The sequence below is a fragment of the Hemicordylus capensis genome, chromosome 6, assembly GCF_027244095.1.
Source record: "Hemicordylus capensis ecotype Gifberg chromosome 6, rHemCap1.1.pri, whole genome shotgun sequence".
In the NCBI taxonomy this organism is placed as follows: Eukaryota; Metazoa; Chordata; class Lepidosauria; order Squamata; family Cordylidae; genus Hemicordylus; species Hemicordylus capensis.
Genome location: NC_069662.1, coordinates 78,722,647 through 78,866,825, shown reverse-complemented (window position 1 = coordinate 78,866,825; position 144,179 = coordinate 78,722,647). Strand labels below are relative to the sequence as shown.

The 144,179-nt window shown below is 44.0% G+C and overlaps 2 long non-coding RNA genes across 2 annotated transcripts; one reads left to right on the top strand and one right to left on the bottom strand.

The window, feature by feature from the left end:
- Window positions 1-90,108: 90,108 nt before the first annotated feature.
- LOC128332127 (uncharacterized) lies at window positions 90,109-125,956 on the bottom strand. The gene is made up of 3 exons (XR_008310561.1): window positions 125,859-125,956; window positions 122,652-122,797; window positions 90,109-90,455 (listed from the first exon to the last, which is right to left on the bottom strand). It is a non-coding gene; the product is annotated as an uncharacterized LOC128332127 (long non-coding RNA).
- A 79-nt stretch (window positions 125,957-126,035) lies between these two features.
- LOC128329128 (uncharacterized) lies at window positions 126,036-128,989 on the top strand. Its single transcript, XR_008309531.1, has 3 exons — window positions 126,036-126,166; window positions 127,517-127,626; window positions 128,406-128,989. It is a non-coding gene; the product is annotated as an uncharacterized LOC128329128 (long non-coding RNA).
- Window positions 128,990-144,179: the final 15,190 nt, after the last annotated feature.

Genomic DNA, 144,179 nt, shown 5'->3' with positions numbered 1-144,179 from the left:
TCAGGTCATTGGAGAAGATTTTATTCTGGATTTCCCTACCTTCAGAAGTTAAGTGGGCATCCATAAGGAGCTGGGCCTTCTTGGTCATGGGACCCTCCTTAAGGAGGCCCATCTGGCCTGCTCTCTCACTGAAGTTTTGGAGAAGTAGTTAAATTTTATTTATTTTTAAAATCCTTTGATACTCTGAATTTTTATTATCTGCTCCTTTTTTCGTTCGGTTTTAAGAGCTGAGTGTTTTGTACCATGATTTTATCCCAGAAGTTCAACGGGAAAGCATCTGCTTTGCATGCAGCCAGTTTCTGTTTCAGTCCTTGGTATCTCCATACAGGGCTGGGAAATAACCATCTCAAACCTTGGAGAGCCACTGCCAGTCAGTGTAGACAATACTTAGCTAGATGGACCAATGGTCTGATTCAGTATAAGGCTGCACACTATGTTCATGTAGCTTTGTGAGCTGCCTTGGGGTCATTTCAGAACTCTAAGGTAGAAATTAATTAAAATAAATAGAAAGAAGTGTTTCTACCTCCTTTAAGGCCCCATAAAGGATTGTCTAGCTCTACAAAAGCATATAATGGTAATGCAAGGCAGACAGTCAGCCTGTCCATTCCACCCTGACCAGCTATTTGCATCTTTAGTGCACAAATAAAACATTTACAAATATACTATCCGTCCTGAACATTCAGGGATAGTTTAGGTTAAATATCTAAATGGATAAATATCATCATTATATATTTTGTATAAGGAAAACATATGTATCGATAATGCACTCTTTTTCTTTACTACTACAGTACATTTAGATTTTTGCATGAGTCTTATGTAACATAAAATCAGAGACAACATTAAGCTCACACAGCACACAAAAGCTAAACTGGAAGATCTAATTTGCTAGTCAGAAAGCTTGCTTAGAAACTGTTGTCAAGAAATGCAAGAGATGAGTTACAACAGAAATATAAAGCTGGGGGCATCAACAGATCCTTGTCCGCCTCATCCCTATAAAATACGGTATAATTAGATGTGGTTGTTACAAGGCAATTTTGCTCAATCATATACGCAATAAAATTAGGGTACTATATAGGAATGTTAAGACAGTTTAATCCATTTTAATCATACCGTTTGCCAGTTACTAACCTCCACTCATTCCTGAGGTTTTGGCTTTCAAAAGAACTGGTTTGAATACGTGACATTGACTAAATAGAAGTACTCATGGGCAGTGCTGCCCACAGGGTTCAGCTGTTTGCCATTACAGCTCTAGAATATAAACTTTTTTGCCAGTTACAAAAACAGTGCCACAAGTTGATATTGAAATTACTGTTACAGTATTCCAGTTTTAGTCCCCTCTGAACAAGAAACACTGCCACTGTCTACACCCAGAACTTATGATAAAATCTAAGCAGGGCAGGGGGGGGGGTGGACTGGTTTGTTTGTGACATAAAATAAAAGCCTTCAGAAACTTCTTGGTGAGAGCAAATATAGAGCCAGTTGTTAGGTCCTTTAGATCAGAGATTCTCAACATTGGGTCCCCAGATGTTATTGGACATCAACTCCCATAATCCCCAACCAAAGGACTCTGGGGCTGGGGATTATGGGAGTTGAAGTCCAATAACTTCTGGGGACCCAACGTTGAGAATCCCTGCTTTAGATTACACACACCTTTCCATATTGGTCAACAATTAAAAATCTAGAAGGACATCCTCAGACCTATAAGTCCCTCTGCCATACAGAAGAGAAGCTCAATACAATTCTGGCTTTTAAAAAACATTCAATGTAAAACATTAGGAGCCTTTTCTCACGAGCTGTGAGAAGGGCTCCAGAACGGGCTGTGGGGAAGGCGGGTTAGACTTACCTTCCCTGCAAACGACTGCTCCTCCTGTGTGGAGTATGCTCCCTGCATGCCCAGATGATTCCTCGCCCACCCAGGCAGGGGAGGGCTGGGTGCTGGGATGTGCCATCCTGCCCCCCAGAAACACCGTGAGGCACCATGCCTATGACAACTGCCATCACCCCTCCCTCTGCCTGCCACTCTGCTCTTGCCTCTGCCTTGTATCCTCCTGGACATCTTGGGGTTGTTGTTTTTTAATTCAAGCCGTAACTCTTGGGAGAAAAAGCACCTTTAAGGTGGACATTTTTTAAAAAAGGGGGTGTGTGGGGGGCCTATTTATGCTGTGTGTGCCTCACACTGTGCTATCCATAGCACTGCAGAGCACACACAGAAACTAGAAAAATTAAATCCTCCAAATAAAGAAGCTGGCTTTATGGGGGGGGGAGCTTTTTTGGAGGAGTTCAAGCAACAGTGGGGTAATCCTAAGGGGAGGTTAAGGGAAAGGGATTACTGTGGCCTGGCCTCTCCTAACACACCCCTCTTGTCTTACAGTCCTAGTGCCTAGTACTGAAATCCCTTCCCCAAAATAAACCCTAGTTAAATAATTCTAACCTGCTTGGGGGTGGGTGGGAAGCTTACCTTCCGGTGTCCGCTGCTGGAATCTGGTCAAGTGCAGCTCTTGGAGGCTCGGCCAAGCAGGCACTGGGATTCAACAGCAGAGGGGAGGGCAGATGGGCACCAGCCTACTACGATTATTTATTTAAGTTTTATTTAATTAATTTATATACCGCCTGACCCAATCAATATAATTTGTGTTCTTCATATAACCTATTTGATCTGGTTTTACCTCCAAAAGAATAGAGGCATATAATTTAAGTTCAGTGTTGGAGCATATGTTCGTTCAAAATTCTCCACACCAGTTTTTCTGCCATAGCTATACTGACAGAATTACTCTAGAATGGTGTCACTCTGAGCCATTCTAAAAGTGGTGTTTACTCTGTTCTGTATTATTATTAACATAAAATCCGTCATTCACACCAAAGATCCTTTGATTGATATAATGGCTGGACCAGGCTGTCCTAAGAAACAGGGGGCGAGGGAATGCAGTAAATGAGTGCACTTAAGTTTCATATTTTCATTTTGCCCATGAAATTCATTCTATTCAAAATCTAATTGATATTTCAAGCACACTGCCAGTTCAAACAGATGTAAATTTCACAATCATAGTGCTGGTATCATTGATTAAAAAGATTAAATCAAGTGTGGGTAGTCTCTACCTACTTCAGAAGAGAAAAGGGTTTTCAAGGACATGGTACAATGTGTTTTGATTCAGCATGAAATGATAGATTAAAATTCAAGTTGGCTTTCAGCATAGAGCTACTTTTTAAAACACATTCTTTCCTCCAGATCTAAAGGCTAAGCAAATTCAGAGGCATGAACAAGAAAGCAACAATTCAACAGTAGATGCTTTCCAAAGAATGAATGATTTTTGCAGTTTAATTTGACAGTTCAAATCAACGTATTATTCAGGAATGCTCTGGTGCAGATTAGGGAAGTGCAAACAGGTTCGAGTTCGAACCGGTTCGAATTTCAATGGTTCAAACTAGAACCAAACCATCTAGTTTCGATGGTTCAAACTCAAACCAAACTGAGCATTGCAGTGGCAATGCCAGTCTGAGTTCAAACCAATTGAGCATGGTTCAGTTTAAACTGGTTTGAAGGCTCGAGCCTCCATTTTAGGTCCTGTCCTCCATTTTGGAGGCAAGTTCAAACACAAATTGGATTATTGATTGCTGTATGAGTTCTCTCAATGAATCCCTAATACGAAAAACATTTCATACATATATACATAAACCTAAGAATCCACTATGATAGACTGTGAAAGAGGACAGATACTAAACAATTCCTGAAAAAACAACAACCATAAACCACACCAGCTTGGGGCTCCCTGGGGGAAGTTGTGAGACAACCTGCTGTCCCTCAAACCCACTTTGGAGTTCCCAGGCACCTTCCAAAGGGGGAAATGAGGCTGCCTCAAATCTCCATGATTCCCTATGGGAGAAATGCAAAAATTGGAAAAATCTTCCAAAAAATCATTAAATATAACAGGAATGTCTGATTGCTTTCAGGTTTGGGTGGTAGCTGGCACCTCTAAGTGCCTACCACCTAAACTGTTTTTGTGCCCCTGGGTGCTCTGCATAGAGAATAATGGGCTGATTTGAGTCCCCATTATACACTATGTAGAACCTTTTAGAACCAGTTTGAATTGGGTTTGAATTCAAACCAAACTGGGGTGGGGGAGGTTCGAGCACAACCAAAACCAAACCTACACACCCTGGTTCAAAGTTGGTTCGAATTTGAACAAAACAGGCCAAGCCAGTTTTGTGCACAACCCTAGTGCAGATCGGAGATCTGTATGAATGAAGGGAGATTTAAAGGCAGAAAAAAGCTAAGGCAGGCACAATTGTTTATAATGCCATTTGTGCTTTTAATAATAATAATAATAATAATAATAATAATAATAATAATAATAATGCCTCACACATGGATACTAAAATGTTTAGAAACAACTGGTGTCAGCAAAAACATTCAGATATTTATTTAAAAAGCAATGCGCATGTGGAGTACACAGTTAACAATCAATGGTGAGACACTTGGACAGGTTAGCATTAGAAGAGGCATTTTCCAAGGGGACTCACTATCCCCTCTGTTATTTGTAATCGCCATGACTCCACTTTCACAAATACTAAACAAAACAGGCCTCAGATACCAAACATCTAAAACATCAAGTAAAAGCAACCATCTGCTGTACATGGACGATCTGAAGTTGTATGGAAAGTCCCAGTCAGAAATCGAATCACTGCAAAACACTGTCCGTATATTCAGTAGCGTTATAGCAATGGAGTTTGGACTAGACAAGTGTGCTGCATTAATAATGAACAGAGGGAAAATAAGAAAAACAGAAGAAATAGAACTGCCCAATGGAAGCAAGATCAAGAACCTGGAAGAGAAAGAACATTACAAATACTTGGGCATTCTCCAGGCTGATAACATTGCACACGCTGAAGTTAAAAGAAAAATAGGAAGTGAATACATCAGGAGAGTTAGAAAAATCCTCAAGTCCAAACTCAATGGTGGGAACACCATACAAGCCATAAACACCTGGGCTATACCTGTTATCAGATACACTGCAGGAATAATAGACTGGACCCAGGCAGCGCTAGAGACGCTAGATCATAAGACCAGGAAAATAATGACCATCAATCATGCTCTGCACCCCTGCAGTGATGTAGATAGGCTATACCTCCCTCACAGTTTAGGTGGAAGAGGAATGCTGCACGTCCATCAAACAGTAGAGAAGGAGAAAAGAGGCCTTGAAAAATATATAAAGGCACCTTTTACCGTGGTGATTCTCTTTATTTAGCAGGGGGAGAGTAACTGGCCCTATCCACCCCCAGCACAGTACCTCTAGTGACTGTTGCTGGTGTGTGTCTTATGTTGCTTTTTAGAATCTGGGCCCTTTGGGGACAGGGAGCCATCTTATTTGTTTGTTATTTTTCTTTGTAAACCACCCTGAGCCATTTTTGGAAGGGTGGTATAGAAATCGAATTATTATTATTATTATTATTATTATTATTATTATTATTATTATTATTATTGGCAGTGAAGAAGATGCACTTAAAATGGTCAATAATGAGAAACTATTCAACACCAATGAAACAAAGCAGCTCTACAAGAAAGAACAAGTCAAGAAATGAGCAGAAAAATGGAAAAATAAGCCACTGCATGGTCAATATTTGCACAATTAAGTGGAAAATCAGACATCACCAAGACCTGGCAATGGCTTAAGAATGGCAACTTGAAGAAAGAAACAGAGGGTTTAATACTGGCTGCACAAGAACAGGCACTAAGAACAAATGCAATAAGCGCAAAAGTCGAAAAATGCACAACAAACAGCAAGTGCCGCCTTTGTAAAGCAGCAGATGAAACAGTGGACCACCTAATCAGCTATTGTAAAAAGATCGCACAGACTGACTACAAACAAAGGCATGACAAGCTGGCAGGGATGATACACTGGAACATTTGCAAAAAATACAAGCTACCTGTAGCCAAAAATTGGTGGGACCATGACATTGAAAAAGTGGTCGAAAATGAAGTTGCAAAAATATTACGGGACTTCCGACTACAAACAGACAAACATCTGCCACACAATACACCAGCTAGAACTGTAGTCAAGAAGAAAGAGAAACAAGTTAAAATAATCGACATAGCAATACCAGGGGATAACAGAATAGAAGAAAAAGAAATAGAAAAAATCACCAAATTCAAAGATCTACAAATTGAAATTGAAAGGCTGTGGCAGAAGAAGACCAAAATAATCCCAGTGGTAACTGGCACCCTAGGTGCAATTCCAAAACAACTTGAAGAGCATCACAACACCATAGGGGCCACAGAAATCACCACCAGCCAATTACAAAAAGCAACTTTACTGGGAACAGCCTATATTCTGCGACAATATCTATCATAACAGCAACAACATTGATAATAAAATTCTGGCATCCCAGGTCCTTGGGAAGGACTCGATGTCTGGATAAAACAAACCAATCAATAATACCTGTCTGACTGTGTAAATAAATAATAATAATAATAATAGATGTCTGGATAAAACAAACTAGTCAATAACACCTGTCTGACTGTGTAAACAAGAAATAATAATAATGATAAAATTGGTGGGACCATAGGGGCCACAGAAATCACCATCAGCCAATTACAAAAAGCATTTTCATGGAAACAGCCTATATTCTGCGACGATATCTATAATAATAACAGCAACAATATTGATAATAAAATTCAGCCATCCCAGGTCCTTGGGAAGGACTCAATGTCTGGATAAAGCAAACCAGTCAATAACACCTGTCTGACTGTGATAATAATAATAATAAACCTCCCTATGCTGACTAATATCATTAGCTCCCTATGGGCGAATGAAGCCCAAAACTGAGCCACACCCCTGACTCTAAAACACCTATGTCTCAATGTAATGGGGGGCAGGTGAGACACTGGATGGAACTGTAGCAGCAGTGAAGCAAAGAAGACAGGGCAGGATTGCATGATCTGCTACAAATCTGGTTCCCGAGCCCTTTCGGGCTTTATAGGTAATAACCAGCACTTTGTATTTTTCCCAGAAATGTATTGGCAACCAGAAACATATTGGCAAAGGAATTGGCAACCTTCTAAAATAGGAGTAATGTGGTCTCTTTGGTTAGCACCGGACACCAACCTGGCTGCTGCATTCTTCACCAGTTGCAGTTTCTGGACTATGTGCAAAGGCAGTCCAACATAGAGCATAGTGCAGTAGTCAAGCCTGGATGTTACCAGCACAGTCACCAGTTTTAAGGTTGTTTATCTGCAGAAACAAATGTACTAGGTGTATCCTCATGAAAATGTTTGCCCCCTGCATAACATGTTAAGAGAGCTCAGGAGGGGAGATTTCTTCATCTGCCCCAGCTACAGTGGAAGTGCACAAGTAAGGGAGTGTAGAATCCAAGGGAAAGAGGTGTGGTATGCAAGGACAAGACATTGGAGTGGAATCAGGAATATTAATAGTTTAATTAAATAGATAAATTAATATGTACAGAGAGGCAAGTGCAGACTGCTTTTCCATGCTCTTGCTACCTGCTGGCTGTTTGTTTGCCCCACCTCTACCCCAAGTCTGGAATACAAGTAACTAAAGCCCCATTCAAAAGCTGGCTTGGATCAAGGAATGGACTAACCAAAAACACCACAGGGAGCACTGTTAATCAATATTGTCTGCAAACATGGAGTTAGAGTTCTAAATAAAGTAGTTTATTTAGGAAATCCATCAGGGAGATAGATAAGACCTATCATGCCTTATGGCTAGCTACGTACAGGAAGTGAGGAAAGAGAGAAGAAGGAAGTCAAGTCTTTCCTTTCAGATGAGAGAATGAAACCTGAGACTATCAGTCTAACAAAGGAGAAGCAGAGCAGAGAAAGCATAGTCAGAGAGGGAATGCCCTTACTGGCTGTCTCTACCTCTCCAACATAACAGAACTCAGTATTTTTGTGCAGCCTGAGAAATAGGTGAAATATGTTCGTTCATTCTTTAATAGTGATTGGAAACATTGCCCTAACTCTGGTCTGTCTTTGTAATGCCACCATATAATCAAATCTAACTGGCAATGTGGCATTATCAAGAAGCCGCAATGATTCCTGATTGGGTGGGATTGCTAATTGGATGTTGCATTTCACTTCTGTATAAAAGCCATTTTAAAAAGTGATGCCAAACCAACAATTTCGGGAAATAAATACAAACATACAGTGAATAGCATGCAAGGGTGTGTGTGTGTGTGTGTGTGTGTGTGTGTGTGTTGTACAACTTTTCATTTCCTCTTTTTGCATCCTCAGTTTTCTGGAAGTAAAAATTTGATGCAGCTCTAAGAGAGAGAGGGAGGGAGGGAGGGAGAGAGAGGGACCTGCTAACTGAGAAGAACTCTTCATATATCTAATAAAGTGGGCACTAGTACACAGATGCCACAATAAATTAGTTAATGTAGACTAACAGAACTCTTACTTGTTCCTGAATGTTCTGTTTCTCATCTTCTTGATCATGACAAACTGATCATCCTTATTATTTGGAAGATGTGACCAACAGCTTAAAAGTTCAATCCTTTGAATCCAGTTAGTAATCACAATAAATACAACTGTCACATAATAATGAAATATACTATGGAACAAAACAATAACACAGATATCCCTTTTACACATTTCGTGAACACTCAGAGAGAGCAGAATCATGGCTCCAGACCCTACCCCCACCCTACACATTTTGAAGATATAACTAGTGTCCCTGTGTACAACTATACACATCTAGGGCTCTCTCTGTATTAAACTGAACCCTGAAACAGAAAGATTCCTAATAACATGAACCATACTTTCAAAAAGAAAATGCATAGGTTGGGCTCAGGGACCTCAGGCCATACACTCACTTACATAGATGAAATATGTAAAGGAGGGACAGATTGGACATTCCCGTATCAGACATTAGATTGGACATTCCCTTAGACAAATATGTAAAGGAGGACCAGATTGGACATTATCTTATCCGAGGGGTAGACTGGACATTACCTTATCAGACATTAGATTGGACATTACCCTAGACATTACCTTATCATACATTACCTTATCAGAGGGGTAGATTGGATAATTACCTTATTAGAGGGCCAGATTAGTCATTACTTTATCATCCCCTTTTCATCACCTTATCAGATTGGACATCACCTTATCACACGGAGGGCCAGATTGGACATTATCTTACCAGCCCACTAAATTAGAAAGGGAACATGCCAAGATTGTGCCCATCGTGATGTCTTCTTGTGAATATCTCAACTCACAGTACATCCCTTTATTGCATGGGGTGGCGGGGGGAGTTGTTAATCCAAATGGCACTTTTGCATGTATTCCAAATGTGAGTTTTAGCTAGTATATGGAGTATGTATAGAGAGGCTGTTTGAACTATCAGCCCCCCCAGTGCAATAAAGGGACATGCTGCAAGGATATCAGGACATCCATGGAAGTTGCCCTTATGGGCATACTGTCAGTGAATCTCCTTTCTAATTGCATGGGCAGATATTTTATCTTTACGTTACAGTAAACAGTACCCTTGTTAAGATGATTTTCCATTAACCTATGCTACATTGCTCAGGGCCTGGCAGTGACACAATGATCTTTTTGCCTGATGCCCGTTAGCTAAGGAAGACTCACTTCCATTCTCTCGTCTACTTTTCTGAAGTAGATCTTTTCAGGACACATCCAGCTGCATGACACTTTGCTCTCCCTTGTCTAAATCTTAAAGGGTACTACCCTTGTTTCTTTTTCTTTTTTACATCAGGATTATACATATGCATAACCAATAAAAAAGAAGAAAATCTTCAACCCATAGTAACATTTGGTTGTACATATACTGTTTTACTTACAGGAGGCTATTTTGTTTGTGAGCACTGTATGCTTTGACCAAATGCCAACAGAGGCAAAGATGACAAGAGAACATGTCCCCGAGAAAGGAATATTATCAGATCTGCACATACCCTTTCTCTACCCAACGCCTCATCTATTCCCTCCATTCCCTTGAAACAGGGTATTTCCCTCTAATTTTATATCCAGGGAAGAAGACTTATGAAGACTTATGTTGCCTCTCATGAACTATTTTGGTTTGGTGCATTAGAAGTTATTTTTTTCACTTACATGGAAAACATCAAATCGTTGTGCCTTTTCATGGAATTCCTTCCTGTTCCTTGAAGTCCTTTTCATTCTTAACACCCAATACCAGGAATTGTTTGGATACAATGGAACATCTGGTGGTTTTAGAAACTTTTTGTCCATGTTGTGTCTTGTGTGGCTCACATCAAATAAGCATTAAGCAAGAGGCAGCTCATTAAAACCATTGCTATCATGCCTAAAGTTCAAACCTATTGTAAACACTCTAAAAGTGTTAAAACATATCTAAATTACAGTTGAAATGAGAGTCCATAATCGTCAAATCCTGCCATTAGCTATGAGCTGGTTCAGCGTCTCCTTTGGGAAGCACCGAATTCGCTCGAGTGCCCGCAGCTGAACTGGTTCGGTGAGACAGATAGAGAGAAGTGGGATTTATCAAAGGCAGTTCACATTCATTATGCAGCTCCGAATGTTCTTTTTAAAAAAGCCCTGCATGTGAAGCCAATAAGCTCCATTCCAGGATATTTAGAAGTCTACACAGAGTGAGAGAAAATATCCAGAACTGGGAATTCGAAAGCACTATTGCAGAAGTGCATTATATTCATAAGAACAGAGGAAGCTGCCATATGCTGAGTCAGACCATTGGTCTATCTAGCTCAGTATTGTCTTCACAGACTGACAGTGGCTTCTCCAAGGTTGCAGGTAGGAATCTCTCTCAGCCCTATCTTGGAGAAGCCAGGGAGGGAACTTGAAACCTTCTGCTCTTCCCAAAGCGGCTCCATCCCCTGAGGGGAATATCTTATAGTGCTCACACTTCCAGTCTCCCATTCATATGCAACCAGGGCAGACCCTGCTTAGCCAAGGGGACAAGTCATGCTTGCTACCACAAGATCAACTCTTCACTCATGAAGACTCTGTGGGGAGTAGCAGTTGAGTCTGTGGGGGGTGTTTGTGGTAGGGGGAGGAGAAATGGGTGCATATGATCAGGGACTGGGTTCTGAAAGAGCCTGGATCACTCACTTTGTTTTTCTCATTGTTAACAGCCACTCTTTACATAATCTAATGTAATACAACTTTTGCATGACTTGTATTTTTCAACTGTACAAATATTCTATTAGAATGGCACATTTTCTGGCTGGTTGCACTTAAAAAACACCAAAAAAAAAACCCTGTTCTGTCCCTTGGACCTAGGATCACCAACACAGCAAGCATCCTTCTAGTTCCTTTGGTATTTTCCTTTCCTGTTCTAAAAATATTTCATATTGTTCTACACTACCATTTCATGGGTATCTTCTCTGATTTCCAGCCTAACAGAATGTACAGAGCACAGAAGAGGGAAGAAAGTTCAACTGTCCTAGAGTATATTTTCTACATTCTTTGGTATATATATATAGATAGATAGATAGATAGATAGATAGATAGATAGATAGATAGATAGATAGATAGATATAGATATAGATATAGATATAGATATAGATATATAGATATATAGATATATAGATATATAGATAGATATAAATAAATTGTTGCATATCAAAGTGATAAAAAGAAGAGATGAAAATGTTTTACAACTTCAGTCTCAAAGCACAGCAAGGAAAAGAAAAGAACAGGCCAGAGCTTCTAAAGGAAGTACAGATGGACATACGACAAAAAAAGGGAACAGCTGCTGACAGTCAATAGAGTTAAGAAATGCTGACTGACTGGCCCTCCCATTGTTTTGTATGTATTCAATATGAACAGCAACAGGTGAATTTTCTCAGCTAAGGTTTTGGACAACGTGTTTCACAGGATTCTTATCACCATGACTTCCCTGACAGCTCTTCTGCATCATCGTTGTGCCTGACTACCTTGACTAGTCCAAGGAATCTTTTCCCTCTCTGTGCTGCCAGGATTCTATTGGCTTCTTTTTGGATGGGAGTGTTGAGAGTACTGAATTATGTGCTTTGTACTGAAAGGCACTGTGATCATCCCAATGTCTCCAAGAAGGAGGTTCTATAGCTGGCTAAGAGCTCCGATATTGTCAACAACTGCATGCTGCAGAAGAACACACTGTGACTGACTGCTGCAATTGTTGGTCCAAAAGAGATGAAGGTTCAAGCACCTTGGACCAGTTCCACTGAAGGCCTGAAACAAGGAGCTCAACGATGAATCTGCAGTAGTCTACAGAGAAGATAACAAAGTACCATGGGAGGAGAGCTAGTCTTGTGGTAGCAAGCATGACTTGTCCCCTTTGCTAAGCAGGCTCCACCTTGGGTTGCATTTGAATGGGAGACTGCATGTGAGCACTGTAAGATATCCCCCTTAGGGGATGGAGCTGCTCTGGGAAGAGCATCTGCATACTTGCATGCAGAAAGTTCCAAATTTCCTCCTTGGCATCTCTAAGATAAGGCTGTGAGAGACTCCTGCCTGCAGCCTTGGAGAAGCTCCTGCCAGTCTGGGTAGACAATACTGAGCTAGATGGACCAATGGTCTGACTCTGTATAAGGCAGCTTCCTATGTTTACATGTAACATACTTTTGATTGTCAATTTGTATTGGTATTGAGTCCAAAGAGGTATTTCAGGGCCTTCTATTTTAATTCTCAAAACATTAAATTTCCATAGAAACTTTTAAATTGCTCATTTCTTTTTAGAAGCATAGAATGTAATTAAAAAATATTTTTGTTGGGAATATAGTCTCCTTCATTTTATCAGTATCAAATGCCATTTTCACCCCCCTCCTACCGGTTATATTATTATCAAGCAAAATTAAAATGAGATTATCCAGGACACTAAAATCCATCATTACATTGTTATTCCTTGTCCTATTGGCATCTAGCAGGAATAGTGTTCCCATCAGTGGTTAGCACAGGATATTCTCTGTCAGGAATTGTTTATTGAAAAGAAATCCAAGACTAGTACACTACACACAGGGAATGTACTGGTTCTGGACCATAATTGCTTCAAGGACCACCAAGTATCTCTGTACAAAAAAACTGCAAACTCAGTCAAAGGAGGGGGTGGGGGGCTGACACAGCCAACAGTTAGCTAAGGAGAATGAGAAGAAAACTTGTTTTCTTCCCATGGAGTGTGTATTGTCTACTGTTTCCTGGTCTTGACAATAAGAACATACAAGAGAGCCCTGCTGGATCAGGCCCAAGACCCATATAGTCTAGCATTCTGTTTTGCACAGTAGGCTACCAGATGCCTCTGGGAAGCCCACAGGCAAGAGCTGAGGGCATGCCCTTTTTCTTGCTGTTATTCCCCTGCAACTGGTATTTAGAGGCATCTTGCTTTTGAGGCTTTTGGGGGCCTATAGCCCTCAGACTAGTAGCCATTGAGCGATCTGTCCTCCATGAATTTATCTAAACCCCTCTTAAGCCATCCAGGCTAATGGCTGTTGCCACTTCTTGTGGCAGAGAATTCCATAGGTTAGTTATGCATGACAAAGTACTTCCTTTTGTCGGTCCTAAATTTCTTGGCAATTAGTTTCATGGGATGACCCCTGGCTTTAGTGTTATGTGAGAGGGAGAAACATTGCTCTCTGTCAACCTTCTGCACACCATGCATGATTTTATAGACCTCTGTCGTGTCTCCCCTCAGTCGTCTTGTTTCTAAACTAAAAAGCCCCAGGGGTTGTAGCCTTGCCTTGTTGGTGCTCTAGGCCTCTGATCATCTTGTCTGTAACTGCAGACACTGGGGAGAGAGGAACAATCTGCATGCAGATTCTCTAAGAGAGCATATTTATATGAAAAAGAAAGGATTGCTTGTAGCTCAGTACTAGAGCATATACTTGACATGGGTACATTCCATAAGCATGTCAGGGCCCCAATGCTCCCTACTTTGAGCAGGAGTGCACCATTAGTGTGGGGTGGCCAGAACCATGCTGTAAGACCAGATGTGTCTCAGCCCCACACAGCAATGGAGTGATAGTGCCAGGCAAGCACCTCTTCCTGGTCCAGTTGTTGCAGAGTAATTACTTATCCGCTATAAGTAATTACCCAAGAAGCCAATTTTAACTGAGAAACAAGAGTTTGATAATTATTGCTAACTAAACATAGGCTAATAAAACAATAAATGGTCTAACAGTCTCTGAATGAATGAAAGAAATCCCAGGGCTGTGCTCTGAGTTGCCTCACACAACCCCATTGCATAATGTGTGGCACACATATGGCTGCTTGATAAAAGTTGAGGATAGGTGAGAGCCAGCGTGGTGTGGTGGTTAGAGTACTGGACTAGGACTAGGGAGACCCGAGTTCAAATCCCGATTCAGCCATGATACTTGCTGGGTGACTCTGGGCCAGTCACTTCTCCCTCAGCCTAACCAGTGGCAATATGAGCCCAACTTCTGCTGGACTTCACAGTTTGAATGACAACCTTACATACCAGTTACCTGAATGCTGATTCAACCACCAGTCTTGCCCTGTCCCCATGCTTTTGGTGGGCTGCCTTTTTTTTTTTTTTTAAGAGTAACATGTACACATTTCCACTTCTATCATCACCTTTCACCATTTTAATAACAAGTTGTTTTGGTAAGAACTAATCAGCCTACTTTCCTTTCACTATCTATACAACTTCAAATCAAGGTCCACAAGTTAGATCTCTTGCACCACAAATGCTCTTGGATCGGGGTGGATGACATTACAAACTACACCATTGAGGTGTCCCTGTCTGTCACTCACTACAACTGTATCAAATCTGGTTCAAATCAGTTAGACAATCCTCAAGTTAGTGCACTTGTGCCTCAAAAGTTCACACGTCCACCATCTTGGATCGGGGTGGATGACATCATCACAAACATCACAAACACATTAGGGTATTCCTATGTGTCCAATCAGCTGTAGCAAATTTGGTTCAAATCAGTTAGACTGTCCACAAGTTAGTGCACTTGTGCCTCAAAAGTTTATATGTCCACCATCTTGAACTGGGTTGGATGACATCATCACAATCCACACTGTTGAGGTGTCCCTATGTGTCCCTACAGCTGCAGCAATTTTGGTTCAGATCAGTTACGTGGTTCACGAGTCAGCCCACTTGTGCCTCAAAAGTTTACGCATCCACCATCTTGAATCAGTGTGGATGACATCATCACAAACTATGCCATTGAGATGTCCCTGTGTGTCACTCACTGCAACTGTACCCAATTTGGTTCAAATGGGTTAGGCAGTCCACCAATTAGCCCGTTTGTGCCTCAAATATTCATGTGGCTGCCATTTTGAATTGGAGTGTATGACATCATCACACATCACATGATTAGGGCATCCCTATGTATCCCTACAGCAACAGCAAATTTTGGTTCAAATCAGTTAAGCAGTTCACAATTTGCCGACTCGCACCTCAAAAGTTTACGTGTCTGCCATCTTGAATCGGTGTGGATGACATGATCACAAACTGTGCCATTGAGGTGCGCCCCTCTTGCACCTCAGATGTTCACATGGCTACCATCTTGAATTGGAGTGGATGACATAATGACACACCATGCCATTTGGGCATCCCTATGTGTCCCTACAGCTGTAGCAAATTTGGTTCAAATCAGTTAGGCAGTTCACAAGTTAGCTCACTTGCACCTCAGACATTTACACGTCCACCATCTTGGACTGGGGAGGATGACACCATCACAAACTACACCATTGAGGTGTGCCTATGTGTCCCTACAACTGTACCCAATTTGGTGCATATTGGTCGAGGCATTGTGAAGTTGATGGAGGTGGGGGATACACACACACAGAATGCTGGGTGATCTCATAAGCCTACTGGAAAGTAGGCTAATAAAAAGGAAACAAATGCTACAGCCATTGGAACAGGGGAGATGCTGGGTGACATAACAGACACTTTCCATCCAGCCACAGTCAGCTTCAATGACAAGCTTGCAGAATGTTCCCACCCCCATTCAGATTCAACCCTGAAGAGGAAAGGTATGTTTGGATTGTGAGAGTGCTTCCAAATAGATTCCACAGTTAAATATATTACATCTGTCTTTACCCAGAGTGGAAGCCATGACTGGAAGCCATCCAAGATTGATTCAGAATTATCACATGCTGAGAAACTGGTGAGAACAGACCCCCTCTTTCACGATCTCCTGTCTATTAGGACTCACATACTGCCAAATAAAATTAGTTTTACTACCAAGAATTGGTCATGATTCCTCAGTTACTATCCTATCAAAAAGCTCACCACCACCCCCAAGGATGGAGATGGATAACAGGGGTTTTTTGTCCTCAAAGGTGATGATATATTAGAAGCATTATTGTCCATGGCATCAACCCTCATCCCAGTATCACTGTGGTTGTCAGGATTTACAAATTATTGTAGCACTCTGAGAACAACTACAAAACCTCTCTCATATCACCTTCATTACTCTTAAAAACTATAATCTTGCTCTCTAATTCAAATCTCTCCCCCATTACTTTCTTTCAAATTCTACACTCTCTTATTTCATAGAAGTCTCTGGGTATAGTTTTGTCTAAAACTGCTCTCTGCTCCTCTTCTTATCTTAATTACTATTTGTTTTAGTATGTCTAAAACCACAGATACTCATTGCCTACCCATTATATACAGAATTATGGCACAGAAACATTATTCATTAGCTGCTAAAAGTCAGGCTTGAGTCACATTTATCATTTATTTCTTTTTTTCATTTATTGATTATCTGCTAAAAGTCAGGCTTGAGTCACATAAGCAGTTGATGCTATATATTCAGCATCCTCAGAGTCGGGCATGTGAATGCACTATAATGTATCATTCATTCATTCATTCGTCATATTTATAAACTGCCCTATATAGAACCTCAGGGTAGTTTACAATTTAAACAAACAGCAACTAAAACTTAAAAATCATAAAAAACAGATTTAAATTACCATAAATAAGACTTTAAAACATCATAAACTAAAAGCCTGATAAAACAGGTGTGTTTTCAAAAGTCATTTAAAAGCAACCAGAGATGGGGAGAGTCCATCATGGAAGTGTGTTCCAGAGGCCCGGTGCAACCCTAGAGAAGGCCCGGTTTTGAGTTGCCTAGATGTTACCAGCATATGCCCCACTGTTTTAAGTTCAAGAAATTGATGTAGCTAGCATATCAGCCAAAGCTGATGAAAAGTTCTCCTGGCTACTGCCTAAAACGGAGATATCAGGAAAAGGGGAAAAGTTAAGGAACTTTAGCGAGCGGGCGGCGGGAGAACTCCCTGCCGTCCGCTTGCCTTTCCGGCTGGGCTGCAACTGGCTTCTAGGAAGCCTTTTGCACAGGCGCGCGAAAGGCTTCCTAGAAGCCAGTTGCAGCCCAGCCAGCAAGGGGGAAGGGGACGGCAGGGAGTTCTCCTGCCGTCCTCTTAAATGGGGCTAGATTTGGAAACAAGGGGGTGGCGGGGGACCTCTGGGGAGCTTCAGGGGGCGGCCGCCAGCCGAGGGGGACTGAGCTTGAAGGGGGCGGCAGGGACTGGGAGCGATCCTGCCGCCCCGATTATGGCTACGAGAAGCGGGAGCCCGCGCCGAGGGAGATTGAAGCGGGCGGCACCCTGCCACCCGATTACTACAAGGAATACAGTACAGTACAGTGCCTTACTTTCATGGAAGGGGTGAGTAAAGCCCCCCCCTTTTCGCTCCGGAACGAATTAATCCGTTTCCAATGCATTCCTATGGGAAACCGCTTTTCGACTTACGAACTTTTCAACCTACGAGTATGCATTCGGAACGGATTAAGTTCGTAAGTCGAGGGACCACTGTAGATAGATAGATAGATAGATAGATAGATAGATAGATAGATAGACAGACAAAGGATCCTGGAGGGTCTGACCCACTGTGACCAAGGATACTCTTGTGGGGGCTCACCCTGGCAAAGCAGTCCATGCAGACCAAATCACACTTCTGGCCTCCTGGTGGCTTGTTGCCAGTGGACTAGCACTCTTATGAAAGGGCCAGTATACTGGGGAGGACCTTAGGCTTGTCAAAACCCTTGGTCCTCCATTGGACTGTGTGCTCATACATGAATGTCAATGTATGTTCAATTGGCCCAGCTTGACATGGGAAAAACTCTACTCCTGAGATGATTTTAGAATTCACTGGCTGACATCCAGACTAATGAAATATTGGTGCAACAGGAGAAGCACTGGTTTAGCACCAGTACTTCTGAAAAGCTCCAGACTCATCAGGAGTTTTTCTTCTGAAGAATTCTAGAATTGCCCATGGGAGGGGCTAAATTTCAATACCTCCCTGAGGGCTGCACAATCCTCAAGGATAGCTTTTGGGTGGCACAGAGTGCTTGTGGGGGAAGGGGAGGTTGTCAAACCCGCCCACCACCACCACCACCACGACATGAGCAGTGGAGCTGAGATAGTTGAATTCTTCATAAGCACTGGTGCTTCTCCCATAACACAAGTGCTTTGTTCATCTGGATGTCAGCCAAGGACACCTGGAAAAAATAGTAACAATAAAGCATCATCAATGTACATGATGCGTTACTGAGTAACAAACAAGAAGACAAGCGCTTGTTCTGAAGAACTTACACTCTAGAATTCAACACAGGAGGAAGCTAGAAAGGGAGGAGGAGAAGATGGAGCTGAGGAGAAGAGTATGTGTATCCATCTTATTTATTTATTATTTCTCTGTGTAAGCCACCCTGAGCCATTTTTGGAAGGGCAGTATACAAATCGAATGAATGAATGAAGAATATGTGTTCAGTTGTGCCAACATCCAAAGCCACGAGACACCAGACAAGTACAGTGGATGAGAGGACCACAACCTTATTTAAACTTATCAGAATTTTAAGAACTGGGTTGATGGAAAAACTCCACCCCCTGCAGTGCAGGCTTAACTTAGGCTGGAGGTCAGACATCACATGACCTTCCTCAAGCCTGTCATGGGTGCCACACCCAAGCTCAGAGTATGAATCAGTGTAGTGCTGATTCTTCCTCCTTTTTGCCAACCCCAGGAGGGACAGGGCCCCGCATGGGCTTCACTCCCCCCCCCGCCCACCAAGCCACTCAGCCTTTGGAGTTTGGAAAGCCCAGGGAGCAGATAGAGTGAAAATCGTAGCTCCTGAGCTACAAAGCTTCTAAGGACTAATTAACCACTTTGTCTTTTAAACCTGCCCAAGGGTGCTCACCAATATCAACCCCAGTCCACATTGCACCTGCCAAGTTGTGATCTAAGTGACCAAGTACTCTAAATGGAACAGAATTGAGTAGGCCAAAAAACCCTCCACCATGGCCAATTTTTGAATTTGAAAAATTCTTACTTGGCCCTCAAAAGGACAACCAGTAAAGCCCATTCTCTGCCCAGTGAGGGAGGAAGGGGAAGTCCATCACTGCTGGAATGAACCTTCAGTGTCACAGCATACTGACACTGACACTTTGCCCCCTCCAAGACCAGTCAGTCAACACTCCCAGTCCTTGACGCTTCAAACTGGAGTAAGGCAAAATGCCACCCCCAGCATGAGGCCATGGGGTGGTCAAATTCCATTGTATGTATTGGGCTGAATTTTGCAAGGGCATGAAACCTAAGGGGTTAAGACCAAGTCATCATGGAAAAGGTGGATTTTGAGGAGAGTTTAGAAGGAAGTTAGATGCAGCACCAGATAGATGTTCTGTGAGATAATTCCAGATGTAAAAGGCTGCAAGAGGGAAAAAGTGAAGTAACTGAAAGACACCTAAAATGAGGAATAATCTTGTGATCCAAAGCTGAGAGACACAAAAATGCCCCCATGCTCAGATTTTCCTCATCACCAGAGTTTCATGACCTATGTCTATAGGTTTCAACTATCTGTTGTGGAAATTCCCATGGTTCCATGTGAATCATTCAGTGAGGCCCAAACATCTTTATAGATACAATGATGCAAGAGGGAGTCCTACAACCTTTGGTCCAAATTCAAAACAGGATGTGAATAAGCTATTAACATCAGGGAAAATGCTGAAGGGGTACACACTGTTTAGGATTTGCATGAATAAAGTTGGCAACATAAAATGAAGCCAGTGAGCCAGATCTGAAAGGCAGATTTAATTACCGTTTGAGATCACGTCCTTTTTAGTAAAGCAATAGGAACAAAGAAAACCCTCTCATGCCACCCTGTGGCTCATAAGCATGAAATCACAGGCAGTGTGTTTTTGAGACCAAGAACATGAAGTGCAAATATGGACATTATAAAATCCATTGTGTGTGTGTGCGTGCTGGGGGGAATGCACTCAGTCCGGGAAGTCATTGGGCTTCCTTCGCCCACTTATGACTAAGCCAGTACTTCCAAGCAATAAAGGGGCACCTGCAGAATAATTAAGACTATTCCTTTGCCAAGGTCCACATGTCAGGCTAAACGATCATGCTTTCTAAAGCAGGGCAGGGAGAGAGAGAGATTTAAAATCAGAACTTTTTCTTCTTACCAGAAGTGTCTGCAGACTGCCTGTGATTAATACACATGGCTGTCACAATGTGCATAATCACAGCAGCCCTATTTCAAGCAACTGTGTGGTGGTCAAGTGTATTGTTCCCACTAGGGCAGGCCCACACAACATAAGGCCCAGGGGCCAGAACTTACCCATGGGGACTTTTTTGCTGGCCTCTAGGTAGGAAGATACTACAGTGACAGCAAGAGCCATGAAAGGCTCTTGGCTTGTCCCACTGACAAGCAGGAGTGGCTCAAAGGAATTGGGCACTTGAAACTAGATGAGATGGATGTAGCATGAATGGCCTGACAAGTGAATAAGCCAGTCACTGTTGCTTGAGTAGCATCAGCATCAGGGAAGCACAGGCAGAGTGAACCCCAGAAAGGCAGAGGTTCACTCTTTTGGTCAGCTCTCCAAGAGGGGTCATCCTCTTGGAAACTGCCTTAGAATGCCACCCAATGCATGTTTACTTGGAAATACAATTACCCAGTATATCCAGTAAGGCTTACTCCCAAGCAAGCATCTCTGGGACCGCAACCTGAAAGCTACAGTGATTTAGGGAGGGGAAAGGGCTTGGCAATTGTTCGGGGCTGTCATGAGCTCCAGGTGCCCCACTGACTGAGCAGAGACATGGCCTATTTTCTGACCACTATCCTTGGTTAAATAGCCACCTAATGGTGCAGTGGGGTAGTAACTTGCCTGAAGAGCAAGAGGTTGCTAGTTTGAATTCTCATTGTATGTTTCCCAGACCATGGGAAACACCTATATTCAGGCGGCAGCAATACAGGAAGATGCTGAAAGGCATCGTCTCATACTGCGTGGGGGATGGCAATGGTAAACCCCTCCTGTATTCTACCAAAGAAAACCACATGGATCTGTGGTCACCAGGAGTTGACACCGACTCAAAGGCACAGCTTTATCCTTGGTTAAAGTTGTGGGTCCCTTGATGGTGGGAAAAATCCACAAGCAACTAATAATTGCTTTCATTAATATTGTTTGTTCAGTGAATGTTTCAGTGCATTGTTTCCTTAAAATTCACTGAAAATTGACCTTGCTCCCCAACAGCAAGCCATGATTAGTTCTGGCCCACAGGGGCCTTGGGGTTGTGCACCCCTGCACTAGGGGCATTGGTTCACACTATCAGAGCTTCAAAGGGACACCCCCAAACAGAGGTGCACCTAGGTAATTTTGGAGCCTGAACCTAAAAGAATTTGTAGGGCCCCCTCCCCTGAAAATTAAGCACCATCATGCTTGGCTGGGCAACCACACTACCCAGGATAGACTAAAGATGATTTGGGAGGGGGCAGGGGCTGTGGAGGCCCTGGACATTGGTCCCAAAGCCCAGGGACAAGAGTACCTCTGTCCCCAAACTGACAGTGAGCCTGACAATGGCCCCACGTTCTTCGGGAGGCCAAACCTCTTCAGGGGCTTAATGGTCACCGACAATGCTGCCAATGTGTTCCTCCAAACCGTGGTTTGATAAGGCTTGATAAGGACTATATCAATTCCAGAAAGGCCCTTACTACCACCTACAATATCTAAAAAACCAGCCCAGGACCAAACTCTGCAATGGGCCTCCTCCAACTGAAGAGGCAATACAAACAACTATTGGAATGCAAGAAAAGAAATGCCATGAAGGCCACCTGGTCCTGGCTTAACCAGGCAGTCAGAGCAAAGGACTCAGACATGTTCTCGTGAATCACAGTCAATTCCACCAGTAACAGTTTGGCGCATTTAGATACCTATGTCTTACCAGAGACCTGGGGAAAACACTTCCAGGATCTGTATGAAGAGTCCACCAATGAACTCCTCACGCCCCTCAGATAGGGGAACATAGGAACATAGGAAACTGCCATATACTGAGTCAGACCATTGGTCTATCTAGCTCAGTATTGTCTTCACAGACTGGCAGCGGCTTCTCCAAGGTTGCAGGCAGGAATCTCTCTCAGCCCTATCTTGGAGAAGCCAGGGAGGGAACTTGAAACCTTCTGCTCTTCTCAGAGCGGCTTCATCCCCTGAGGGGACTATATTGCAGTGCTCACACATCAAGTCTCCCATTCATATGCAACCAGGGCAGACCCTGCTTAGCTATGGGGATAAGTCATGCTGGCTACCACAAGACCAGCTCTCCTCTCCCTTGAGACCTGCCCAAGTGGCCACCTGTGTCCACTGCTGAGATTGAGAGTCTTATCACCCAACTGAGAATGGAGAAGGCCCCAGGGGAGGACTTTATCCTTCCTGAACTTATAAAAAATATAAAGAGTGGTGGGCATCAGTCCTGCCCTCAGTTTTCACCTTCATTGACTCATATGGTTGTATTCCCAAGGACTGGAGACTGGTGATCATGGCCCCCATATTCAAAAAGGACAGAAACTACAATTGCAAACTACAGACCCAATAGTTTGCTCAACACTATCAGCAACCTTTATGCAAGACATATCCCCTAGAAACTCAAGGACTGGCTAGATCAAGAAAATCTTCTTTCGGAAGAGCAAGCTGGCTTTAGTACATGATGATTCAAGCACATCATTGAAAAATATTCCACAACAACTCAACCTCACTCTATGCAGCTTGAATAGACCTTAGGGCTGCTTTTGACTCCATCTCTTGATTCAAATTTTGGGAGAAGCTGGAAACCTCAATCAACCGTAGCCTGCTCTACCTGATTCACATCCTTCACACAGACACATCTCTAAAGGTAAGGTGCAACCCTCAAGGACACCTCACGAACCCTGTGCCAACCCAGAAGCAAGTCAAACAGGGCTGCATTCTGGCCTCACTCTTATTCAACTTTTACATGAATGACATTGTGAGCCACCTCAATAGCCCAGACTTTCACCCTTCCAAATTGGCAGAAAAATGTATTTCCATCCTGCTCTAGGCAGATGCTGCTGCAATCCTTTCATTGGTCTTAGAAGAGCTCTGGCAGTGTTAGCTCAATTCTGCAAGAACGACCAGCTTGAAATTAACCATCAAAAAACTAAAGTCATGGCTTTTGCCAGAAGACCCACGTCCCATGGCTTGAATATAGGAGGCCATACGATAAAATAGGTCACCAGTTTCAAATACGTGGAGGTGGTCTTACATGCCTCTGGCTCAAGAAAGGCCCACAGCGACTATGTTGCCCTCACTGCTCAGAGGCAAATGTCTGCCATTCTCAAATTTATCCAAACAAGAGGGGGCCAATATATCCCTGCAGCACTCAAATTGTTTGAAACTAAGCTTCTGGCCCAACTCCTCTATGGTGCCCATTGGGTGCTCCTCCCTCCTTCACCCCACTCAAATGGGTACAGTCTAAATTTCTGAGAGTGGCCCTCCAGGTGCCTCCCCGTGTCTCAAACACCACCCTGCACCTGGAAACAGGCATGATGAAGGTGAAGGCCAGAGAATGGATGGCCATCCTCATCTATTGGCTTAAACTATCCTTCAGTCCTCGGGGTCTGGCCTCCCTGACACTGCAGGATAAATTTCAATCCTCCTGGAAGTGGACCATTTGGACTAAAATGTCATCCCTGGGTTTCTCCCCCTGCCCCTGCTCTTTTAATTGCTATGGTCATGGCCCAGCAAAAACAGCGATCAAACTGTTGGGCATAGAGTGCCAAACTGACTTATCTGGGGACCTAAACTTGCTTATTTTGGAAAGATTCCTATAACATGCCCCCCCCCGCCGCCGCTGCCTATTTGGCCCAACTGGAAGTCCCAAACCATCGGAGGGCTTCCACCCTTGCCCAAGGTCATGCCCTCCACTCTGCTGTATTAGAAGGCAGGTTTAGGAAGAGCCCAATCATGGAGAGACTATGCCCTTGTGACACTGGGCAGGTCAAAACCATGGCACATGCCCTTCTCCATTGCCTTTTCTATAGAGACAGTTGTGACAATTTCATCCTGCTGTTACTTCTCAAGTACTTTGGTCGTCTGAGCCATTTTTGCACCTGGTTGCTGCTTTTTGATGCAGGTCCAGCCATCACGTATAATACTGCCAAATTCTGTGTGTCAGCATGCAGGATTCGTCAGACTCTGACAGCCTCCAGGCTCTGCCCAGAGAGTTAGTAGTTTGCAGCGCTGCTACAGCTCCACCTGAACTGACCATTCAGTCCTCAGTTTGTTTGCTTGTTTTAGCTTTTATAGTTTATGCCAGTAGTATCTTATTTATTTGTTATTTCTCTGTGTAAACCACCCTGAGCCATTTTTGGAAGGGTGGTATAGAAGTTGAATGAATAGATAGTATAGTATAGTATAGTATAGTATAGTATAGTATAGTATAGTATAGTATAGTATAGTAAATGTTTAAGACTGCGCTTGCGTTTTTATCATTTTAACACAGTAATCTGTAATCAGTTTTTACTATAATTTTATTATAGTATCACTTTATAGCATATATATATATAGTATCATTAGTATAATTTATAATATATCAATTTATAATATAGTATCATTTTATAATATATAATATATTATCATTTATAATATAGTATCACTTTAATATAATATCATTTTAATACACTCTGTTATAATCAATTTTAATATAGTTCTTTACCTGGCAGGCTGGCTGGCACCACACAGTTTTTTAAAAATCTGCTTTGTTCCATGCTCTGTGGGAGAATCTCTTTGTTTGAAAGAGGGGTGTGTGTGTGTGTGTGTGTGTGTGTGTGTGTGTGTGTGTGTGTGTGTATACACTGTGTATGTGCAGTGCTGTTTCTTCTGGTTCTGCCATAGGGAATAATGGGAATTCGAACCAGCCTTTTATTCCCTATGTGTAGTGCCTAGGAACACCAGTTGGGTGGTAGATCATGATGGGGCTACCTACCACCCAACCTGCAAAGCATTTGTGCAACTGGGCTATTTTTAATGAATTCTTGAATTTTTCTGGGTCAGTAGTTCAAGCGTTGACCTACTGAGGATCCCCCAAACATTCAAAAAATCATTAAAAATAGCCCGATTGCCTGATTGCTTTGTGGGTTTGGTGGTAGCCCCCATCATGACGTACGGCCCAACATGTTATGGTGTCCATAGGCACTACCCATAGGGAAGACAAGGCCAATTCAATGCCCATTATTCCCTATGGCAGAATAACTTCAAACTGGTTCAACCCCAGTTTGAACTTGAACCGGACCAGTGGCTGGTTGAATAGAACCAGTACTCGATCCAGGAGCCCCTGGTTCAAGGCCAGTTCAAACTTGAAACAAACCACCAGATCAGGTTTTGTGCACACCCCTAGTCCAGACCAAGCTGTACACTTACCCCTGGGTGAGCTTTCCTACTGATCAATAGCACCCATGCCATGTCCAAATTTAATTTCATCTTGATAGCATCTATCCAGTCCAGCACAGCTCCCAAACACTGGCTGACATCCAAAGCAATGAACCACATGCAGAAGGACTCCAAGCTAGCACAAAACTCTTGCAGTAACTACTAGCCCGAAGTCTGAACCTTGTGTTCTAGACTAGTGTCGTGCAACTGCAAGCATGCTTGTGGTTGCTCAGCTGTTGCTTGACTGCAGCATGCCTCATTTATTCAGTGGGGACTTTTGTGTAAGAATGCTATATCACTCTTGCACAATCCCCAGATTTAGCACAACTAAGCCATCTTCTTGTGCTAGCACAACAATGCTCCTTCCACGTGTAGTTCCTTGCACTGGATATAAACCATTGGTCCAGATGTCCATTGTTCCTGGGGCTTTAGATGGAAATGAAAAGTGGAGCTAGGTGTCACCTTCATATTAACAGCACCCTAGCTAGGCATCCAGATGATTTCTCCCAAGGCTTTCATGTAGATGTTGAATAGTATAGACAAGATGGAATCTTGTGGGAACCCCTGTAATTTTCCAGGACCAGAGAGAAGATATTAAAAATCCTCTTTGGGCATGATCTAGTCAATGTTAAGCACTTTTAAATCTCTGTCAATGTTTCATTTCAACTGGAACATTAAATGTGTTCAAATATCTCTGATTAAATTCAGTTGGACTGATGAGTGTTTAATTTTGGCTTGACCACACCTATTATCTGTATTTGTTAAGACTGGTAAATGGGCTGAAGAACACATAGGCTTAAAATACACTAGAAAGCCTGATAAAGGCAATGGAGGAGGAGCTGGAGTATGGCCAGGATGAAAGGAACTGCAAAATATTTGTCCAAATAATAGGTGCTATGTGAAAATTGCTACCTATTTTGTTAGGTATCAATCTGAACATTAAAAAAAAATCTTAAAGTAGAACACACAGTTTCAGATGTGTTCTGCAAAAGCTAGTAAAAACATTTACTACAAAACAATTAAAATATTGGTCCTTGTGGATGTATACTAATTCTTTCAACAGCTTGGACACATATAGGTCAGAGAATAGAAGCTTGAACTGAACACAATGTGGGAAAGGGAGCCAGTGAAAGGGATGAAGAAAGGGGGAGAGATAATTAAATTGTCAGGTGATAAAAAGAAGTATATCAAGTACAATGTTCTTTTGGCAGATTCCTTTCTTTATATTTTTTATTTTTTTATTTTTACATTTATATCCCACTCTTCCTCCAAGGAGCCCAGAGCGGTGTGCTACATACTTGAGTTTCTCCTCACAACAACCCTGTGAAGTAGGTTAGGCTGAGAGAGAAGTGACTGTCCCAGATTCACCCAGCTAGTATCATGGCAGAATGGGGATTTGAACACGGGTCTCCCCGGTCCTAGTCCAGCACTCTAACCACTACACCACGCTGGCTGCTTATAAGTGTTCATTTTAAAGTGTTCTTTTATATGTTCTTTAAAAAAAAAAAACCATTCACACATTTACATAAATCACTTACTAATGCCTTTCCTGGAGTTTGATCAGTTAACTTAATAAGATTAAGATTAAGATCGGGACCAAATGTCCTACATTGGGACATTTCAAAGGCCGCTGGTATTTTTAAGGGAACCATTTTACACCTCCCTTAAAGTATTGATTGTTTCCAGGTGTATGACCTGGTGTTTTTAAAATACATAAACACAGAAGAAAACTTGGCAGATGCAGACATACTGTTGCTGTTCCATGCAGAAGAGGTATCAGGTGCTAGCAGCAGTTCAATTAAATTTGTAATAAGAGGCCAGGAGCTAAAGCAGGTTTTTCATAATATGATACGAGTGCTAATTCCCTCTGCTGCTGAGACAGAAGGGTACACCATGTACCTTATTAAGTTATTATGAAATATCCTGCCTTTCTTTTTCCCGTTGTTGGTTTTCTCAACAGACATAACACACTAAATTATACTCCTTATGTTGCACTTGGTAAAGCCACAAACAGAGACCCCACAGCAGCATCTATCGCCTGACCGAGAAAAGCAGGACATGCGGCTACAATTACTGCTATCTGAACTGAATACAGTAAAAGACTAATTCTGACTGCAGCTACCATTGGAGGGAGCAATTCAGAAAATAGTTTCATCTTCAGAGATTTCATAGCTGACTTCCAGGTTTGATTCCTTTGTGGGTGGAAGTTGATGGGTAAAGGAAATATATACGAATGATGATGGAAACAAGAGGACTTTCTGCACTTAATGTTTCCAATCTTGTTAGTGCCTGGAGCTTAGAAAGACAGAAAGGGCAGCCACCCAAGAGTCATTCGTGCTAAACATGGTGTTCATCTACAAGTGAGGAGCCCTCCCCTCCCCACCCCTGAACTCTTTTAACAGCACCATGGCTACATGCTATATTTGACATATCACTGATTGCTCTTTTCAGCTGCAGGGTGCAGATATTTATTTCTTTATTTTCCAAATGTATTCATTGCCTTTCACGTCATCGTAAGGGTGATGTACAGTTACAGTAAAAACCAAAATATAAAACCTACACTATACAATACAACTGCAAGGATAAAAGCAGCAGTTAATATTCCTATATAAAGCAGAATATTTTATATTATGTTGGGGAGGAGAGCTGGTCCTGTGGAAGCAAGCATGAATTGTCCCCTGTGCTAAGCAGGGTCCACCCTGGTTTGCATTTGAATGGGAGACATGTGAGCACTGTAAGATATTCCCCTTAGGGGATAGGGCTGCTCTGGGAAGAGCATATAGGTTCCAAGTTCCCTCCCTGCCATCTCCAAGATAGGGCTGAGATAGACTCCTGTCTGCAGCCTTGGAGAAGACGCTGCCAGTCTGCACAGACAATACTGAGCTAGATGGACCAATGGTCTGACTCTGTATATGGCAGCTTCCTATGTTCCTAGAACACATTTAAAAAGCAGTTCATCCCAAGTGCTAATCAAACTAAATATAAAATCCTGGGCAAAAAGCAAGATCTTTAAATTTCAGCAGAAAACTGAGAGTATAAAAACACACCTCTGGGAAGGACATTCTAAAGCTTGGATGCAATCGCAGAGGCGGCCCTGTCCTGCATACACAACAAACAAGCCTCCATGGGTATTGGCAAGTGGAGCAAAGCCCACCAGCTGATCTCATGCGTTAGGCAGATTCTGTGGGGGGCAGTCAGTCTTTCAGATATCCAGGACCTAAGTCACATAGAGCCTTAAAGGTTAAGACCAGCACCTAGAATTGGACCTGAAAGTGAACTGGTAGCCTGTGGAATTTCTCCAAAATTTGGATAATATGATCATACCACTTGGCCCCTGATCGTCTGGCCACAACATGTTGCATTACATTACATTATAGCTTCTGAATACTGTTCAAGGGCAGTCCCATGTACAACACATTACAGCAATCCAAACATAACATATCCAGGACATGGACAAGTGTGGTCAGAAGTGCCTGCTCATGGGAATGGCAGTCATGGCCACCACTTGGGCACCCAGGAACAAAGCCAGATCCAGAAGTCCCTCCAAGCTGCATATAGTATAACTTGCATGTTTTTGTGTAGGTCACACAACATTTACAGGCTTTATTGATATTTATTTTTGTCTATGCTGTGCCATCAGTATTTTTTATTTATACTGTGCTACATGTTTCTGTCTCAAAGCAGGACATTATCTCTGTGTTAATGTGTGCTCCTTTATGTTTTCATTTTACCTTTGCATCTTGCTGAAAAGGTCAATTAGCTGAATTAGAAGCTCACATATTTCAGTGCATACTTTGCAATATATCATTGCACCAGCTGTTTGACTAGGAAATGTGTAGAAATATTTGGAAAGAAATGTGCATTAAACTGTGTATTTCAGTAAGTATATTTTGGGTGGTGGTGGTGGGGAATCCCAGGGATTCTAGGTGGAAGAGAATGGAACACAAATCAAAGGAAACTGATCAAAGTTTGGACAGAATGCAAACAGATATCTATCTATCTGTATCATAATTACTATGTGTATGCTTTGTTAGAAAAAATCTTTCAAGCTTGTTAGATTGTACCTTATGCAATAGAAAATTGCATTTCTGTATGTATCTGTTAGGTCTGTGCAATGTAAAAAATGTCAGATTTGTTCTGACCTAACAGAGAAATTGTCAGGGGGGCTGACATGGCACCCCCAAATTGTTGGGTGCATCAGATAAAAAACCTGAAATTTCCCAAGATTCCTCTCGGACTAAGTTAAAGGGCCCTGCAGCATCTCCCAGGTGAGGCTTGTCCACATGGACCATATGTAACGTAAATGGCCAGTGTGCCACCTCTCAACTGAGAGGCAGCCTGCTGGCTGTTCACCTTGGCTCCAACAGGGATGTTAGAATTCTGATGGAGTTCAGACATGACAACAGGGAGCTTAATCAGAGGTTCTGATTGTTGGGGCTCCCTGCTCTCATGTCTGAATTCATTCTGATAATGCCTGACAGAGGAGATATTGGGTCCAAGGTGTTGGTCAGACCAACACAACTGCACAGCCCAAGTATCTGTAAATTTGAAATATGCTCCTATTAATTAAATCTTCTCATATAGTCTCATATTGAAAGAAAAGAGCCAAGATTGTAATGAATAATGCTATTTCTTCAACCATGATTTCCCTATGGATTCAGGAAAGCAAACTGCAATTGACAATGCTTCCATCCAATTGTATGTTAACCTGGGAAGATTTTCATATTTTCATATACACACATATACACTATTTCAGTTCTTTATTCTTGAAATAGCTTCATTTCTCTGCAGAGAGCCCACTCTCCATGTCATCTGAATGTGGACAGGAGAGTGGGGGCGGGGGCAGAGCAGAACCGTGGGTCCATTAGATATTCAACAAATGTGACATTGAGTCCACATTTCACCTCCTCCCTGTTCATCCTGCTGACTTCAATTTGCTGAGTTTTGCATTTGAAGGCAATTACTACACTGACGGAGTGCTGCCCATGGGTGCTCTGTATCTTGTGCTGCTTTTGAAGAGTTCAGCAGCTTTTTGGAATGGGTATTGAGCTGGAGGATGGACATCAATTCCAGTATGCACTCTTTAGACGATTTGTTTATTCACTGGCCCCAAGCAATCTGGGCAGTGATGCATGCTTCTGGATCAGTTTGTCCGGGGAGCTTGGGGTTCACCTCACAGTCAAGAAAATGGAGGACCTGGCCACCTGCTTGACTTTTCTTGGCATAAAATTAGATTCAGTAGCTGGCTGCAGCTTCTCCCTTTGAAAAAGTTGGCTGTGTTCAGAAAAAGATTTGGATTTTGTTTTGTGTTTTAGTGCTAAGATCACCTTGTGCGAACTTCAGGTGCTTTGTGGGAACCTGAGTTTTACTTGCAGGGTGGTTGTGCCTGGTCATGCTTTCTTGCAGTGACTTTGCAATGCCTACATAGGAGGCAGATTTCAACATCACCAGATATGAGTTACCAGTCAGCTAAGGGCTGATTTGTGGGAGAGGGACAGCTTTTTGGAAGGTTTCAATGGAGTATCATTCTGGAAGACAGAGCAGCTCTTTGAGGCAGAGCTGCAGGTCCATTCAGACGCAGCAGATGGCCTGGGTTTTGAAGTATATTTTAGGGGTCATAGGAACCTAGGAAGCTGCCATATACTGAGTCAGACCATTGGTCCCTCTAGCTCAGTATTGTCTACACAGATGGCAACAGCTTCTCCAAGGTTGCACGCAGGAGTGTCTCTCAGCCCTATCTTGGAGATGCCAGGGAGGGAACTTGGAACCTAGATGCTCTTCCCAGAGTGGCTCCATCCCTGAAGGGGAATATCTTACAGTGCTCACACATGTAGTCTCCCATTCATAAGCAAGCAGAGCACACCCTGCTTAGCTAAGGGGACAAGTAACGCTTGCTACCACAAGACCAGCTCTCCTCTGCCTGCTGAAGCCCAAGGTTGTTGGGCTTCAGCTAGGCAGTCTGCCCACTTGCATGAGGATGAGGTGAATTATGATTTGATGTTTTTAGAGTTGTTCCCCATTGTGGTTCCCCATTGATGTTTTTAGAGTTGTTCCCCATTCTGGGCGGGGGAGTTCTGCAACTCCATGGTATGCTTTTGTTGTGATAACCTAGCTGTGGTTCATATCATCAACACCCAGACCTCTTGCTCACCTAGGGTGATGGGCCTCTTGTGAGCTTTTGTCCTGTGTTGCCTCCAATTTAATTTATTATTCGTGGTCAGCATGTACCCGGCCTGCAAAATGAGATTGTTGATACTCTATCTTGTTTCCAAGCAGGATGCTTCATGGTTAGCTCCAGATGCATTGCTGAACCCAGAGAAGCTCCTGGAGGCCATTTGGAGCCTTGGCTCCTAGGGGCCTGCAGGAAAATCCATGCTTCATTGGTGCCCAGCACCAAAGCTAGTTATGCAGTAAAGGTGGCTGCTTCCCAGGCTTTGGGGCAGCAGTTAGGTCTGAGGGAAACCTGGCTGATTCCTCCTGAACATCTAATGTGGTTCTTGGTCCACCTCAAAGCTGCTGGCAAGGCGGTAAGTACCCTCTTGAGGTATATTTCAGCTATCTCATTTGAAGCCAAGGCCAGGGGCTGGACAGATTCCATGGGGGACTTTTGGATGAGGAGGATGCTAGATGGTTGGGGCCATATTATTCCCCTGGTGCCTGATTCCAGATGGCTGGTTACCCCTGAATTACTGACTTCAATTATGATGGCACTTCTATCTCTAGGCTCTTCCAGATGGGAAGCGGTACTGTTTAAGGCAACTTCCTTGGCTCTTTTCTTTGGTGAAATCCGTCCATCTGAGGTTTTGCCTCATAGTCAGCGTGCTGACTGGTCTGCCTCTTTGCAGGCACGGGATCTGTCTTTTACGACAGAAGGGATCCAGCTCCTCTTGAGCTGGTCAGAGTTGAACCGATGGGGCAGGGGCCAGATAATTCACTTGCATCCAGCTACGGATGCAGCATTGTGTCCAATTCAGACACTGTGGGATTACAGGGGGTTTGGCCCGGCAGTAGGTGGAAGCCTATTTGTACACTTGGATGGGAATCCCCTGACACAGTTTCAGTTGTGGGCGGTACTGCACAAGGCCCTGCTGCAAAGTGGGGAGCTCCTGGTTAATTCTGGTTTTCATTCTTTCTGCATTGGGGCCACCTCAGCAGCAGCCCACGTGGGTTTCTGAGGCACTGAAATTCAACATTAAGGTGGTATTAGATAAAGCATGTCATTTGTGAACTTGAATTTTCTTAGCAGGTGTTCCTCGAACAGTGTCTCCTCTACGTGTGCTGATCTGTGGACACTTGATTGTCTTCTGTGTGCACAGATGGTCAAGCACCTCCCATTTTGGCACCCAATTGGGTTTTGACAACCATGTTTCCATTAGGGATTTCTAAATTTTAGCGCCCCTCCTGGTTTGCTGTTGATTCACTTGAGGGAGAATAATTTGGCCCAATGAACTGGCCTCTCCTTGATTCTGCAAGCAAAGGTGGACTTTGAGACACTGAGGGAATGGATCCCAGGGGTTACTATTGCGTGGATGGATTTGTTGCAATGAAGAGTTTGGAGGGGTGTGTGAAACCTGAAGGGCGTGGAGAGAGCCTGATGTAAGGTTAATGGGGTCTTGGGAAGAGAAGTCATGGGGAAAGCGGGCTTTGTGGTCACTCACCCCAAAATTGTTTTTGCATAGCCAGAGTTGTTTCGCCAGGATGGGGTCCATCTCTCTGCTGCAGGTTGTGATAACTATTTTTTGGACCTGTGGCAGGGCTTGCAGAATTTTTGCGGGGGGGGGGGAGGGAAAGGCCAAGCAAGGTTAGCCTTCCCTTTCTCCCATACAGTTGTTTTGTGTCATTATTGGTGCCGTGCCTTCGGGTGTGGGGGCAATGGAAGCTGCCTGTCCAGCCAAATGCGGAGGCCTTTATTTCTCATAAAATCCAAACTATTTGTCTGACTTGCCAGAAACATTGGAAGCTCACTCACTCACTCTGTTTGGCTGAAATCCAGACTTGTATACCTCCTTTCTTGTACCATGGTCCCCCTGAACCACCACACAGAAAGGTTTTAAGTTTAAATAGCTACTTTCCCCATGCAGGGTGTTCCATCCTCTTTTGCCATGAGTTGTTTAGCTAAGGAACCTAGCCCCATGCTTTGGGTTAGGTCAAGCATTCCAGTATTGTCGTTTCCATAGACATTACCCCTGCAGTATTTGAGGGCTTCCTGGATTTCATTTCTTGAACTTTCCTAGCAGTGTGATCTAAGCAAAAAGACGTTGCCCAGTCATTTTGCTTCCTTATGTCTTTTAATCCTTGTGTCTTTTACTTATAATTAAATGTGTGTTTTAAACTAGAGCACTTGGATATTTGCAGCAGGGCATAACTTTTTAAAAAAATAATTATTGGGACACAATCCCGACCAAACTAAAATGTGTTTAAATCCCTCTGATTTTGATGGGAAAGGTCAGGGCCAGATTAAGGGCAACTGATTCCCTAAGCACAGCCCAACAATGGTGCCCCCCTCGGCCCCCTCCATTGCTTAACTGACAAGACACTAAGACTCAACCAAATTATTTACTTATACCTTAATATTTATTTAAATTTTTAAAAGTTTTCTTCTAGATTTTTAAAGGTAAAATAAAACAGCTCCACTGCCTATAATTTCATATAAATAGCCACAACAGAAGGAATTATTGAGAAAAATATTTCATCTTCAAGGTCAGACATCATAACAGATGACCATCTTTTACATGAATATTTTGTACTGCCCTTTACAGAATTCTTTTGCAAATCAATGACTTTTTACTGCAGATACATATTTAGTAGTTTCTCGAAACTTTAGTCACTTACCTAGCCAAAGAAAAACTTTTTTAACAATGCAGAGTAAAGTCGAACATGGCAAATAAAAACAACTACAAAAAATCAACTAAAGCTGAACGTGGCAGTGAAATGCAAGGGGGCAAAAGAAATGCAAGGTGACAATAAGAGAGGCAAAAAAGAGAGTTTGAGGAACATTTAGGTAAAAGTATCAAGGGGAATAATAAAAACTTTTAATATACAGCAGAAGCAGGAAACCTGCCAGGGAGGCAGTTGGACCATTAGACAGTGAGGGAGCGAAAGGGATTATTAAGGAGCATATGGAGGTTGCAGAGAAGCTAAACGAGTTCTTTGTGTCCATCTTCACGGCAGAGGATATAGAGCATATACCTATTCCTGAATCAGACTTTTCAGGGATAGAGGCTAAAGAACTGAGTCAGGCAGAAGTGACAAGAGATGTTGTTCTAAACTGTCTGGAAAAACTGAAAACCAACAAATCACCAGGGCCGGATGGCATCCATCCAAGAGTACTCAAAGAACTCAAATGTGAAATTGCCAACCTCCTTGCCAAAATATATAACATCCCTGCAATCAGGCTCTGTACCGGAGGACTGGAAAGTAGCAAATGTAACACCGATTTTCAAAAGGGGATTCAGGGGCGATCCGGGAAATTACAGGCCGGTTAGCTTAACGTCCGTTGCAGGCAAATTGATGGAAAGCATCCTCAAGGATACTATTGTAAAGCACATAGAAGAACAGGCCCTGCTGGGAGAGAACCATCATGGCTTTTGCAAAGGTAAATGTTGCCTCACAAAACTCTCAAAAAATCTTTGAGAGTGTCAATAAGTGTGTGGATCAAGGTCATCCAGTTGACATAGTATACCTGGACTTCCAAAAAGCTTTCAACAAAGTTCCTCATCAAAGACTCCTGAGGAAACTTAGCCATCATGGGATAAGGGGACAATTACATGTGTGGATTGCTAACTGGTTGAAAGACAGGAAACAGAGGGTAGGGATAAATGGAGACTTTTCACAATGGAGGGAAGTAAGAAGTGGGGTCCCCCAGAGATCTGTACTGGGACCGGTGCTTTTTAATTTATTCATAAATGATCTAGAAGTAGGGGTAAGCAGCAAGGTGGTCAGATTTGCAGATGATGCCAAACTCTTTTGTGTAGTGAAAATCCAAAACTGATTGTGAGGAGCTTCAAAAGCATCTCTCCAGACTGGGGGAGCAGGCGACAAAATGGCAAATGTGGTTCAGTGTTGGCAAGTGTAAAGTGATGCACATTGGGACAAAAAAAACCCCCAACTTCAAGTGTACGCTGATGAGATCTGAGCTGTTGGTGACTGACCAGGAGAGGAATCTTGGGGTCGTGGTGGACAACTCATTGAAAGTGTCAACTCAATGTGCGGCAGCTGTGGAAAAGGCCAATTCCATGCTAGGGATCATTAGGGAGGGGATTGGAAATAAAATGGCTAATATTATAATGCCCTTATACAAAATGATGGTGCAGCCACACTTGGAGTACTGCGTACAGTTCTGGTCACCACATCTAATAAAGGACATTGTAGAACTGGAAAAGGTGTAGAAGAGGGCAACCAAGGTGATCAGGGGCCTAAAGCACCTTTCTTATGAGGCAAATCTACAACACCTGGGGCTATTTAGTTTAGAAGAAAGATGACTGCGGGGAGACATGATAGAGGTCTATAAAATCATGCATGGAGTAGACAAAGTGGACAGAGAGAAATTCTTCTCCCTCTCACATAACACTAGAACCAGGGGTCGTCCCATGAAATTGATTGCCAGGAAATCTAGGACCAACAAACTGAAGTAATTTTTCACACAATGCATAATCAGCTTGTGGAATTCTCTACCACAAGATGTGGTGACAGCCAACAACCTGGATGGTTTTAAAAGGGGTTTGGATAACTTCATGGAGGAGAGGTCTACCATTGGCTACTATTTGGAGGGCTAAAGGCCACCTCCAGCCTCAAAGGCAGGATGCCTCTGAGTTGCAGGGGAGTAACAGCAGGAGAGAGGGCATGCCCTCAACTCCTGCCTGTGGCTCCCAGCGGCATCTGGTGGGCCACTGTGTGAAACAGGATGCTGGGCTAGATGGGCCTTCTTGGGCCTGATCCAGCATGACTGTTCTGATATCCTTCTGTTCAGTGAATGAGTTAAGGGCATGATAGCTAGGGGGAAGACTCTGTGGTGCCCCCCTTCCCTTGATGCCCTAAACACATGCTTGTTTTGCCTTATGGTTAATCTACGGCTGGGAAAGGTAAACATGCTTCAGGATCTTCCATTGAAGTCAATGTAACTGACATGTGTTTAAGTTTGGCTAGATCATGTTTTTGGTTTTGAGGTAGAAGATGAAAACAGGGGGGGGGGGGGAAGCCATCAGTTGTTTTCCCAGCTGCTCTGGTTCAGCATCTTCACTCCTATTTTCAGTTTCCCTCCCCATGTTCCTCATGTGTTGTCTACTTTTGATTATATGTTTGTGAGCAGGGACTGTATCTAGTAACTTGTTCTATATTCAATGCTTAGCTGGCATAGAGGCTTGGTAAATATTATTCTTATGCCCATTCTTGTAATATTTGAAATACAGTCTTATTTATCACCGGAAGAACCACAACAAGAATGGCTTTTCTCCACGTTATCTGGAGAACACCCAGTAATGAGAAGTTTAGAAAAATCAAACGACTATTTACATTAACTTGTGGTCACATAAGAGAGACACAGTGAGTTTGATAAGAAAGGGATTTCGATAGCTAAGGGTTGAATCATCATTATCATCATTATTTACATTTGTACCTGTCTTCTAAGGAGTTCAGGGAGGCTTACATGTGGCCAACCCATTTTATCCATATAATGGTCTTGTGTGATAAGCTGGGCTGTGAGACAGACTCACACAAGGCACAAGGTCACCCAATGATTTTTTACAGCAAGCAGGCATATAAATCCAGATGTCCCTGGTCCGAGTCCAGCATTCTGTTCACTATATGCCACAATGGCACTCTCTGGTAATAATAGAGGGGTTCTAATATAAACTATTGATGTAGAAATAATAGTAAATTAAAAGAGCAATCCAATTATGGGTGGGACAGAATTGCTACCAAATCCCTTTGAATCTATGGCAGCAAGGAGACACTGTTGTGCTGGTGGGAAGCTACCACAGGCAAGACCCTTAAACTGCCTGGACACTGGGGAAATTGAGTGAATTCAGGAATATGTCAAGGCAGAACAGAAATAATATGCTTTCTCACCCTGGCAGTTGGGCTGGCATAAGTTACACCTACAAAAGAGGTGCTATACATAATAAATTCCCATAAGATTCAGGAGAGAACCTGATCTGCCTCCCACCTGCATCCTGCCAGCCACATTGGAGGATAGCAGTAATAGATGAGGAAAGCATCAAGCCTAATTTGAGAATTTAAAAAGCAAACCAACCAACCACTACTGTCGGCAGGGAAAGGGAAAAGAATGGGGAAGACCAGGAAGAAATTTGGGATTACATGCTGTGTCTGGGAAGCAGGTAAGGGAATGGAAGACAGAATGGATAACAAGTCACTGGGATGGTCATACAGTGGACTTTCATTGAGGGGGTCTTACAATTGCAGGCTTGTGGCAGTCAGCATGAATTATGCAGAGGACTCTAGTTCAACTTCTAGATGGTTGAAATGGGTCTAGATTGTCCAACAGTAGCAGCTGTAGAAAAGAACACTCCAAAGGACAGGCCAGAGAGAGGGCATGGCACAGTGGTGGAGCAGATGTTTTGCATGCTTGTGGTTCAAAGGCCAAATCCTGGCAACCCTTGGTTCAGTGTATTAGTTTTCAGGGCCCAGAAAGACCACTGCTGGGGTCCTAGATAACAACAGCCAGTTAGTTAATTAAAACCACCACCACCACCACAACAACAACTCATCAGCTACAGAAGGCCACACTACTTGGGACAGCACAAATACTACAACAATATCTTTAATTCTTCTTTAGTTATCCTAGACCAGGGCTGTTCAACTCTGGCCCTCCTGAAGATGTTGGCCTACAACTCCCATAATCCCTGGCTATTGGCCACTGTGGCTGTTTTGTTTTGTACCCAAATTTTCTGAATCTGAATCAGCCCTGTTTTGTTTTGTACCCAAATTTTCCTAATCCAAATCCGAATCGATTTGGATTTTTAAAAAGGGTCCCAGGGCAAAAAGAGTGGGTGGTGCTGGTAGTGTCCAATGGGTGGAAGCTACTACACAAATTTCAAAGGAATTAGGCAAAGGGCTGATTTCTTTGTGAATTTTTTAAGTTTACACATCTTTAAGAATTTTCCCATAGGGAATAATGGGGATTCCAGCAAATGTATCGCTTCAAATCAAGGGGAAAGGGATGACTCAGAGCGGAATGTGGTGGGTGGTAGTGCCCAATGGGGGCAAGGAAACTTCCAGAATTATCTCAAAAGAATTAGGAACATAGGAAACTGCCATATACTGAGTCAAACCATTGGTCTATCTAGCTCAGTATTGTCTACACAGACTGGCAGCGGCTTCTCCAAGGTTGCAGGCAGGAATCTCTCTCAGCCCTATCTTGGAGATGCCAGGGAGGGAACTTGAAACCTTCTGCTCTTCCCAGAGCGGCTTCATCCCCTGAGGGGAATATCTTGCAGTGCTCACACATCAAGTCTCCCATTCATAAGCAACCAGGACAGATCCTGCTTAGCTATGGAGACAAGTCATGCTCAGCCACAAGACCAGTTCTCCTCTCCATTGGGCAAAGGGCTGATCTTCTGTGAATTGTTGAAGTTTGCGTGTCTTTTAAGATTTCTCCCATAGGGAATAATGGAGGTTTCAGCAGCCCCATAATTCCACTTGGGAGGCACTGGGGTTGCCCAGAGCGAGGGGTTGTGTAGTGCACATAGGGTGCCAACCACCTCCATACCCACAAGCCCTTGGGGTACTGGGTTTTGTGTTTCTGAAGTATTCATTGTAGATTCTCTGGTAGCATATGAGATTTTCAGTGAAAAACAAGAATCCACTCTCATATGCTACCAGAGAATCTACACTCAGAACACCATAGAAACAACAGAACCCAGCACCCCATGGGTTAACAACCCTTCCCCTGGCCAATGTGGGGTCAGTAAAGAGTGGCAAGAAGCAAAAGAGTCAATGGGAAACAAGGAGGGAATTGTCAGCAGGTCAGCCCATGATTTAGGTCACCAATCAGAAGGCTGGAAGGGTGGAGAATTTAAAGAGATGTCCAACACAAAACGGAGACTGACTCAGAGGTCCAAAACAACAAAATGTTTTGTAGCCGAAACAGGGACGTTTTGTTTTGTATACAAAACTTTTGGATCTGGAAAATGGGTGTTTTGTTTTGTCTGCAAAACACCCGAAACAGGCTGTTTTGGGTACAAAACGTTTTGTATCCAAAACGTTTTGCACATCCCTAGTCAGGGATAGGGGTCAGCCAGCCCAATCTCACTCCCCTGCATGTGTTGATTAAATATGTGAGGCTTAGGTTGTTGCTGTTGTGACATAGGCTGCTGTTCTGTCTTTGGTGAACAACAACATTTAGAGTGAGCACCATGAGAGTACAACTAGGGGCAGCTCACCAAAGCATTAAAGGCTACTACAGGACCTTCTGTGGAGGAGCAATCCTATGCATCTGTTTGTAGACCTTAACCTTTTACAGTAGGATTGCAGCTGAAAGGCAATGTTGTAGGATTATACTGTGTGCCACTGCTTATATGTGTATTTGTAGTTTCAGGTTGGCAGTATGTTATAGCAAATTTGTTCCAAGTAAGTCAGCACATGCAGCTGGATAAAGTGCTTTTTCTTTACAGTAAGAAGAAACAAGGATTAGAGAGCTAATAAGAAAAGCTAGGTTGTAAATCCCATAGATACTAATGCCCTTCATGATCATACCTTTTATACATGCTGGGAATATACTACACCGTCAAATACTTCCTTCCCTTCTTGAACTCTTAACTCACAGAGTGGAGGACAGTCCAATGTTTAAAGGCAGAGATAGGAATCAGTTTGTTGATCTCTCCTCACCAGATTATGAAAAACATATGCAGCTACCATCACAGCCTCCTTAGATCTGCCATTAAAAGGTTTTGAAAGCTAAAGGAAAATGTGGAAAATCTTTAAAACCAAGTTTGAGTGCCCATGAGTTAATGTTCTACAAGTGAGAGTCACTTAAGCTTTGAACTCCTCTGTCATAGTTCAATTTGAACTTGATACCCTTTCAAAAGGGTTTGTCAAGCATAAAAATTGTTGTTGTTTTTAATGTGGTTACAGTTTTTCTTATAAGCTATTTCTGCCATTGTCTGAAATATGTGTGTGAGGGGGAAAGTGAAAATCTTACATTGGAACATAGGAAGCTGCCTTATACTGAGTCAGACCATTGGTCCATCTAGCTCAGTATTTTCTACACAGACTAGCAGCGGCTTCTCCAAGGTTGCAGCCCCATCCCCTAAGGGGAATATCTTACAGTGCTCACACATGTCTCCCATTCAAATGCAAACCAGGATGGACCCAGCTTAGCAAAGGGAACAATTCATGCTTTGTTGTAAATCTGTTAGCTAACCCAACAGGATTTACAACCCCCTTCAGCACTCCCCCTGTGAGATAACAGAAAGCAGCAGCGAAACTGCAAGAAGGAAAAGAAAAGAAAAGGCTCACAAAGAAAATAGTAAATGAATTAAGTTCCCTGAACTGAATGAGGTACCCCCCCACTAACAATAACTGAGTAATAAGTGAAAAGAAAGCACAAAGCAAGGAATGAAACGAGCAAAGGACAGAAGAACAAGGAATTAACGGAACAAAGCAGGAAAGCATAAACAAGACAAACTGGAACTCGGAAAAGTCTGGAATTTAAATAGCACACTGTCTGCTGCCAGCAAAAGTTGCAAACAGCATCTAAGCAAGTGAGAGACTGCTAAATATATATGGCTGAAGAGAACCAGCAGCCAATCAGGCTTCCCTAAGTCAGCACTTTGGCTTCCTCTCTTGTGATCTCCTGTGCCTGCGTGACTGCCACTGAGCTTGCCTCTTGAGACGCCTTCTCAAGACAGGTGAAATCCCAGGCTCCTCCCAATCAGAAATCATGTCTGGCAGCTGTTGCAAATCCTCAGCTCCAGAGTCTGGTCTCCCTGCCAAATCCTGTTGCTGTGCCTCTGAGCCCTCACTAGCAGGCAAATCCTCCTGCTCTGACTCTTCTGAGTCAGAAGTCTGAGCCATGACATGCTTGCTATCACAAGACAAGCTCTCCTCCCTTGTGTAGATGAGTTAAGAAATGACCTAAAGTGATCTTTTCATATGTTGAGGCATAATCACGGTTTGTCTATTACAGCATTAACGACTCCCGAAAGTGTGAACCACATCCATTTAAGCTTTTAGGATGAGGAAGTCAAGAGGAAAATAAATTGATATTCCCTGGCATTGTATTATTTTAGAATTATATGATATCACTGTTTGGCACGATCCAACCAAAGTTGAAGTCCCACATCTCTTTCCCCCCCAAAAAAATGCATCCACAAATGCATTATCTCAATACTATATAAACAGAAACAGGTTCATAAAAAAAACCACCATTACATCATTAACAAATCCAAGAAAAAGGAGCATCGTATCCTATCAGCATCATATAAGACATATCATTCCAGAGCACTGTAAACATAATACTATCCATATATAAATCAAAGCTATCTCAGTAGTTCATCTTTAACTAATATAGTGGCTCACATACTGTACAAGAGCATTCCATGTGCGTTTTGTGCACTATGAACACTGCTGCATCTTCCATATGCAAGTGGTGCTAGAGCGCCCTGGTTTAGTGCAGTAGCTAAGAAAATGGGCTACAAAGCAGGAAATTTTCAGTTTGAATCTATTAACTGGAGGCTTTGTAAAATGCAAAACAGTGGGATATACACAGCAAAATATATATGAATAAAGAAGGACCTACAGTGGATAAACTGATAATTATAGAGACATTTATTTTATGTTATTATTTAAAATATTTCTATACTGCCCAAAACTTGCATCTCTGGGCGGTTTACAATTAAAATCATTTAAAACATTACATCAATTAACAATTAAAATCATTTAAAAGATTAAAAACATTTAAAACCCAGTATTAAAATTATTTAAAACTATAAATCTAATTAAAAGCCTGGGTGAATAAATGTGTCTTCAGTGCCTTTTTAAAAGTTGCCAGAGATGAGATTGAACTTCATTCAACCTGTTCTCCTGCTCTGCACTCATATTTCCTTCTAAGGCTCCGATCTGTCATTTGCATTGGGTCAGCAGTCAGACACACTATGATCTGCAGCCACACGACTGGATTGGTTAAAAAAAAATGAACATAATAAAGATGGACACTTATCCTGAAATAAGTGTGTCATTTTCTCCATCACTGTGCTGGAGAATACTCCCTTTGTTTGTACATGGTGTACATTAATCTTTTAGCTGCCTGCTTCAGCATCCTAGGAAAATCGGCATGGCTTCTCTGCTGGGAATATATGGCTAGAACACTTCCTGTATCAACACAGGGACCTTAGTTCAACCATTACGAAAAAATGGGGACACTGTACTCATGTACAGCATCCCCAAGACCCCACTCTGAAGCCCTGCCCCTGCAGTGATGTGCTCAGAAACTCCATCTTGTCTGCTGTCCATAGTTACAGCATTAATTTGCAAAGACAAATGCTGTTGTAGTGATGGGAAGGATTTGAGGAAGGACTAGGCCTCACTTCGAGCAACTGTTGGGTATGCTTTTCCTAAAAAGGAAAAAAGCCAGGGAAATTCAAAACCAAAGGACCAATCCAGAGGACTAGGTGGGAACTACACACATATCCACCTACTGGAGAAGAGAAAGCTTTGTTCTGTTAGTTAGTTCTGTCCCAAGAGTACCCTGAGGAAGCAGCTGGCTGAGAGCTGCTGGGGAAATGGGAAGGCCGCAGCCTGTGAGTAACAAGTTAGGACCAGTTTAGTTAGATTTTTAGGCATTTTTATGTGTTGTGGATTCTCAGTTGTGAAATAGCTTCTTCATGGGTTAGGGTTAGGGATTCCCTATGAAGAAGTCATTTCACAACCAAGAATCCACACATAAACATTAGGGATGTGCATAAAACCGGTTCTCCCGGTCCGGTTCGGATACGAACCGGTTCGGATTTCAAAAAGTAGCTGGTTTTGAAGGGGACCTTATGTTCTACCTGCCACCCAAATTTCAGGTCGATTGGACCTTCCTCTGATTTTTTACATTTTTTAAAAAAAAATTCAATTTTTGCCCAGAACTCCCAATGTGGAGCACTTAGGGGCAAAAAGCTGGGGTGGGTGATAGCCACCCATGGTTGTCCTCCACCCCAAAAATCCCAAGGCAATTGGTTGCTCCTAGTATTATTGGTGCATTTTTGAAAATAAAAAATTTCCCATGGCTAGAATGGGGGTTTGGGGCTGCCCCAGACCCGCCTCTGTCGGGCAGCAGCACCCCCAAAAGTGGGTCTGGGGCCATGGCAAAAATGGCCCCAGTCCTCCCCAGCAATCACCGGAGAGATAGGAGTGATGGTTTTTTTAATTAAGATTTTCTAAGGCATTAAATAATATCTAATTGGAAAAAATAGAATATGTGTCACTGGGTGAAAGGTGATAAAAAGCCACATAGAGAGACAGTTATTCATTTAATGCCTTAGGAAATCCTAATAAAAAACCCATCACTCCTATCTCCCCGGGGATTGCTGGGAGGGACTGAGGCCATTTTTGCCATGGCCCCGGACCCACTTTGGGGGTGCTGCCACCCCACAGAGGCGGGTCTGGGGCAGCCCCAAACCCCCATTCTAGCCAATGGGAAATTTTTTATTTTCAAAAATTCACCAATAATACTAGGGGCAACCCAACAATTGCCACCCCTGCTTTTTGCCCCTCTCTCTGGGTGCCCTAACACATAACACCCAGTCAGTCCACCTTAATGCCTACCTACTACCACCACACTTATCCAAGCAACTAAGAGGACACTCAGAGAGACAACACCAACTCTCTGATCTAACAAAAAGGCCACTGCTGTTGCTGCCTGCCAGCACAGCAGCAGCAGTGAAGCAGCACACTAAGCACAACAGCACACACTCAGAGAAGAAGCAGGAGGCGGAGAAGCAGAGTAGCAGACCTGCTGCTCTGCATGATGGGTGATGTGATGCCCAAAGAAACCACCGCCTCACTCAGTGCCTGCCACTGACTAGGCCCGACAGACAGAAGCCAGCCAACCTGCTCTGCTCTGCTGCTCCCCATGGATGATGCACACACACCCTACATCTGCATCCAAACCAGACCAAGTGCGCAGAGTCAGCACAGGCCAGCAGCCACCAGCCCAGCAACAACAACTACTACTACTGCTACCACCACATCCAGTGTTGCTGCTACACTAACATTCCCATCCAGTCACGCGCGCCACAGCCTGAGCCTAGCACACAGCCAACAGCTGCTGCCAGCCAGTGCCTAGCAAGCCAAGCCAACATGAGGAGGAGACCTAAGTAGACGGCACACGCACACCAACCCATCACGATGCAACTGCAAGGGGAGAGGGCGCAATTACAGGCAGGAGGAGGAGGCGAGGCAATCCTAGCACAGAGATTTGAAAGTTTAAAATCCACCAGGACAGGACATCTTCTTCTATCTTCTTTTCTACCACCACCAGCTGTAGTGTCTAGTTAGTGAGTGCTGTGCAGCTCGCAGCAGCTCAGCTGAGCTGCGTGTGAGGATGATAGTAGCTAGTTTAGTTTCAGCAGACTGAGCATTGAGCATGGGCAGTGGCATTGGGAAGGAAGCAACACAATTACACAACACTTACCTGCTGCTGGTTCTAGAAGTTGCCTCTTCTCATCTTTTCACCTCTTCTTCGTTTGTGTGTGTGTGTGTGTGTGTGTGTGTGTGTGTGCAGTGAGTGCATGCCTTTTGCCTTACTTGAAAGAAATGCTTTTCTGGTCCACCACCACATATTTGCTCAAGGACACAGAGAGGCCCAAGGCAGGTGGTGGCACCAGTGTGAGTGCATGTGTGCTGGTGGTGTTTGCCACCACAGGTGTTTTGTGTGTGTATCTGTGCGCTGCTTAGCTAGGAGGGGGGAGGGAGGGAGGGAACGGGGGGAGGAAAGGGGGGAAGAAAGGGGAGGGGGAGAGGGATGTGGCAGAGGGGATTGAAGGGGGAGGAGGGTCCGGCTCAGAGTTGGGTCAGCCACATATTATGCACAAACGTGATCACGTGTGTGCTTCGGTGGGAGACCAGATTCTCATCATCTGCCAGGCCGGGGTTTGGGGGCAGGTGAGGTGGTGGTGGGCTGGAAGGGAGGATGGAGGGTGGTGAAAAGGAAGGGGGGAGGATGAGGGGAGGGATGAAGGGAGGCATGGATGGGGAGGGAAAAAAAGGTAGACAGACACACAGCACAGACACAGAAGACAGCACACTACACAGAAAGCACCCACACACAGAGACAGTGCTAGGCATCCATTCACACAGACAGACAGACACACAACAGGAAGAGACAGACTGAGCCTGCACCACACACACACAGAGACCCAATTCCCCCCCTGCATAGCTATCAATCAATATGTAGTGTTGGCAGCCAGTTCACTGCTATTCTGATGGTTTTTGCTGTTTTTTTGGCCATCAGCCAACATCAACAGTGACCACAATCAAGATGAACATAAGATAATAATTCATTCGTTTCATTATAAAAAATCATCAAATTATTTTCTCCATGTAAACCAAGCCCCCCACACACATGATTTCTGGTTACATTTTCAATAAAATCAATTCATTTAGCATTCATCAATCATTTTCTTCTCCCTTTGTTACCTCTTTTTTTTTCTTTTGCATAATTTTGAGGGTTGGTTTTAACATGGGGTTTTACAGAAAAAATTATTTACATGTTTATTTACATACAAGTATTTACAATATTTACACTGCATTAGAACGTATACCCGCTGCTGCCGCTGAGTCTAGTACTATTTGGGCTGTGCTACTTTTGGGGTGTGTGCCGTGCCCACGCCAGGTCCCCAAATGCTGACAGGTGGAGAGATAAGGGCCTGTGCTGGTCAGCATTGGGTTTCTTTTTAGGTGGGCATGGGCATTGTAAACGTCTGGCCAGTCGCAGCACTACAACTACTACTACCAATGCATCTCTGTGTGGGCACACTACACGCTGTGACTGGCTGGCACAGCTCAGCATCTGGCATGTCAGCTCAGCTAGAGGTGGATGTGGGGAGGGGAGGGATAAGCACAGAGGTCGAGCTAGGCAGATGACCAACCATAGGGCAACCCACGGTAATCACTCGCCCGGCTCAAACTCCAGCTCGGGGTAGCCCAACAGGGGGAGGTTCACCTTAAGGAAGACCAGCTGCTCCACCAGACCAGGGTCAAAGCGGGAGCGAGAGGGTGTCACCACGTCCCCGGCACGTGAAAACACCCGCTCGCTCTGGACACTGGTTGGGGGGCAGGAGAGGAGGCGCATAGCCACCACCGCCAGGTCCGGCCAGACATGGCGGCAGCTCGCCCAGAACTGTGCACAGTCCATGCCGTCTTCCTCCACAGGCTCCTCCAAGTACTGCGCAACGCATTGCTCAGCACTGGAGGGGGGCCTGGCAGGTCGAGCCTCCCGCATACCAGGCATGGTGCCATAGCAGAACCGCTGAAACCACTGGGCGGATCTTGAGTCGGTAGCAAGTGGCTGCTGCGATGGCGCTGCCTGGGATGCCGTGCTGCTGGACTGGGAAGAGGAAGGGGAAGGGGAAGCTGACGCCGGCTGGCCGCCCATGCTGCTGCTGGGTGTGGGTTGGGTGGCTCCCCCTGCACCACTACCAACATCCTGGTCTCTGCGGGCCCTAGCGGCCTCCTCCTCCCTAACCTTCTCGACCAGGATGCCCCTCCACCTGGGCAATTCATCGGCACTCACAGCATTGCCCTTGAGGGCTGGGTGACAGAGACAAGCGAGGACATACTCCTCCCTCTCTCCCAGCACCCCAATGAGCCTCCTGTCAACCCCAGACTTCAGCCTCCCAGCCAGAGCACGACCCTCTGGCGTGGTCAGAGAAATCTGGAGTTCACCCATCAGCTTCTCCAGACCCATAGCTGTGGGCAGTGCCTGGCTCAAGGGAGTGGTGTCGGCACACAAGCCCTTCGTGGCAAATTGGAAGGGCTGGAGTGCCGACACCGCCTCGGACATCTGCTTCCACTCTGCGTTCGAGAGGTCGCAGACATCCAAGGACTCATCCCTCGCCAGGGCGACAAGGGCTATCTCCTGCTCCAACAGGCGCTGGAACAGGAGGAAGGTGGAGTTCCACCGCGTCTCAACATCCGAAGGGATGAGATGGCGAGGAAGCCCAAGGTCATCCTGCTTCTGGCGAAGCAGTCTCCTGGACTTCTCGCTGCGGTGGAAGTGGGCGGCCAGCTTGCGGGACTTATCCACAAGCGTGGCCGTGGCAGCAACAGCAACTGGGACGGGGCAGCCCCCCCTCTCCTGGGACGCCTTCAGCTCCTTAAGGCCAAGGGCATCCCTGACAGTCAGATGGAGCGTGTGTGCCATACACCGTATGTTCACACAGTCCATGAACGTCTCGACAGCGGCGGTAACGTTGGCTCCATTGTCGGTGACAATGAAGCCGCGGGAGAGGTGTGGACACCCGCCAATCCACTCCTCTATCTGGTGGTCGAGTACGGCTGCCACCTCCTCCACGGTGTGCCTCGTGTCCATCGTCTCCACGTGCAGGACGGCCCACCTGTGCCGTAGTGCAGCGGGAGCCGTGCCGGACCCGGAAGCATCGCCTGAGGAGGTCCCCTCACTCTCCGGTCCCCACCAGTGGGCAGTGAGGGCCAGGAAAGCAGCGTGCATCCCACTGACACTGGTCCAGAGGTCAGTCGTGAAATGCACGCTGGTGCCCGCCGGAGCTGCACGCAGCTCGGCCGACACGAGCTCCCTGCATTGGCGGTACAGGGAGGGGACCACGTTCCAGCTGAATGTGGTCCTTGAGGGGATGACGTATTCGGGCACCAAGTATTGGAGAATCCAGCAGAAGCCGTTGTTCTCGACCACCTGAAACGGCTGGTCATCGGTGGAAATCATCTCCCCTATGAGGCGGGTGAGGTGATGGTGGTCCACGTGAACAATACGCTGGCTGCCCAAGGACTGCGTCCACCGCTGGATGGGCAGTGTAGCCTACCTGCTGGCTGGCACACTGCCGCTGCCCGCCCTAGTGGCAGATGCACAAGGCGCACTAGCGCTGCCAGCCTGTCCCCTGAGACCTGGGTGGTGACGCTCTAGGTGTCTCCACATAGGCATCGTACCCAGGTGCGCAGGGTCCCTTCCATGGCTGACAAGCATCCTGCAGTGGACACAGCGGGCGTGGAATGGGGCATCTTGAGGGACCTCAAAATGCACCCATGCACCACTGCCCTTGGCCTCCTGCGCCCTGGGCGCCGTCCTAGGCCGTTTCTCGCAGGGTGGCTGCAGTCCTAAGGGGGGGCGGCGGCCGCCGCTGCCTGCCCACTGCTGCCACCCAACCCGCCCCTTCCGCCCTCCACAGCGGAGGAAGGGCCCGGCTCCACTGGCATTGGAGAGGCAGGCCTCTCCTCCACCAGCTCGCCAGACCGCTCCCCACCAGAGTGTCGGGCTTCACAAGGGGGGGCCCCACTGAGCGGCGAAAGGATAGGGGGAAGGGGCCCCAGAGGGAGGGAGAACCTGGCTACATCCTCCCCGCCCTCTACCTGCTCTTCCACCTCCACAGTCTCCTCCACCAGAACAACTGGCGGTACCTCAGCAGCACCTGGTGCTGCCGAGGAGGGACCCGCCACAGCCCTAACGACGCCTCTGCATCTGCCGCGATTGCTGGCAGCAGGCGGGGGGAAAGTGATCCTGCGCACCAAAGATGGAGGAGCCAGGGCGAAGATTTGCCCAATGGGGAGGAGCGGGGTGTCCTCGGGCTCCCCGCGTCCTCTCCCTCTCCGTGCCGCAGGCACACCCCGCACCTGGCCTCTCCCACCTCTGCCTGCCAACCTTGAGCGAGCCCTGCCCGCCACACGGCGCTCAGACATGCTTAGGTTACAAGGAGGGAGACTTTAAGAGGAAGGCCAGAAAGGGTAAAAAAAATAATTTGGAGGGGGTTGTGAGGGGCAAAAAAAAAGCCAATTGATTTGGAGCTGGCGGGGGGGGGTTGTTTTTGAAAATTTAAGCAAATTGGGGGGGAAAGGAAGACTTTTTGATATGGGGGGGAAGCCAATTGAATTGAGGGGGAGAGGGTGACCTTTTAAAATTTGGGAGTCAAGTCAATTGGGGAGATGGTTCTGGGAGGTTTTTTTAAAAATTGGGGATTAAAGGGTGGGCCACGGGCAGTTGGGTGGAGTAGTTGTGGTGTGGGTGGCAAGTTTTTTTTTTATTTTGGGGGAGAGTGGATGGGGGGAGGGCACAGCACCTACTGGGGGGGGGGACACAGTCAAAGCTTGGGCACCTGCAGATCAAAGGAGGAAACCCTTATTTAGTGAACTGAAACACACAGTGTGGTATGGTTCTGGGGGGTGGTTTTCAAGTAATGCTCCTGTGGGGGGAGCATCAACCTCAATGCAGCCTATTTAGTGACTTTAAATTGCACACAACCAAAACCAGAACCCAGTCGCACCTGCACAGAAGTTGAACCCACCCACACTGTGACTCTGCCCACCATGGCAAGCAAGCAGCAGCAAACACTTGATGGCAGCATGGATGGAACATCATCATCATATATGTGTATTGGCACAGCAGCCATGTAGTAGCAGCAAGCATCAGAGCAGAACCCATGACCCCACTCTGCCCCACCCAGAGGCCAGGAAACTCTCTGGCATGACATTGGCACACAGCATATAGTGGCAGCATCAGAACCCATGACCCCACTCTGCCCCACCCAGAGGCCTGGAAACTCTCTGGCATGGCATTGGCCCAGCATGTAGTGGCAGCATCGGAACCCATGACCCCACTCTGCCCCAGAGGCCATGAAACACTCTGGAAGGCACCTGTTCAAAGACCAACTGCAAGATGCATGCAATGCAACGCAGCACACAGCAGCAATTTCTTCATTGAGCAAGAAGGCACAAGTTACATCTCCTCTCCAAGGGTCCCTCCCTCCTCCCCACACCCAAATGCATTTCAAAATAGGGGTGTCCCTATTTAAAACCGCCAACTAGGGAGGGAAAGGGGGCAACAAAAGGTGCACAATTGCACACGCACTAACCCCTCTTCTTCTGGTCCTTCTCCTGCCGCTCACTGCTGGTCACGGATGCGCCGCCACCAGCCAGCCACCCCTGGGCTGGGACACAACAGGGCGGCCGCACGAAGCACAGGCAGCTGGGGTAGGTCAACGATGGAGGGGCAGAAGTGAGGAGACAGACAAAACTATTTGTGTCGCTCAACTCACCCCCAAGCAGAGACAAATGAAATGAACAACTTTCAAAAGAAAAAAAACCGATGGTGGGGACCTCCAGGTGAGGTCGGAGGTAGGCTACTGTGTGGCTGCAGCTTTGGGAGGAAGAAGAAGTGAAGGGAAGGATGAGGAGAGAGAAAGAGAGAGAGAGGAAGAAGAGAGGAGGAGCTGTAATGTAGCAGCAGGGGGGGATTCGGGTGTGGGAGGACAGCAGCAGCAGCGGTCCCAAGAGGAGAGACCAGAGGGTGTTTGGGGGGTGGGGGGTGTTTCAGGGGGTCTGGGGTATGTAGCAGGGAGTCAGGGGGGGCAAGAGGGGGAGAGACCAGAGGGTGTTTGGGGGGTGGGGGTGTTTCAGGGGGTCTGGGGTATGTAGCAGGGAGTCAGGGGGGCAAGAGGGGGAGAGACCAGAGGGTGTTTGGGGGGTGGGGTGTGTTTCAGGGGGTCTGGGGTATGTAGCAGGGAGTCGGAGGAGCAAGAGGGGGAGAGACCAGAGGGTGTTTGGGGGGTGGGGGTGTTTCAGGGGGTCTGGGGTATGTAGCAGGGAGTCGGGGGGCAAGAGGGGGAGAGACCAGAGGGTGTTTGGGGGGTGGGGGTGTTTCAGGGGGTCTGGGGTATGTAGCAGGGAGTCAGGGGGGCAAGAGGGGGAGAGACCAGAGGGTATTTGGGGTTGGGGGGTGTTTCAGGGGGACTGGGGTATGTAGCAGGGAGTTGGGGGGGCAAGAGGGGGAGAGACCAGAGGGCGTTTGGGGGGTGGGGTGTGTTTCAGGGGGTCTGGGGTATGTAGCAGGGAGTCAGGGGGGAAGAGGGGAGAGACCAGAGGGCAGGGTGTGTTTTGGGGGGATTAGTGTGTGTCAAGGGGGCAGAATCTGAGTGGGAGGGGGCAGGGCAGGAGTGGAGGAGGTGGCGGTGGGGGGAGTGGGTTTCTGGAGGGGAGGGAGGGGGGAAGCTAGGAGCAGAGGACCACACAGAGGGGAACAATCAATGAAACCAAACCAATCAATAATGAAAAAAAGTCCAAAAAAGAAAACCTGAGACCAAACTGGGCAGAAAGTCTGGGGTGGGGTGGGGGAGGAACCAACAACAACCAGCAGGGAGGAAGGGACAGGGAGTGGGATACACACACAGCAAAACCAGAACCAAAAGAAGAAGCTAATCTCACAACAAAATCCAAAGGAAGACAGGACTCAACAGGCAGCAGCACACTCAGTCTGGGTGGGAGGGGGCAGGGCAGGAGTGGAGGAGGTGGCAGTAGTGGGGGGAGTGGTTTTCTGGAGGGGAGGGAGGAGGGAAGCTAGGAGCAGGACCACACACAGAGGGGAACAATCAAAAATTTTAATCAAAACAATCTATATGCAAAGTAAAAAAAGGAAACCTTGGACAAAAGGCAGCCAGAAAGTCTCGGGGGGGGGGGCAACTACCAGGGAGGGACTGGGGAGTGGGTGGGACACACACAGCGAGCAAAACCAAAACCAGAAGAACCTAATTCCACAACAAAATCCAAAGGAATGCAAGACTCAACAGGCAGCAGCACCAGGGAGGAGGGAAACTATCTTATCTGGGTGGGAGGGAGGGAGGGGGGAAGCTAGGAGCAGAGGGCCAGAGGGGGAACAAATTAACAATCAAAATCAGAACCCAAGGAATCAATTGCAGCAATAATATAAACTAAATCCTCAGAAACAGAACTCAAGCAGCCAGCAATAACAATGGCACAAGTTATTAATTAAAAACCAAAAGCAGCAAATATATAAATTTACACAGAAGCAATAAACAATCAAATTGAATGAAAGTCATAAAGTGGAACAAAAGTCAGGCAAGAAGGCACAAAAACAGCAAAGCAATGCAGAGAAGATGGGTGGGGGTGGGGGGGGAGGGCAAGCCAAAACTTTGGGAGGAATGAGTGAGGGAGAGAGAGAAAGGGTAAAGGGAGAAGAGAACAGAAGAAAACACAACAGGAAAAGTTGGGAAAAGTTGAGGGAAAAGTAAAGAGGTAACTTTGGACAGATGAAACAGACACAGAGGGCAGATGGACAAAAGGTGGCACACAACAACACACAGAGAGAGCAGAGAGACAGACACACACTAATATGACACACAGTCAGGGACTCACAGCAGACACCAGCAGCAAAACAGCAAGGTCTCAGAGATGATCCCACAACTGCAGCCAAGAGAAGTTTCTAGGCAAGAGGCTTGGGTTTATATAGGTTTGAAATTCCCTCCTTTGGAAACCCCCACCTTTGCACTCCCCCCACGGCCAACAGGGTGCCAGCTCTCAACAGTGCAACAGCCAAGCAGCCTACCAGACCAAAGGACTCATTCTGGCCAATCAAAGGATCAGTAGCGCAGCCAATACAATGCCTGAAAATAGCATCACAAAATGGATGCCAGGAGCAAAAGTTTCAGGAATGAGCCACAAAATGGAGGACACACTTCTAACTTTACAGAGACACTGAAAACAGTCAATAGAAGCCTCTGGCACTCCCGAACCCGGATTCGGTCCGGATCGGTCCGAAAAGGGCCCGATTCGGTCTGGGATCGAACCTCCGAATACGAACCAGTTCGGATCCGAACCGAACCGCACATCCCTAATAAACATTTCTAAAAATTCACCCCTGGCAGTGATGTCAGAAGCCACTAGGGACTTAATGGAGGCTCAAATCGCCTCCATTTATTTGAGCTCAATTTATTTATTTGAGCTCAAATAGAGGGTGATTCAATTCAACCTCAAATCTGGTAAGCATCTTCAAGTGTGATTCCATTCAAGGTCGAATCATTCAAATCACCCATATTCGAGCCTAATTGTACTTCCACTCCCAGCTCCTACCATTGCTGTGCCACAGTGTGGTGGAGGGTAGGGTGGCCACTGCTCACCTGCTGGGGAAAGCAGGCAAATTTCTGCCTTCCCCTTAGTCCTTGGCAGCGGCAGCTGGAGGTCGTGTGCATAACCTCAGAATCTCCTATAACATTGAGAACACATGTTCTGAACACAGTAGTATATTTCAAGTCTGAATATCAGCTGGAACACACACACACACACACACACACACACACTTTCAAAGCAAGAAGAAACTGCAGACTAGTTTGTAAAGCATTATCTACCTTGGAGACAGAAATGGCAGAATGGGAATGAGTATCTATGTTCAGGACATAATTCTCTGTTTCAAATCTGCTGAGACCTGACAGGCACCAAGACCTAATTAGGCCAGACACGGCAGTCAACCCCCTAGCTCAGTTGCAGCACGCCCCTTAACATTTTATAAAATGCAAGTTTTAAAACTTGCATTTTAAGTTATGCAATTTTATAGCTCTAATTTTAAATCGCTGGGATTCTGGGATCTCAGGTCTTTAAGAGTCAGGGACTTAGGCCCTTGGGTCCTGAGACCCTGAGACCTTAGGATCTAGGGAGTTTTATGTCCCCTTTTAATATCCTTTCTATGACTTATCCATGCTATTTATGCTGTTTTATGTCTCTGCCATCTTTGCCATTTTATGCCTTTATTCATGTCTTTATTCATTCTTTTATGCCATTTATGTCTCTTTATGTTTTCTGCCATTTTAGCCATCATGCCTTTTATGCCTTGTAAGGCATATGTGCTGGTCTAAGACCTTAAGTGGTGCAGCGGGGAAAATGCTTGACTAACAAGCAGAAGGTTACCGGTTCGAATCCCTGCTGGTACTATATCGGGCAGCAGCAATATAGGAAAGCGCTGAAAGGCATCATCTCATACTGTGTGGGAGGAGGCAATGGTAAACCCCTCCTGTATACTACCAAAGAAAACCACAGGGCTCTGTGGGCACCAGGAGTTGAAACTGACTTGACGGCACACTTTACCTTTAAGACCTTATTAAAGGTTGGTTGGTTTTTTGGTTGGTTGGTTGGAGTTAATTCTCTATTTCAGATATGGATTCCATATCCATCCTGCATATATTTTGAAGTTGAACTAACAGTTACACACTGTAATCCAATCTCTCTCTTGAGTACTGAGGGCAAAACTAAACATGGCTTTTATCACAGGGAGCAGAGGGGGTTTAACGCTACTCACCAGAGTCCTGATCTGGACCATATGCCCTGAAAAGACTCCAGTGGGAGCTTCCCCCGCCCTTAAGGAAAAAGAGCACACACCCAGGAAGGCAATATGCATTGGGACTGCAGGGTTGGGGTTAAAGCCTCCCCCCTTTCCATTTTTCTAATCTGGATCAGAGCCACTGTGCATGCTTTATAGGGAGCGAAGCAAGTACACCAAGCCCAGTGATGTGATTAAAGTCTGGCCCTGAAGTTCAACACCTCACCACACATATTTTCACAGGGTCAAGGGAAAATGTAAAACACACTGTAATAGGATGTTTCCCTTGAATATTTAACGATCACGATAAAATTTGGTATATATGTCAACAACTCTCCATCTAAAGTTTATCAGATCAGCTCTTGCATCTATTTTCCAAAGAGTCAGGAAGAATACAAATGGCATTGTAACATGGTGGTCTGCCTAAGACTGATATATGAAATGAAGGTGTGTGTGTGTGTGTGTGTGTGTGTGTGTGTGTGTGTGTGTGTGTGTGTTTGTTTTCAGGACCCAGTTCTATATTTGAAGTTTGAGCACTGGCTCTGGGGGAGCCAGGTCAGATGTAAAACATCCTAGGCTCTAAAATTTCCCTCAAGCATTGACAGATTGTATGTTTAGCTATTAACTATACAAAAGATTAGGGAAACCTGGTGGCCACAATGCCAATATAGAGAAATAGACAACTGTTCTGGCAAGTTACAATCACCACTTCACCCATTTTAAAAAGAAAAGAACGTACCCGAAAATAAACCATGTACAGAGCTAAGGGACTTTGTATTTCACTTAGTTATTTAGAGCTCTAGAAAATGAATTTATGTTCTAAGGCATTCAGTGCAAAGCTTGAGAAACAAAATCTACAGAAAGCCATGAAACAGCTGAGGAGTTTACAGCATCTGACAGGCAGGAAGTTGGGGAAGGAAGGTCAACCAAGGTAATTTCAGGATCTAAGCCAATCAGCCCCCTGCAGAGTCAAAGTTTCCAGTGCACACATCCCACACTGCCATACTCTGATTCATGTCTTGCATCAGGTTACTAATTTGAAGGCATTTTAAAATGGTAATCACCAGAGACTAATGGAAAAGAATAATGTTATTTCATAACTCTGAAAAAGAAAGGGCAACACATCTGGAATCAACTTTGAAATATAGAGGTACTGACATCACAACTCTGCATGGGGAGAAAAAAATCTTGAAAACCCACACAAACCATTTGCAATGGAGAATTTAACCCCGGAGATTCAGTCTAAGTGGGGGAAAAGAATGTTTTATAGAATATTACAAAGCAAATCTAACCCAATTCTCTCTGGATTAAGTTTCTACCCAGCTGTTCTTGTGAGTAAGGAGCGGGTTGGACATCAACCCAATCTACTAAGCACGTCTCTCATTTTCCCATTGTGGAGACTGGCTCATTAAGGTCATGCAACTTCTAGAAATGAAGTCCTGCACTGGTTTAGTGTGTAAACTATTAGAAATGTGTAGTACATATACCCACATGTTGAATATCTGAGCTGATATTATTGCCCCAGTTGGCTGCTAATAGCTACCATCCAGCGTATCAGTTTGAGCATAACTTGGTCCATTTCATCTGCAGCTGTTTCTTGAGTTAAAGCTTGTGCTTGCTCCCCATCTGTAGATGTCAGCACCACAGCTCTAATAGATCTCCCCATTCTTAAAAAGAGAATCCCTTTTTTCCAGCCTTTGGTTCCATTGATAGTTCGGATCACAATAATCTTGTGGCCAATTACCTACTACTAATACCGGCAATCTATTCTACACAAAACATCTAATCTATTTGCCAGGAATGGCCACTTGCCTAATGGGTGTGATTAGAAATTAAGCAATGAAGATGACACTTGCAAAACTGTAAGAGTTATATTTTTTTAAATAAAATATTGATATTTGTTCAAACAAACCATATGCATTCTCTCTCTTTAATTATGATTTGTGAACTATCACTGATTTACAAAACCCTAGATCACACATTATCCCTTCCCCTGTGGTTTGGAGGTGGGGCACACACACATGCAGGGATTCTTGCCCAGCTGCAGGCAGCCACATGATGGAAAATGGTGTTGGGGAGACAGGAAGATGGAGGCAGGCAGATTTCTTCCCCTGTAGTTTGAGAAGGAAGTGTGTGTGTGTGTGTGTGTGTGTGTGTGTGTGTGTGTGTGTGTGTGTGTGTGTGTTTTCACACAGGGAGATGGGAGGAGGCAGACAAGCAGTGGCAACGAAAGCAGCAGCTATAGATCTGCCAATCATCTCACCAAGAGCTTTCAGAATAAGTATTTATCTTGGGGAACAGTCACAATTAGTCTGCATTAAAATCCCATGGTGGAAAGTGTTTGGTGTCCTTGTTCCTTCAAACAGTGTGTAATAATTATTGTTTTAACTGTGGCAAGAATTTGAAAAGGAAAGAAGACGCATAGTGCATTAAGGAGCACACCACTGACCCGCCTCCTCCTCTCTGTGGCTGCAAGAAAGACAGCATGGCCACCATAGGATAGCCACCCTGCCTACCTTGAGATCAAGGCTGAGATTTGAACCTTCAGGAAGAAGGGAGGGAAGGAGCAGAGATGCGGCGGATTCTCTGCACTTGCCCCTGAGAGCTAGTGTAGAATGGGTGACTTCCCTTTTTTAAAAAAAATAATAATAAATTGTTCTGTACCCACCCAGAATATACAAACATTAAGCGGATGGACAGTTTACCGTAACACTGCCGTGCCTACCTAGCTATATTATGCACTCCACTGTGGATGGACTATTAAGGAAAAACCACTCACTCTACCTATTAAAATATAGAAACTAAGCTGCAATTCCCCATAGAGCTTAGAGCGGAAAAGCCCCCATTCTGGAAGGACCCCAGCTGACATATGGGCTTTTGAGCAACATCAAGAACATCTAACTTTAAACTTCAAGGAAAAGTGACTAATCCATTGGTTCCCCCACCCCACAAAGCATGCCAGTAAGCATGCCTGAATGGCTCAGAACCCAGAAGCAAACATTTACACATCCATTCTTATTGCTTTTAATCTTGCCCATTGGCTTCTAGGGGTTATTTTTGCCATTTCTTTACCTATTGGAGAGCAGCACCTTAGCTGTTTGGAAAACTTAGTGAGTTGTTTCTTGGAAGTGAAGTGTCACAAAGAGGTGAAGATATAAATACCACGTGCCATCTCAGAACCATGATATATCCATCTGTGCTGATGAGGCAGTCGTCATCACATACAAAACTGCAGAGGGCATCACTGCTGCTGTGATTTTATTTTGCCTTTATCCAGCACTTTTAGTTCACTGCACTGTTATTGTTATGTTTTGCTGTTTGTAAATTGTATTTCAGAGTTATTCAATCAATCAATATCTTTATTTCAGCAGGGGTGGAGCCAGCATTGGGTGAATGGGTTCAAAGAACCCAGGCTGCCACCAAACAGGGGCCGTGAGCGTGGCCCCAGACACGCCCCCCCACATCTGTTGTCAGACACGGGGGGCGTTATTTCGGTTCCAAATGGGGCCGCGTGGCTGGCCAGAGTGACTCTCGCTGCCAATGCAGCAGGGTCGATGGATCTCCCTCCCAAACGGGGCCATGTGGCCCCATTTAGGAGAGAGATCAGCCCATGCAAGGAGAGAGTTCCAGCCATGGCAGAATGGCTGGAACAGCTCTCCTTGCATTTAAGGCAGAGAAAGTCACTCCAGCCCACGCTGCCCAACGTAGCGTGGGCCGATCTCCCTTTCAAACAGGGCTGCGTGGCCCCGTTTGAGAGGAAGATCAATTGGCCCTGCTGCATTGGCAGCGAGCCCAGGAGCGGCTCTCCCTGCCTTTTAGGCAGAGGGAGAACATGCTCCCCGCGTCTGACATCAGACTTGGGGGCGTGGCTAGGCAGGCCCCTGCGTCGGGCGTCAGATGCAGGGGCGGGGCCAGGGGGCCACAGCGGCGGCCACACGTGGGCCGCCGCCAGCCTCCCTACACTGCTGTATTTCACTCTTTGACAAGCATAAGGTAAAAACACAGAGACTGTGAAATTAACAGCTATAGCATTAAAAGCAGACTGTGAGGTCATTCACATAATCAAAAATTGTGTTCTACCTGGGTTCGGGGCTGTGTGTGCTCCCAGTTTTCCTCCCACCTTGCTTCCCACACAACTGAAAACTGGAGCATACACAGTTCCTGAACCCTGGCAGAATACAGTTTTTGATTGTGTGAATGACCTCTATGCCTACAACTATAAGGTGGAGACATAATTGAAATTGAAATTTAGTTGAAATCACTGTAATAAGAATACTAAAATGTATTAAGGATAAGGTTGCTATAAAACCTAGCTCTATGAGAGGCCATAAAGTTAATTAAGATTAAGATTAAGTTAAAATTAATGCTGGAGGGATAAGCCATGACAGTACAAGCTATAGGGGTGAGTAGCTGGAGAGACGACAGTAAAGGTATGAGCTGATGAGCTCTTGCTGGCAGTCAGTTCCCGATGAATTTTGCATGCTGCATGCAGAACTTGTCAGCACTGTGTGTTATGAAGGGGTTGCAGTCAGAGAGTAGTAGAGAAACATAGAACAGGCCTGTTCGGCCTGGCAACCTAAGAAGTATTTGGTGAATAAGGGTGCTGTAGATGTCTCTATATAACAAAGAGACAAGGTACAACATTCAGCACATAAAACGTTTGAACTTGCCCCTGACTTATATTTCCCCCCTGTTCTTGCATGAACATTCACCTGGGACAGGAGTGGTTCCTGGAACACAATGGTTCCATGCCACCCCTTTAGGTATAAAGCAAATTGTAGAAATAAATCTGTCAGAAAGTTATACAAAGGCTCTAAGTTCATGAAAACAAGATAGCTACATTTAACTGGTTTTCGGCAGAAAGCTTTAAAAAAAACAGAGAGAGCATGTGAGTGTATTCTCTTTATTCCTTTGGTCTGCATGAAAACTTTCCACTGTTAACCTAACCTGCATTCTCTAGCCACCACAGACCTCCAAGAGTGTGACAAAGATGACCACAAATCAGACTAACTCCTTAGTACTGGTAGGCAGATTATTACTAGGGTTAATGAGTCAGAGGATGGCTTTCAGTTTTATGTTTATTGGAGGTATAGCAACAACAACAAAAAGTGGGGAGGATCATGCAGCAGCATTTCATGAAAAGTATTCATTTTGTATTCCTTCCAAGAGAAGAGTAGATATAATTTGCCAGTTGTGATAGTCCTTTGAGAATGACATAGAGGCTGACATACTGCGCAGGAGTACCGCAGCCGCGTAACATTCTGTTTGCACAGTTTGCATCAGTTGCACAAAGTGTGCAAATACAAATTACATTACACAAGAGGAACCCATTGGGAATGGGAACTTGCACAAGTGCAACGTATGCCAAGTGACTTTGTTCGTTTGACCTATTTATATTCCACCCCAAACTTATGTTACATCTTTGGGAGACTCGCAATAAAATACAAATTACAACAAAATAAAAAGGCTAAAACCACAATAATTTAAAAATTAAAACAATGTTAAAAGTGATCAAAACAGCCTAGGGGAACAACTGTGTCTTGACAGACTTTCTAAAAGTTATCAGAGATGGGGAGCCTCTTATTTCAGCAGGGAGCACATTCCAGAGCATTCTTAGCTGAGAAAGATTTTCTGAGAGGAACGATCTTCAGTTCAAAATACTTGTGAGCATTATCACCTAGGCCAGGCAAGTTCATATACTGAACCAGATATTTGTGAAGTGGCCTTGCAGAGGGCATGTGCGCATGTGCGGCGACTGCCAAAATGGCAGCTGCCTGCTTTTACAGAGGTCCGAAAGGGCCAAAAAGGCTTCGCTTACCTGGCCACGGCAGTGATGAGGAAGGCCGGTGGGGTACTTGCTTTTACATTTATTTATTTTTTAAAAAAGTTTGCGGGCCTGCCAGACCGGACCCGGCTGTCAGGTTCTGGTCCGACAGAACCGGGGGGCTGTTGGTTCGATCACGATTCCCCGCTCCGAACCGTCAGACCGCTGGACCGGTTCCTCACATCCCTAGCTGCAGTGTCTCACAACTGCAAAAATGCAGTTAACTGAGCCGCCATGAAACCACCGGGCTTGCAGGTGAGCCTGGTGGTTCCAACAATCACTGGAATGTGGGTTAAGCTCCCTTAGCCTGCTTTCAAGTGATCGTGTGAATAGCCTCAATGACTTGCAGGAGTTCTTTTAACCTCCAGGAGTAATTATTACACCCACAGGAAGCTCCAGGTGAGTTAGCAGCAGGAGATCTCCATGTTCTGGCTGGACTCAGTAGCAATGCATTTGTAACAACAGCAGCAGCAGCAGCAGCAGCAGCAGCAGCAGCAGCAGCAGCAGCAGCAGCAGCAACAACAACATAACAGCTCAAGCCCCTTAATTTCACTGTTTTTTATTCACACAGACCATCCCACTTAGACATAGAGCAAGCTTCAGGTGAAAAATTAAGTGCATCCCCCAGGTTTACACACACACACAGCCAGCAGTGGTGAGTGAGCGAGCAGGAGTCTGTAGGTCTATTTACATTTGATAATAATAATAATAATAATAATAATAATAATAATGATGATGATGATGATGATGATGATGATAATGATAACAAAGACAAGAAGCTGAAGAATGAGAACACCAAACAGTATCTGATCCAAAAATACCACCTAGATTCAAGGAAAATTAGAGAAGTCCTGGAAATAATAAAGCAGCAAATAACAGCAGTGTCAAAGAAGATTAGCAGATATGAAGCCAGAACTACACAACACAGGCAGAATCTCCAATTACAGTCAAATCAGAGATGTTTCTACCAAAGCATAGAAGGAGAAACTGCTAGAAACACCAAATAAAGAAGAAACAGTGCAATTCTGGGGGAAATTATGGGACAATCCAATAGATTATCATAAAAAAGCAGGCTGGATGAAAGAGGTCAAAAAATGTAACCAACAAATGCAAGATCTAACAATAACACCAGAATTAATAAGTGAAAGAGCAAAGAAAATTAAAAATTGGACTGCTCCAGGCGACGATGAACTGCATGGCTTTTGGCTTAAACACCTAACAAGCCTTCATAAACAACTATCAAAACAGTTCAATCACATTTTGCAAGGAGGTGATATTGAACAATGGCTAACAACTGGGAAAACTCATCTCATCATGAAAGACCCAGCAAAAGGTGCAGTTCCAAGTAATTATAGACCGATAACCTGCCTGCCAACCATGTTCCAATTATTAACTGGAATAATAGCAGATGCAGTGATACAACACTTATTAACTAACAAACAGCTTCCAGTTGAACAGAAAGGAAATTGCCCGAACACCAGAGGCACAAAAGACCAGCTGCTGATTGACAAAATGATTTTAGAAAATTGCAAGAGAAGAAAAACAAATCTAAGTGTTGCATGGATTGACTACAAGAAAGCCTTCGATTCATTGCCTCACACATGGATACTAAAATGTTTAGAAACAACTGGTGTCAGCAAAAACATTCAGATATTTATTTAAAAAGCAATGCGCATGTGGAGTACACAGTTAACAATCAATGGCGAGACACTTGGACAGGTTAGCATTAGAAGAGGCATTTTCCAAGGGGACTCACTATCCCCTCTGTTGTTTGTAATCGCCATGACCCCACTTTCACAAATACTAAACAAAACAGGCCTCGGATACCAAACATCTAAAACATCAAGTAAAATCAACCATCTGCTGTACATGGATGATCTGAAGTTGTATGGAAAGTCCCAGTCAGAAATTGAATCACTTCTAAACACTGTCCGTATATTCAGTAGCGATATAGCAATGGAGTTTGGACTAGACAAGTGTGCTGTATTAATAATGAACACAGGGAAAATAAGAAAAACAGAAGGAATAGAACTGCCCAATGGAAGCAAGATCAAGAACCTGGAAGAGAAAGAACATTACAAATACTTGGGCATTCTCCAGGCTGATAACATCGCACACACTGAAATTAAAAGAAAAATGGGAAGTGAATACATCAGGAGAGTTAGAAAAATCCTCAAGTCCAAACTCAATGGCGGGAACACCATACAAGCCATAAACACCTGGGCTATACCTGTTATCAGATACACTGCAGGAATAATAGACTGGACCCAGGCAGAGCTAGAGACAGTAGATCGTAAGACCAGGAAAATAATGGCCATCAATCATGCTCTGCACCCCCGCAGTGATGTCGATAGGCTATACCTCCCTCGCAGCTCAGGTGGAAGAGGAATGCTGCAAGTCCATCAAACAGTAGAGGAGGAGAAAAGAGGCCTTGAAGAATATATCAAGGACAGTGAAGAAGATGCACTTCAAATGGCCAATAATACGAAACTTTTCAACACCAATGAAAAAAAACAGGCCTACAAGAAAGAACAAGTCAAGAACCAAGCAGAAAAATAGAAAAATAAGCCCCTGCATGGTCAATATTTGCACAATATAAGTGGAAAGTCAGACATCACCAAGACCTGGCAATGGCTTAAGAACGGCAACTTGAAGAAAGAAACAGAGGGTTTAATACTGGCTGCACAAGAACAGGCACTAAGAACAAATGCAATAAGAGCAAAAGTTGAAAAATCCACAACAAACAGCAAGTGCCGCCTTTGTAAAGAAGCAGATGAAACCGTGGACCACTTAATCAGCTGTTGTAAGAAGATCGCACAGACAGACTACAAACAAAGGCATGACAAAGTAGCAGGGATGATACACTGGAACATCTGTAAAAAATACAAGCTACCTGTAGCCAAGAATTGGTGGGACCATAAAATTGAAAAAGTTGAAGAAAATGAAGATGTAAAAATATTATGGGACTTCCGACTACAAACAGACAAACATCTGCCACACAATACACCAGATAGAACTGTAGTCGAGAAGAAAGAAAAACAAGTCAAAATAATCGACATAGCAATACCAGGGGATAGCAGAATAGAAGAAAAAGAAATAGAAAAAATCACCAAATACAAAGATCTACAAATTGAAATTGAAAGGCTGTGGGAGAAAAAGACCCAAATAATCCCAGTGGTAATTGGTGCCCTGGGTGCAGTTCCAAAAGACCTTGAAGAGCACCTCAACACCATAGGGGCCACAGAAATCACCATCAGCCAATTACAAAAAGCAGCTTTACTGGGAACAGCCTATGTTCTGCGACGATATATATAACAACAGCAACAACATCGACAATAAAATTCTTGCATCCCAGGTCCTTGGGAAGGACTCGATGTCTAGATAAAACAAACCAGTCAATAACACCTGTCTGACTGTGTAAAATAATATAAAATAATAATAATAATTAGCCACTTGCAAGATGTAAATAAACCCAGGCAATTGCTCCTGCAAGTTTTCAGAGCAACTGGGGCTTCTTTTGTGAACTTTGTTGTTTCTTTCACATTATAATATGGACTTCACCCAGACTTCAAAGGGCTCTATGGAAATGCACTGAGGGATGAGAGATAGCCCCACGCTCTGCCAATAATACGGGGAAAACAGCTTCCTATACAGGACAAGAGATTTTTTGCCTAAGATAAGGGACTTCCCGCATAATACAGGACTGTTTGGAACGTTAGTGCAGACTATTACAGGTAAGAAGGTGCCTCAAGCTGAGGAACAAAACAAGTATTTCCTGGCTGTTGTTGCTGAGTAGCACACTTCCAGGAGACAAGTTTTTCATTTGTTTCCCTGTGCTTCTTTATCTTAAAAGGAAGACGAGGAGCAAAATCTCAGGCCTCAGGTATGAAGGCCTGGGCTAGATGATGCCCCCAACATGATGCCCCCAGATCCCTCATCAATCACCACCACTGCCTTCCTAAGGAAAATCTCATGTTTATTGTGTGCTTATTTTATTTTTTACTATCAGCTGTCCTGGAGGCTTGTTGTCAAGCAGAAAGGAAGGATATAAATATTTCAAATACATAAATATCTGCAAAACCTTCATTTTTATCTATGTTATAAAAATGATGCTCTAAATCTTCAGTTCCAATTAGACTTAAGTGATCTGGGCCATCTCTTCTGTTCTTATATCACTGTAGATTACTGAAAGCATTGAGACTGGCCTAATACAAATGTTTGGGTATTACTGCCATTAAGATACTTCTCACAAGTTGAAAAAGCAGCCTTAGTTTGCCTCTCACATGTTCACTGTTTATTATTCTGCACTTATATAATACAGTTGGTGCAACAAAAGCTGCAAGTCTACGCACATTTACTAGGGAGCAAGCCTAATGTTATGTTCTAATCTTTGAGGAACAGAGAAACACCATTTAATATTGAGAATAATAAAACTTTTTATGTAGTCCTCCATTTTGGATTCTGGTAAAAGTGAGAGTGTAGGGTGCACTCAGCTGCCCCCTGTAGTAGCTTGAGAGAATACAATGCAACATAAATATACATTATATCTAGTACTCTGTGGGAATTATTTCTGTGTACACATACACATGATCAGGCAGTTAATTGTGTAAACTTTGTTACTTATCAATGATGCTATTTTTGTATGGATTCTAATTATGTCTTAGACCACCTTGAAAACTTAGTTTAGAGGATACCAATAAAATATAATACAGTATATAAAATCAGTGATAACCTGTTCTTTACCATGGTTCCATCCCACAGCTCTCCAGTAATGTTTGTATGTAGCAAATTGCATGAGATAGATCAATAGCTTGGTTACTTTCCAATTCCACCATTGGCTTCATTGGGAGTGCACATTATTGTTGTAGATACATATTTTTATCTAGTTGTGTATAGATATGTATGTTATTGCAGTGGTGTCACAGGGAACCTGCAGCAGACCCTGAATCATCTTATTAGACCATGTCTATGAATCAAGGAAAAGGATTAGGATTATAGACAGCATTTTGTGCTTATGTTTGTATGGAAGATTCTGTGCGTATGTTTGTATGGAGGATTACCCCCTCCCGCTTCATGTCCAATATTTTCAAATAAGTCTAAAGTGTTGGGGCATGATGGCTCTGTTAGTTTTATAGTCATTCAGGAGAAGATCACTGTTGTTAGAATGACTGAATAGTCTGTTACCAATTTTTTTTTCAAATCCCAAGGTGCTGGATTATGATGATGTGTGTGATTTGTGGTTATGATGATGCATTATGCTTTCTTCTCTGATTTCTTATGAGATGTTATTGCAAGATTTGGGGGTTATGGTTTCCTTCATTGTTCACCACAACACAGAGACACACACACACACAATTTCTGTTATGAACTATCCTTTTGGGATAAATAGATAGATTTGGGATAGATTCACTGTGAAATTTCAGGGCTTCTGAATTCAATGTAGGGGGGGAAATTAAACCAATTAAAATCAACAGTTTGAGGTAAGGGAAGGATTAAAGAGCATGAGAAGAAAGATGATGTTATTCTTTTAAAAATCAGCAATTTTAAATAGCAAGATAGCAGATCTTGGGAGAAGAGAGTTGGTCTTTTGGTAGCAAGCATGGATTGTCCCCTTAGCTAAGCAGAGTCCACCCTGGTTTCAAGTGAATGGGAGACTTGATATGTGAGCACTGTAAGAAGGGGCGTAACTATAATAGGGCAAGGGGAGACAGTTGTCTGGGGGCCCACTGCCTTGGGGGCCCCCCATAGGCAAGTCACATGACTGACTCCCCCAGCCACGCACCCGCCCGGGCTTCCTTCAGTTGTATGCATCCTCCGAAATTGATGTGAGAGTTAAGACCTGGAGCTACCAGAACAGCATGTCTTTCTCTAGCACCATTAAATGACTTGCATCATCCACAATTTACAAAACCTTTTAAAAATAATTTAGGATGATGTTCTATTGTGGCACATAGGGGTGTGTGTGTGTGTGTGTGTGTGTGTGTGTGTGTGTGTATAAATTTTACTTCAGTGAGGGGGGGCCCATTCTAAAATCTTTTCTCTGGGCCCACTCCAACCTTGCTACGCCCCTGACTGTAAGATATTCCCCTTAGGGGATGGAACTGCTCTGGGAAGAGCAGATGTTCCAAGTTCCCTCCCTGGCATCTCCAAGATAGGGCTGAGAGAGATTCCTGCCTGCAACATTGGAGAAGCCGCTGCCAGTCTGGGTAGACAATACTGAGCAAGATGGACCTATGGTCTGATTCAGTATATGGTAGCTTCCTATGTTCCAGATATGGATTGAGTTCTGGTGTGAACATAGGCCCAAGGCCTATCTAATTCAGGCCCAAGGCCTATCTAGTTCAGCATCCTGATTCACACAGTGGCCCACCAGATGCCCCTGAGGAGCTCAGAGACCAAAAGTGTGGGCATGCCCTATCTCTTGCTGTTGTTCCCCTGTAACTGGTATTGAGAGGCATCAGATTAGTAGCCACTGATAGAACTCTCCTCCATGAATTTGTCTGACCCCTTTAAAGCTGTCCAAACTAGTGGCCATGACCACATCCCATGGCAAAGAATTCCATAGATTAATTATGCACTGGGTGAAAAAGTACTTCCTTTTGTTGGTCCTAAATTTCCAGACCTTCAGTTTCATGAGATGACCCCTGGTTCTAGTGTTGTGAAAAAGGGAGACAAATGTCTGTCTGTCCAACTCTCTCTACTCCATGCAAAATGTTATACACCTCTATTATGTCTCCCCTTAGAAGCCTCTTTTCCAAACTAAAGAGCCCCAGATCTTGTAGCCTTGCCTCATAAGTAAGGTGCTCCAGGCCCTTGATAATCTTGGTTGCCGTCTTCTGTACCTCTTCCAGTTCTACAATAGTGCACCTAACATTAGAATTAAAAAATATATATTTGCAATATCATTTTAAAAAATGGTTCATGTTTCCCATCATGCCCTGTTCAGATACTACATTTTCCTGAAACATTGCACATTCTGGTGATGTTTATCTGTAAATCCTTTCCTTAAAAAAAAACCACACTCAAAATTCATTACTAAATTTTTGCCAGTTCCTTCTTTTCTTTTGGGGGTAATGGGTAGAATGAGCACATGCTGTCATCTAGCAATAATTAGCAGTAGGTGGGACATAATTTTTCATTTCCCATACATTTCAAAATCACTCTAGTCTCCTCAACACCTCAACATATAAGATAACTTTCTTATAGCTTACAGGTGGGACAACACATTACCTTAGTAAATACAAGTTCCTGAATCCCTAGCACATCAGAAACAGGGGCAGGGGTGCTTAGCTCATCAAAGACAATGGTTGTTGTCCAGCCCATACCTTGTTGTGCTAGATTTCTGCTCACAGGGAATTTTTAACACAAGAGAGCATCCAGGGAATTTTTAACACAAGAGAGTGATGTCATGTCCACAGTCTGAGATGACACCATCATTTCTACACCTCATCCTGCTTCATGTGTAGGTCATCCCTCACTCAGTGGCCCCAGGCAAACTTCAGTCTCCAAGCATCAACTCCTCCACCATATGCAATACAGGGATAGCTATACTAAGAAATCCTATGTGGATTGCTGAATATTTGAATTCAGTAAGGATTCAAACTATCTGAAATATTCTGAACACTCACAAAGCATCCTATAAATCTTGAGCTTTATTACTATTTCAGATTTGAATATTCTGGCATAAGAAAAGAGGTTGTTTCTCAACCCCTACCTTCCCCACTTTTATTTTTAGTAGATGTTAACAGATTTTTAAATTCTTGATTTGCACATAACCCAGCTCCTTTTTTCTTTCTTTCCTAAAGAAGCTTTGTTGCCAAAAAACCACCTTCAATTTTATACTAAAACTGCAACAATTTAACATTTGGCTAGATTACAAAAGCAACACAAACCCTCAATTAAAAATTCCCAGGAGACAAGCTGGCAGTTTCTGCAGTTATATTTTAATTCCATAGTCCCTGGAAGTGCATTAAAAATGTAAAGAATAACAAATAACTGTAATTTAACAGTATAACTCACTACTTAAGCAGCAAAGACTCTAATTTTGTTGAACTCGGGATATATAAGGAGAAAGATCACACATTATGGAAAAGTCAGCTCTAAGTAGAAAATAATTACAAGGATAAAGATCTGCAGTATAACAAACTGTGTTTTCTATCACAGGACAGAATATTTCATGTAGGAATTCAGCACTAATAACACAGCCACCCTAGCCGTTTCTGAAGTTGATTATGCTACTGGTCCAGGTGATGCACACCATGGTTTTAACTGAGGTGACACGCACACAGTGGTGCTTCCCTGCACCCGACCCCAAGAGCGGCCGGGAGAGGCACAGTGAGGCACGGGCAGGCAATCCACCCACCCAGAGGCTTCTCCATGATTGTCTGTGTGGACGTAAGCGCTTTTGGGCTTCCTCCCCGCAAAAGAGGGTAGCCCTTCTAACTGATCGTGAGAAGAGCTTCAATGTCTATTATTTCACCAGGGGTCTTTAGAATGTGAGATTTTTGCCCATGGAGTTGGGCTACAGTGGTGTTGCCCATACAGTCGGGCTAGCTGGAGTGGTGCCACTGCTGGCTCTATGGTGCTGCCAGCTTCAGCAGAAAAAAGCAAATGGGAGGAGGGCTCCAAATCTACTGCTTTCCCACATTCACTGCCTGAGGTGACCTGCTTCTCCATGCTTCTTGGATGGGTCAAACCTGGGTGTATGTGAAAAACAACTTAGGGACATAAAGAGCAAGTTCCTTACCAATAAGGTTGCCAATTAGTCATTATTTTACTGACCTGACCAGTTACACACACACACATCCCATCCCTCCAGTACAATACTGCTCGAGATGGCTCACAACAGTAAAAGCACTATAACTAAATTAAGATTTTAAATGCAATACAGAATAAAAACAAAACAATGCTAATTAAAAATCCATAAGACTATAGTAAAAAAAAAAACATTTTAAAGCCTAAACAAATAAGTTTTTAAAACAATTTTTTAAAGCCCTAAGGGAAACAGCATGGAGAAGCTCTTCTGGGAAGGCATTCCTGAGCTGAGGGGCCACAATTGAGAAGGCCTTGTCTCTTGTCTCCACCAACTGAATTCCAGTAAATGGTGGGGGGATAAGCAGGGCTCAAGATTATGAGCGAAGAGCCCTGGCAGATTCATATAGGCAAATGTAGTTCAACATATACTCCAGCCTCAAGCTTTGAAGGGCTTTAAAGGTCAAAGCCAGTACTTTAATCTAACCTGGAAGCAAAATGGCAGCCACTGAAGCTGCCACAGGATGGGTATAATACTCAAAAAGTAACTAGCACTCAGAAGTATCCTTGCAGCAACATTCTGGACCAGCTGAAGCTTCCAAATCGTCTTCCATGGCAGCCCCACATAAAATATATTGCAGTAGTCTGATCTGGATGTTACCAGTGCTTGAGTGACTGAGGTCAGTTCTGACTGGCATACTAGCCGCAGCTGGTAAAGGGGGGTAAAACCATGTTATGTCAAGTAACCAGAAGTGAGTCCTACAAAGCTAATAAACTCCAGATTCTGCCAGACTCCATTCACAGCCTTCTAGATTTGGTACAGATCTTCCTCTCACATTGGATTCCCCTGATTCACCCACTTAGACCCTCCAAGGGGACCACTGCTTTTAGAAACAAAAACAGACAAATCTACTTACCTATCAGAAATAGAACTAGTGGGCTATAGCAAAATTAAAAAGCAAGAAAAGAAAAAAGAAAGGAAAGGAAAAGAAAACTGACTAGGAACAGGGCCAGCTTTTTCCTTTAAATAGTTGGTTGAACAAAATAAATCTGAATGTAGACTGAGCTTTATCTAGAGAATAATTTATTGAATTGTCAAGGTCTGCATGCACCAGGATTTCTTTTTTAAAATGCTCCCCATGTCATCTGTCTGCACCCCACAAGTATATACTTCTCTCCAGTCATGTATGCCTTAGTAATTTCTTGTTGAATTATTATAATGTGCTCTACATTGGACTACCGTTGAAGATAGTTTAGAAACTCCAATTGGCCCAGAAGGCAGCATATGTGGATATTGACAGAGAGGCCAAATTTCTAGACATGCCAAATGTCTGTGCCTTAGAACAGTTGGTCATGGAACCAACCAGAGAGAGGGCAACCTTGGACTTAATCCTGAGTGGTGCCCAGGACCCGGTGTGAGATGTCAGAGTTGTACAACCATAGAGGAACAGTAAATGTTGTGCGATGCAATTCAGCTTTTATGCAAGTGGAGCACTACAAAGGTAGTCCAACACAGATGCGCTGGACTTCAGAAGGGGAAACTCCTCAAGAATGAGAGGACTGGTAAAAAGGAAGCTGAAATGGGAAGTCAGCAGGGTCAAATCATGCCAGAAAACATGGAACTTGTTTAAAACCACAATAATAGACACTTAGGTAGAATGTATACCAAGAAGAAGGAAAGGTACCACCAAGTTCAGGAGGATACCAGCATGGCTAACATGTAGAGTCAGGGAAGCTATAAAAGGGAAGAAATTTTCCTTCAGAAAATGGAAGTCCTGCCCAAATGAAGATAACAGAAAAGAACATAAACTCTGGTAAAAGAAATGCAAGGAGACAATGAGGCATTTCACACAATTGCTATGAAGCGCCTCAATGAGGTCTGCGGGGGAAGCAGGCTTAGCCCACTCTCCCCACAGATGATCGGCGGCGGAGCCCAGGGCGTTCAGATTGGCCACCCACACGACTGCTGCCTCTCTCATCGAGCTGGCAGGGGCTGTGGGGATTGGGGGCCACGTAGCCCCTGGAAGTCCCAGGATGCCACCAAGCCTGGGGGTCTACTCGTGTTTTGGTGTGTGCCGTGGTGACACACAAGCAACAAAATGAGGTTAGTGGAGCACTCGCTCCATTAACCTCATTTAAGAGGAGGGTGTTGTAGGCAGGCTGGCCGCCTTGGGAGCACCGAGCTCATTTGCGAGCCCAGTGGTCCCCACAATCAACAGAAAGCGGGCTAAGCTCCCTTAGCCCGCTTTCCATTGATTGTGGGAATAGCCTCAATAAGGGATGCAATAAGAGAATTTGAGGAGCATATAGCTAGAAGTGTCAAGGGGGATAACAAAAAGTTATTTAAATATATCAGAAGCAGAAAACCTGCCAGGCAGGCGGATGGACACTTAGATTATGAAAAAGGCATGGAAGGGATTATTAAGGAGGATAGGGAGAGATTGCAGAAAAGCTAAATGAGTTCTCTGCATCTGTCTTCACAGTGGAGGATACTGGCCAAATACCTGCTCCAGAACTGAGCTTCTCAGGCTCAAAGGCTGAAGAACTGGACCAATTTGAGGTGATGAGAGAGGACATTCTAAACCTGTCTTGAAAAAGTAAAAATTAACAAATCACCAGAGCCAGATGGCATCCACCCAAGAGTTCTGAAGGAACTCAGATGTGAAATTGCTGTTCTAGCAAAAATATGTAATGTCCCTACAATCAGGCTCTGTACCAGAGTACTGGAATGTAGTTTATTTAACTCCAGTTTTCAAAAAGGGATCCAGTGGGGAAACGAAGGCTGGTTATCTTAACTTGTATGCCAGGCAAATTGATGGAAAGCATACTTAAGGACAAAATTGTTAAACATATAGAAGTACAGGCCTTATTGAAGGAGAACCAGCATGGCTTCTGCAAGGTCAGGTATTGCCTCACTAAACTTTTGGAGTTCTCTGAGAGTGTTAACAGGCATGTGGATAAAGGTGATCTGGTTGACATAGTATACTTTGACTTCCAAAAAGCTTTTGACAAAGTTCCCCACCAAAGGCTCTTGAGTAAACTTAGTAGTCATGGGATAAGGGGACATGTCCATGTGTTGATTGAGTAACTGATTGAAGGACAAGAAACAGAGGGTAGGAATAAATGGACAGTGTTCACAATGGAGGGAAGTAAGAAGTGGGGTCCCCCGGGGATCTGTACTGGGACCAGTGCTCTTCAACTTGTTCATAAATGATCTGGAAGTTGGGGTAACTAGCAAAGTGGGCCAAATTTGCAGATGACACTAAACTATTTAGGGTAGTGAAATCCACAACAGGTTGTGAGGAGCCCCCAAAGAATCTCCAAACTAGGTGAGTGGGTGACAAAATGGCAAATGTAAGCAAGTGTAAAGTGATGTATATTAGGGCAAAAAAACCAACTTCACATATACATTGATGTGGTCTGAGCTGTCAGTGACTAACTAGAAAAGAGATCTTGGGGGTCATTGTGGACAGACCATTGAAAGTGTCAACTTAGTGTGTGGCAGCTATGAAAAAGGCAAAGTCTATGCTGGGGATCATTAGGAAGGGGATTGAAAATTAAAATGCTAATATTATAATGCCCTTATACAAAACTATGGTGCAGCCAGATTTGGAGTACTGCATGCAGTTCTGGTCACTGTAACTTAAGAAGGACATTGCAGAACTGGAAAAGGTGCAGCAGGGGGCAACCAAGAAGATCAGGGGCCTGGAGCACCTTCCTTATGATGCAAGGCTACAGCATCTGGAGCTTTTTAGTTTGGAAAAGAGGCAACTAATGGAAGACATGATAGAGGTATATAAAACTGTGCATGCAGTAGAAAGAGTGGACAGAGATAAATTTTCTCCCTCCCTTACAAGACTAGAACCAACAGTCATCCCATGAAACTGAAGGCCAGGAAATTTAGGACCAACAAAAGGAAGTACTTTTTTACAAAGTGCATAATTAATCTATGGAATTCTCCACCACAGGATGTGGTGATGGCCACTATCTTGGATGGCTTTAAGAGGCGTTCAGATAAATTCATGGAGGACAGGTCTATCAATGGCTACTAGTCTGGTGACTATAGACCATCTCCAGCTTCAGAGGCAAGATGCCTCTAAATACCATTTGCAGGTGAGTGACAGCAAACGAGAGGGGATGCCCTCACCTCTTCCCTGTGGGCTTCTCAGAGGCATCTGGTGGTCAACTGTGTGAACCAGGATGCTGCGCTAGATAAGCCTTGGGTCTGATCCAGCAGGGCTATTCTTGTGTTCTTGTTGTGAAAAGCAAGAGGGATCATGCAGTAATCTTCTTCTAACATGGAGACAATTACACACAAAGTATTTAAAAAGGGAAATTCAGCTAAGTGACAGTTTACTTACATGGCCTGCAGAGACTATTAAAATATATATAATTTGAGTTCAGCTACAATAAAACAGAAACAAATTTTGAGTTTATGGCTAGATGTCCTGTACTAAAATTTGAAACCACACTTACAACATTTAATCAGCAAAGAGAAATCACCATAACCACAGCACCAAAAGCCACATCTTTAGGCTTTTAATTTATTATTTTTCTATAAGTCAACACAACAGAAAGCATGTCCGAGGATAACCACAAATTGGAAGAAAAAACAATTGCACAGTGTTCCCACAATTTTGGCTGAGTAGGGTTTTGGATATAGTATATAGTTTTGTACAATCTATACTTTCCTACCCCATAAGAGGAAGAGATTGTACAGATTAACTGTAATTACATATAATAATGATGATACAGTATTCCTCCTATCAAGGAGAGCAGTTTAGACCCCACTACATAAGAGGAAAATGGAGGGCGGGGGGAGAGGTTTGCCAGGTATCAATTAAAAAGCAAAACTGCAACCTGAAATCCTTAACATTGTTCTCTTTAAATCCTACTCTTTTCTTATATTTTCCCAGTAAGCAAATGAGAGTGAGGTGCATTAGCAACACTTTCAAGTGAATCACCTGAGGCTGTCTTTACAATAGGCATGCCAATGCTTGTAAGGATATATGAACACTGACAGGATAAATTATGGAGGCCTGCGCTTGCTTAAGCAACATATGCCTAGAGAAGATAATTATTTTTTTGTGCTGCTGACTCAGGGATTTACCTGAGGAACACAGCTGAAAAAGCAAGCATGTGAGTGATTTATCTGAGTGATTTATTCAGAAGCATAAAAGTGTACAGTAAATGGCATGTCCCAAACAGAACTGCTAAATCCCAATATTGCAGTTCAAAGATACAGAACCCATGATGAAAGCACAGAAGAGCAAATATATGAACAAGCAGCAAGGCTTGCATTTTCCTATTTTCTGTATCTGGTAGAACTCATCTCTGCAAACATGCAAGAGTTACCTAATTCAACGAGCTTTGTTTTTTCTTTGCTTTTTAAAAAGCTACTTAATGGTGGCTATTTGCTGTGATTATCCAGCATCCCCCCATTTTCAGAGAAAGGCACTCTGCACAGGCTCAGAGGCATTCACTTTATTACTTTGTCGCCATTTCCAAGGTTGAGAACTGGAATTTTAAAAAGTATTCTGGGTCTCATGCCTGGTAAATGTCAATTCCCTGCGAAGCCCTGCAAATCATGTAAGCGTTCTCATATCACATTGTTTCCAAATAAGGCTGCCCAAATTGAGTGGTGTTACCAGCTTGCAATCCTAAATCAATACCATGACATGTATTGGCACTGATTGCAAAGCTCTAAATGTATCAGATGGCAAGTGCGGGGTTCCCTGAACTTCTGGCTGCCAATGGGCTTCAACTGTGTTGCTAGTTTTATAGGAAAGAGATGTTTCTCCTAATCCAGCGATGCTGATGACTGCTATCCACTCCTCCCTCTCCAGCTGCTATAGGATTTGGGACTCAAGCTTTGCATTGGGGCATTGTGGGTATCAAAATCTAGAAGTACCAAACCTCTCCTTTTCTAAATGGGGGTGCTGTTAAACTTTCTGAGGTTTGTAACACTTGGAACAACCCTAAGCCACTGATCACCCTAAACCACTGATAACATTTGGTAACATCCTAATCCACAATCCATCCTAATCCATCCTAACACCCTAATCCACTGATAACACTGATAACAACCCTAATCCACTGATAACACTTGGAACAACCCTAATCCACTGATCACCATTAGGATGTGTTTGCATATCTATAATTCTGCAACACTTCTGTCCTACAGAACTCAAGTGATGACCCAAGGATGGTGGTTCAGCAAGGGTATAGCCAGCCTGCTAATTTGGCCAAATGAAGTGATTGCCTAGGCAGTTGACTGGCAGAAGTGATGGATTGCCTGTCAACACCTCCACCAGCCTCCAACTTCTAGACAACTCAGGCACCCACCTTGAACCTTAGCCTCTACCCTCTCCTTCTCCTCTCATGCCTGCCTCTGACATTTCTAAAAGGCAGAGGAGAAGGAAGCAGAAGTATAGAGGAGGTGAGGAGAGTGTTCTGGGATGAGAAGGCTCACTGGGAGGTGGGGGTGGGGTGGCTGGAAGCAGCATGCTGTGGGAGAGGGAAGATAAGGGGAGACTTGGGCCAGCCCTGAATGGGGGCTGGATAAGTATGCTCCTTTGCTGCATACCTTGGACTGCAAAAATGGGGGCCTTTCAGGTCAAAGAAGGACCAGGTGGCCCACAGTACATGGCCAGTGGGTTGCATTCAGTTTGTGGAGGTTGCAAGGGGTGCAGGCAAGGCTGATGTCATTGCTGCTCCTGTCATTCAACAGGCTGTGGCTGGTCAGTTTACCTGCTGGAAAGGTGTGATTCATCAGCATCAAGGGTTTGTGGTGACAAATCCCTCTTAATCATGCTGTTGACAGCTTTCATGCACAAGCTTAGTTGCAGCTTCTAACTTTATACCTTTTGTTATAAATAGAACTCAGCCTGCCTTAAAGCCTGGTCCTTCAACCTTTATTATGTTATTATTTCAAAACCGTCAATAACCACTTATTATCAGTCTGATCAAATTCCATTGTAGTGTGGGAAAGTGCCACCTTTATTTAACAGAACATAACTGAGAAGTGTGAAATATAAAAGGAAACCAGGCACAAGGTTCAAATATCAGGAGGCTTTTCACACAGCAAGCTTTACCACATGTTTACCACAAGGCATTACTGCATGTTCGGGGCATAACCGATACTCTGCCGCAAAAAGAGGATTTTTTTTTTTTTAACCTCGGACACAAATTGGGCTAGGTTCCAAAATGGAGGGGGAAACCCGAATCATGTTTGAAGTGGTCTCTGAAATATCAAATGGACTTCGAGGTAAATCTGGCCAATATGTGAACACACACACACACACACCCTGCCAAAGTAAAGTCGTGGTAAAGTCACCAACTGAAAAGCTCCTGGGAAGCCTGTCACCTTCAGGCCCTGCTTAAGCCCCCAGAGACAACCAGTTAATTATTGCTGGACCAGTCAGACCTTGGTCTGATCCAGTGAGGCAACACTGAGGTGGTTTCAGTGAAAGGTATTTTAGACACCACAAAGTTCTTTATTGTTTTTGCTGCAGCCAATATAGAATGCTGCCCCTCTGGAAGTTGTTACCATTGTAGATTGTTTGATGTTTGCAAGTGCAAATATGCAGAATCTGACTGCATACTGGCCTTTCAAACACAATGAAGCTAGAAGTCAGTGCCAATGGTTACTGCATGTACTCTACAACTGGTGAGCCCTGAATATGCTTCAAGGCCCTGCTAACTGAGCAAAGAGACATCTTTCAAAGTGGTGATTCTCTTATATTTAGCAGGGGGAGAGCAACTATCCAACCCCACCACAGCATCCTTCCAGTGGCTGTTGCTGGTGTCTACCTTATGTTTCTTTTTAGACTGTGAGCCCTTTGGGGACAGGGGGCCATCTTATTTATGTATTATTTATTTTTCTATGATAACCACTTTGAGAACTTGGGTTGAAGAGTGGTATATAAATATTTGTTGTCATGGTAAAAGGTATGATTTATAGGTACTGTCAACTTGATATAGGAACTGTGCTTTAATGATTCACTAATATCGTGTATATGTCTTTATATGCTTTTTTAATTGGAGTAGTGTCCCTACCACTGAGTAGTTATCAATCTAGTCAGTAAAGGGCTTGTGCAACCCTCAGGGACATAATTTTGAGTGGCACAGAGGGCTTCCTTGGGAAAGGGAGGATGTCAAAAACTGTGGCTTCCCCACTGCACCTGTGCAGTTAGTTGGGAAGTTCTGTTAGGCTGCTCTCTTGCTGCACTGGTGCATCCATGCTCTGTATGTGAGCCATGGATCCTAAGGGTTAGAAACATCTCCTAACCCATACAACCCTTATTGTGAAACATGATGGGAACGGTTTTTGGGGAACTTTTTTTTTATTGAGATGTCAAACTACTCAAAAGTTATGGTACAATTATGGTGCTTACAGAGCCTGGAGCATCATACAAAATATATACAGGTAAAATACTATGTACAAAAGGAAATATCTACAGATTGAAATACCTTACAGTCTGCTGGAAAAGTATACAGCAGTTTGAGAGCGAAACATAAACCAGCTTTAGATACACCTTTGGAGATATGAAACAAAACATTTACGTGATCAGCGGGGGGGGGGGGGTCACCTCCTCCATCCACTTCCAGAATTTCTCCCAGTCTGCTTTGGAACTAGTACGCTTTTCCCCATTAACAAAACTGGTGAAATGTTTCCAGAAAAACTTAACTGTCACCTCCTCACTAATTTCAGTGCCCTTCTTTCTCTCCCTGTCTCTATGGAGATGCAGGGCCTGAACTATGAACAGATTTACCAATCTGATGACTAATAGTGGTATAGACCAGTAAGTATCTACAGCTTCTCTCCTCCTTCCCCTATTCACCCGGGACCTCCGTCTCAGTCCTTGGAAGCATGATGCACCGCTATGACCGGAAGCTATTTGTTCCCATGACTGGCGCTCCAGAGCGGGCCAATCTAGAGCTAAACTTACTGCCCTCCATACGGTTCTCACTACTACACACTTCTTTAAAAAGTGCTGGTGATCTTCTATGTGAATAGCATTCGAGGTGAGCGCTTCGTCTTGATACTTTAACTGGGGACATAACTTTTGATCAATTGGCAGCCAGGGCATAGCCCCACGCAATGGCAAGACTTGATGCTAAAGTCTCCATCTCAGTTCCCATAGATGATAAGGGGTCTTATTCCTTTTCTCTGCAAAGGGGGGGATAGGCCCCTCTGACTCTAGGAGATACTGGGAAACATTTGTTTTCTGCTTTTTGCGTTCTGAAGCCGGCTGGATATACACGGTTTCTAGCACTGCCTCATAGATTTTCACTTTCATGTTCCTCACCATGTCACGCTCTTTAAGGAGAGCCGGCGTCACTTTCCAATTTTTAAGAAAAGTCAGAGTATCTCTCAAAAAATCCGGGTGGGCCACTCTCATGGCTTCGGTAACCCGGCCTGTGAATGACCTCCCGTCCTACCAGCTCTTACCCCACTTCGTCCCCAGCCAATAGGTGGCAAAGAGGGTGGCCCAAAGTTTTTGCAGTAGGTTACATCTCCCCCGAATGCAGGCGGTCGCCCATATTCCAAAATTATAGGCGACAAAAATTGACAGGAGTCGGGGATGCAGTGTTGGTAGGCCTGGACCACCATTCTCTATGTCTTTATAAGTGTTAGCTCTAGCCAAAGGGAATGACGCTATATGCCACACCAGGTTGAAAACTTGACCTTCTACTTTTTTTATCAGTCCCAGCAGTGGTGGATATACTGCCGCGAGGTTATAAACCCGAGGAAGTAAGTATGTTTTAATGTAGACCGCCTTTTGAAACATGGACAGATCCCATTTTTTTCAGATTTTTATCTTTGTTTCAACCTCCTTCTCCCAGAGGGTCCAGTTTTCCTCCCAAATATTCTCTTTCAGACCATAGAGGATTCCTAAGATCCTGATCGAATCCGCCCAGGCTGGCTTGGACTCCGGCGGTTCCACCTTGTCACTCCTCGTCATGGGTACACTTAGGAGTTGGCCTTTATTGGCATCCAAACTAACCAGGATGCTTTTTACGTTATTCAATTCAGATCCCGAAATTTGACCAAATTCTTCAAAGATCTCTTTAACCAAAACTACCTCTCTTTCATTTGATAATAGAATAGTGACATCATCAGCATGAGCCACGAATTTCCAAGTAAAGTCTGAAACCTGCCCGAGAGGGAAACATGATGGGATGGATACATTTGTGTGATTTGCAGGGTTCATTTAAGATTCTGGTTGAATCCCAGAATTTCTAGCTCAACCCTAGAAACTATGAAATAATTTAAACTCTGAGCATGTGCAGAATGTCTTTTCCTCATTGTTGGATAATCTCAGCAAGCACCCACATGTCTAGAACTACAGGAAAGGGCTTCTTAGTTGAAGACCATGCTTTGCCAGGAATCCCAGCATCTCTCATGTTAGAAATAAAGCCCTGGTGATTTGTGAAAATATTTCATTACAAAATGTATAGTTTTCCTCCCAACTTGGATCTCTTTATTGTAATTTTAAATGGCAAGGAATGGGTTTCAAAAAATTATCTGGAACAAAAGTGACCTTCAGTGTTTATGGATTTTCTACTTTAAGCCCTTTTAGTTGCCACGTTTACAAAGATCACTTAAAATGACATGTCCTAATCACAGTCTGATAAACTGACATAACGCAAGGAATTTTTGAGTCTGTTTTTCCACATCTGTCATCTTGATCCAGATCTTTTGTCATTGACCACATCCCTTGAACCAAATTAAAAAAATAATTCAGAAGAAACAGCAGAGCAAAGGAGGCCAAGGTAATTAGTGGCTACAGCTGCAAATGCTGGTTAAAAAGACACTGCAAAAACAGCTTTAAGTGCATCTGGTGATCTTTCTTATCACTTCTCAACTTGAGCTAAGTATACCTGGTATGAAACATCAGCCAACATCTGAATCATAGTCAATCCTCCAGATGAAAGGAGGTGAGTTAAGGACAATGTAAAGTAATTTAAAACTTCAATGTGGAAACAATAATATTTGGCTCAAATGTTGTACCACACATATTAAATGTATATTTCGATTCAAGCTAGTGCATTTCTTGAAACTAACAATTTTGGCTGAAAAAATTATTGAAGAACATAGGAAGCTGCTATATATTGAGTCAGAGGTCTGACTAGCTCAGTATTGTCTACCAAGACTAGCAGCAACTGCTCCAAGGTTGCAGGCAGGGAACTCTCTCAGCCCCATTTTAGAGATGCCAGGGAGTGAACCCGGAACCTTCTGCTCTTCCCAGAGTGGCTCCATCCCCTAAGGAGAATATCTTTACAGTGCTTACACATCAAGAACACAGAGAGATCATTCACACAATCAAAAACTGTGTTCTACCCGGGTTTGGGAGCTGTGTGTGCTCCCAATTTTCAGTTGTGCGGAAGCAAGGTAAGGCGAAAACCTGGGTAGAAGTGATTGAGCCAGGTCTCACGATCAGTGAGACCCAGTTTGGAAATCCAAGCAGGGAGAGTGGGCTAAGCCTGCTCTCCCACAGACGAGCAGGGCAGGAGCCCTGGGTGGCTGAATCGGCCGCCCACACAACTGCCGGCTCTGACGGAGCTGGCAAGGACTGGGGAGTTTGGGGACTGCACAGCTCCTGGAAGCTCCAGTATGCCCTGCGTGAGCACGCAGGACATACTGGGGAGACCCCCAAGCCGGGAGGCTGCTTTTCAGCCTCCTGCCGGGGGTCTACTCATGAAGAGCCGCGGCTACTCATGATTTTTAAAACCGGGTTTGCGAAGTGTTTGCTCTGCAAATCCGGTTTAAGGGGAGGGTTATTTTGGCGGGTTAACCGCCTGGAGACCGCCGGGCTCGCCTGCGAGCTCAGTGGTTCCCACAGTCCGAAGAAATCGGGCTGGGCTCCCCTTGCCCAATTTCTCCTGATTCATGACTCCTCATTGTGTGGAAGCAAGGCAGGGCGGAAAACTACCCAAGTTTTCCTCCTACCTTGCTTCCACACAATCACTTCTACTCAGGTTTTCCTCCTAGCTTGCTTCCACACATCTGAAAATTGGGAGCACACACAGCTCCCAAACCTGGATAGAATGCTGTGAGGCTGTTCTCATGAGGCTGGGCTTGGCTGCCTGTGAGATCACCAGGATCCACGCAATCCCAGCAGTCCCACGGCACCAAACCCGGTTCCGAAGCCTGGCTCTTATCCGAGGTTAAGGGTCCAAAAGCACCTTTAACCCAGCAGCCAGGATCGTGTGTCAGCTGTCGGGGATCATGTGTCATCCTAACGCACCCATCTCCTGGGGGAATCCCCCAGTGCACTGTGCGTGGCAGCAGTGGTCTTTGTAAACTCGATTGCTCCATGTTGCTCCCAGCAGCTTTGGTCATGTGGGCACACGGCTTGTGTGCTTCAGGGGCCAACAGTGATCGTGGGGGAGGTAGGTTGAACCCTGCCCTCCCCCTACTCGCCCACCTGCACCCGCACTCAGTCATGAGAGTAGCCCCCCTTTTTAATTGTGTGAATAACTTCTTAGATTGGGTGAGTAGCCACCTTTTTTCTGATCTTGTTCAGCAGCACAGTTACACCTGGCTGCTACTTAGGGCCATTTGTTGTTTGCTGTTTTTGCTTTCTCCTTCCTGAATCAATTACATGGGTCACAAACTATACTAGGGACAATCAGTTTGGACAGTGTGGTGATGTAACTGCAGACAAAAGAGAGCCATATAAAAGAATAAATAGATTTTTTTTTCATGGAGTGTCCCCCGCTAAGGCACAAAAAAGGAAACACTGTTTTTTTTGGGGGGGGGGAGGGTTGCACTGCCAACATGTTTGCCAAGAATTGTACATTGTTTCAATTTCACTCCTAATACTCAGAATACTATGTGGCTTGTCTCACGATCTGTGAGAAGAGCCTCTAGGGGGTTTGCGGGGAGAGTGGGCTAATCCGGCTCTCCCTGCAGACTAGCAGGGTAGCAGCCTGGGGCAGCCGAATCGGCCGCCCATACGACTGACGGCTCTGTTATGGAGCTGGCGGGGGCTGGGAGGATCGGGGGCTGTGTGGCCCCCAGAAGCTCCCGAGCCAGGAGGCTGCTTTTAAGCCTCCCGGTCGGGGGTCTACTCGTAAGTTGCCATGGTGCGGAGCCGCACTGTGGCAACTCACAAGTAGTAAAACTGGGTTTGCGGAGCACTCACTCTGCAACACTGGTTTAAGGGGAGGGATAGTCTGGCGGCTTAACCGCCTGGAAGCCACCGGGCTCGCCCTATGTATTATTATTAAAACATTCTTAAAATAAAAAGGAGAAAAGTTATGATTTAATTTGCATTATTTAGTTTTCACAGGTAATGATTCAGATTGTAATGACTGCAAATGGGAAAATATTCAAGGCTTTTGAAATCAAAGGGAAGATGTCTTTCCTACCATCTGTTAAATGAATTGGAAAACAGAATTTTAACTTAAAGCAATTGCTTATCCAAATATATACACTAGGTTTGCCAGCTTTTTTCCCCTAGCAAAGATCTGGTACCTTTAATGTCTACCTGACACACAAATAATAAGTAGGTGGAGTTTTTACTGGTATGGAATTTAAATGATAGGGGAAATCTCTACCTGCTAACTTTCTACATACCAGGTTGCTGTTACAAGGACAGAAAGAGGTTATCAGCAGCTAGTAATATATTTTTTGTTAGGCTTTACTGCTGGAACAGTACTATCCTCCAGTAAACACAGGACTGTAGATCATGTAAGATGTTCGGTAGAAAGTTCAATCTGCTTCAAACTATACAGTATCATAAACGAGTGTGCGCAAAAAGTAATGGTTCAGGTTGCATCACTCTCTCTACTTGCAAGGCACAATTTCTGTTTCACCAGCTTCTGTGGCTGTACCTCCAAGGTTGTTACCAAACTATTACTCACACAACCACATGAAGGGATAGGGTGGGGGGAATCTTCCAGGCACGTGCAAAGTTGAAATCCCAACTCACAGGAGCGTACCGTCTGTTAGGCAAGGGGAGACAGTTGTCTCCCGGTCCACTGCCTCAAAGGCCCCCCCCCAGAGGCAAGTCACATGATCCATCCCAAGTCCGACTCCCCAGTGCCCGCCCGATTGCAGTTCATTGCCTGGGCTTCCTTTGGTGTTCCTTCCTGGCTAAAACCCCGCCCAACCTTGTAATTGGCTCCAGGAAGCTGTAGTGACAGAACTGACCACTAGAGGGCTTTGAGAAGACAAACATGAGCAGAACATAATGCTCAACTGCAGTGAGTTCACTAAATGGTGGTTGGAGGAGTGTGGGTGGAACTTGATTTGAAAGTCCTGAAATGTTCCACCTTAGCAGAATAAGCTGTGATAAGTCTGGAAGTATGCTAAGCGTGCTCTGATTGACCAGTTGGCGCAGTACTGGGTTCTGCCTCCTGCTGAAGGACAGGCCTGACTGTGCTCGGCTGTAGTTTTGCTGAGGGACAGGCCTGGCGAGGGAGCGGACAAGGGTTAGAGGAAGGGAAGGGGTGTGTGGCTTTGGGAGTTCCACAGCTGGGAAGGGGTTCATTTCAGATGCAGGAAAGGTCTGAGTTCAGATGCAGACTTCAGTTCAGATGCAGAATGAGGAAGCTCTGGGTAAGACTGCATCAGGGTGGCTGAAGAAGAACCCAGGAGTCCTGGTATCCAGCACTTGTCCGTCCCCAACCCCCGCTCCATGGGATTAAGCTTCCTGTCAGTTTGCACATGTACATAGAAATTCCAGCCAGGGTTGCCTGGATACAAAATCGGTCGGAAGGTGCCATTGCCTGGATACAAAGTTGGTCAGAAGGTGCCGTTGTCTCCGAGACATTTTGCTAGAGGGATTATAAATTCAGTCGAGAATCTGCGTTCCTGGGTTCTGGCTGCTACTACAAACACAGCCTCAACCCCGCTTGCCTCACTTTGCTCTCACCTCATCCACCTCCTTGCCCCAGCAGAAGGCAAACTCCACGTGTAACCAGCGTGTGTTTGCCGCACCCACCCCAACCAATTTATCATGGTGGCCGCTGCTCCTGCCTTGCTCACAGGAAGCCTGCACCGTGAGGGCGCATTCACACATGTGCCCTCATTTCCAGGAAGCTCCTGCCCTGGCAGCAGCTGAGGTGCTTGGAGCAAAGTTGTCTTCAAGTGGTGGAATGTTAAGTAGTTGAGAAGAGACGCTGGGTGAAACAGCAGGCCCAGCGTCGCTCTGGTAGCCACTGCCAGGGGTGGGGTAGAAGGACTACTGGCTCACCACCCAGCAGCCATCCCCTTGGCTGCGCAGCGGCTGAAATTTACAAAAATTTACTACTACTACTACTACATGGAGGTTCGCAGCAGGGGGAGGCAAGCAGCAAGTAGCAGGAGGTTGGCATGTCGGGGTGGCTCTTTCCATCTTTCTTTCTTTTTAAACTCTCTCTCTCTCTTTCTCCCCCCTCAAGCCTGCCCCATCCCCTGTTTCTTTTTCTATCCCTCTTTCTCTCTCTGATCAAGCCTCCCCCATCCCCTTTCTCTCTCATCTTCCACACAGGTGGAGTTTGTGTTGAAGGATCAGAACAGTGTGTGGTGAAGAATCAAGGTGTAATTTTAATCAAAATTTCAGAGAAAAACTTCTCTTATTTTTTCCATTATAAGTGCTCCATGTTAAGTGGGGTGATGTGTATGAATAATAAACTGTGAAACCATGGGAGCTTGTATTATTTTTCCTTACAAATGCACTATTTTCAAGTTTTGTTTGTGAATTATCAAGAAGGCTGTGAATCCATGGAGGAGCCTCTGCTGTTTTTCTTTTTAACAAGTGTATTTATGTATTTTATTAGAATGGGATTTAATTTTAAATTAATCTGAGCCTGCCTACAAAAGTTAAATTTTAAATTCATTTTAATTTGATTTAATTAATTAATATTAAGTGTTACTTTAATAAACAGCACCCTCAGGATTGACCTTGGCCCCTACACGCCAAGTCAGTGGGGTGCCCATTTTAAAATATCATCTCTGGGCCCACTCCAACCCGGGTACGCCCCTGCTGACTCATCAGCTTCTGTGTAGTAGACATCTGGCAGTGTCATTTTTTGATCATTGTGAAAACCACAATATTTAAATACAGACAACTCCATGAAACCAAAACAACAATTCTTATGACTCAGTCACATTAAATCACTCAGTGATGTACATTCTCTTTTAATTCAAAACTGTTTTTCTCCAGTTTGGAGCTACAGTGTTTAAACTGCAGGCTTCTTTCTCAGATCAGTGGGTCTGCCCCCCCTCCCCGGCCCTGGCCTCTATCTCTCAATCTCTTTTTTGTTTAAGTTACATTGAAAAGTGTCATGTATATTTGATAGTGCTTTATAATAGTCTTGATTTCAAAGTCCAACATAGAAATTTGCATTTCAGACTCTTGTGGGAAAGGCGTGGGAAGATTTTCATTAGCACACTGGATCATCCAATCATATTCCACACCAAATAAAAATACATTTGAATTGCTATAGCAGTACGAAGCTTCCACATTTGAACAACTGCAACACTCAAGGAACATGCTCTGAAACAGACTCACACTGACTTTATAGGGAGAATAGTTGGGGGACCCTTCAGAATAGGGAAGTCTTCTCTCCTTGCATTAAGCAGCTTCTGAGGAGTGTATCACTTCACTCTCCATTAACTGTACATAGATTCTCTATCTGTGGCCTAATGTTATTACTTGAGGACCTTTATTGGTCCTCAGTTCAAACCTCTCAGGACCATCCTACTCAGGGAGCTCACCTGGACAGTGGTACTTGTGGCTCTGATCTCTGCAGGAGAGATGGGAGGGGCTTAAGCAGTCTGGAATGAACTGAGTCCCACCATCACCATGATGATGAATTACTCAATTTATGCTCAAGAGAAAAAATGACACAAACAGGATGTATGTTGGGTACTTTGGTTTTACATTAGGCTGTCCCAGGATTCTGATAATTAGCCGTTCATATCATACTAACCAGGAGCTCTGGAAATAAGCTCAAGTTAACCAGTGTGATTCCATATACATTGCCCTAGCAGCTCTAAAAAGACCAGAGATCCTTTCTGCAGGGATCACAGAAGACAACAATAGATATCTAGATGATGGCTACTTGGAACACTCCACTACTCACTGTAGGGCTGAGGATATCTCTTATTCTGTTCTATAGAAGGTGGCTCTCACTGTGTCCCATGCTTGCATAGTTTCCCTAGCATAGGGTTAGCTGAGAACCCTGCTGGAATCCTCTTGTCTTGCCTTTAATAATAATAAAAAGTTCTCTCTCATTCATGTTGAATGTTTTATAGCTGAAGTCAGTGCTGAGACTGAGGGGGCTATTCAAGGGTTTGGCGGAGGGGTTGTCTTTTATTTTTTATTTTTGGTCTTTTTTGGTCTTTTTTTTTTTTTTGGCTCTGCCTTCTACCAAAAGAGGAGTTAACCCTTTGCTGTCTGCTCTCTTGCCTGCTGAGTAAAAGGCAACCTAAGTCCAATTTCTCATTCTAGCTTGAAGGGGGCTTCACAGTTCACAGCATTTTGTACTTGGCATGAAAGCAGAAAAAACTGTCTTGCTTGATCAGCCTAAAAGTTGATTAAGTCCAGTCTTCTATCAACACGTATTCTAGCAGATGAAAAGCTCACAAATGGTATATGAAGGTGGTGGGCACCTTCCATTGTTTGTGCTCAATATCTGGTTTTCAGATGCAGTGTGAATGTAGCAAGTGTCAGTCCGTTTTCTGTGTAGGTGGCTGGTATGAAGCTGATTTGGGGAGCTCCTCTTGCTTTGAAAGACGAATACAGCTTCAAGATTTGTAGTGCCTGTATGGGTGCTTGCCTGCTCCAATGTGTATTTTTGAAAGTAAACACTGTAAGGCTCCGCCAAACCCCACAAGTGAATTGGCAATCTAAGGAATTATCATGATACTTTCTATTTGTTGAGAAATGACACCCAAGAAGCACTATCAATGTATTTTATTCACCCTGGTTTAGGGGTTCCAGTGCGCACACAGAGGGTCATTGTCAGTGTCTGCTTTCTCTCTGACCCCAATGGCAATGAGGCATTCCTGCTCTAATGGAGTGTCTTGTATGCAATGGAACTCTGCCAGGTTTAAGCAAATATTTTGGTCATTTATCGCTTATACCCATATAAATACCCAGCATTTCCTCTAACCTTGCTTCCCCACAATGAAAACTGGGAGCACACGCAGCTCCCAAACCCAGGTAGAATACAGTTTTTGATTGTGTGAATGACCTCCATATGTGGTGACATAGACTTGTTTCTGTGGGTTTGGCCTCCTCCTAGCATTAGCAGAAGGCCTGGTAAGAGTAGGACTGCAGCAGATGGGAGAGTTAACTTTTTGGGAGACTTGACAGGTGGCCCCAGGCAAAGACAGTTCTTGGTGAAAGCTGCTTTGAACCAAATGGGGAAAGGCGTGGCTTGTGAACTGCACTCTTCCTCCAGGCCTTTAGAACCTGAGAGGATTTTTGAGGAAACTTTTAAGCCACTGTTTTAGATACAGTTTTATTTACTCCTGTGTCTGTTTTAGCTGTAATTTTAGTTTAAAATATTATTTTATTGTTGTTTATTTACTACAGATTAGTGTTTTATTTCTTTGTATACTGCCTTGAGGTCAAAAGATGAAAGATGCAATAATTAATAAATAAAACAGTTTTGATTTAAGTTTGCCACATCTCTAAGTTTATATCAGTTTTGCCTAAAGTGGAATTAGAAGTGTTTCTAGAGACCCCCTCCTCAGCTGAAATGCCTAAAGAATTTCAAAGGAACTTTAATCTAGTGAGATTTCTCAGAAGCATTCCACACATCCCCAATGTAACACATATATCTTAGATAAATTAACATACATTTTCTCCAACACTCATTAGATAAACAAGCAATATACACTTTGTTCTGTCTACTAAGATTGAAGAAGTTGCCCAGTACCATACTTGACAAGCAAGAGAAATTGAAAGGGGAGAAGAAACATTTTGGTTATCATGCTGCAAGTAACCAGCAGAGCCAAGATTATTTTTCCCCATTTGTTCTTCTTTAACTTAGATATATTATTCAAGCTTAGCAAGAGGCATCCAGTGATTTGTTTTAGACTTGGAATCTTACCATCTCTGAGAATGCAACTACAGAGTGAAATCATCAGGCTAAAAAAACTGGCTAGAACATTCTGTATAATGTTCCCCAGGCAGTTCTCATTGATCTTTGACAATAAACACCAAAGAGGAAAATAATATTTTCATAGTTTTTGCCAATAGGTTTTGGTCATATAAAGAAAAGCTTTTTCATGAGCTTACTTTAAATTCAGTTAACTAATTACAGTGTTCTATTTGGCTAATACCAAAATTCAACAGCTGGGCAATTAGACAGAAAGGAAATATACCAGAAGGTACAGAACTTCAGAGCTTCAGAACTTCACAGCTAATTGACTTTTGTTTTGTATATTTACGGAGGAGGAGGAGGATTTACTATTGTTTATAAGCACGTTTTCTACATCCTTAAGAAACACATGTTTGCAGAAAGCATTGGAACAACTCTGTAAATTGGTACAGTAGGTATTACAGATTATGAGGTTTACGCAGTCCACCAGTTCACACATGCATGTGCACCCCTTGATAACTCTGCATTTTCTGAATCTCAGCTAAATGTGTGAAGCCTTTTACTGAAAAATATTGCTATGGTGAGAGGAGGCAATACAAGAGTTCTAGTGGTGGCTTTGATCAGTGACTGCTCACTCACACATACAAGTCACCACTTGATATAGCCGTCATCATCACATGATGATAAACGTGTGTTCTGAGGCCACTTCCTTAATTTACAGTTAAACAAAAAATTGAACCAAGGACTTCTGGCTCAGTTCATGTCCTTAACCACCATACTACAACATTAACTCTTCATATGTGCTTCAATGCTATCTGAAAAAGAGCAACAAAAAGACAGTGAGGCTGTTCACACAATGGGGAAAAATTGGGCTAGCAGAGGCTAGCCCGATTTTCTCCCATCGTGAGAACCACCGGTAACCCGCTTAATTGCCCCTGCCTTAATGGCCCCTGCCGCTCCGCTAACCAGGGTTTTCCAATCGTGAGTTGCCACACCGTGGCTCTGTGCCATGGCAACTCACAAGTAGACCCTTGACCGGAAGGCTGAAAAGTAGCCCCCCAGCTTGGGGGTCTCTCCAGCATGCCCTGCGGGCTCGCTCAGGGCATGCTGGAGCTTCCAGGGGCCAGTCTCCCCACTAACCCTCCCCAGGTGGCTCCCACTGATCGTGGGAACTGCCTCACTAGTTGATATACAGTACCATAAAATGCAGGTGGTTGAGCACTGCCTGTGCTGCTGTGTGTGTCTAAACCCCATTTGTGCTGTAGTGGGAGACACCCTCTTCTGCTGTGACTTAAAGTTGTGCAAGTTGTGTTGTGCCACTATGTTGTAGACGAATAGGGCTGTTGTACAACAGCATGGACATGGTTTAGACACACTGCTCAACTGTCCATGTTTCACTGCATTGTAGGTCAGCAACTGATACTGGCAAGCATCACTTCATTTAATTTTTTGGGGGGAGGGGGATCCTCAACATGAGATTAATGGGGCAATTGCCCTCCTTGCACCAGATTTCAAATGCACTTTTGTAATCTTGCAGGACGTGGATCAAGTCAACAGGCGTTTCACATATATATGTGCATCATTTTGATGGCTGACAGTTTCCACTGAAAAGCGTTACATTTTTTTTTTAAATGTCTGTTGAGGCCAGCTGTCCTTACCTCTGAGGATGGAGTGGTGAAAGGGCCCAAGGTGACAAGGATGGGTGGTAGCCGGGGAGAGACAGAGAAAAGACTGCCGAAGGGTAGGGACTCAGCTCCAGTGGAGGAGGAGCTGAGCCCTGATAAGACCGAAGGGGAGTGATATGAAGTGATATGATAAGTGGGTGGTTGATTGGTGGTGGTTGATCTGCCCCTTATCTGCCTCAAATGTTCATTTTCTGAGATTCATGGGTGATTCTGGAGAAGGAAAGACAACACACACACAACTGTGAGTTTTAATGGGCTTTATTAAGGTTACACTACAAGTGTAGGTGATTAGGCATATAGGCAAGTAGTTATCGATTTCATTTTTCTATTATTGTAGTGTAGTGTTCAGTAACAGCTAAAAGCATTCCTAAAAACATTTCCCCACTTGCCAAAATGCAGAGCTGCTAGCTAGGAAAGAGTTTTGGCCTCACCAAGAAAAGCAGTCATGTTTTCAGCTAAGCAAGCTGAGGAATTCAGCTTCTGTGTGCAAAGAGTACCTTATCTTGCTGCTACTTAGCAACAAGTCAAACAGTTCCCCCAACCTGGCAACCAATCAGTGTTTCCCCTTTAATTTGGTCTAATAATTTCTGACAGTTAACTCATACCAATAATAAGTGCAAGGCATCTTTGACTCTTAACAGAAAAAGCATTTCTTTCTAACCCTTCTGCTAAATGCTGAATAGTTTAAAATGGCTTCCTTTCATTAGGAGCAAGTAGTTGAAGGCCTTTTGCTATCTCCTGATTGTTCCAAAACAATCCAGAAGCTGTGCTGGCAGAGAGCAAAAAAGCTAAAGTACGGTTCTCAAAGAGGGAGGGAGACCAGCAAGAGATATGTCCATTAAGGCAGCTTAGGAAGGGGGAGAAGGAGTGGCCAGAAGGAGGAGAGGAGGAGACAAATGCTGTTTCCTGCCACCTGGCAAATGATGGCTGCGGCAGGGACTTCTCTGGAGCTCAGGATAGGTAAGAGAGAAGATCCAGGGACAGAAGGGAGAGGGAGGAGGGAGAGAGAGAAAGGGGATGGAGGCAGGTGTTTTAATTAGAAGTGGTTAGTTGTGAAGGCATGGCTTGGGCAGTTTCTTTACCGTCTTCCATGACAACTAGAATAATCTCGGGAGGGCAATCTTTCCTTCGCTGGCTTCTGTGGTGGGAGGGTGACTTGGCTCTAAAGATGCAGGGAGAGGGCCGAATAATGCTGCTTTAATTGAAAGCCGCGTCTAGCATTCCCCCCACCCTTTCTCTTTAAGGAGAGGAGTTACATGGTGCCTCTTCCATGAAGTAAGCCCATGCCTACCCTTCCCCCATGAATGGCTGTCTGCAAGTTTTTATATCTTTTTGTCACCTCTCAAAGGCAAAATAATCACCTCATCTCCTCCAGGGTGTCTCCAACTTGATAAATAAACTCTGGCCCTGTTTCCCGAATCCCTCTCTCGCCTTTCAGGTGAGGAGCCAATCAGGGGATTGGCCTGGCTCTTTGATTAAATGCAAGATAGAGACACATTTTTTAATGTCCAGAAGGCCTTGGCTTGTGGCCATCTCAGATCCTTGTTGATGTTCTTCAGCTCAGAGAAATATGTTAGAAGGGCAGAAAATGTTACATAAGCAAGAGTGGGGTCTCAGTGTTAGATGAATGTAATGTCCCCCATAGTGTGGCGTAGGCGGTCTTATCTATACGTGGTTTCTTATAATTTCCTAAATCAGCTAGATATGATTACGCTTGACCTATGTCAAACTAGTTCTCATGATTAATTTTAGTAAATCAACAGGCAGCCCAAGGCTTTTAGCAAAGCGGTCAACAGGCTTCAAGGCTGGGAGAGTGAAGGAAAAATCCTCTTCCTTCTCAGACCTCAAGAATAAGCATTTCTGTTCACTGGCTTGGCTTAGAGAAGAAATCAAAGTCATGCTTCAGCTTCCTGCCAGAAAGACACAGGCCAGACACAGGCCTCAACCTAGCCTTTTGGGGGTCTCAGAGCAAGCCCTGGTTTTAAAAAGGGGTCCACCCGCCTGTTCATATCCGGAGGCATGTGAGGATAACAATGGCATGCCTCCCGAAGGGAGGGGGTCTGAGCAGGAGGAAGGAGAAGGGGGAGAGGCATTGGCAACAGCTGTAAGGGGTAATCAATTGCTGGTAATAAAGAGGGGCGTTGGCCCTGTAATTGGGGGTGGGCGATGCATAGCCTGTGGAGAGGCATATAAGGAGCTGGTTGGGGATGAGAGGGTGGCTGGTGGAGAGTGTCAGGGGCCCCTGGAGAGGGGCAGACACAAGTAACAAGCCGCCTGGGACAGAGGCGGCACAGGGTGATGCTCAATCCCCTCTCTGTCCCTGCTCTGAGGCCGGTCCCGATAAGCCTACCCAGGCTGGGTAAAGGAGACAGGGACATGTAGCCAGACACATTTATATCCTGCTTTTCCTCTGAGGAGCTCAGAGGAACATGGTTATGTTTATCCTCACAACAACCCTGTAAGGTAGGTTAGGCTGGGAGATACATGACTGGTCCAGAGTTACCCAGTGGTTTTCATGGTTGAATGGGGAGTCAAACTTGGGTCTTCCCGGTCCTAGTCCAACACTCTAACCACTACACTCTGCTGGCCACACAGACATCATTTGAATGATGTGTGGAAATATGAACAGTCTGTGATGTTTTTATTTGTGATGGTTCATTCATATGGGAAGTTGCACTTATCAGATGATAAGCATGCAAAGACTAGCCAAATAATCTGGACCATTTCAAACATGTGTGCAGCCAAAGATTCTCTCCACATAGTGGAATTCCCTACACTGTGCATATAAGGGAACATGAGTAGGGATGGGCCCGGACCGGTCTGGAGGCCATTGAAAAGGCCTCCGGACCGGTCCGGACTGGTCCGGACCTGGGTGGTTTGGATCGGGGGTGGGGAGTAGCTTTAAAAGCGGCAGGAGGGTTTACTTACCCCTCCCACCGCTTTCCCGCTGTGGCGCCGTAAATGTATGAGTAATTGGGGCGGCAGGATACCTCCCTGCCGCCCTTCCCCACTGCTGGTCTGAAAAAACTCCCAGTAATCCTTTGCATGCGTGCACGTCATGCGTGTGCGCGCATGCAAAGGATTACTGGGAGTTTTTGCAGACCAGCAGCAGGGAAGGGGCGGCAGGGAGGTATCCTGCCGCCCCAATTACTCGTAAGTTTACAGCGCCACAGCGGGAAAGCGGCGGGAGGGGTAAGTAAACCCTCCCGCCACTCTTAAAGCTACCCCCAACCCCAGTGCCGGACCGCAGTGTGGCGGTTCCGTGCACACCCCTAAACATGAGCGCTCCATATGCTGTCCTGTTTATATGCAAACCAAGAAGGGGAGGACAATGCAAAGTGAACCTACGGTTTTGGTGATTTTTGTGAGAACAACCCCTAGATATTAAACCTCATTTTATGAATGATAACCCCATTCATAAAGTTAAAAAAAATCTCTAAAGGATAAGTAGCTGACATACTGAATTTACCTGAATCCAAGACAAAGTTTTTTCCAAGTTTTTTGACATTAGAAATCAGGAAGTTGTCTTAAGTTCAGAGTGCTGTTCTTTTCAAGTAAATGCAGCTATGACCTGTATTTAACCTCTGCTTTTTAAGGGGTCATCTTAAATTCAGAGTCATCTTCAATTCGGGTAAATACGGTATTACGCAATGTTACTTGCACATTACAACTTAAGGTTTGTGCAGTGGCACAACAGCAGTTTTGTGTTAAACACAAGAATTCTGCAGATGCAGTTGTGCAGTTGATAGCTATGATTTCCAATGGCTGTCAATTGTGCGACTGTGTTTGTGCAATTTTTGCATTTAGAGCAACAGTGTTTTTTTTTTTTACAACTGCATGAACATTGCTATGCAATCTTAACATGCACATTGCAATGTTTTTCAGCTACTATTTCTCTCTGAAGAAGGGAAGCAAGATTCCAATTAATATATACTATGAAAATTAAACTATTCAATATATAAATGCTGTGCTTGGACTTTTACTGGGCAGAAACCATTTTGTATAACTGGTTTTCTATGTATTCCCTTTGTACTTTTCCACTTATTGGCCTTTTAAATTTTGTATCTTGCTGGTCAATAGATTGTAATAAAATTCTATTCTATTCTATTTTTTTCCAGTCAAATAATTTCACTATCTTCCCTTACACATGTTTAATAACCTCATTTTTAAAATAATTACCTGAAATTAGGGGTCTCTGAGCCATTGGCTTGGCTTGACAAGTTCAGGATCAAACCGGACTGGCCTTGGCCAATCTGAGTCGAACCGAGCCTGGTTCAAACCAAGCCAGCTTGGAGCTATACTGGTAAAGGGGAATCTGGTGAGGATTCCCCTTTACCGGAATAGGCAGGGGCAGGGGGACTTTCCTAAGTACAGAGGGGCTAGGAGAGGAGTAAATATGTACTTACAAGAATAAACTGTGGCTGCAGTGGCCGTGGGGGGAGGCAGGGGTGGCAGTGGCTCACCCCCAACCCCACTGGCCTCCCCCTGAGTAGCCCGGGTTGGCAGTGGCCCAGTTCAGGCCTCTGCACACACGCAGGGGCCATTTTACACAGAGGCCATTTGCATGACCACACAAACTGTGTCATTTGGTTGTGTGTCATTTTGGTTTTGGCCACACAGTGGCAGGGGTGGAGGGAGCTTCCACCCCCATGGCCCTGCCGCCACCACTGCAGCCACGGCTTGTACTTGTAAGAAGCTATTTACTCCCCTCTCACCACCTCTATACTTAGGAAAGCCCCCCTACCCCTGTACTAGTAAATGGGAATCCTCACCAGATTCCCCTTTACTAATACAGCACTGAGCCGGTTGAGCCAGCTCAGCTTGAACTTGAACTGGATCCAGCTTGACTGGGCCAAAATCGAGCTGGACTGGCTTGAATTTGGTTCAGATTCAAGCCGAAATGGCAAATCCGATCTTGTGCACACCCCTACCTGAAATAAGTTGACACTTTAAAAAATGCACTGTTCCATCTTCACTGTTTCTCTCTTTCCATGAAATCATTTCCTTCTGGTGAAATCATCAGTGCCAAAATGAAACAGATTAATGTAACCAAGAGGAGCAAAAATAATCTAGGAATGTAACAAATTACACACTTTCCCTAATGTTGTCTGTCTTGCTAATCTAACTGAGCATTCAAACATCCTTTTATTCTTTGCTGACAATGTTGTCATGACGGAAGATCTGCACACATGACAGTTGCTGGGGAAACACCACTCTGTCCCAGTTCAGAAACATCTATTTTTCCTATCCTTTGATTTTCTTGAATATTCAAGCTGTTGGGAAATCCAGCTTGCATCCAACATTTTAAAAACATGTTGTTCCAAGTGAATGTTTCTTTTTTTTATTGCTCTTCCCAAGTGGATACGTGCATCCTGCTTGCCCTTCATTTTAAGTGAGTAAGGAAGCTGTTCCAGGCAGGGGAACGCCATGGGAACACTAAAGCCATAGCATTTAGAAGGGATCACTGGGTTCGGGCAAACTTGTGGAATTATGCCAGCTAAGCAAAAGATCCCCGGAGCAATTCTAGAAAAGGCCCAGTTTCAGGTTGCCACCGATCGAGCTGGTGGCAACCGCAACTGGACCTCCCCAGATGATCTTAACAAGCAGAGGGGTTGATGAAGAAGGAACTCTCTTAAATACCTCAGACCCAAGCCATTTGGGACGTTATAAGTAATAACCAGCACTTTGTATTTCGCCCGCAAACTTATTGGCAGCTGGTACAATTTTTTTAAAATGAGTGTAATATGATCTCTTTGGGCAACCCCAGAGACCAACCTGGCTTTTGCATTCTCTACTAACTGCAGTTTCCAAACTGCATACAAAGGCAGAATATAGAAAAATAGAATAGAATAGAATTTTTTTTAAAAGGCAGCCCAACATAGAGCACATTGCAGTAGTCAAGCCTAGATGTTACCAGCATATGTACCACTGTTTTAAGGTCATTTATCTCCAGTAATGGACATAGCTGGCGAATCAGCCAAGCTGATAGAAAGCACTACTGGCCACTGCCTCAGCCTGAGAAATCAAGGTGAGGTGTGGGTCCAGAAGTATTCCCAGAATATGTACCTTCTCCATTGGAATAAGCAGGCGAACAAGTTGTTCTGATGGAATGACCCCGTTCCGGCTGCCAGTTTGGATTCCAAGTTGGTGCTCATTCTGGCTGTTGCACATGTGCAGAGGCTGGAAGGAGCACCATTTTGAAATACAAAATGGTGGTCGGAACAATCAGAACATTTCCATCAAAATGGAGACATTCTTTTCTGAGCTCAGTTCAAATTGAACTGGGTCCGATTCAGTTCAATCACAGACCAGCCACCTTTTTTTTTTAGGTCAGTCCAGTTTGCAATCAAACCAGTTGAACCAGCCCAGTTTGAGTCAAACCCAATTCAATTAGTACAGGTTTGGCGCACCCCTACTTGGAACACTTGAAATGCCCCATTTTGAGACACAAAATTCTGATATCAGAACATTCTGCACATGCCCAATGGGCACTAGTGCACAATCCCACTCCTTTTCATCCAACCCTAGAGCTTCAAGAGTTAATGTTAAGAAGCAGGGCTCTTCAATTTTCTGTAATTGCTACAGAATGGGCTAAGGCACATTCCTTCTGTTAAGTCTTACTGTAGTTATCTGGACTTCCAGAGTGTGCCCATAAAGCTGGGGAGTTGTGCGGAAATTTTCTCAAAATTTGTGCACCAACACCTGGGAGGGTAGTACTTCATAACATGAGACTGGGGCGTTTCACATGATTAGTATGAAGCGCCTCGAGGTGGTTTGTGGGGAGAGCGGGGCCCTGGGCAGCTGGATCAGCCACCCACACAACTACCAGCTCCGTCATGGAGCCAGTGGGGGCTGCAGGGATCGGGGTTGCTTGAACCCGGGAAGTCCCGGATGCCCCGTGTGAGCGCATGGGACATTCTGGGGGGACCCCTAAGCCTGGGAGGTTGCTTGTAGCCTCCTGGCCAGGGGTCTACTCATGTATCATTGTGCGCCACGGTGGCACACATACAGAAAAATGAGGTTAACGGCGAGCTCGCTCTGTTAACTTCTGTTAAGGGGAGGAGGAATTAGGCGGGCTAGCCGCCTTGGAACCACCAGGGTTGCCCACTAGCCCAGTGGTTCTGACGATCACCAGGAAGCGGTCTAGGCTCCCTCAGCCCGCTTTCTGGTGATGGTCAGAATAGCTTCACTAACTGTGTCAAACTTCTTCTCTTCAGAAACAAAACAGTTATCTGACTGGTGAAGGAGCCACAGCATTACAATATTTTCTTCTGTGGAGACTGTTAGACAGCTTTGCCCCTCAGAAGCACTGGCAGGAAGGGGTGACTCTCTTAAGGGAGTATTCTTCATGCTGAAAAAGTTCCTGCTCTCTTTGCTGAAGCCCTCTTCCCTGCTCCTAGCCTGCTTACAGTCCTAGCCTGCTTCCCCGCGTCCCCTGCCCCTGGCCTGCCTACCTGCTTACTGTCTTAGCTCATGAACATGGGGCCAGTTATGAGTATAATGTTTAGAACTATAATGCTTATATGCTTGCAGTCATTCCTTGTTGAATTCTTTGTGCAGGTGGAAGGACCAGAAGACCTTCTGGGCCTAAAACAGACAGTACAAATGATGCCTTCCCCCTGCAAAGGTGAGAATGATTCAAAGGCAGAGCCTCTTACATAGCAGAACCAGAGGAACTGCATCCTTTCCCCTCTTGGAACAACATTAAATACATTGATTTTTTTTTTTAACATAAAATCCCCATTTTTGTTAACCCTTTTTTGTTGTCCTTTTGGTTGGTATTTTTCCTAGTGCCTTTCCACTAACTACTGCCTCAACTCAAAGCTATTTTTAAAAGTTGTTAGGTTAGTAAGAGCTTCTATTCAGGAAGGCTATTGAAAGAATCCTAACAATCAAGCCTTATTCATGACATTACAAAGCAAACATTACAAGCACTGTTGGCCTTAACTGTATGTGTGTTAATAATAGTGCTCAACAAAGCTGGAACCTTAAGTAAAGCCAAATGACATCACCGAGACAGAAAGCAAGGAGAGATAAGTAAAATGCACACATCCCCTAAAGGCTGATTAGCCATTAAAAGGGCTTGAGAAAATATAGCCAGGGAAAAGTGATGAGCAGTCAATTTCAGGCATTCAACTTCTTTTCACCAATCTTTCAACAGACAAGGGGAGGGGAAAGAGGGAGAAACTGTTGGGGTTTGAAAAGCAATCAATTTCAACCTAATTAAAAGTCACAAGACATGTGTTGATGAAGCCTTAATCATGGAAGAAGATCTATGGCCTAGTTACTCCTGTTGTCATAGGAGACCATACTTTCGACTTCAAGGCTCTTGCAAAAGAAAAAGGAACAGCAGAAAAACTCTGAAAAACAAATGTATAGGACTTGTGGGTTGTCATTTCCACACACTGGCTGCCTTTGGATATAATGGCAAACTGTAGGCCCAACAGACCTGCAGTTTGCTTCCATTCCCTTGGTGCGCTCCCAGACAATAGTCACTTGCAATCTGGGAAACTGCAAAGGGGGAAGAACTGGCTGTGGGGGGTTTCTCCAATGCAACGACAGCCATGGCAGCCAACTGTGTTTCAGGGAAGGAGGAGCTTCCCATACTTAACTCTGGTTTGTGCCAGATGTATGTTTGTGCAAGCTGCACAAACCAGATGACATGCTGGAGGCAATGGACCCTCTGTTTGGTGTTGGTGTTGAGTTGTGCTGTCAAATCAGTGCCAACTGATGGTGTCCCTCAAGGCTCCGTACTTTCTCCAAACCGCTGGGAGAGATCATCAGGAGATTTGGAGCTGGGTGTTACCAGTACGCTGATGACACCCAGATCTACTTCTCCATGTCAGCTTCTTCAGGAGCTGGCATATCCTCCCTAAATGCCTGCCTGGAAGCAGTAATGGGCTGGATGAAGGAGAATAAACTGAAGCTGATAATCCAGATAAGACGGAGGTACTTATTGTGCGGGGTCAGAACTCTAGAATCAATTTTGATCTGCCTGTTCTAGATGGGATCACACTTCCCCAAAAGGAACAGGTTCGTAGTCTGGGAGTACTTCTGGATTCACACCTCTCCCTGGTTTCTCAGGCTGAGTCAGTGGCCAGGGGTGCTTTCTATCAGCTTCGGCTGATACGCCAGCTGCACCCGTTTCTTGAGATCAACAACCTCAAAACAGTAGTACATCTGCTGGTAACCTCTAGACTTGACTTTTGTAATGCGCTCTATGTAGGGCTGCCTTGGTACATAGTCTGGAAACTTCAGTTGGTTCAGAATGCGGCAGCCAGGATGGTCTCTGGGTCATCTCGGAGAGACCATGTTACTCCTTTACTGATGGAGTTGCATTGGCTGCCAATAGGTTTCTGGACAAAATACAAAGTGCTAGTTATAACTTACAAAGCCCTAAACAGTTTAGGCTCTGGGTATTTAATAGTGTGTCTTCTTCACTATGAGCCCCATCACTCATTGAGCTCATCTGAGGAGGTCCATCTCCAGTTACCGCCAACTCGTTTGGTGGCTACACAGAGATGGGCCTTCTTGGTTGCTGCCCTGAGATTGTGGAATGCGCTCCCTGCTGAGATACGATCCTCCCCATCTCTGGCAATTTTCAAAAAACACCTGAAAACCCATCTTTTCGCCCAAGCTTTCTCAGCTTCCTAATATTTTTGGGTTTTAATCTCTGGTTTATTTTTAAATTTTTAAATTGTTTTTAAGTTTTTGTATATGTTATTAACTGGTTTTATGTTACTGTAAACCACCCAGAGACGAAAGTTTGGGGCGGTGTACAAATTTGATAAATAAAATTAAAATAAAATAAATAAATAACTCCTGGTGACCACAGATTAATTCCAACTGAGGGTTCATTCCCAAGTTTGGGGGAAGAAGCACAACCTCCACTGGATCCAGGAACCACAGTTCCGACCATTCAGACATCATGGGGGGAGTGAAATGGAGGTGAGTTTGCCAAGGGTTCCTCACGATGTCCAAAGGCTGCCACTGTTTGACACAGTCAGAGTTTATTAGTAGCTTTAAATGGATTCTCACTGTCTGCATAATTGGTAAATGACAGAAATGAGTTAGCTTTTAAAAAATACTCTATTGAGAATTTTCTTGTCAAATGGTCATGTCATGATTTCAATTAATAACAAAAATGTTATTACATCACAAAATAATACAGTTCTTGTTCAGGAGGACGGTCCATCTTTAAAAATATTCTTAAATTAGCATATATGCATATTCATTCAGAAGTGTACATACATGTCTGTCTATGTGAGCCCCTGGTGGCGCAGTGGTAAAACTGCCGCCATGTAACCAGAAGGTTACAAGTTCAATCCTGACCAGGGGCTCAAGATTGACTCAGCCTTCCATCCTTCCGAGGTCGGTAAAATGAGTACCCAGAATGTTGGGGGGCAATATGCTAAATCATTGTAAACTGCTTAGAGAGCTTCCAGCTATAGAGCAGTATATAAATGTAAGTGCTATTGCTATTGCTATTGCTATATTCGTGTGCATGTGTAGTACATACATCGATTCCTCACCAAATAATTTTTAAATTTGCTAAATCATTGTAAACCGCTTAGAGAGCTTCCAGCTATAGAGCGGTATATAAATGTAAGTGCTATTGCTATTGCTATTGCTATGTTCGTGTGCATGTGTAGTACATACATCGATTCCTCACCAAATAAAAATAATTCACAAACATTGGTCGTACAAGTCTCAATCTGTTGTGGATTGGTGGGAAGAATGTTGATGTGACAGGCAATAGCCAATAGGCACCCTCTGCATCTGGCTTTCCCTTAATTCAAACTGAGCCATATTCTGACTTGTAGAATTGTTTTTTTCAGGATGCACCCTGAAGCAGGTGAAGGGAAAGTATGTTCAGACTGTTAGGATGCTTTTCAACCTGCCATACTGTTCTTAAATTATTATATAAGACTTTCTAAGTAGCTAAATTTTCTAGCTACTCTGTTATCATGATGTATCTTTTTTCTTTCAAATTGTCAGAGCAAAAGAACAACTTTAGAATTCACTGGATGTTTTTTATAACACTCTATTTACTTTGAAATGATTTTGACCATCAATTTTAGACAATTTTTTTCCTAAAACAAATACCACACAACAGTATGTCAACCTGGTAACATTACGGGCACACAAGTTACACAAACTGCGCAAGTTGCAAAACTGAAAAATAATACCACTTGTGTTACTCTAATTTATGCCCATAGGAAAAAATAGGCTTACTCTAGTGTAATGCAAGATGTGTGATTTTTGTGGTTGTGCAACTAATAATGTTATGTGCCCCCAACATTACTAGGCCAACATATTGTTGTGCACTATGTCAGCCAAAATCATTTGGAAAGCAATTCAACATAAGTATCTGTTGCACGGCCAACAAATTTGATCTTAAAATTTGATCTTTGATATTTGATCTTATTGACATATTGATATGTATGTCAATATTTTCCCCTGAAAGCAATAATTCTTTTATGAATAGTAAAATACAGGCAGAGTCCTGTGTCTCAAGATTCACTAGATTTTATGCCATTGAGAGGCTAAATTGTCATGCATGCAGGACAGAGCCTTCTTTGTTGTTGCCCCCAGGTTCTGGAATGCTCTCCCAGTGAATATCCACTCTGACATCTGTGGCTGCTTTTAAAAAAAACAACTGAATACCTTTTTTATTTGTTCAGGCATTTACCCCTTAGGGGCTGCCAGGTCTCTCAGCTCTCCTGCTTCTGTTTTTATGGTTGTTGGTGGGGGGGTTTGTGTGTGCTTTTTAAATAGTTTTTACTATTTAATTGATTTTAAGGTTTTAAATCAAAACATGATTTTTTAAAAGTTTTATTGTATTTTAATTTTTGTAAACCACCTTGGAATACATTTTATGAAAGGTAGTATAGAAATTGAATTACTGTATAAATAAATAAATACCCACAGGGCAAAGGAGAGTAAATAAATTTCAAACTAAAATCTGACATGAACCATTAGCAATGGATCACCCAGCTTGAGCCACAAAAACAAATGCAGCAAACAGTGACATTTAATATGAATTTTATCACACATTGGCACTTTGCTTACACTTGGAACAGCTCCCTTATGAGGCGAACTGAGGCAATCACCTCAGGCACACCCTTGGGGGGATGGCAGAATGCTTCCCTGGCTCTGGCAGCAGCACAAGGTTGATATAACCTGGCCTCCTCACTAGCCCTACCCTACTCCTGCCTTCCAAACCCAGGTGCCACTCTCTGTGCATGTTGCACGGCCAGCAGAAGGCTGCCCTGCTAGTAAGGCGGCAGCAGGGCCATTCCAAGATGGCAGCTTTATTTCAAAGTACTCCAGGAGTGGTGGGTAGACATTCACACACTGGGGAGATTTACCTTCAAGGTCCTACGAGATAGAAGTACCCTGACGTTTCTTATGAAATGTATGGAGGGGCCATGCTGAGAGAGTGACTTTTCCTATAGCCTTGGGGGGAGGGGGTTGCATTAAAAAAAATTGCTGGGTGATCTTGTGGGACATCCAGCAAGATCACTGACTTTGCTGAGTTGGTGGTCCTGAACAAGTCGAGACTGAGTTGAGTAATCCTGCAATTAAGCCTGCCATCTGGGAAAAGCCCAAGAGGAGGATTGCCCTGCCGCCGCCGCTGCCACTGACTTAGTTAAGACAGCCCACGCAGCCACTCCAGATTCAGTGTTGGGGTGCAAACTGGCTTCCATACAAGCTGATTTGCACTTGGTACAGTTCGAGTGGACCGACCTCAAACCGAACCCCCCCCCCCGGTTTGGTTCAGGTCTGAACCAAACCAATTGGGCTGGTTCTGGCCCAGTTCAGAGCCCTACTGGCAAAGGGGAATCCAGCAAGGATCCCCCTTTACTTGTAAAAGGGCAGCAGGAGTGGGGGGGCATCTAAACATGTTTTTAAAAGTTGAAAAAATGATGAAAAATAATTCACAAAGTGCGCCAGTGGTGCCACGTGTGGGGGCAGCAGCTCCCCTGACACCCATCAGTCTCCCACCCAGTGATCAGGGCCAGCTTGGGCCCAATTCAAGCCTGATTTGGGCCTTCTTCAGCCCATTTCAGGCCTCTGCACATGCTTGGGTCACACAAATGGCCAGTGTGCATTCAAAGAAAAGTTCTCCATGCATGCACAGAGGCCCAAAATGGGCCAAAGGAGGCCCAAACCAGGCATGAATTGGGCCCGTGCCAGCCCTGGAAACTTTTTAAAAAATATATCTTTTTATTATTTTTCCAACAAGACAGCAGAAATAGGAAAGGAACATAAAAAAAGAAGAAAGATAAAAGTAACTTTGCACTTAACATCCCTTCAACATCTCATAATTACATACATCAATCGGGAATTCAACAGCCCTCTGTTCTCAACCCTCCAAACACACACCCCCCCACCTTTACCAAGTATTGTAAAATTAGCCGTCTATTCTAGATAGAAAAACCAAATCTTGGATGATAGTGTTGACCCTGTGCTAAATTGTAAATTATGAAAGGTTCCCAAATTGAAACAAATGTTTCATCTGAAGTATTCTGTAAGTAAGCAGTAACCTTAGCCACAGAGGCATATTCCCATAGCTTTAATAACCACTCATCTACAGTTGGGATTATTTGTTGTCTTCAATTAGCAGCATATAAGATCCTGCCAGCCCTGGAAACTGAGGCGGCTGGTGGAGGTCAGGGGAGACACACACACACCACATGCTTTGTGAATTCTTTTCAATCATTTTTTCAACTTCTGAAAACACATTTATAAGCCCCCCTTGCTCCTGCTGCCTCTTTATCAGTAAAGGGGAGTCCTCGCCGGCTTCCCCTTTGCCAGTAAAATGCTGAACCAGGCCCAAACCAGTTAAAATTCAAACTGGACCAGGTCCCAGTTCAGAGGGGAGCAAAACTGAACTGGTCCAGCACATTTTGAATCTGGTTCGGATTTGAATCAAGCCAGGAAATCCAGTTTTGTGCACATCCCTAGTAGGGGTCTTGTAGGAGGCAGTGCATGGGATGGAGACCTCTCCATCTTTACAAGGAACAGGAAAAAGTGTAGTTAAGAGCAGCTGGCTGTAACTTCTGGGACTCTGTGGGGCTATTTCCACCATAGGTAAAGAGGGATGGGCTGCAGGGAAAGCAAAATGGGTGCTGTGAAGACAGGAGAAAGGTTAAAGAAGAAGGGAGTCTGTGGTAGAGGGGTAGCCAGTGTTGGGGGCATTTGCATGGATTTTCTTGACAGGCTTGTATCCAGTGCTAAGGAAGTTGGTTTGTGTGCTACAGATACCCCATTCCCCTTGCTTACACATCTCTTTACAATGCAAAGATCTAATCAGTTAGCAGATCACGAGAGATGGCAGCCTAGGTTCTATGAGGAGGACAGAGATAGGGATGTGCACAAAACTGGTTGCCCCAGTATGATTTGAGGCCGAACCAGCTTTGAACCCAACCTGGCCAGTTTGGTCCAGCACCCCTCGAACCCCGCCCCCAGTTTGGTTCAGTCTGTGGGGGTTCACGAACTTTTTCAAGGTTTTTTTTTTTAATTACCTTAAAAGTGATCGTTGAGGCAGTGGGGTGTGTGCGGAGTTTCCCCCTCCCCCATCGGTCTTCAAAATGCCCCCCTTGGGCTTTTTTGGCCCATTTTTTTGGCCCATTCAGGCCTTCCTAAAATGGTGCAGCAGCCAAAATGGTGACCACCATGCATGCGCAAATGGCCTCCATGAGGCCTGGCATGGCCCATGGCCTCATAGAGGCCATCTGCACATCCACAGTGGCCATTTTTGTTTTGGCAGCCATTTTTAAAATTTAAAAAATGGCCACCACGCATACGCAAATTCATTCATTCATTCATTTGATTTCTATACCGCCCTTCCAAAAATGGCTCAGGGTGGTTTACAAGGAGAAATAACAAACAAATAAATAAGATGGAACCCTGTCCCCAAAGGGCTCACAATCTAAAAATAAATATTAGATAGACACCAGCAACAGTCACTGGAAGTACTGTGCTGGAGGTGGACAGGACCAGTTACCCTCCCCTGCTAAATAAAGAGAATCACCACAGTAAAAGGTGCCTCTTTGCCAAGTTAGCTGGGGCATGTATATACATGCCCTTGCGAGGCCGTGGGCCATACTAGGCCTCACAGAGGCCATTTGCGCATGTGTGGTGGCTGCCATTTTGGCCACCACACCGTTTTAGGAAGGCCCAAACGGGCCGAAAAACAGGCCTAAAATGTCCAGGGGGAGCATTTTGAAGACCAGCTGGGGGAGGGGGAACCTCCGCATGCAAACACACACACCGCCTTGACAATCACTTTTAAGCTTTAAAAAAAAAAATTCGCAAACCCCTCCAAACCATCTGAGTGGTTTGGTTCTAGGCAGAACCGAACCGGGGGGGGGGGGTGTTTGGTCCAGGGGTCTAACCATTGAACCTCCAAACCTGTTTGCACATCCCTAGAGAGAGGGAGGAAGGAAGGATGTTTTAATATCAAAGCCACAGGACCCCATGGTCACAGTGGCAAACCTGTGAGAAAATGTTAAGCTGCTAGGGAAGCAGACATTGAGGCTGTATGCACAAGCAGCCAACCCAGGCTTGGGCAGTTCTGTCTGGGTTTGGCTACTCATGTAAAGCAGAAGATTGGGACCAACCCCAGTGCTTCCTACCCTGCAAGCCCAAGTTTTTAACCTTGGCTGTAACCTAGGTTAAAGGAAACAAGCACACCCTTTACCTTAGGTATGGAGTGCCCTAGATGTGGGGTCACATGTGTGCTCGGGCTGTCCTAGAGCACCCATGTCACAGAGGAATTCCCCAATGCACTGCACTGTTTGTGCAGTGCATTTTGGGATTCCTGGAGGTCGGGGCTCATTTCCCTAGCCTCCAGTGATTTGCACTGCTCAGAGCAGAGTGGATCATGTGGGCACATGACGGTGCACCAAAAAAGACATTATTGATCGTCTGGGGGCAAGGTAGGTTCATGCCTGCCTTCTCCTCTGCCCCTCTCCTTGCCCCTCTCATGGTCATTTGTATGACCTTATTGTCTCTCATGGATCGCTAAAGCATGTTCCTTGAAAAGGCGAGGAAATTCAATCAGTACTAGAAGCCTCCTGCCCTGCCCAATTCCCCAACAAAGAGATTTCTTTCTCATAATCTGAAAGTGAGTGCAGTGGGCAACCAAGCAAACTTTGATATAACACTCTTGACTGGAACTGTGTATACTTTGTAGTGAAGGAGCGTCACTACAAAGGTTATGTCAGCAATGGTTATGTCAGCAATGCTTGGAGGCAGCAGGAGTGGCATTATTGTTGTCAGCCTCAGGCACAGGCTTACACACTTGATCCAAGGTTTTTAAAGTCACACCTGTCTAAGAGTCATTTCCAAAACGATGATCATTGGTTTGGAGGACTTGGTTTCTCCCTGTGTATTTCCATCTTATTGCAAACCTATCTTGTGCAGTTTTCATAGTGGGGACATACGAGAGTTATCCTTTCAGTTAAAACTTACACATTTCTCTAATATTGTTTCAATTTTTATAACATAGCTATCAAAGAATAATTAAAGTATATATCTCCGAAGACAGACAGACATGAAAAAGGGAACATAATATAAAACTTTAATTAGAAGATGAAAGGATCCCATATCTTAGATCAGAATTAACCACATCAGACAATCTACAGTAAAGCTCAAGGTAGACCCCCCACCGTGGATATGATGAATTAATTTTCTCTCTCAGCCAACTGAGCTGTATTCCACAGTCCTTTAACTCACTCCAAAAACAGGTGTTCTTCCTCAGGGATACATATATGATTATATCCTAAAGAAAGATCCCCGCTTATAATTGATACATTCTTGTTGAAGTATAGAAGTTAGATATTTCATCACTCTGTTCTGTTTACAGTGCTTAAAAAATTATTATATTTAGTCACTGACTCAACAATTATATCAGTCACTCATTATCGTAATATATTTTCTTTGAGATGGAGTAGAAGTCCTATGTCAGAACAGCTTCAGGAAAGGTTTTTTGTCTTCTTTTGTATTAAAAGGATGGATGGGGCGGGGGGACAATGAAATAAATGATGCCTCAATTAGGGATGCTGCTGAAATTCTCTTCAACTGCATTGCTCCCCAGATGTTGGAGTTCCATACTACCTGGACTTGTTTCCAATCTGAAACCAATTATTTAGAAATCTTCCATTGCTGCATTTTTAATTTTCAAATTTTGTAAAACACACTGGCTGACATCTTGACTAATGAAGTGCAAGTTTTAGGAGGGTCTGGGGGTTGTGCTGGCAGCCCTTACCCATTTCCCCCAGTACTCCTGCACTCATACTGTTGAACAAGAGGGCTAACATTTCTGAAAGCTGCTCACACGCTGGAAGCGCTCTGTAAAAACAGAATACGTCACTGACTTAAAGAGCACTTCCAGAGCATGAATAGAGTCCAGAAGCATTTGCCTTCTTTCACAACAGCACAATTGAAACTTGGGACCCAAATTGCACAAGGGTTTCTGGCCCATCCCCACGGGCCCTCCTAGTGTGCATACATCATTAGGGTGCCAGGCACTGAGATGGCAGGCTTTGCTGCAACTTTGAGTTCCTTCTGTTCATTCATGTCTCCCTCCCCCCATTATCTAGGAATTGTGCAGCATGTTACTGATACACGCTTGAGCTCTGACACATCAGAAAAACACCGATGTCAGGAACTGCACCACTTTTGGCTCTTTCGTGGCTCTATGTTTGATTGACCAATCTGAATATTTACAGAACCAGGATGGGAGGGCCTTGACCAACATGCAAGAGCATGGGCAAACATGCAAGAGCATACCAGTCTTCTTTCTTAGCCAGCAAAAAAAGGCAAGGACATCATCTGACAAGAACAGGTGGCTGAAAAGAGGAAGGTGGTCTTCTCTAGCTGAAAGCAGGGAAGGAAGCTGGCAGGGAGCCATTCCTTCCCACTAGGGATGTGCACGAATGGCTGCATCTTTATTTTTGGCCACCATATTGGATTTCTTGGGGTGTCCAATTTTACTTTCTAAAACCATACATACCTGACAACATTTCTACAAAAGCTCATGCTTGTGAGTCAAAGTACACAATGCCATCCACTCATTCTTACTGTGTGTGTAATGTTGTGCAATATGTCAGCCAGAGAAAAGTGGGACTCTCACATGGACATTCTGCCCCTAGGCCTCTCTGAGTCTTAAAAAGGTCCTGCTCAGGCTGTGTAACAGTACAGAAAGTTTAAAAAAGATTCATGCTACTGGAGCATGCAGCATGATTCAGAACTGTGGAACTCCAACATAAATTATTGTCTCATTATGAACTGCTCCCAGCACTAGTTGAAACCAGGAGTTTGGATGAGCAACAGCCGAGAATGTACTGATTTAGGATAATGTTCCCTGCTGGATTAATTCCAGGAGGGGAAAGTGTCTCTGTAAAAATAAATACACACACAGCAGGTATATTTTTGTCTGGAATCAACATCTGCAGACAAGAAATTCCAGGGGAAGCAGAATGGTATGCAAATTTTAGTCCAGGGAACACCAATGACAGGGGAAAATGACAAGTCCAAAGAAATAAACAAGACGCTATACATAAGACACATTTTGAAATAATGAACAGAAGCTTTTGCCCAATGCAAAGTGCAAACAGACTGTGTCCATGTAATTGAGAGACGTCATGCCCTCTTTAGGAGCCATGCCTCTGGTTCCCATTGACTTCTATAGGGAAAAGTCAATGAGCTGCAATCCAGGAAACAGCTGACAGGTGGCAAAACCTAAACCCTTCCCAGATACTTTGGTCACAAAGAGGCATGTGTAGCCCCCAGCTAAATGGTACCCCTTTTACTTTCTCTCATCAAAGTGAGTGGCTCTTATTCATTTGGGGCGGGGGGATAAAGCTCTGAACTTGGGGAATGACCAAAACCTGTTCCAAAAAACTGAGGGCCCAGCCTTCACTGACAAGGGATTAACTGCAACTCTGTGCGCTCTGCAAAACACAGGCACTCCCTACACACAATGACAATGTGCATTTTGCTATTGAGGAATGCAAACAGGTTGTTGGTGACCTAAATTTCTCAGAGACTCCTTGACTTGCAATGGCTCGCGCAACAGGTAATGGCCGCATTCACATGTAACATGCAACAGCTGGTCCAATAAAACCTCAGTTCTTCTCCCCCTGGTCTCCTGTCTGAATTCAGACATAATAGAGAGCTCCCTCTCTGCAGTCAGTGAGACTGCCTAGAGGAGAGAGAAGTGGCTGTGCAGGCTTCCTTCTTCCATGAAGGCCAACCCACACATCCAATCTCAGCTGGAGTTGAGGGAGGAGCTTCCTCCCTCAGCTCCAGTTCCAGGGAAGTTCTAGGGAAACTGCAGGGGTTTCCTGCAGTTCCGAATTCTGATAAAACAGAGACTGCATCAAACCTCAGGTTGTGGCGATGAAACTCATTACAAGCCAAGGGTTCAGACTGGAGGCAGAAAATTGAAACCTTGGGTACATCACTGTGCAGGAACACCGTTGCACATAATCGGACATGACTGGCCCTCTGGTCCTTTCTTGCTGAATCTCTGGTCCCTTCAACTGTGGTTTTGCGTTATGTGCAAATGCAGCCAATGTTATTGCTTATTATCAGATTGTAGTACACCCTCCCAGAGGAGATCTTTACTGCCCCTTCTCTCCTGGTCTTTTGCAGATGCCTAAAGACTGCCCTTTTATCCAGCCTTTTCCCCCATACTGTTGACTGGCCTCTAGATTGGTTTTTATTGGTTGCTCTTCTGCTTAACATATCTTTTATTTAATATATGTATTAAATGTTTATTTAAAATATACTTTATTTTCTTTTGTTTTTATAAATATTGTGATTTTTACATTATTTTTGTACATTGTGCTGGAGCCCAAGGTTCAAGGGCAATATAAAAATTTAAAAAGACAGACAGTCTTAATAAACACAAAATATCGGTGTTTAAGCCAGTATCATGGTCAGTTTATACGAGCGTATCCCAAATGATGTGCTGCATAACTTGAATTAAATAAATAAATCATGCACAGCAGCTTTACTGCTGGGAGAGGGAATATATTCATGTTGGGGGGCCAGTGTGCCCCAGTTTTGTTTTGTTTTGTTTTGTTTTAATTTAAGTGTACCTCAGGACAACAAAAGGTTAGTTTAGACATCAGCAGAAACAAAATTGTTATTGGATTCTATCACTTCAGGCTGCAGGTGTGTGGGGAAATGTTTAAACGCTCTTCTGAATAACTTTCATGAACATTTCTACAGACAGATGATCCTCTATTTCATTTTAACCTATCCTGATAACGAGCCTTTGTCAAAAGGAGCCACACAACTTGAATTTAAAGAAGCCACACAAAAGTGAGAGATTGTGATCCATGCCAACTACAAAACTGGTACACTTGTATATGGCACCTGGTTCTCCTGGAGAAATCTACCTATCAGACTTGGATCTCCAAACGCTTGGTCAAGTCAAATAACTTCTATGGCATTTGGTATTGCTTAATAGTGTATAATCTGACCCATGTCTTCCTAAGTCACTCTTAGTCCATCAGCCTTTTTAGAAATACACATCTGGCCACACGTAAGTGTATGCACTTATACCCTAATTTACCGGGCAGCATTCATTTTCTGTGCTTGTGATATTTATAGCTGTCTCATAATGTTAGGGTCAGAATGTCTCTTTGATCATATATATGTTCATTATATCTTTGTATTTTGTGAGAAATGTAAAGGGTTTTTGTTCGGGGGTTTTTGGTGGGGTTAGAGGCGGGGAGAAGAGAGTTCATATAAATATAGTAGTCCACATGTCGTGCAACCTAACATGAGTGGTGCCAAACTGCTGCAGCCTCCTAGCAAAGCACCAGTAGTCTTGTGATTTTGTGCAAGGGTACAAATACTTGAAGTAGCATGCCCACACTCTGGAAATGCTATTTAGATTGGAAGCACATCACTTGACCATCAGTGTTCTGCACATAGATTGGTATCAGTTTCACTCTGTGCATTTTTAAGAACATCTGCAATTCATAAAATATTACTTGTAGAACCATGTTATGCATCTGTTCAAAATGCATTAGAAAAAATTAGTAAAAACGGACTAAAACAAAAACAAAAACCAACCCCTGAAAGGAATTTAGCTAATGTTAGCAAAATTGTGATCACATAGTAAACAGCAATAGCTTCCCTCAAAAGTCCTGCAAAAGCTTGGCCTGAGCAAGATCCTCGAAATACTCCTCGGATTTCACTTCATAGGAAATCCAGCGGCAACATTCACAGAAGTCAAGAGAATGAATTACCTATGGATACAAGTTGGAAAACTCAAAGCATCTATGGAAATTATTCAGAGATCCTTAGCAGATGAGAGCTGACTCTGAAATGTGGGGGCTGGATATTATACCACTTATGTAGGAAAGGATGACAGAACAACAGCGCTATTAATGCTTGTTTACATGGAAGTAAGTCCGAGGGAGTTCAACAGGGTTTGAAGAGTAAGTCACCATAAATCCTCTTAAAAATCCATTTGTAGGCTGTCTGCGGGGAAGGAGGGTATAGCCTATCTTCCCCACAGATGATCTCTGATGAGTCCCTGGACAAGCGGGTGGATAGCCCGCCCAGACGAGTAGCGACTCACCTGTGGCTCACCTGGCAGCTCCGGGGGTTGGGGTGCCGGGACTTGTCACCACATGTTGCCCTGACCCCAGGAGCCCAAATAATGTGCCACTCAAGTACATGGTGCATTACTGAGATCCCCTCGAGTGTGCCAGATATACGATCAAAAAAATGAGGTTAAGGGAACACTCGCTCCCTTGACCTCATTTTAGAGGGAGGCTACTTAGCAGGTTTTCTACCATGTAGCCACCGGGATCGGGGGGGGGGGATCCCGGTGGTTCACATGAGCGTGCAAAACTGGGCTGGGCTCCCTTGGCCCGGTTTTGCATGCTTATATGAATAGCCTCATTATCTATCTATCTATCTATCTATCTGGAGATCTCAACCTTGAGGACAACACCTGTCATCTTAGCAGCAGCCAATCCTAGAATGCTGAATATTCCTGTTGCTGAACCTACTATTCCTTGCCTATAACATCAGAGCAACAGAAGACAGAAGCCCATTATATTTCCGTTCAGTTAATCAGCAATAAATTTATACTATTCTCATTGATTAAGAGCATCCTTCAGGGATCCAACTATTACCTGTATGGGATCCTGTTTGCTGCTTTACAGATCACCTCTCATCTTCCCCGCCCCTCCACCTATCTCTCTCTCTACGACTAGAAAGGGGGCCTGGAGTTTGCAAGCATACGAATGGTTTATCTCTCTGTGACGCTAGTCTTGTTCTCTATGACTCATTCCCCATACTTCACAATGGAAGAGGTTTGGGGTTTTTGCATTGAAAGATTCTTCAAAATGGAAGAGTGGATTTTTGCATTGTTTTAGATTTTTATGGTGGTGTGGCCAAAGTCTGGAACCAGTCTGCAAAACGGCATGCTTCTATCTTTTGTGGTTTGGTCTGGGAGTTTCATGGCAGGCAGTGAGGCTCTTCTCACACACAGCCAAGACGAGACTAAGAAAGCCAAGCCCAGTCTAGGGATGTGTGAACCAGTTCTAAATAACCACTCTAACCAGTGGTTAGAGTGCTGGACTAGGACTGGGGAGACCCGAGTTCAAATCCCCATTCAGCCATAAAACTAGCTGGGTGACTTAGGGCCAGTCACTTCTCTCTCAGCCTAGCCTACTTCACAGGGTTGTTGTGAAAGAGAAATTAAAGTATGTAGTAGACCGCTCTGGGCTCCTTGGAGGAAGAGCGGGATATAAATGTAAAAATCATCATCATCATCATCATGATCCCCCAGTGAGGCACTACCCTGGCGTGGTTGTGGGGCTTGTGTGCTCTGAGGAAGGTGAGAGCTATGCCAGAGGTCCAACCATACTGGACAGGTCTCACCAGAGGAGCCAGACAAAGAGTGCCTCTCCCATCAACAATATGGTGAGACATAACTTTAATAAATCTATACCAGATCGGTCGTCGCCCGGGTCAACAAGGACCGCGCCAGGTGCTATAGTCCCTGGACATCTGGTGGCAAGTGGGCAACAGGACTCAGGATCTTCAGTTGAGCAACCAGGGCTGAAGACAGCAAAGTTACTGGAAGAAACGTCGCTTAACTGAAAAAATATAAACAAAAAATGCCAACAAGGAAATAATGATCTGCTATTACAAGTCTAGTCCAACTAGAAGAGGTTATTTAAAAAGAATGTACCAAATTTGGAAAGAGAAGCATCCAGATACAGAAAGAACAGAACAAAGGCTAGCAGATCAGAGAAGACACATAATAAGAAATAAAGTATTCACAGGAGTAGAGCTGGAAGAACTGGAAAGAGTAACACAGGCTCAAGATATGGAAGAAGAATTACCACCAATTGAAGAAGTTGCTCAGGCGCAGGTGGAGGAGGTGTTGGAAATCAAGGATGCCACTGTTACTGAACTGTTTCAAAATCAAAACCAGGCAACCACCCCTTTGCCTTCACCTCAAAAACCCAAATGCCGTTTAACAGAAAAGCAACAAGAACTAAAGCAAAAAATAACTGAGCACATGAACCAAACAACCACCAGGGTTCGACTTCCAGCTCTAAAAACAGTTGCCAAAAAACAACTTGCTCAGGCATTAAAAGAAATAAATGCTGCACTTGAAGAAATAACAACCAATAATTTGCAAGAAACAAACCAACTAATGTACAGTGCAGCAAAAATAACAACACAAGAGCTCGGATATAAGATCAGTGGTCCTGTAAAAAAAGAAAGCAGTACATCACCTAAATGGAAGATTAGATTAGAAAATAAAATCTCCAGGCTTAGAGCAGATGCTAGTAAATTGAAAGATATGAAAGACAAGAAGCTGAAGAATGAAAACACCAAACAGTATCTGATCCAAAAATACCACCTAGATTCAAGGAAAATTAGAGAAGTCCTGGAAATAATAAAGCAGCAAATAACAACAGTGTCAAAGAAGACTAGCAGATATGAAGCCAGAATTACACAACACAGGCAGAATCTCCAATTCCAGTCGAATCAGAGACGTTTCTACCAAAGCATAGAAGGAGAAACTGCAAGAAACCTAGAAACACCAAATAAAGAAGAAACAGTGCAATTCTGGGGGAAATTATGGGACAATCCAATAGATTATCATAAAAAAGTAGGCTGGATGAAAGAGGTCGAAAAATGTAACCAACAAATGCAAGATCTAACAATAACACCAGAATTAATAAGTGAAAGAGCAAAGAAAATTAAAAATTGGACTGCGCCAGGCGACGATGAACTGCATGGCTTTTGGCTTAAACACCTAACAAGCCTTCATAAACAACTATCAAAACAGTTCAATCACATTTTGCAAGGAGGTGATATTGAACAATGGCTAACAACTGGGAAAACTCATCTCATCATGAAAGACCCAGCAAAAGGTGCAGTTCCAAGTAATTATGGACCGATAACCTGTCTGCCAACCATGTTCCAATTATTAACTGGAATAATAGCAGATGAAATCATGCAACACTTATTAACTAACAAACAGCTTCCAGTTGAACAGAAAGGAAATTGCCCGAACACCAGAGGCACAAAAGACCAGCTGCTGATTGACAAAATGATTTTAGAAAATTGCAAGAGAAGAAAAACCAATCTAAGTGTTGCATGGATTGACTACAAGAAAGCCTTCGATTCATTGCCTCACACATGGATACTAAACTGTTTAGAAACAACTGGTGTCAGCAAAAACATTCAGATATATATTAAAAAAGCAATGCGCATGTGGAGTACACAGTTAACAATCAATGGCGAGACACTTGGACAGGTTAGCATTAGAAGAGGCATTTTCCAAGGGGACTCACTATCCCCTCTGTTGTTTGTAATCGCCATGACCCCACTTTCACAAATACTAAACAAAACAGGCCTCGGATACCAAACATCTAAAACATCAAGTAAAATCAACCATCTGCTGTACATGGACGATCTGAAGTTGTATGGAAAGTCCCAGTCAGAAATCGAAACACTTCTAAACACTGTCCGTATATTCAGTAGCGATATAGCAATGGAGTTTGGACTAGACAAGTGTGCTGCATTAATAATGAACAGAGGGAAAATAAGTAAAACAGAAGGAATAGAACTGCCCAATGGAAGCAAGACCAAGAACCTGGAAAAGAAAGAACATTACAAATACTTGGGCATTCTCCAGGCTGATAACATTGCACACACTGAAGTTAAAAGAAAAAATGGAAGTGAATACATCAGGAGAGTTAGAAAAATCCTCAAGTCCAAACTCAATGGCGAGAACACCATACAAGCCATAAACACCTGGGCTATACCTGTTATCAGATACACTGCAGGAATAATAGACTGGACCCAGGCAGAGCTAGAGACGCTAGATCATAAGACCAGGAAAATCATGACCATCAGTCATGATCTGCACCCCCGCAGTGATGTCGATAGGCTATACCTCCCTCGCAGCTCAGGTGGAAGAGGAATGCTACAAGTCCATCAAACAGTAGAGGAGGAGAAAAGAGTCAATATTTGCACAATATAAGTGGAAAATCAGACATCACCAAGACCTGGCAATGGCTTAAGAATGGCAACGAAGAAAGAAACAGAGGGTTTAATACCGGCTGCACAAGAACAGGCACTAAGAACAAATGCAATAAGAGCAAAAGTTGAAAAATCCACCACAAACAGCAAGTGCTGCCTTTGTAAAGAAGCAGATGAAACCGTGGACCACCTAATCAGCTGTTGTAAAAAGATCGCACAGACAGACTACAAACAAAGGCATGACAAAGTAGCAGGGATGATACACTGGAACATCTGCAAAAAAGACAAGCTACCTGTAGCCAAACATTGGTGGGACCATAAAATTGAAAAAGTTGAAGAAAATGAAGATGTAAAAATATTATGGGACTTCCGACTACAAACAGACAAACATCTGCCACACAATACACCAGATAGAACTGTAGTCGAGAAGAAAGAAAAACAATTCAAAATAATCGACATAGCAATCCCAGGGGATAGCAGAACAGAAGAAAAAGAAATATAAAAAATCACCAAATACAAAGATCTACAAATTGAAATTGAAAGGCTGTGGCAGAAAAAGATCTAAATAATCTCAGTGGTAACTGGCGCCCTGGGTGCAGTACCAAAAGACCTTGAAGAGCACCTCAACACCATAGGGGCCACAGAAATCACCATCAGCCAATTACAAAAAGCTGCTTTACTGGGAACAGCCTATATTCTGTGACGATATCTATAACAATTGACAATAAAATTCTGGCATCCCAGGTCCTTGGGAAGGACTTGATGTCTGGATAAAACAAACCAGTCAATAACACCTGTCTGATTGTGTAAACAAGAAATAATAATAATAAAAAAATTATTTTGGTTCTAGGGTTCTAGGTCAAACTGGACCAAGTCAAGTTCTAATAGAGGTGGTTCTAACAGGCTTGAGTGGCTAGAGTCTCCATTTTGAAAGAAAAAGAGACTGTTGTTCATTCTGTAACAGTGGTGCCACTTGGAGTCATTGGCTGTGCTACAGATCCCTTGATTGGCCAGATGTGTCTGGCCCTTTGAGTGGCTTTGAAAGTGTGTCACGCAGGGACACCTGTCACCCCACTGGCTAGGGAGGAGGACAAGGAGGAGTGCTCCAAGGAGGGTTATATATAATATATTTAAAGATCTCCTTGTGGCTGGGAACCGCTTTCTGTCTCTGCTGCTCGTGTCTGCTGCTGCTCTCCCTGCTGCCTGAGAGAGACTGAGGAGCTACTGGTGCTGCTGCTGCTTTGGTTGCCTTGCCTTGCAGTCTGGACTGGTGGCCTCCAGGTGGAGGTTTGACTGACTCCTGCTTTCCCATCCAGTCCTCTCTCTGTATTTTTAATGATATTTAAGTATTTTCCTGGCTAGCTGTAGTGTGCTTTTTTAAAAAAAGTGTTGAGTGAGTGAGTGAGTGAGTGTATGGTGAGGCCCTAATCCTCCCTCCTGCTTGTTGCCCAGCCAGCTAGCCTGGCTTCAGGCCTCTGGCCCATTTCCCCCCAATTTTTACCCCCTTTTCTAATGAATCCCCATGTAGAATCTATGTCAATAGTGTTGGATTATCTGATGACACATAGATTCTACATAGGGATTTATTATGCAGCATCTATGTGACATCAAAGAATCTAATCCCCATTATTCTCTATGGGAGAAATAATAAAACTTACAAAATCTTTTAAAAATCATAAATTAAAATTAAAAAATCACTCCCTTGACCAATTGCTTTGGGGCTTTGGTAGTAGTTGGCACCCATGGGGGGCCTACCACACAACCCACTTTGGCTCCCCTGGGTGCTACCTATAGGGAATAATGGCCCGGTTCGGACCCTTTTGGAGAGGAGAGCTGGTCTTGTGGTAGCAAGCATGACTTACCCCCTTAGCTAAGCAGGGCCTATCCTGGTTGCATATGAAAGGAAGACTAGAAGTGTGAGCACTGTAAGCTATTCCCCTCAGGGGATGGAGCCACTCTGGAAAGAGCAGAAGGTTCCAAGTTCCCTCCCTGGCTTCTCCAAGATACGGCTGAGAGAGATTCCTGCCTGCAACCTTGGAGAAGCGGCTGACAGTCTGTGAAGACAATACTGAGCTAGATAGACGCATGGTCTTACTCAGTATATGGCAGCTTCCTATGTTCCTATATTTCCTATTTCCATTATCTCCTATGGAGAACTTTTTAGAACTGGTTCTAGGGAGTTCTAATAATTTGAACCAAACCATGGGTCAGTTCTAATCTAACCAGTGGAACCAGTTTGAATTTGGTTCTAAATAGAACTGAATCACAAAAACCAGTTTTGTGCACATCCCTAGCAGGCTCGGACTGGCTCACCGAGCAGCAAGGCATTTTCCTGGTGCACCCTCGCCTGGTGCACCCTCCTGCGCTCGCTGGGCTCTCCCTGTGCCAGCTGCCCGGCTCCCCTTTCCCCCTCTCCCTGTCCGGAGAGCCCCACCTCCTCTCCTTCCGATTGGTCGTGAGAAGTAGGCTCAGACTGCCCTTAGGGCAACAGGGCATATTCCCGGTGTGCCCCACCTGCCCCACCCCACCTGCTGAACCCCACCCCACCTGGTGTGCCCTGCCCCACCCCTGCACCTCAACTCCCACCCTTAATTCCCCATTCTGCTTAAAACCTGCCCCCTCCCCACATATATTCCACCACCCTCTCAGTGCCCCCAGTCCGGCCCTGATCCCTAGCCCAGTCTTGGCTGGTCCTAAGAACTGTCAGTAGCCCCAGAACTCCAAGAAGCACCTCAGCGGTGAACCCACGTCTGGAGCCTGCCTTTTAAATGAGGTTAAGGGAGTGAGAGGTCCCATAGCCCCATTCCCTTGATCATCTGCCTGAGCTGGCTGCTTGCCAGAGGGATCATCCCAATGTACCACACACATACATGGTGCATTATGGGAGTTCCAGGGGCCGGGATGAGGTGTCCCGGCCCCTCACCCTCCATGTTGCCTGGGACAGCAGAGGATTGTCTGGGCATGCGATGCTCCATTGTGTGCTCAACAACAGCGAAGCGGTTGTCTGTGGGGAAGTAAGTTTCAGCATCCTTCCCCACCACCTGCCCAGTAGTCCTTCTCACTGATCGTGAGAAAGCTGTCAGTGAGTCAGTCAGGGTTTGTAGTTTCCAAGCATATGAATATCTTATCTCACTGTGACTCTATTCTTTTTCTAGCTCTTTGAGGTCTCATTCCCCAAGGTCAGTGGGGTCTTGGGAGAGATTCTCCACATTCTCTGGGACATTAATGAATTTTTCTGGAGTTTCAGATTTTTTTCAGTCGAAACAAGATCATCTGTGAAAACTACATGTTTCTATCATTTGTGGTTTGGTCTGGGAGTTTCATATCAGTGAGTGAGTGGGAGAGTCAGTCAGTCAGTGACACTCAAGCAACCTTATCACACACACACACACACACACACACACACACACACTTAGGGATGTGCACAGTTCCCCTGAGAAAGTTTGCAATCTTTTGGTTTCCCTCAAATTCTTCATATGTTTCTTCCAACAAGGAATTATCAAATTCATCTCAAAGTTTTACTTTTAAGATGCTGGGAAGCAATTGCAGGAGAAGGCTATTTGCCTGCATGTCTCACTTCTGGACTTCCCACAGGCAAATAGTTGGCCAGTGGGTAAAACAGGATGTTGGACCAGATGGAGCTTTGGCTGATCCAGCAGGGTTCTTATGTCCCTGTGTTCTAAAATTCAAAGGCATCTCTATCAAAAATTAATCCCGTCTTAACAATAACATATCAACAATGGTCCAGTTATACCTGAAACCTCTGGCAAAAAATGTAAAAAACTTACTATGTCCTCATTTCATAAAACACTATACATAAAGTAGCACATCTATTGGGGCAGTCCTTCCATTAGACAAAGTGAGGCAGTCCACTCAAGCAACAGATTATCGGAGTGCCAGCAGTAGGGCAATATTTCCTCATTGCCTCTGGTGCCTCACCTGTCTCCTTTGCTGCCATGCCCACCTATTCCATTGCACCCCAGTGCACCCCCCGACTAAATCTTGGCTGTCTGCAATTGTTGTACTACTTTTGCTAATAACAGGGAAGCCTCTGCCTGAGTGCATTCCTCTGATTCAAAGAAAGGAAAATAGTCATTCCGGCCAGGTTTTTCTTAAGTGCCCCCAGGTCATTAGTGCAAATAAAAATGGAGTAAGAGAGTCACAGCCCAAGAACATGCACAGAGAGCACTAGAATAGACAAAGCTTTGGAGCATGGAGATTGGAACGTATTTCCCCCCTCCTAATGAACGGACACTCAGATAAGCCAAGAAACCAAGGGCATTCTCCCTCCTAGAGATGACTTTTTGATTCAAACAAGTGATTTGGGTTGAGCTACAATATTCCCCAGCCACACAAAACACAGTTCAACATAAAGGTGTGATTATTCCTAGATTCTGCAGCTAGAGAACTTGAGACAAGGACCAGAGGCAAACACAGATCAGACGTTCCTCTGACAATCTCCATTATTTGTGTGACAGCTCCTACTGTAGTTGACATAGCATGAAGAACTGGAACTATACTCCCATATAGTCTGCCCCTGGAAACTCATGATATCCAAAACACTCTGGGGAAATTTGCCCGTAGACATAGAAAGCTACGCTGCTGATCACCCAGTTGAGGTTTGGAATTAACTCATGACTCAGGCTGTTAATTGGAATGCTGCTAGGGGCCTTTTTCTGTGGTTTTGATGGCAAGCAGCCCTATGATTTATGAGGAAATTGAGAGTATTAATTAGCTGGTATAATGGTTGGAGCACAGAGGGTCCCTTTATTGTTTTCAATGGCCTGAAGATGGTTCATGTTTATGGCAACCTCTACACAAATGTATTTGGAGCATATAGAGCTACTGTCAGCCTCCAAGGTTGTCAGCACTTGTATAGAAGGTACCATTTGTGAGAACCCACATCTCAATGTGATGGCTAAGCACATAGACACTGCAATTTGTATCAGTGCAGTGGCCTGAACAAGGACTGCTGCAACTATGCAAATAATGCTGATTATGTGTGTAGCCCCCATGTGGAAGCACAAATTCTACTGAATTATGCCTCCCCCTGAGTGCTGTTTGGCTGGGCACTCAATGGTGACTCCCACATACTGCCAAAATGCTTATGTATAAGCTGCCCTAAGAGTGAAATGATCCAATGTAAATGGCCTCTTCCCCTCTCCCCTTACTACTGCTCATTATTTTATTTCCTGCTTTCTCACTGCCTGCAGTACCACGTACTGCACTACTCATTCTTGGAAGCAAACGTAAAAGTTAGCCTTTTGACCTCTGTCATTGTCTGACAGGAAGTAGCATGTTGTATGGAAGATGATATAAATGTACTCTGAGACCTCACACAATGTTTGAACACATTAATCCAGAGACTAAACACTCATTAGCCTACAAGAGTGTCATTATGAGCAGTATCTAACAGTTACGATGTACTGGCAATTACATATGATTAGGCTTTGGTCTGAAGTTTTGGGTCGGTTTGGATTATTCTTTGCCTAACCAGCCCACACTATCTGATAAAGACATGAATGTGTCTGTGTGTCTGTTTGTGCAGTTCATCAGACTGCCTGTTGATATGTGATCCAAATATGGCTTTAAGGCAGAGGTGGGCAAACTTGGGCCTCCATGTGTTGTTGGAGCTGATGCCGCCGTTGTCCATCATTCCCAGCCATATTTTACTGGGGAGAGCTGAAGGGCCACATTTGCCCACCCCTGCTTTAAGGTCATATTTGGACCATGTGTAGAGGAGCAGTTCAGAAGAACCATCCTCATGCTGCATATATGATGTGCATCCATGTCTTTATCCTATTAGGTGGTCTGGTCAGGCAAATGTATCATCTGACCCAGCCCATTGTTTTAAAAGGGTTCTTCCTGGATGAACAAATAAATCATCTTGTAACTTCAAATGTTGTTGTTTGTACGATTCAGAGCAGCAAATGAAGCTGTGTTGTCTAACACTGTTCCCCCACCCCCGCTGGGTGGATAATATTTAGTACAGTACTGACAATATAGACTCATTCAGACGCAAACTCAGTTTCATCCTCCACATTTCCTCTTTGTACCCACATCCTGACTATGCAGGAATAATGCTGCAACATTTTAAATTCATCATGCAGACGTAACTAGAAATCTGTTCCATGTTACATGCCATAACAGTAACAGTACTATTGGTCACAAAATGAAATACAGAGTATTGGCTCCTTTCAGTAAAGCAAAAGAAAAATACATATGATAAACTTCTGAAAAGAAAACACACACAAAAATGAAGTAGGAGGCTTCGAGTCATTACTTCAAAAGCTGAATTTCCTTTATAAGTGATTCACCGAGAAACCCAATTCGAGTCACCGTTAAGACGTGGGTTGCTTTTGGAAGCATTGAAAACAGAACCAAAAGCTTATGCAAATCTGCTCCTTTGTGAAGGTTCAGTTTATTATCTGAAAGGAAGTAAGTCCCTCCATTCTGAAACAAGAGGATGAGCAGAGCTAGTGGTTATGAACATAATTCTGCCTTAAATTTTCCCAAGCATTATGTGGGTGTGCTCATTTGAATGATTCTTGTCTTCAATATTCTGCTGAGGAGGGATTCTTTTTGTGTATGCCCAAGAGATTTTGGTAAACCATGTATATGACATTTGCATAATGGATTTATTTAAGCCATTTGTGTGCTGCCCTTCAGTTTAGCAACTGCCAGGACTGCTCACAACAATAATTAGAAACATAATACAATAAAACTCAAACAAAATTGAATTAAAATATATATCTAATTTACAAACATATTAAAACAACAGAAGCAATAAGACAATTGATAGAACAACCAGCCAAATGAATAACAACATCCTCAGCAACAATATAATCAGCTTACGTTTCATGTTGAAAGACCTGGGCAAATAAAAAGGTTTTCACTTGGTGCTGACAAGTCATCAAATTCTGTGCTAAGCAAGCCTCCCTGAGGATGGCCTTTCATATGTGGAGCACCACAGCTTAAAAGACCAACTTTCTTTGGTGGACCTAGAAAAGAGCTTCTGATGATTATCTTAGTATTCAGGTGGGCTCATTTGCAAAAAGGCAGGCTTTCATATATGTCATTTAGGGATTTAAATGTAAATACCAACACGTTGAATTGTGTCCAGAAACAAACCGGCAGTTAGTGCAGTTGTTTAGGGACTGGTGATAGACATTAGGGGTGTGCAAACAGGTTCGAGTTTGAACTGGTTTGGTTCAAAGGTTCGAACTCAAACCAAACTGGGCATTGTATTGGCAGTGCTGGTCCAAGTTTGAACTAATTGAGCATGGTTTGATTCAAACCAGTACAAACTGGTCAAAAGGCTCAAGAGTCCATTTTAGGTCCTATCCTCAATTTTGTGTGACGTTTTGCTTGATATCATTTGCTGAGTTCATGCTTCCCTGATTGGCCAGATGGGTCTGGCTCTCTGGAAGGCTCTGCAGTGATGCCAGTCCTTGAGAACTGTCATCTTATTGGCCAGGGGAGAGGGCAAAGGTGGGGTCTCCAAAAAGAGGGAGTTTCAAATCCTATTTAAAGGCAAGCCTCTGGCCTAGTAAAATCACTCTTGCTTCAATCTTCCTTGGCTTGAGCTGAGAGCTTCTGGCTGCTTTGCTGGCGAGAGTCTGCCTGGCAGAGTTGAATCCAATTTGTGTTTGGACTTCCTGCTGTATGAGTTCTCTCAGTGAACCCCTATGAAGAACTTTTCTCATACACACACACATCTACTCATAAAGAGACACACTGTTAAGAGGCTAGAAACCAAAAAATTCCTGGGGAGGTGCTATGCATAGGGAATAATGGGCCAGTTCAAGTCCCCATTATACTATAGATAGATAGATAGATATAGATATATCCTTTTAGAACCAATTTAAATTGGGTTTGAGTTTGAACCAAACCCAGAGAGGTGGTTTTTGAGCAAAACTGGACCTATCCACCCGGGCTCAAAGCTGGTTCTAATTCAGACCAAACAGGCCAAGCTGGTTTTGTGCACATCCCTAATATACATTCCATTTGACCAGTTACTACAGTATATAGCAGCTGTATTTTGGGCTAACTTTGGTTTTCCACAGGTATTCACATTCAGTACCACATATAACAAATAAGGCGGATTCAGATGTACCCCACAGTTTCCTTCTGAGTCTCCCTGTGCATTCCCACACAATCATGATCTGTAGTCTGAGAGACTGCAAATGCGGCTGAACTGGCTGTGTGGTTTTCCTCCAACCCAGGAAGTAAAGCCACAACAGCCAATTGAGTTTAAGAGTATGAGAAACTTCCTACCCTTAACTCTAATTTGGGCAGCTTGCACAAACCAGATGACGCTCTTCAGCCTCTGGACTCTTGGTTTGCTAAGTGTACTTTACTTCCAACAGAGGGTTCATCCAGTATTTGCGAGTCCCGGATGGTACAGCCCAGCATATGTGAACCGGATTCGGTTATCCAGACTGCATCACTTTTCAGGATCTGCCCATTAGGCAGAGGAATTGGAACTGCAATTGGGTCCTGCAACTTCGGTTCTAATGATTCACCTATCACCTGGGGCCAACTTGAAGTGGTTTTACCTCAGGTTCTGTGTGATGTCTGAATTTGGCCATATTGCAGTCTAATCTGAACATGGATAACGGTCACTTTTTGTAATCAAGTACTATCATATGTATAATCTGTCTTAATCCACAGGAGTTAATTAAAAAAACCTGAGCTCTTTTATTTTTATTTTTTGAGTTCCTTCTCTCAAAAGTTTTATAAATTGGAAGTAGCTATTGCTGCAGCCTTTTGTTGCCCAACATCGAAAATCTGTGCAGGCTCATGCATGTTTAGAGCATGCATTCAATAGCATTAAAGGGGGAATAAACACATCTTGAAAGACAGTGCACTCTCAGAGTGCATGCTTGCAAGAACATGAGATATCGCAGTGCTGCCAAAGAACCTGGAACACTATGGAGGGGAAAGAGCACCAATCATTTAAATGGAGAGCAATAGTTTAAACTGATAGCAATCATTTCCAACATAAAATTGACTTTTCACATTGACTTTTTAAATTGACTTTTCAAAAGGAGTTTCACTTTATTGTTATTAGTTTTCTACCACTTTTCAAAAGGAGTTTTGATGAAAAATTTATCCCCCTTGAAATAGAGATCTGCATATTGAAGATAGATTCGGCCTCTCTTACTGCCTTGCCAGAGCAAGATATTCCTTGAAGTGAGAATTTGACTTAATTCTCCCAGAATCTTTGTTTTACAGCTGTGAATCAATGCAGCAGCTAGGAGACTAACAAATATTGTGATAAGGGATTGTTTTTGGCATCTGAGGTTTTAGCTAGAGAGCAGCACTGGTCAAAGTAATTTACATTTATGGATATCAGAATGTCACTAGTGAAGGCATAAGATTTGCCAACATTTGGGACTGTTGAATATAATCATGGCTCCGAACAATTTAAAGATCAGTGTTGGTTCTTCTTTTAATTATCTCTCTCATTCCTTTGCCTTTTCCCCTCCCAGAACTCCACTAATTAGGGCAAACTAAGATCCAGGATCTCTTCCATTTCTGGCTGGTTTGTTCTGAACAACAGCTGGTGCCTACAGTCCACATTAACATTTTAATGCATAAGTCAGTGAACAATGATGTAATGTCAAATGCGATGATATCTCATTAGATGGATTAGTAATGAGTTAGAGTGAAAGCTTTCTCCTCTAGTACTCATGAATCACACACATCTTGTGTGTAGTAAATTTGGATTATATTTGTATGTGTGTTTGGGAGAGTCACAATTAAAGACAAAAAATGGAATATTCCCCACCCCTCCCACATTTTGTCAGTTTCATTACTATATGACTGTTCACAGATGGCCGCGGCTGTAATGCTATGGGGGCTATAGAACTACCAAGCAGAATGTGGCTCCACACTTTCCCCACTATGGATCTTTCTCACTGCCATGCACAATAGCATTTATAACTCAGTTCCACCTTCTAATGCGGGAAGACAAAATTGCCAGTTTGTCTTCCACACAGGGAGAAAGAAAATGGGCAGGGAAATGAACAATCTGAGCAAGAAAGAAACCATTTTTACCATTCACTCTTCCTCAGAGCAGTGCAGCACCTCACTGCTTTGGTTTAGTTTTGTTTGCCAGAGTGAAAAAGGAAATGTCTGTGCTGGCTCTTTTCCTTCCTTGTTCTTTCTGGCATTGGCTACTTTCCCCTGTCCCCCCACTGCAGACAAGAGTAGCCAATGCCAGAAAGAAAAGAGCCAGGACAAGGATTTTTTTGTTCCTTCTGGCAAAAACACAGTAAGATCTGATGATGTGCTGCCATGGAGTACAACAGTAGCAGTGACTCTCCCCTTCCCTGGAGTAAGGGACAAGGAGAGGTCACAAAAGGGTACATTTGACTGTGGCTGCTTGTAACCATTTTGGGAACTGATAGCTAAGGGTGTGCATTTGTTTTAAAAATGGAATGGAACAAATAAGTTCCATTCATTTTATTCCTTTGTAATGGAAACAAATGGAAATTAAAACAAATGGGTTTCAAAAGAAAATCTATTCACGTTTTATTCCATTTTCATTCATTTTTACAGGAGGCTTGGAACAGTCTGTGTACACTATGTACGGGTCACCGAAAGGTTGTAGGGAGGAGGGAGAAGAAAGAACAGTTAAACTGATGCACCTTTTTTTAATTGCCAAAAAAATGGGGCTCTTTATCTGAAAGTTGGCATGTCTGTTCCTTTCAGGGGGTTGTAGACTGCTTGAAAATTTCATGCTCATTGGATAGAAGACAGAGAAGTTACAGGCAGCTGACAGGCAGCCAAACCTCTCATTGAAATCAATGGGAACCAAAAAATGAATTGGAATAACAAAAACCAATTGGATAACACTTGAAATGAATGTGATGCTAATAAATACACAATGAAACACAAAAGAAAAAAATGAGCACACCCCCACCAACAGCCACTACAATCACTGAGAGACTTCTTTCCATGTGGCACCTTCTTAAGAGGCAAGCATATGAATTAGCCCTCTGCAGCTTCATGCCAGATGAGAATCACCAGATGCAACATCTTCTATTTCTGTCATACTATGACAGAAGAAGGCACCTCATCCTGATATCAGTCTTTTTAAAATTATTAATATCTTTTTATTATTTTTCCAACAAGATAACAGAAATAGGAAAGGAAAATAGAAAAAGAAGAAAGATAAAAGTAACTTTACAGTTAACATCTCTTGAACTTCTCATAATTACATACATCAATCGGGAATTCAACAGCCCTCTGTTCTCAACCCTCCAAACACACACACAACCACCCTTGCCAATAATGGTTAAAAAAGCAGAGATAACACTTTAATTGGCCATCTATTCTAGAAAAAAAAACCAAATCTTGGATCAGGGTGTTGACCTTGTGCTAAATTGTAAATTATGAAAGGTTCCCAAACTGAAACAAATGTTTCATCTGAAGTATTCCCTAAGTAAGCAGTAACCTTAGTCATTGAGGCATATTCCCATAGCTTTAATAACCACTCATCTACAGTTGGGATTATTTGTTGTCTCCAATTAACAGCATATAAGATCCTGGCTGCAGTAATCATATACAAAGACAGCTCCGTATACTTGGTAGTAATACAGGATTTAGTCATATTTAGGCCCCCCCCCCAAAAAAAACACACAACACCCTCTGGGGAATAAGGAAATGTATGTTTAAAACTTCTTGCATCTTATGGTGAATTTTTTTTCCAGAATTGTTTGGCTTTGCTACATGTCCACCACATATGATAAAATGTCCTCGCATGGCTCTTACACTTCCAGCAATCTCCAGAGTAATTACTGTCCATTTTTGCAGTCATCATGTGAGTAATATACCAACAGAAATACATTTTATACCAATTATCAGTCTTAATGGGCAAATACAGTTAGCAAGGGTAGCAAACCATGGTATATATGTAACTAATTAGTCAGCTGAATGTAACATTCTGCCAGGTGATGGGAATTGTAGTATACCCCTGAATTTGTGATCCAGTGTGGGGAAATTGTCTTCATCACTTGGTAGGAGTGCTCTTGCTCTAGAGTAGCCTAGTTTTCTGTATTCTGCTGTAGAATAGTAAGGAGGATATTGCCACACAAATATGTGAAAGAATGTTTGAGATAATGGTCATCTGTACCCACCCACATGACCAGCTTGATAAGTGGTTACATATATATTGTGGTAAGTTCCTATATGATAGATGGTTGTCAGTATTCTTACATGCAGCTATTGGTGTTTATAGAACTTTTGAAAGCTAACAATGGAATACTCATTTTAATGGAGAAAGGGCCTGTGCCTGCTGAGAGGAAAATTGCTTAAGAAAGCATATAAAAATAGGACCCAAAAAAATCTGTTACCACAGAGCCATCTCCAACACAAGGGGTTCTTTTTGCTCGCTAGCAGATGGTGAAATTATGTGGTGCTTTTCAAAGGCAAATGCTAATATCAAACAAATCTTTCAATTCTAATAGCACAAAGTCCAAAGCTAGAATTGGGAAGTTTTCTATTTCTGAAAATTCCGATGTATTTTTGTTTTATTAATGCTGTGATGGGAGGAATGTGTTTCTTTCAAGATTCCCCATGTGAGTTTCTCTGTTTTTTCAGTGTCACAGAACTGTCATCTGCAGCTGCAGCCGAACGGATGTGATGTCACGACCTGAGCACATACCCTTGAAATAGCCGTTATTTAAAACAGCTGCTTTAAAAACAACAAAAGAGTGTTCCTTCCATGGTGTACCTTTCAAAATAAGCGGGGGGGGGCATGGTTATTAATATGGAAAATATAATCCATGTCCATGCACAATCTTGACAAACATTTTAGCATCCTACCATTGCTAACTAAAGCGATTCTGCTAAATGTCAGCATCTTGAAAGATTTGTTCCTCTTAACGTTTTCTTCTTCCTCTTTCTCTCTTTCTCTCTCCAGCTCGGGGCGGGGAGTTGGGGGGAGACATGTCTTGTGACACATGCTCCCTTATTCAAAAGGAAATGTAAACAACTGATCTCGGACAGTTTCAATTAGACATGGGACTGAGCCACATTGTCTGGGTATGAACTTTTCCAGTGCTAAGGGAGCTGTTGGAATGGAATCTAAGCCTTTGGGATAGGTCCATCCTGGGATATCATGGCCAGGCAAAATATTCCTATCAGGAAACAGACTTCTCATTCTGATGCTGCATGGAATACAGAGTTGCCAGATTCTTTTACAGCTCATGTAGTCAGACAACATTTCTAGAAGTGGACAAAGTTGAGTTTCCTTCAAGAGAAAATAACAGCTGACCAGCACGTGCAACAAAATTATGTGGTCCAGTTCTTTCTGGACTGTACTACTTTGACTCCAGGGGGGGGAAATCACATGACTGAATGTTCCCCTCCCCCGCCACCAAAAAACAAACACAAACCCTCACCAAAAACTGATACTATCTCTTTGCACATAGAAAATTAGCATGCAGAGAAGGCGGCTAACCCAGAACATTTCTTCTGGCACACTAGTGTTGGTTGTTGTTTTTTTAATGTGCACTGAGTCTTTTCATAGGGGAGCAATCAAATGTACAATTTTACAGCTGCAATTTGAAGCATTATGTACAATCCAGGAAAAGCTGATCCTGTATCATGTGTAGATGTTAATTATTTTCCATTGCAGACTCCTAGGTAGGTTTCATTCACTGCTCCTGTCTCAGGGTTTGCATGCTCTGAAGCAGTGTTTTATTCTATTACTATATTTTTCAAGTAATTTAGTAAATAAAGGTAAAGTGTGCCGTCAAGTCGATTTTGACTCCTGGCACCCACAGAGTCCTTTCTTTTGATAAACCCCCGCAGGAGGGGGTAAACCCCCCTTTCGGTAAAACCCCACAGGAGGGGTTTACCATTGCCTCCTAACCATCCAAAATTGTGGTTATCCAATTTTATCTGATGAGCACATAGATATTTGCTATTCCACATTTAGAACTACCTCATTTGCATCACGTTCACAATCAAGTTATTTCTAGCAGGTTACACATCCATTCCATTTGCACAAGGCTCCAGTACTGCTCCATTTTTGTGAGCACTTCTACAGCTCTCTGTGTTGAACCATTACCAGCCCAAGCACTTCTACTTTGCATTCCCAGCTGCATTCTAGAAAGAACCGAAAGAATAATTTCCCTTCCACAAATAAGGTTGCTTCTTTTCTGAAGGAACAAGGGAAGAGAGCCCCATGAAGGACTGAAGAGAGCCAGGAGGAAGAAGAGACAGGTGGCAAGGATTGAAGGTAGAGCCTGAACCCTGATGCACTGATGCACAGATTCAATTCATGTGCAGATGGTTCTGTGTCCTTGAGGATATGGAACTTAACTTTAGATTGCTGTTTGCATTCCTAAAGTTTATGTTGTGAATGGTCCAATCCTGTATTTGGAGATAGAGAATATTCAAGTACTATATTTGGATGTATAGGGTGGGCCAATCCTGTATTTCAGTCTATAAACTATAAATTATATCTTGTTTCTCAGTGCCACTACAGATTTGCAATAGTACTAGTATTACCAACTGATGAGAAAAAGTCAGTTTGGCCACAGTGAGCCCTTTATCAAAATCATGGAGAAAAAGCTGCACACTACAGGAGAAGAAGCCTTAAAATGCTTCCCGCCCTTGAAGACAATCCGGGCCTTCTTACTGGGACCACTCTCCAGGCATTTGCCAGCCAGCTGCTACTGGTAGCCAAGAGGTTTGTGGGCTGGGAGTTGGGACCTCTGCTCCTACTTAATTAGGCTCAGCCTCTAGTTCCCAGGCTCTGCCCCCTCATAGGGTCGGAGCCTCAAGAGAGCTGGCAACCCTAGGTGGCATCACTATTTTTTTGGTAGTACTAAATGTCCCTTAATATATAGGGTACTGATTAAGGATTGGTCTTTTTGTGGGGAGATCATAATGGTTTTATTAAACTGCCCAGAATAAGTGTTGCCACTTTTCCCCATCCCTTATTTTGAAGTTTTAATCTGGCAGTCCTACCTGGAAAGGGTACATCACTAAGTGGCACACAACAAGGTCATTACATTCCAGATACATGAAAACACAAGCATAGCTCTCCAGCAGCTGATTAGATTAACCATATACTCATAACAAACACCGCACTGCAGCAAAAATATTCTCTTAAACAGAGAGCTGTCATAACTAACTCCCACACTAAAATGTTACCACACCAAATGTAATGGTGTTTGACAAATACTGCCAGCTGTAATACATGGAATGATGAAAGAGAGGCTGGATTTGTTTAAGGATTATTTTAGAAGAAGGGAACTATTGATTTTTTTTATATCAATAGTTATTTATTTTACTATAAAAGAATTCATGTGAATATTGAGTAATTTGATGGGAAAATCAGTACACTTTCTTGGGCTAGAACTTGCTTTCAGTCACAGTGGAATAAATGAAGAAAGACATGTTTGCCTATTCATGTTCTTCCAATATTGTATTTCAGGGTTATCCCCTCTATTCACAGTCAACTGGGAGTGAGTGTATGAGAGGGTGACAATAGAGTCTGTTCAAGATGAACTACGAGTGAGTGAGTGAAAGGGTGACAGTAGAGTTTACACAATGTTCTATTATATGGATTGATACTGTAAATCCTGCATCACCCAGATCCTTGCTCATACTAGATTTACTAGTCTTAGAGCTGGTTAACACATGGATGTTCATTAGCTGATGGCAGCAAAATCAGTGATGATTCTTGTGTGTGAATGAGCCATCACAAATCTAACACCAAACACAGAACTTTCAGTTTTCTTCAGTGTTTCTTATCTTCAGATGAAATAAAGGCAAGGTAGTGTGTGTGTGTGTGTGTGTGTGTGTGTGTGTGTGTGTGTGTGTTGGTTTGTTTGTGGGTGGACCTCACCATACACAGTTCTACTAACTGGGGTTTAACATATCCGTGATCCATCAGTTGTTACCCCACCTCATTATCTGCAAATACCAAAGGGTCAAAACAATATCCACGATTTTGGGATAGCCAGAAATGACCTCAGAGGTCATTTCAGAGGTCATTTCCGGCTGCCATTTTATGATGAGGAGCCATTTTGTGACTCATTTTAACTAAAAACATTTTCCCCCATGATTTTTCATGGGGGAAATAGGGGCTTTAGGACTTTGCGGGGGGGGGGGCATGGACTGCATTTGGACTAGCTGTTTCCCCTGATTTCAAATAGGGATGTGCATGAAGCATTTCAGCAGGGCAGAGGGTGGGACCTTTATGCACAAGAAATGCAGGTCCTTACCTGCTCCTCCACCTCCCCACCACATTTCCTGCTGCTGCACTGCGCCACTCAGAAGCACATATGTGGCTGCTGAGCTGCACCCAGCAGCCTTCACCTAGCAGCCTGCACAGCCTGCGGCAGCCATGTGCATAAAACACCAACACCATACTGATCACGCACATGACCGCCGTGCATGCTCGGTGGCCATGTGCATCCCACCGCCGTGTGTAGGGTGAAGTGCAGCAGTCGCACACAGACTTCTGAGGGGCGCGGTGGCACTGCAGGAAATGTGGTGGGGCAGCAGAGGAGCAGGAAAGGACCTGCTTTTCTCATGTTTAAAGATCCCACTCCCTGCCCTGCCGAAACAATTCAGCAGGTTGCTCCGAAACAATTCAGCACATAGCAATAGCAATAGCAATAGCACTTACATTTATATACCGCTCTATAGCTGGAGCTCTCTAAGCGGTTTACAATGATTTAGCATATTGCCCCCAACATTCTGGGTACTCATTTTACCGACCTCAGAAGGATGGAAGGCTGAGTCAACCTTGGGCCCCTGGTCAGGATCGAACTTGTAACCTTCTGGTTACAGGGCGGCAGTTTTACCACTGCGCCACCAGGGGCTCATCCCTACAGGACGTGCCAAATGATTTGGTAGACATCCCTACTTTCAAAATGAATAAATCTTTTCAAACTTAGTAAAGAAATGCTACTATTTATTAAACAAACACCATCATATTATACTGCAATTCCACTGTCAGTAGAGGGCAATCTAGTTAGCCAAGTGGCAAAGAATGAATGGAGAAAAGACTACTGCAGCTGAGTATTTGGGAACGAAGAGAAGACAGAGTGAAAACTATGAATGCTGCCCTATCATGCAGAGAATGAAGATGAATGGAGTGAAAATGTCAATGAGTGAACATGCAGAATGAAAGCATACAATGAAACAATGCAGGAAGGTCACATTGTCAACTAAAGCGAACAGTGGAAGATGGCAAATGGCAAGGCGACACGCAGCAAACCAGGACAAAGGAGGAAAGACAACTAAAGCCATACAAAAAATGAGCAAAATAAAAGTCAACAAGCAACCCATGGCATAAGGGAAGAATGCACTGAAACAAGAGGAAGCACAGTGAGCACAGCTAATGTTTACTTAATTTGGGCATCAAAAATGCACTTCTAAAGTATTCAAAAGAATTACGTTCCTGGAAGGAGAGGAACAAAGAGCTGCATCTACTAATCTCAATGGGCACAATCCTCCAGGAAGACCTTCTATGCACGTTTTGTTCAAATGAAGGGAGCTGCAGAAAGGCCTTGCATAGCTCCCATTTATAATTTGTATTGCTATCCTAAGTAGCTAATTAATGCATGGTACATACCATTTAGAGCATTCAAGGTGCCCCACACACATGACCTTAGAAATCTGCATGAAACCTCAGAGTCTCTCCATATGGCAGACAGGGACTGAGGCTGAGATGGAGTAGCTTGCCATAGGTATAGAGCTTATGATGGAGGTGAAATCTGATGTGGGGACTGTTTGGTTCCCAGCTCCCATGTCGGAGCTGGGTAAGATGGCTTTTCTTCCAGCCTTGGTAAAATCCTGGGGGAAAGAATGTGGGTAGAGCATGCAAGTCCTACCCAGCTCCCTCCTCCCACATGATCACCCTCTCCTCCTCTTCCCTTGCTTTTTGAGTTGCTTTCCCATGGAGAGGGAGCATGCATGGCTCTCCTATGCTGGCTGGGCTCCTCACACTCTGTTTAGAGTCATGTGAACAAGTCTACTGACTGGCAGTAGCTTCTTCAAGCTGAAATCTTTCCCAGCCTTATCTGGAGATGCACTGACCACACCAAGACCTACTTAGCTTCAGCAAGGTGACTATATCATATCCCTTTAGATCATGCTCTGGGATGTGCCAAAAATGGCTTGTTCTTCAGCATGTCCTAACAGTTCTTCTGCAGCAAAGACATTGGAGGAGGAGGAGGAGGGTCACCAGAGGGTGGAACCTACTCCACTTTTTGTCACTGGGGCCACTTCACCCTTTCTTATGTCACCCCTGGTGGAGCAAATGCCCTTTCACTGAACAGTATGTTAAAGCGTGGACACCAGTGTTATCCAACATCTTGAGTTCAGCCTTTTCTGTCCTGCAAAATAGTTATGTAATATTTATTATTTATTTGTTTCATTTTTATACCGCCTTTCTGCCTTGATAAAGGCACCCAAAGCAGTTTACAATATTAAGGAACAAAGAAATTATGTAAGATTAAAAGCATTGTCGTCTTAGGCTGTTGGTCTTTTCGGGAGCTGAGGTCAAGATCTCCCTGGCCTGGGCGCCTCCTTTCTGGCCTGCCTCTCAGGGCACACTGGTCTTTCATTTCTCCTGGAAGGATCGGGGAGGGACTGCCCCAACCGTCTCCACAGGCCAGTGCTGGTCTCTATGGGAGCTAATGTTATGTTTTCCCCTAGCCTGGGCACCTCCTTTCTTGCCAGAAAAGTGCATTAAATCAGATAGGATAGAGGGAAGCTGTTGAAGTCAGAGAACACATATTCTGTATCTGCAGTCATGCAACTCAGGTAAGCATTCATACATTCAATTTTCTTAATTTATTTCAGCCGCAGAACAAGTTAATTTCCCCCAGAATTCTAAATTTTGATTGACAGGCAAGACAAGTGGGCTACTATGTGGCCAGAGGAAGAATTCCAATGCAGTGACAGAAAAGCACCATGCACACAGATTGCACTGTATGAATAACAAAGAAGAAGAAGCTGCCCAGAAGCAACAAGGAAGAATAGAGCAATGAATGGTCCTAGAGAAGAGAATTCTGCCCAAAGGAAGACCTGCACAAGGCCCATTCTGATTCCTTTTTAGCAGCCACACTGGAGATGCAATTTTAACTTTTTCACACAATCTTAATCATTAAAACTTGCAGTTTTTAATGAAATGCAAAGGATTCTGTGTATAGCACTAAACTGCACACTAGACTACTACATGCTAAGCTGAACAGCTGCCATGCACTTACACAGAGGAACTAATTCAATTTTTTATCACCCATTTATCCTGTATTTTACAGGACCGTCCTGAACATATTTATTTAGAAGTAAGTCCCAGTGAGCTCCCGAATACATGAGTTTAGGAGAGCAGCCTTAATTATGTAATGCCACTGCCAGCCTCCTTGCACTATGGACTTATTGTCTCGAACTTCACCATAATTCTGTTTTATTCATCATCTGTCTGGAATGCAGCAAATAAACATAACGTTGAAGATTCCCGTTGCTCATGCAACTCTAATACAGGCAGGCTTCCCCTCCAAAGTCAAGGATTCATCCTGCTGCTGAGCAGACACAGACACCAATTCAGGCCAGTTTGCACACACTTTAGTGCTTCTGTTTTGTCATCCAGTCTAACTTACTCAGGGCTTTCATTGTCTCGAGGCCAACAGGTGCAGAACGTCTCTGGGACTTGAATGCTGCCGTTATCAGGAGAGTAATCAATGGTCTTATGTTATAGCATTCATATTAAAATCCTATGGGCCATTAATGTCTCCCATTAATGCAAGCTATTCAATTGTGCTTCTTTCTTCATGTTAATGTGATATGGGAAGCTGGTTCATTAATTTCAATAGAGCACAGAGAGATATGCCACCCATAGATGTACAGTACCCAAGCACTCAAACAAAGCTTTATGATCTGATAACATTTGGTGTGCAATTATCTCCATCTGTTTATGAAATTACACTAAGCATTAAATGTTGTATAATCTAGTCTGCCTTGACTGTCACATATTGCCACACATCTACCTTTGTAGTAATTTTCATTTATGGGGGAAAGTAGTGCACTGCAGGGGAACTTCCCCCTATTTAAAATGTGCTCTCAGGCTCTATGATGTCAGCACACACTGCAATCACTTATACAGGAAGCAGAAATTTGGAAATGTTTTTATTTAATAGAATAGCTGGATCTCGGAAGTGCAGATCCAAATACAGAGGTACTTGGTCTTTGCCATGTCCCATGAAGAGCTGCTTGTCCCATGAAGAGCTCCAAGAAACTGAGGGTATCTGCAGCCTCTGCCACCCTATTCAGATGACATCTTGAGGATGAGGGAATGTGCATGGGGTGGGGACCAGGATCACGAAGGCAGACTCTGCCCCCAACCTAATCATAATCAGTTGAATATCAGCCTGGAGCCTACTTGCATTGGGCTCGCTCCATGTGCCAGGTTCCCTAGAAAAGCATGTATGCAAATACAAGACTCGATGCAAATGTCACCATAATCCCACTTGCTCACATATTCACCCACCCTGGATTTGTTTTCTGAAAAGAACTTATGCCTCCCAACCCAGTGAATCTTCCATTCCTTTGCTCTGCCTCTGTTGGCTGGCTTTGGGGCAAAGTCAAGTCACAGGAGATGGAAAATGTGAACAAGCACAAACACTAGTGGAACAACAGAGGAGCTAAAGGCACTTTTCAGTGGCAGATTTTAGCATTCAGAGATTCTGGCCACATGCAGATATAATGCTAAACCACAGTAAAATGTAACATGTACAAGCAGAGGCAAGGAGAGGTGGGCCTTGAGTTTGTATTCTCCCTCTTTCCTCCTTTGTCCACAAGGGTAGAGGATTGAAAACTTCCACTTTAATGGCGGGGGCGAGGGGAGTTGCCCATTATTTCTGAACTTGGGAAATAGTGATTTATTCTAGTCAAAGTTTTCTTTCAGATCCTGGTTTGTGAATAAACTTTGGTTAGACGTAACAGGAAACTAGTTTATTCTAAACTAGAAATTTTCAGTCTCCCTCTTGCATTTATTTAGTTGAAAAACATAATCATAATCATAAATAAACATTTATATACCATCTCAAACAACTGTCTCTAGGTGGTGAACAATATGGAATCAATATGGAGAAGAAGGGAGAATAGTCCATGACTATGCATACTTTGTGCATGTAACACTAAACCATGGTTTAGTATTTTCATATTGTTAGCAAACAGCTTCTCCCCCCGCCCACTCTGGGAAACTAGCTTTCTACAAAAAGTGATGGAAACAGAACATAGAGAGGCACTTGATGCCAAGAGGAAGTTGGCCTCTGCTGGTGTAGTGCAGAATCAGAACTGGTGCAAAAGCGGTCTAGCAAACGTGACACACCCCTCCTGAATCCTATGCATACTTAATTAAACCAGAATTCTTGACACACAGCAAAAGATTTGTGGTTGGAGAGCCTTTAAGCTCTCAGAGTACTCCAGGATGGAATCAACAGAGCCATTTTGTTCTGCACTTTCTTTGAGCAGCCACTGCCGCACCCACACTCTCCTCAAATGTGGTCCGCTTGTCAGCCTTGTAACCTAAAGATGCTATTCTCACAAGCAAGAGAAACAGGGCTAAGGGAGTCCAGCCCAGTTTCTGCTGCTTATGTGCTGCAATGGGAGCCATGCAGCTCCTGGCAGCCAGACCTCTTAAATGCCACCCCCCATTAAACGAGGTTAGCGGAGTGTGTGCTCCACTAACCGTGGGGTTTTTTGGTCACACTGTGGTGACTCACAAGTAGACCCCTGCCCAGACAGCTACAACAAGCCTCCTGGCATTGGGGGGCTCCGTAGAATGCCCCACGCACTCACACAGGGCATTCTGGGACTTCTGGGAAGCCAGGAGGCCCCCGATCCCCACCACCCCAACCGGCTCTGTGATGAAGCCGGTAATCATGTGGGCAGCCAATCTGGCTGCCCAGGGCAAGCTGCCTGCTCGTGTGTGAGGAGAGCGGGTCAAGCTCACTCTCCTCGCAAACCCCCTGCAGGCTGTCCAAACTGCTCATGTGGAGAGCCTCATAGTTTTTCTGCCTTTGGAACTTTGCAAAGGGCAGAGCCCTATAAAAGGACCTGAACCCCAGACCCATGTATTGGAGATTTTGGGGAAGCATCTTTGCTGCTGCTCTTGTGCAACTTTGTGTTGAAGAGCTCAGGAGAAGCGATTTCTTTTTCTACCCCAGCAACAGTGGAAGTGCACAGAAAATTAGCACTGCTAATTAATATTGTCTGGAGACATGGAGTTAAAGTTCCAAATAAAGCAGTTTATTTAGGAACTCCATCAGGAAGATAGATAAGGAGGCTATTCACATGATGGTAGAAAATCGGGCTAGCCTCCGCTAGCCCGATTTTCTACCATTGTGAGAACCACCAGGCTTGGCTGTGAGCCCGGTGGTTCTTAAGCAGGTCACCTGCTTAAGTAGCTCAGTGCTTAAACCGGGTTTGTGGAGTGAGCGCTCCGCAAACCCAGTTTTTGCAACCGTGAGTTGCGGCACCACAGCTCTGCACCACGGCAACTCACGAGTAGACCTCCGACAGGGAGGGGGTCTCTCCAGCATGCCCTGCGCGCTCACACAGGGCATGCTGGAGCTAATGGGGGCTGCGGGGGCCCCGAACTCCCCAGCCCCCGCCAGCTCCATGGCGGAGCTGGCATTTGTGTGGGCAGCCGCTGTGGCCGCCTGGATAAGACTGAATGCTCGCCTGTGGGGAGAGTGGGCTAAGCCTGAACTCCCCGCAAACCCTCCCCAGGCAGCTCCCACTGATCATGGGAACCACCTCAAGATCTGTCATGTTTCATTGCTTGCTACATATTGGAAGTGGGGAAGGGGAGAAGATGGACGTTTCTCTAGGTGAGAGAATGAAACCTGAGACTAACAAACGGGAATCAGAGTAGAGAAAGAATGGTCAGAGGGGGAATGCCTTTACTGGCTATCTCTACCCTTAATGCCCCTAGTGTTCAATAGGTTGCTGGTGTGCTAGGAGTTGATGCCATCGGAATCTGCATCTCCAGTGGTTTGGTGGCAGAAGCTGCCTGCCACTGTCTCAGAGTCTACCTGCCCAAATACCTGCTCTATACTCAAATTATTTTCTCTCTACATTGAATCACTGGGCGGCAGAACCCCACCCCTGCTGGGTCCAGAATTGCAACTGAACAGAAATCATTGTCTTTGAGCATTCCTTGAATGGACCTGCTGTGTGGAGCTTGCATAAGACTGTTGCATACACTCCTAGAAAGCAGAGTCCTTGGGACAATCTCTCTGTGGACTTGCTATAGGATCATCCTTGTGCCTGACTGCTTGAGAGCCTCTAGACTCCCAAGTGGAACCCTAGAGAGGCCCTGAAGCTGTTTCATTCTCTGTGAGAGCATTCCATGGGCTAACCCCTGAATTCCAATGTCCACCAGCTGGAAGGTTATTAGAACCTTCATTCTCTCACTCTCCTGCGCTCCCTATTTAGCCTTTGGGAGCTACCTTTGTGACTGTGACCATATCAAAGTTGCCAAGTACCACCTTTTGCATTGTGCCTCTGTTTTTAATATTATTTGTTTTAGAAGCCTTCATTCTGTGTCACTTGTTTGGGGTATCCTAATATTGGCATCTCACGGTGTCCAGACTGGTCCATTTATTATAATGTTGCGCCGTCAAGTTGGTATCAACTCCTGGTGACCACAGAGCCCTGTGGTTTTCTTTGGTAGAATACAGGAGGGGTCTACTGTTGCCATCTCCCGCACAGTATGAGATGATGCCTTTCAGTATCTTCCTATGTCGCTGGTGCCCAGTATAGTTGTTTCCCACAGTCTGGGAACCATACTAGCGGGGATTCAAACCAGCAATCAACCTCTTGCTCCCTAGGCAAGTTACTTCCCAACTGCACCACTAGGTGACTTTCCATTTATTATGCACACTTGCAAATGTGATTTTGAGTTAAATTCCCTCAATACAATCTAAAAGCATAGATACACATATGCCTAGTGTGTTACTAACAATAATCTCTCAGTGCAGAATCAGTGATAAAAGCCAGATAAAGGTGAAGTGTGCTGTCAAGTTGGTACCAGATAAATAGAGCCAATTCATATGCTTACCCAGCCTGACAGTACTCTTCCCCTGATGAAGGGTGGAGTGGGAGTATTCCCACCCCCACCTCCATGTAGACATAATGCAATATAATATGCCCTACATGGAAACTCATATGCATATCAGCCCCAATTATTCCCCTTCCAGAATAAGAGAAAGATTGCAGAAGTTGGATCTTCACACATTGTGGCCTCTGTAGTGAACACCTGTACAATAAGAAGAGGACTGTCACATGAGGCAAGCATGCAGACAGGTTCATAGATACTCCTGAGGATTAATCAAGATGTGATGGGTGTAGACCCATTCTGCAATGACATTTATGACTGTGAAAATCAGAGGAATAAGGTTTCATTTCCCCCCTCACTGAAATGCATCTTGCTCTATATTACTGCTTGAACTTTTGCTGAAAGCACATCCAAATTTATTGCAGGATTATGTACCCTCTGTTGTCATCCTGCATAAAGTTAAAGGCATTGCTGAGGTGAGGGGGTGTTTTAACCATCAACCTCATTGGAAATTTAAGAGAATTGTTCTGATATTCCTGTGCCCCTCCTCCAAATCTTCCTTCCATTCTTCACAGTTGCAGAGGCAGCAATGAACAAAGCCCTCTCGAGGCAAGCAGAAATAATACCCTCTGCTGTTAATCTGCATTCATAAGTCTAACTTAATGATTTTTTTTTGCTTAGTCAAAAAAACAAAACAAAACCCTAACGCCCGCTAGGGCCATCTGTGATAGCCTTTGTTTGAGGATTTGAGAACGGGCCAAAGTCACGCATTCCCTGTCATTGAGAATCAAGCCCCTGTGGTATCTGAGACATTTAACCAGGACTCAGGCAAGCATAAAAGTCAGTTTTCACCAGAGCCCCCATCCCTGCCTAAAAACAACATGGGAAAGTTTATTTAGCCCCCACCCTCCCCAGGCATGACTCCTTAAGCAAGACACATAACCTAACTATACCTGCAAACTGGCTCTGGCAAGTTAACAGAGCACAATCAGGTTGTTTTTTTGTTTGAGAGAGAGAGAGAGATGTTCCGATTTTTATCTGTCAAGGATTTTGAAAGGCTGGCTCCACAGCCCCAAGTTAAAATGTCTGTGAGAGCCATGATGTCATCCTTGCGACAGGCTTTAACTGGAGCAATGAAAGGGCCTGTTATGTTTCTCCTAGCTCAGCAGGTGTGAAGCCAACACAAAGGACATTCACAGAGGAATTCCCTTACATGAAACTTAATCGGACTTCATTCTGAATGTTGCACTCCACTGATTTCCACTGCCTGAGAAATGAATGGCAAACAAATGCTGATTCATTATATTTTGTGAAAGAGTCTCCAGAGTTGGGGGAGGGAAAAGAGAGGCATAATTTTGAAAAGTCATGAATTCTTAGTCTTGTTTTCTTTTTGCCTCAATTTCACCCCCCCCTTTCTGATTTGTTTTCTGCTACATTTGCTCTATCACATCCCCCTCTCCAAATAAGGCTCATGACCTTATTGAAAGCAGCTCTGTTAAGCTTCACTTGGGACGTTTTTCCTTCCTTTTTCAGTCCCCTCCCCCAACTTAATTTAATGCCGACTAAGGGGCTGATACACACAGAACAGCCACTGCATACAGGCTGCTTTAAATTGATTGCTACGGTGGATGTCTCAGCACTGTAAGCCAATTGTGTGCCACGTGGAATTGAAGGATCTTTCTCCACCCCACCAAAAATCTTTTTTTTTTTTAGTTTCTGGTGACATGGAGGAAATCTTCCCAGTCTCTGTGCAGAGTTGTTCTACTCAGCAGTTAGTGGAAAGGAAAAGGGGGACAAGAGATGAAGGTCTGCACATCTTGCCTCCCGCTTTCTCTCACTTGTGCAATATATGGGAAATGTCTCCCTTGACATACGCTCTTTGCCTGAGCCAAGGCCTCCGAATCCACCTGTGTTTTAGGGGACATTTGGTGACAGTACAGGATCCACAAAAACCCACATGTATCAATATATCTGAGAACTGTTGCCAGTCTTCTTGAAATTCATTTTATACCCCTAAAATGCCTAGAGATGCTTGAATTGACCAAGACCTTCCAAATTTGCATTGACATTTATTTAGATGAAATTCAGTGACAACCCTAACGCATACAGCTCTCACTCTTCCCCTCCTTCGCCAGACTTCCAACTACCTTGAACAATTAGGGAGGCAAATGGGGAATGAGAGGGAAGGAGGCAAAATGGAGATAGGGGGAGGAAGGAGCAAAGTGCAAAAGGGATGGATCAGGGGCTCGCCATCTTGCCTGCTTCTCATTCACTTCTCTCTACCTTCCTTTTCTTTACACAGGAAGGATGAAGTATGGACATGTGGGGTAATTGTTATGCAGTGATCTCATACTGGAAATACAGACATATTTGTCCCACCTAGAGGAGGAGGAGGAGAGGAGGAGGAAAACAAAGGGTAATGGTTGTCGAGATGTTGGTAGTGTTGGATGGCCAATTTGAGGGGCTGGAGGAAACTGGTTCACTCCAGAGTCTGGGGAAGTATACAAATATCATTCATAGATAGATAGATAGATAGATAGATAGATAGATAGATAGATAGATAGATAGATATGGCTCCCTGTCCCCAATCTGAAAAAGAAACATAAGATAGACACCAGCAACAGCCACTGGAGGGATGCTGTGCTGGGGGATGACCAGGGCCTGTTGCTCTCCCCCTGCTAAATAAAGAGAACCACCACTTTTAAAAAAATGCCTCTTTGCTCAGTTAGCAGGGGTGTGTGTGTAGTAGTAGTAGTAGTAGTACCCAGCAGTACCCAGAAACCCAGCCACAGTTGGTGGAAGGCACTCCTTGACACAGCTGTCACCTAGGCCTCCATAGGGAGGCCTGGATGAAGGAGCACACCCCAAAGCTTCAAACTTTTTTCTTTTAGGAAGAATGCAACCCAATCCAGAAGAGGTTGCAAACCTATTTCCAATCCAGTTGAACCTTCACCGACAGCACCTCTATCTTGTCTGGATTAAGGTTCATCTTATTTACACCCATCCAGTTTTCCCCAGCTGCCAAACATTTGTGGTGTCCACTGCCTCCCTAAAGGTTATTGATAATGTGAGGCAAATCTGGGTATTAGGAGAGAAACAAAGCTCAAACCTCTAGACAACTTTACTCAGAGGCTTCATGTAGATGTTAAAAAGCATAGGCGACAAAATAGATCCTTGTGGCAATTCACTGGCCAATGGATGGAGCAGAAACCTCACAGCAACATCTCAGTTGGCTTTGGCTCATTGATTCCAAAGTCTCATAGTAACTCTTGTAGCCATGTGGATTCTTGACATGCTTGGCCAGCTGATATGTACTTCATTTCTGTGGATGAAAGCGCAACAATTGACTGTGTCCAGCTAGTCCAACTGATGGTTCTGCCTCCATAGAAAATCAGATTGTTGCTTGTGGACTTTTGATCAGTTCTGTCTTCAGCCCAATCTTTAGCCATGTATTCCACAAGTCTGGGGTTGCTGTTTGTTGGTACCATGAGTTTCATATATGCTGTAACCTTCAGGTATCTTCCCAGGCTTTTGACTGCAGTCCAGTCATTCTTGTTGGTACGCTTACGATTCTGCTCAGAATTACCACTGCTACAGCTATGTCAGACCTTGTGACTGTTGCTATGTACAGGAGCTCCCCAATTGACTGTTGTCTGGCAATGGCTCACTGTTCCTGATCTTGCTTCAGGAAGTTAGTCTCCATTGGTGTACTGACTTCATAGGCATCTGTCAATTCCAGGCATTTAGGAGATCCTTTATCTTCTGTTTCTGATTGAGAATGTAACTTCCATCCTCTTCTTTTTTTATTTTAATGCCAAAATAATAGGAAATGCTTCCTAGTTCTTCCACTTCCACTTCTTTTTTCATTTGCTCCACAATCTCATGACTCCAAAATCTAATGTTTCCTCTCATAGCAAATATTCAAGTCATCAACAGAAGTCAAAATGTCCATCTCTCATTTTTGAATCTCAAATATTGGCAAGAGTCAGCCTTTTCTTCCACAAACCCCTCTTTGAATAACATCTTGTTCAGCTTCTCATTCCATGCTCTAGCAGCTTTTGTCTAGCCATAGATGCTTTTCTGGAGTGTTCATACAAGCCTCTCTTGCATATCCTGGTGGCTTTTTCAAATCCTGGTGGCTGCTCCATGTAGATGCTGTCCTCTATTTCTCCATGCAGAAATGCGGTTTCCACATCTAGGTGATCAACTTGCATCTTTCTTGCAAGAAGTTTCTTACTATGCTAAGAAGTGTTCTTACTGAAGTATGCTTCACAACAGATGCA